The 144,179-nt window shown below is 38.2% G+C and overlaps 1 protein-coding gene across 2 annotated transcripts; it reads right to left on the bottom strand.

The window, feature by feature from the left end:
• Nucleotides 1-43,888: 43,888 nt before the first annotated feature.
• VIPR2 (vasoactive intestinal peptide receptor 2) lies at nt 43,889-92,830 on the bottom strand. 2 transcript variants are annotated; one of them, XM_088056501.1, is made up of 13 exons: nt 92,751-92,830; nt 89,544-89,646; nt 78,007-78,114; nt 74,268-74,365; nt 66,381-66,478; nt 63,184-63,325; nt 60,292-60,442; nt 59,292-59,352; nt 56,878-56,947; nt 53,886-53,977; nt 51,152-51,281; nt 51,023-51,064; nt 43,889-49,487 (listed from the first exon to the last, which is right to left on the bottom strand). In XM_088056501.1, the coding sequence occupies exons 2-13, from the start codon at nt 89,581-89,583 to the stop codon at nt 49,314-49,316; spliced, it is 1,206 nt and encodes a 401-aa protein (XP_087912627.1). In that variant the 5' UTR covers nt 89,584-89,646; nt 92,751-92,830; the 3' UTR covers nt 43,889-49,313. The 2 variants fall into 2 exon arrangements, with proteins under 2 accessions (XP_087912627.1, XP_005528582.2); XM_005528525.3 differs by lacking the exon at nt 92,751-92,830 and adding an exon at nt 92,519-92,625.
• Nucleotides 92,831-144,179: the final 51,349 nt, after the last annotated feature.

The following is a 144,179-nucleotide window of genomic DNA, read 5'->3' as shown; positions in this document are numbered from 1 at the left end:
GAGAGCCCAAAAAACTGCTGGAGAAATTAATATTTCAGAGACCATTTTTGCAGACTTTCTTTCTAATGTCCATAAAGACAAGTGACCCTTCTTATCTTCATTGCTGACAATAATTTACATTACAAGTTAAATAAGAATAACTTTAGTATACAGATGAAGAAAGGGCAGGTAGTTTTTCCAGTAAGGTATCAGAGTGTCTCTACTGACACCTACAATAAAAAAAACAAATCCAAATCTCTCACTCTTTCTATCCCAAAATGAGAGACACATACTCCACTACTTCTTCCTGCCAGATCAATCTTTGAAAGAAATCCAATATAATTTCATCACTTTCAGGACTTCCCATCCTGAATTTTCTTTACTGTACTCAATTCTGTATATGGAACCTGTAAGCAAAGGGTTGGGATTTTTCTGCCTCGTGCTGTGTGCAGGGGTGGTGGGCTTTTTCAATATGCAAAAGAAAAAAATAGTGTCAGGCTTTGCACAGAAATACTTGTCACTGCTTTTGAGCAGCTGCTGTTAGGTTTGCTTGAATTCAAACGTCCAAATATTTATCTTATGCTTGTACTGCCTGGAGAGTCAGTTCCTGCACTGGGCCTGTACTTCTTGCCTAAAGGATTTTTCTCTCTTGAACTGGAAACTAATGTAAGAATATCAGTAATAATAAAAGTATCCTGGGCTGACAATTGCTGTATGAGAATGTGAGGAAAAAAAATTTTGCCCTTTTTTGCATGCTCTCAATGGTAGATGCAGATCATTAGAGTACAGGCCATGCAGTTGGACATTTTGATAGAACCGTTTTGGAGCATGTATCAGCAAAGTGGGAAGTATTGGCAGGCCACAGTACAAGGAAAGCAATTGCACACATAAGGATTTTAGAAATTGTTTCAAACAAAACATTTAATTTTCAATCATCTACTTGTAATGATTGTCAAGTTATATAAGATACTGGATTTTATTCATAAGAAGGCAACATGATTAATTAGAACTGATACTCTTATGAAAGAAAATAGTTCACTATTTTCATATCAATATAATTTTTACTCGTACCTCTGGTATGAGTTCACAGGCGCACACATTCTATTGAATATTCTTTATGTAGGATATAAACATTGCTATCACAAAACATCTCAACCAGACCCAGTAAACATATTTCTTCCCACCTGTGGGCAATTTTGGAATACATATTCATAGCAGTATGAAATGTAGTTGAAATTAACTGATCCACAAAATAGAGACCATTCAAACGATATAAAAGTTCACCTACATTAACAACTTCTATGAAATATGATTACCTGCTCTTAAACCAACAAATCCTGGCAGCAAGGCTGATAAATTTTAAATTTGCAAAAGGCCAGAAAGTTTTGGATAAACTTCTGCTTTTATTTTCTGCTTTGTGAACATGCTTTGAAAGCCTTTTCTATTTGCAACATAAATATTAATGCTATTTTCATTCAATTTTGTCATCTCACAGATGGGAAAAATCAAGTTTTCAGTAGCTGAATAGAAAGATAACCAAGGAACAGAATTCTTAAATCAGATGGCTCATTTCTTGCAACTGTTTAGAAATGCTTCTCTTAACCTGTCAGCCTATATTTTCAGCAGAGCTTGGGAGATCAGGAAAAGAATGACTCTTCTTTCATCCCAGAACATTTCTTTTTAGTGGTACTGAAGATGACCATCCTACCCAATGCAATTTTGCCTTAATCAAGTATAGCTGTCATTTAATTAAGTAATATTGAAGGATCCAGATGCTTTGCAGCCTCCAAAGGGAGGGAATATTCTGCAACCTGGAATATTTTTACCAGAACAGATTTAAATTGTAAAAGTAGAAACTTTTTTCTGAGGAGTTGGCAAGTCTATCTAGGTCTGTTCTAGGTGTAGAAATTGGCAGGACTAAAGCAAGTACTGAAGTCTCATTAAATTGTAGAGACTGTTGGAATAGGCCCATATAGAATTCACTTAGGATGTAACCAGAGTGTGGCCATCAGTCATGAAATGTAAACCAGGAAAAGTTGTGAAGAAACCAGGGCAGGGAAATGACTAATGAGCCATGTTTTCATTATTAACTTGTAATATATTCTATTTACAGACAATTGCTTGTTTGTTGGTGTTTCTGAGCCTCCTCAGCTGTGAGGAGGGAGGCAGACAAGAGTCAAATTGTTTGATAGCATTGATGGGCTTGATTTTGAGCACAAGGAAATCTGCTTTTTTACTTCATATTGGTTACTGATGTAGCGTCAAATACAGACTCAAAAACACTAACATTTGCAGATACTTAGAAAAATCTGTATTTTTAATGGATGTAGCTTAAACATTTTAACACTGTGCCACTAAACTGATGGAATTTTAGCCCAAAATAATTTATATCCTATTATAAATTAAAGCAGCCTAAGGGCTCTGTTTCCCAATTTTACACTGATGCAACCCAATTGCAATGATACCCTGTTAGAAGCAGGAGTAAAGCCATACAGTAATAGCCTATACTACCCATTGACATTTAAAACATGATTATTTTTCACCTTCAGTTGAACTCTTGCTTCCCTTGGCTTCATTAAATTTTGTGATATATTTGCTGCCCTTTTTCTCCAGGATGTCAAGTGGGTTTTACTTTCAGGAGTCTGAAATATAACAGCTCCTCTGGAAACTAATCCCATGCACAGGTCAGACAATCTGTTGTTGCTGAATAGGTTCAATACAGTAAATAAAAAGCAGGTAGACTATATTATTGGTCTTTTTAGTCCGGCCTTGAAGTGCTACAGTGTTTTTAAGAGGTCTTTCTTAGCCAAAAGCTCTGCTCCACCAGCTGATAGTTTCACTGCTGTTCCTCTTTTATATTGTCTGTCTTGTGACCAGACAAACCGTTCAACTCGTCCACCCCAGAATTGTTGCACATCAGGGATTTCATAACTTTCCTCTAACCCCAACTGCAATGTTTTCTCTCTCTGTTACAGAAAAAAGAGAGGCATAACACAGCAATTCATTAGGCACATCTTTTAAAAGCCACATTTTTAATCTGCTCGGTACTTCTTGGGAGAGAGAAGGTGAGAAGGTGAGCTGGGAAAAAAGTGTTGTTTATGGAGATAGAGGAATTCTTTCAGAGGCTTAGAGAACAATCCAGAAGTCCACAATCAGACATTTGCTATAATTTTTAAATAGCAGAGTCAAACAGTGAACCCTTATAGTGAGTTACCTGAAGTTGTGCCTTACCCTGACTGCACTCAGAACTCCAGATTTCTAATGCCGTATCTTGAGGACAAAGAATTAAGAGAAAAATCTAGTATCTAGAATTCTTCTATTCTAAATGATTATTTGGGAGTCAAGTTCTATTGCACTGTTGAAATAAGTGACCAAGAAAAGTCTTTGTCTCACAGAGCCTATATGAGGTAGGGTGGAAAAGATGTTTTTTTTTTGATTGCTCCGTTTATTTGCAATGGTGATGATACTCTTAATGCCCCTGCAGTTGAGCCAAAGGACAGGCTGATTTATACCAGAAAAGTAGGATAAAGGAAAAAATGGATGTGAAACTGCCCTTCTAACCTTCACTTAGAAAATTAACAATTACTTAGGTTACTTTAGATATCCAGCTATTTTTTACGTTATCAGACAAAGGGCCTCATTTAAAGATTCAGTCACCCAAAATAGTGAAATTCACATTGAGTAGAAGGAAATTCCTTCATTGGTGCTGTGGAATGCAGGACATAGGTTAGACAATACATTACTATAGATTCCCTAAATTCCCTGAGGCTTTTGCTTCACTTGCTCAATATTTAGCATTTTGGCAGTTCTGTGAAGTCGATTCATTAAGCAAATTCATTACTAATTATGTGGGTGTTGCATGGGGTCCAATCAAAAACTACCTATCCACAATCTTCAAAGACATTCAGTGTAGTTTGCATTTAAGTTCTAATTTCCATTCTTTTTATCTTACAAAGATAAGGATTTCACAATATACTGCATTCCTTCATATCATTGCATCCATATCTTCATAACCAAAAAACTTAATTTCTTTAATGTCATCACTGATCTCTGAAGTTCAAGGTCTTTCTGAAAAATCTATCCATACATGAAAATAGCTGTATTATATAAGTATATATAATATATACAATATATACTTATATATATAAATATATATACACTCATATAAATATATATTAATATATAATTATATAAATTATACCAATTTAATATTTTTAATTATTTTATTATTTATATAATTAATTAATAATAAATAGTATAAATTAATTGACTTATACAAATAGACAACAGGTTGATCTTACCCCACCCATAGGGGCCAACAGCAAATGCTGAAGGAAAAAGAGTAATAGGGGAAGCAAGAGGAACATGCAATGTCACTTTTTTTCCAAGTATGGTGTGTCTTCCAAGCTTCTGGCAATCTGGAAGGCAATTCCTTGGTGGCAGAGGAATTTTCTGACTCAGATGGTGGCAGATCACAGTGCTTAAGAGAAAGGAAGGAATTTTTTTCCCAGTGATTCATCCAATAGCTTTTAAAATCTATTTTTATTTTGTCCCCAAAATATTTTGTGGCAATATATTCCACCAAATAATTAGGCTGTGTCAATAAATACTTCTGTTTCAAGCCTGCTGGCTGATCAGCTCAGTAACTACATCCTACATCTTGTATTATTTCTAAAAGAAAATTTTAACCAGGAAATAAGTAGGAATATTGTTATTTCTCATATCTCTGTCCATTTATCTGATTTTAAAAGTCTATTCTGACTTTCTCATAGAGAAACTTTTCAAATGTTCACCTCTATGTTGAGGTGAGTTGCATTTAGAGCATGATTTAGGCTCAAATGTATCGCTTTCAGCTACGAAGGTGTTTTCTGTAACAGTCATGCTTGGGAATACCAGTAAATTGCATCAGACCCTGCTCCAAAGACACTTGTTTAGATAAAGAAAGTAGATGTGTGTTGAAGTTAGCCTCAAGCTAATTATATCAACTGATGGAAGTTTTAAATATAAATGCTAATTGAATAATATAAACATATATATATATTTCTCTATCTACATCTTAGACACCTCTGCCCAAGCAGACCTAGCAGAGGAGAAATCAAACGATAATTAAAAAAACAAATTTGCTGTTGAATTATTTGTAATATCAGGTTGAGAGATCAAACAAGTCCCATTTACTTGAAACACTTTGAATCCTTCATCATCCTGTGGTGCATGATCACACCATCTCCCATCATTTGCATTTATTAAAGGGGGAAAAAAACAACCCACACTTGAAGTGCCTAGAAACTGGCTTTCAGAGCAACAAATGTATGAGCTGAGATCTAGTGTAAGAACTCCGAAGGAGGAGGTGGACACCAAGTCTCAGATAGCTGGGACACTTAGAAATACTGGATTACAGAAAAAATGCACCCAGACAACTGAAAGTACCCACTATTCTTAAAGTTGAACTGGTTTTATATTTCATTTACCAGTGTCTTTTTGTTGTCACATTGTAATGAGAAATCTGTCTGCTCATCCAGCCCAGATGAACCATTGCTGCCCTTGCCTTGGCTGTGCTGATGGTGACCCTGAAGGAGAAGCCACAAATTACAAACCTCACTATTATACTGTGTAACAATCCTTAGGAATCTACGTGCCCCAGCAAGTGTCTAGGGTGTCCTTAGCCCAAGAAGGTTTGTGAAGGAGTCTCCTTATGGATATACAGCAGTGCTGCCACTGCCCTGAGTTCCAGGTAAGCCTTGAGCAGTGACATGTGCCTTAAGAGTCCCTGGTTTTACTCTGTGGTTTTAAGGCCAGCTCAGTACTTTGCTTGGGGTGTAGAGAAAAGGCTTGCTGCTCCTGGAACACAAGCTCTCCAGTACTTTTCCACAACTTCATCCCTTTCCGCTTAGGTATGTGCAAACTATCAAAGCAGCTTTTGGGTACAGAAGTCCATGTTTGGTAAGTTATTTTTAGTTATTCTATCTGTTGAAACTCATCCAGAATCTAATCTACTGTACCAGCAATGTAAGACGTGTTGTGAGAAGAGGTTAAGCACAGCATTTCTGCTCAGCTTGTATTTCAGAGACTCATATCAGATTCTGCTGAAGGTTTTCGGGGTTTTACATTATCATTATTTATTTGTGTCTATTAAAAAATTCCAAAGTACCTGTAGCTCCTTTATGTGCTGTCTCTGCTGTCTTTCAAAATTAAGGCTCTTCTTGGGGTTTTGCCCTTGCTGACACCCAGCCCAAGGTTATTCACATTCTGTCAGAAAAGAATTAATGTATTTGATTTCAAGCACTTTCATATGTTGGTTAAATTAGTTGTCACTCATTATTTTGTCAATCTGTTGCACCCATTGCATTCAAGGCATAGGAATACCCAACCAACCATGTTACTGAGTAAAAGTTTGATGTCTGACTAGAAGATGACTATGGCTCATAAAACTCTGCTACTCTAAAAGAATTATCAGCTGCTGAAATCACTTCAAAGTAATTTTCTGTTCCAAATTAGAGTGCATCTTTGCAGCTTAATCAAGTAATTTAATTAGCAGTTATTATTTATGGCTTATAATTCATATATTATAAGCAGTTTCCTGCAAACTACATTTGTAATGTTGATAGGTACATTAACATACACAATTTAAATCAATACATTTTGAAAACTAGAACATCCCTAATGGACTGGTTAACAATCGCTGTGACGCCTTCAGAATGTTGTCAAAAACACAGTTGTCTCACAAGCTGTTTGCATTAGAGCACATCTATCAATTTGCAATAATAGCAATAGCATTGCTTAACATTTTGCTAAAATATGCCTCTAACACTGATTAAGTTCATTAACAGCAGGAAGAAAAGAAAGGGGAAATATTTTATCCAGGTTGCTTCAAGGATAGGTTGATAAATCCAAATAGACAAAGTTGCCCACAGAGTTTTAGAGTTCAGTGACGTGTGTTGACAGATACATAAACTAAATTACTGCAGTGCTAGATCGTGCATAAGGACATCATGGAATTGCTAGTGTTTTCCATCTGCCCAATAAACTTCTGACCATCATCTGAACAAAAGTCCTTATGTTTTCAACTCCTGACTGCAGTGACTGCCCAGCTGCCTTGCAAGGAGCTTCAGGAATGTCACTCACTGTACTTAATGCTTAAACACCATGGAAACAGCTGCCTCAAAAGACTCATCCAGAACAGCACAGTCATCCCTGCTGATTGAATCTATTTTTCCAACCACCAAGTTGTGAGCCTGTGAAAATAATTAAGGACAGGTGTTTGAGCAATATGAATGTGCTGCTGTAACAGTGTACACACCTGTGAAAAATAAGGATAAAATACCCACAAATAAGTAGAAAATAAGCATAAAATTCTACCAGTTCTGCAGGAATGCCAGGGCCAAGGCAAGGTGGGCACTGACAGATCAGGCCCTATGGGCTTGGCAGGATTCCGCTCTTTGTCTATTTCCTCACCATATCAGTATGCTGGTATCTATTATTCTTTCACCTGGACAACAGTTTTCTTTGTTCACACTCATGGTTTTGCCTCCTTGTTTTGTCTTCATTCCACCTTTCACTCCCTTGCCCTCCTTCTTGCAGCAAACATGGTGTCCCACCATCCCGCCTGTCAGGCTGGTCCCAAACCTGTCAGTTGTCTTTCCACAGCATCCTCCAACCATCCTCAAAGTCAGTCTAAATGAGGCTAACAACCCTCTAAGATATAATCTGTCCTCTCCTTCCATACAGCTGCAGTGACAAAAATCTATCCTCTCACCATTTTGGATCTTGCTTATTTAAGTCCCCATTATTTTGACATCACTGAAAATAAGTAGATGAATAAATTAAGTTGTCCAAAGAGATAAAAATTGTTCCTGAGAATTTGGATGATAAAATATTTGTGAAGTAAATCAGAATTTGCCATTCTGATTTATTTTTTTTTATTTTAACAAATTTATGTGTTTTTCACCTCAATGAAAAGCTGATGTTCCAGCCTACTGCTGAATTCCATAATGGGTGTTCAGTGCTCTTCCATCATCAGCAAATCCGGAATTTTCGAAATATTACTCTGTTAAGGCTCTTAAATACCTTTTTGCTTTTGCCCTCAGGTTACAGATATTTAACTTTCAGGCATCCACCCAAGCTCACAAGCCTCCATCTGTGGAGTGGGAGATATGTCCCTCCTCAGATCTGCTGATTTAACTGTGCCTCATAACTGAAACTTTATCTCCGGGCTAGCGGAGATAGATAGGGTGGCAGCCCTTTGCATCTGGCGCATTGAGTGAAGCTTGAGCATGACGTTTTTTGGAAGTTCACAATATATCCTGTTCATTCTCTCCCAAGTAGTGCCCAGCAGCACTGAGTGAAGGCTGGAATGGGCTGCTGCTCTGCTACAGGAAAGCTCCTGCTGGGATATTTCAGCCTCAGTTGGAAAGGGTAAGTGATAGGTACCTCCTGCAAAACACTGCCAGCTCAGTGCTGCAGCCTCAAGAGGTATATATATTATGGATAACCTAGAGATATCTTCTGGATTAAGGGCTGGTTCCATAAAAGAGCACAGATAAAAAACCTTGCCTATCACCTCTGAGTTTTCTGTGTTTGCATTAATTCCATTTATAAAATGCTAATAATAGGATCAAAACCATTGGTATAGCTGTAAAGATGTGTCACCATCCAATGGCTTATCAGTAGCGCAGCTCTCCTGGAACTTTTTCCACTCAACTTGCATGGAAGAACCCACTGGTACTCCATTACCCATGCAGACATCTTTGGATGGTGGACCAGGCCAACTTTGGCTGCACAGCTGAACTGCTGCAAAGGATATGAAGCTTTGGGGGGTGGTGCCCTTTCCAGGAGGGGATAGAAATACCTGTTGTACTAACTTGACCCCAATTCCATGGCCATCATTTCTTGTGTGTCCCTGCAGTATTTTCAGGGACAGGAGACAGTCACAAGGATTTAATTTCACATTCCATGGTCAGTTTTGTTAGGGCTAAGGTGATCCCTTCATCTTTCTATTTGTAAGAAACAGGAAAATCCATAATCAAAGAGCAAATACACAGTCTTGACCAGGAGATGGACACTTACTGGTAATTGAAGCAATCAAAGAATACTGATATGAACTGATGGAGATAAATATTCTAGTAAAAAACATAAGTTCAACTGGGAGGAACATGAAACTTTTTAGGAAAGCCTGAGTCCTAACAGGCAGTAACTGAACTAAAATGGAAACTGGCTATGTGCTTGGATCCAATTCATTATTTGACACATTGAGAGTCAGGAAAGCCTAATCATCAATCCTTCTTTAAAAAGTTTTTGCTTCTATGTCCCAGCTAGTAAGGTTCCTGGGAAGATGAATTGTTAGTATGCAGTATGGGGAAACCTGGAGTTATGGAAAAAGTGCACACTGTGGATGGAGGTGAGCATCTCAGCTACTGCTTTGTGAGAGACAGTCTGTGCCCAGTGAGGGCCAGGAGAGAAGACATGAAGGGACCATGGAGGCAGCTCAGAGGGAGCTCAGGAGCAGTTCCCAGGGTCAGGATGAAAAGCTCTGCAGGGAAATGGACACCATCTATTCAATGCACCAGGCCTGGCTTACCCTGGTACTCATAACTTGCTTTTAACTTCAACATTGCTAAAGAATGCTTTTATCCCTTATCTGCTCTCACAGCACACCTGTCTTTAATTCCTGGGGCCAGCACTGGTTCAGCCACCAGAGGACACACAGGGAAGGAGCTGCATGCAGGAAAACTCCACTTGGATGGGTGTTTTCCTCCTCCCAGCCTCTGCAGGTGGAGCACAGGGGAAGAAGCAGCATGTGCAGGCAGAGAGGGGCTACTTCATGGGCTGGTTTCGTACATGTGGCTTCCTTCATCTACAATCCCAGACAGGCAGGATTTGTGCTGCTTCTTTATTCTGATGACAGCTGCTCTTCCTTTGCACTTGCCTACCAAGTGATTAAGAACCTTTTATTGCCAAAAATGGTGTCATTGTCACGAATAAGTAGAATAACGTAAAGCAATTAATTGTGCTGAAACCCACACTCTGAAATGTCTGAAGTGATTAAACGTGTTTTTATGATGAAATTACCTCAAAATACTTTCAATACTGTGCAAGCTGATTTTGAGGAGGGAGGAAGCTGGTTGACAGTACTCATTAATGTTTATTATGTGATTTTCAAATGCTCGAGAATGGAGGTGTTTCGAGCGGGCAGAGGGGCCAGCATGATGCCTGCTGTCAGAGGAGCCATTCCCTGGGAATGGGTGGATGCCAGCTCCCTGTGGTGCCTCCTGCAGTGACTTTGCCTGGATTATTGCCATCTCTTTCTGTTTCAGCAAGAGCACTGAGTGCAACTCTGGAGCAGCCGCTGACAACAGAGACAGCAGAACATGTTTGCAATTCAATATTTAAGACAACTATCTTTCATTTAATGACCTTGAGACTGAAAAAAACAAAAGTGGTAAATTGGAGAAAGACAGAAAAAAGCATTTTCCTGAAGTATGGGTAAGCAGAAGAGATGGGCAGGTAAAAGCAGGCAGGAATTTCAAAAGCATTTCAGTGAATTTTGTGCCTTTTTAAAGGTGCCACCAATACTTAGAAGATCATGAGAGGTGTGAAGACCTGTCAAGTTGCCAACAGTAACCTGACAGTGACATTTTCTACGGGACCTGCACAACTCACTCTTTCTGGTTTCTCTTCAAGTTTCACTTTCAGAGCTTTTAGTTTAACTTACTTTTGCACATCAAATGTTGCTGTGTGATGTCTTGGTTGCACCAGTCTTGTGGTGAAAGCTGTCTGGCATTTGGAACAAGAAATTTAGAGGTGCAAGTTTGCTAAGAGGAATCACAGGGATTGTGGTGTCCACTGACATCAGCAAAGCACCAGTGGTTGCAGTCACTTCACTCCAAAGCTTAGTGGGTCCCTCAGCCTTCTGCAAAGCCAAGTACTGTTAAAATATGAAAAAAAATCCCACTCCAGTAACTGATTTCTGGTGTCAGGAGAATTCTGAGATTTGCTCTCCTTTACCCACATCATCCCTGCACCAGCCTTTTGTACTCAGATGTCAGATACTGAGGGGTAGATGACTTTCCTCTGAGCATCATAACCAGAGGGGAGAGACTGCATGTCAAGGTGAACCAAATCCCAGAGAATGGTGCCGATTATATGGGCTGTGTCTGAAGAGATCATTATAAAAAAAAAAGAGGAGGGGGAGGAAAGCAGTCTTCTTAAATAAACCGTAATATTCTAAAATATACACCTGGAGCATATCCACTGTCAGGTGGAACAAAGCAAAAAGACCCTTATGGCAGATAAATGCTGATTCTATTAAGCCAAAAAAGGAAGGAAGGAGGTATCTTCAACATCTCTTTTAAGGTAGGATAAACTGCTCCCTCATGTCTCCACGATGACTATCAAAAGATCTTGTGACTTGTGTCTCAGATGGGTGAAATCAGTGTGTCTCCTCCAGAGGCCAGGTTGCATCTGTGAAAATCTAATAAGAATGGGCAACATTTTAATAACTTTGTCAATACCCTCATGGAAACCAAAATGCCAAGATAATACAGAGAAGAATGAGGATGTGTCCCTAAATTGACAAAATACTAAACATCTTCAGAGAGGCTGGAAAATGGAGCTGACAAGTCTCTTTAAGTGAACATCAACATAAAGGAAAAAACTACAGGAAGAAATTTTTTCCAATTTTTGTTCAAACGCAGCACAACAGGTGATGGTAAGTAATGTTGGCCAGACTTCAGAAATGCATGGGTGCAATTTGAAGTAAATTCCAGATATTTCCATCAGCTTCATGTGAGAATTTCATCAGTGAGACTGTGATTTGGTTTGTTTCTCTGAAACTTTTGCCCAAGGGACAAAGGATGGTGAGAGACAGGACCTGACCTGGTGACTGCTGGGGGAGAGCAGCTCTGGAGCACAGGAAAGTACCTCAGTTTTGGAGTGTGGTGGCTAAACTCTGCTAATCTGACTTCTCACACCCAAATCCTTGTCAATCAAGCTAATCATGGCTCCTAATTCAGGTCCATTGAAACTCAATGAATGTTTTTTTCCTTCGGGGAAGTGGGGTTAAGTAGAGTGAGTAACCTCTGCTTGCAGGTATACTATTTGCTGCCAGCAAGTGTGGCCTTTGCTTGTCTCTAGGAATAGCACTTGTTGATAGCCTGAAGTCCTAAATGCAATTATTTTGCATGTCATCACCACCCCTCTTGGCCATGATAGTGCTGCATCCATCTATCACACAGAACTGCTGCATGATGCAGTGCTGAGTGCTGACATTCTTCCCTCTGCAAAAATAACACACAGGTCAGCCCACATGTTTTCAGCTCAGTGCTTTTCACTGCCCAGCAGTACAAGCTGAAATGAAGCATCATTTAAATGCCTTTTGACACTTGTTATTAAGAGCACAGCATGGTGCCTCTGCTTCTTGCTGGTGCTTAAACTTCTTTAAATTGTCTTCCTCAGACCACAGACTCCCAGGAGCAGGGAACTGGCCCAGATGCTGTGTGCCCCTGTGGCAGAACAGGATAGCCCAGATGCAGCAGTGTAGTTCCAGATCCCATCAGCTACCTTTGTATATTGGTGATATGGTATGAGAAAGAAAAACTGGATAAGCTCAACAGGAATTATTAAGGATGAACTCACTGCAGACTGAGGAAGTGAAGTTAGGCTGCCTTTGTTTTGTGTGGCTGCTCTCTGTACAGTTTACACACAGATCATTTCAGGTAGTTTTTTTGTGCTTGGTAATATCACTGATCATTGTTGCAAATTGAAATATAAACTGAATCCCGAATGTCTGTACATTTTGTTTTTACAATCAGTGCCTGGCTGGGATTGCTCTGTACAGCCCTTTAATTGGCTTTTGAAAGTGCAGTGCATTAGTGCACATAAAAATTGGTTTGGGTAAAAGCAAGGGAGAACACATTTTTCTCTAGCTCCTTCTGAGTCCTCAGAGCCAAATTATCTCCCTTTGACATTAATTTAGGTTAGGATCACCAAACCCTTGGTAAACTTGGGCTTTGTTGGTTAAGGGTGAATTTCAGAATTCCCTTGAAAGAAAGTCTGAGCTGCAGTGCCTGACTGACTCATTGCTTGGTCTCTATTAAAGAACCAAATCTTGACCAGATCTCTGAGTCTCTTCTACATGTTTTAGGCTTTTCTCTGCTCAAGAGAGAATATCTGCTCTTGTACATTGGTCACCACTCACACACATCTTACTTGTAGAAGAGAAATCCCTGAATGATCCAACCTCCAGTTCCAGTTGCCTTTCCCTGCCCGGAGCTATCTGACCTCTGTCAGAGAGGAGCCTGAATGTGAACCAGCTCATACTTTGTATGGACAGTGAGGAGGGCAGAGTCTTGGTGCAAAACTGCCTGTGCCTCACCATGACAGAACAGAGCAGTTTTCTTGGTATAATTTTGCATGTGCTAAAGCCTGCTGATAAGCTTCATCTCATTATCTTACTGTCCATAGCCACGGTGGCAGTTTGTGTGGACTGTTCACAGGAGAAACAATACTGTCAAACTCTCACAGTTGGGCCAGAGAGGTCAAAGAAAAGGAGCTCAGATAAAAAATTAGTCTAAGCATCTGCTTCTTGTCAAATGAGTATGAGAAGACATAAATGCTGAGTGTGTGGGTAGTCCTTGCATCAGAACAAGTCACATTACATGTGCAGGCAGCAAAGCAAATTTCGGCTTCTGGAGTTGGTTACTGAACAGATTACTGAATTTGAGACTGTCCCAAAGGTGCTGGGACAAGTCAGGTGCTCTAAGTTTACTCATTTCACTGTGCAGTTAAGTAAAAGGCAAGTGTTGGCTCAGCAGCTCTGTGGAGATGGATGGAGAGCCAAGCAGCAGTAGTTCAGTTTCTGATGGCTACAGAACATGCCAGAGGATCGTGAAGGAAGGAAGGTCAAGCAGAGAAATATGAGACAGTTGGGTGTGATAATTCAACAACTTTTCCTTCTACTGATTTGATTGTTGTTACAGTAAAGAAATGGGAAATCTAGTTCAAATTTTGTTGTATGATTTTGCATATTTTCTGGAATTCACAGGTTTTGATTAAGAACCAGGTGACCTCATAACTCATATGTGTCCTGCAATATCTTTCTCTAGGATTTTTTTTTCCAGTATTTTATAATTCAAAAGTGCAGTAACCACTCCTAAAATGAAAAATCCTTTCTACACTATTCTTTTGTGTTTGGCTATTTTAAAAATACCAGCAACATTTTCCTATTAACTTAGCTCAGTTTCTGCTCATTTTATTTTGCTCTACTATTGACGTATCTTCTACAGGCCTGGATGGTTATTTTTATATGCCAAACTGCTGTTTACAATTTTATCTTAACTTGCTATGTTCAATTTAATGTATTTCTATTTAGTAATTTTCATCATCAGGACACTATTTAGCCAAGCTGACCTTTGCATATTTATTACAGCTAATTATAAAAATAGTATCTCCTACCTTGTAAACAGTCTGTAGCTCGAATTATTAGAACAGAAATTAATAAATAACATGGGAAACCATTTGATATAACTCTAGTTAAATTATTTGTAGTAATAATAGTGCGGGTAGACTTTTAAAAGAGTTGTTCAAGGAAATAATGCAGTGGCTATGAATGTATTAATATACAGCAGTAAGTAATGGAAAGTTAGAATGATTGAGGTTTACATCACTGCATGCAGACATACCAGTTTAGGCAGAAGTCAAAAGCTCAAACAGAGCATAAAAGAGCATAAAAGAAAGACAATAGAAAGTTTAAAAGTGAAAAGGAGTCAGTAAAATGTACCCAAGAATGCTGAAAGAAAACATTAGTCTTCTGAGCACCTCACAGCACCTTGAGGAGCCTTAGAGAAGAGAACAGGCTTTTCAAATATTCCTTTTTATACCATGCTAGGGGGTGGCTTGTGATGCCGGATCCTTAGGAGGGTTTGAGTCAGAAGGTCAGTGAGGTGAATACCACAGTATTTCTTTAGTCTCAAAACCAGTTTGATCAAGATGCACCTTTTGGAAACCTCACTTGTTTTCAAACTCTGGGACATCTGGAACTGGTAAGAAAGGAAAATGGTGGGTGAAATCCTGAAAAGACTGCCAGGTAGAGAATTAAAGGCCAGTGGCGTAATTAGCTCCAGGCAGCATGCTTTGTATTGAAGGCTGACCAAAAATATGTCTGTCCAGTGATGGAAGCTGCCTTTGTCTCAGGCTGTGTCACCAGCTCGCACAGGTAAGGTGTGTGGTGCTGGCAGGTGTGGCACCTCGTGTCACTCCCTCAGCGTTTGCTGTGCATGGATGAGATCCAGGCTGGGCCATTTGACAGGGGTGACCTCAGTGGAGCTGTGGGAACTGGGACACAAGAGGGGATGAAAGGAGTGTACAAACCTGCACAGGGCTGCTGTGCCATTTTAATGAGCGTATTAAGGGCCAGTGAGGGAGCTAAGGAGGATCTCCAGAGACTTGTAGCTCCCGCTGACTTTCTGAAATTATTCCAAATGCAACCACTGCTGGCAAAGATTGGCAGCTTGGTTATATTCCAAACAAGGACCTGAAGGTATAGTGCACAAGCCCAGTATTCCTCATATCAAGCAGTGAAAATAGTTCACAGCTGTCATGTCTGGTCAGATGAGCTTTTAAAGACTGCAGAGAGTCAGATTATTCTTTTAGTTTAAAGCAAGGTTGTGTTCCCACAGCTGAAAGTGATGGAATTGTTGCAGACAGTTTGCAGTTAATTGTCCTCCATTCTGGAAGTTATTCAACCCTGATGTGAGAGGAAAGCCTTCGTTCTGCCAAAGCTAATGGAAAAAGTTTCCGTCAAGTTCAGTGGTGCTAGGGTTTCAACGTGAACTTTCTGAGATAACCTGCACAATTTAGAGAGTGGGTGTTACTTGAGGGGCCGTTTTTCTGCTATAACATGCCCATTGTTGTCCCAGTTGTTGGCTGGGAAGCCATGAGAAGACTCAGCCTTTTCAGCTTAGGAAAAACAACTCGTCCTTCATGACCTTTCCATCAGCTCTAATTAGAGTAGTTTGATTAGAGTAAATGCTATGGGAGGTTCAGCATAGACAACATTTGCATGCCTTTATGTTGCTTAAAAAATGGCAAACTAATTTCTTGGTCACTCAGCAGCTGTGTAGACATTGATTCTGTTAGAGAGGGAAAGCTGGAAATCTCCTCTAAAAGATTTATTATGATTTATGAGCCTTTCTAGCTGCAGAGTGGCCAGATTGTGTTTGGAATTATAAATTCAAATACATTGTGAAAAGGACCTTGGGAAAGGCCTGTTGATTCATTGTCCCATTCAGCATCTGTTGAAATCAAAGCACGTTTAGCAGGTGTATATATATGACATGCACACATAGTGTATAATCCCAGACATAAATCTTGATTTATGAGTATATTTACATGTTGGAGATTCTTTCATCTCCCTTAGTGATCTGCTGTAGGTTTTATAAATTCCTACAGCACCTATGCCTTCCTAAACCAGATTCCTCTGACTGCAAATGAAGTTGATTCCATCTTGGTTTACATTAGTGTAAATGAAAAAATCCGGATTATCCTATTCACTAATAATCCCTGCACGTATATGAAAAATATTATCACGTTGCTGCAACATTTCTTTATGCTAGAATGAATAAAGATAATTCTTAAAAAATTTTTGAGAGGTTGAGGATTCTCAGGATTCTTGAGGATTTTATTTCTTTCTTCTAATGTACTTTTCTAGAATATTAAGTGAAATGTCCAGGGCAAAATGCTGTACTACAGCAACAACACTGTGAAATAAATCGAGCTGTTTAAAGGGAATTTAAATGTAGAATGACTCACACTAAAAAATAAAATTATTTCAAAATAACATTAACTATTTCTATCACAATTTTCACTGAGCAAAGCAAATCTGTCATTGATTGACCCACTGCCAGCAATACCACACCTCTTAATATATTGCTATTTAAAAGACAATTAAAAAAATATTTGTCCTTTTTCTCTGTTTTCTTTGTGTTCCCATCCAGCAAGACACTTTCATGGCATCAGTTTGGGTGGTGCCATTTGGCTCCTGCAGAGGGAAAAAAGGACCAGTTTTTATGTTATTCTGACTACTATTTAATCCTGATTTATTTTCTACCCTAAGTCCTGACAGCATCTTTTGGGTTTTGTGGCCTTGCAAAGACAAATTGAAATGCAACTTGTCTGCATTTTAATACATTTTAATACCTGCATGTCTTCCACAGAGTGATTTGGCTCAGGTCCTGACTAACTTCACTGGGTGGCAAGGAAGGGTTACGCACACCACAGCTGGGCTGGGGTGACACCTGGTCTAACAGAGAGACAAGGAAAATCATGTGCTTAGAGTCCTCCCAAAGATTAATTTCTGTTGAAGATGAGAACAGAATCTCTTCAGTTATTAGCATTTGTACCTGGACCAAGAGGAATATCCTTCCCTTTCTGCGCTAGCACTTATTCTCTGCAGCTGCCTGAAAGAGAACATTTAGCTGGAGATGGATGATAGTATGAAGGAAAATCTTATTTCCATTTAAGTATAGAAATTCTGCTCTAATGCTAAGACTTTGAAATATGCACAGGAGGCTTATGTGCAATAGGACAGAAGCCATCTCCAGCTGTGGAATTGGCCAAAGTCATGAAATAGGAAGAGCTTGTTTCAAAGCGTGAGAGACACTATCTTGGCTAGCAGCATAAATTATGCATCTTCCCCTTCCTGCAGGCCTGCACTGTGTGTCCGTGGCTGAACACACAGTCCTTGGCTACAGTGTCTGGATAACAAAGGAAATGGAAGATTTTCTACTAGGCAGAGCAGTCATTTCTCACTGAGCCTTACTTTTAATGACGTGGAGTGTGCTGTGGGGATGGATGCTACTTTGCTGAGAAAGGAGCACTAGCTAAAAACAATCACTGCTGCACATCTGACAGCCATCCCCTTGGTAATTATCACCTTGGTAGATGAAAGGGAAACAAAAGTCAAAACATTTGAGGATAACTCAGTGCTTGAAAAAAAAAATTCTTTAATGCTTTGTCATTCCAAACTGCACCATTTTATTGACATTATGGTCAAACTCACGCAGACCAGACTCTCTGCTCCTCTTCCTCTCCCATATAAATACATCATTGGTTAAATGTGTTTACAGACCTGGTCTAAAGCCCAGTTCCCTTTAACATTCACAATGTAGAAATTAGTACTTAATATTACTTGAAATTATAGTAAATGCTGCCCAAGGGAGCAATTTTTCACTGGATAACCTGCTGACTTGACGATCACTGTGAAAGGCAATTATAATGAGCAAGGGGCAGCAAAGGCATGGAGTGACTTCAGGGCACAGGAGAAGCCAGTGGATGAGTTGGTAGTCCTGGCTGGCTGAGCTCTGTGTCTGTAGGGAAACCATCAAAACTAAGAGAAGCAAACAAAAAGACAAAATGTGTCTGTCCTTGGCTCCTGGCTATAGAGCTGTGTCGTCTGGAAAGCTGCCTGGGAAGTGTAGCACACCTTCAGGTGTCATGGGAGATATATGATATGTATTTTACAGCCAAGAGAAAGCTGTAAAGTATAAGAAATAGAGAGCAGTCATTATCAAGGCACTGACTAGTTTAAATTAGAGAATAGACAAGCTATGGCAGTGATACAGATCATATTCCTATAAAACACAAACCTATCTCTGACCAAAGAGCTGTCCCTTTATATTTCATTGTCATAAAAGTTACTAACTGCAAAATACTTCTTGGCCCTCATAAAACTGTACTCAGTTTTTGAGTGCTTTATATATGGGATAAGTGGTGTGATGACATTTTAAAAGCTTTCTCTCTGAAAGGAGATAATGATCTAATGATTATTTAAGTGATTTTCTCAAACAGTCCTGCACTGAGGAAACTGAAATATATGAAAAGTATTGCCATGTAAATGTCAGTGCAAGTAATTAAGCAGTAAGAAATTTAAGAAGATATAATTTGTTTAATTTTCCCCTCTTCTGTGGAGATTTTAAAAATGAGCAGAACAAAAATGTCCTGGGAAATATTATGGGATAATAATATGGCATGATTTAAGGAAAGTTTTCCATCTCCATTGCAGTTGCCACATGTTATTTCTGTAGAAAAATTCAGAATGAAGTAAAAATGAACTGTACAGTGGATCCCTAAAGTAATTTAATGGCATATGTTCACTTCTGAGTGTAAACTGCTATATCCACTAAAGCAGAAAAGAGTCAGGGGACTACTCACTTGAAAGTTATTGAGTATTTCAAAATAAAAATAAATAGACCAGTAAAAATCTTGTCCAGTGATTCTATGAATTTCGGTTAATGACAGATTTTTAATAGAGATGAAGCTCTATGTTTCAGAAATTGTTTAGCAAGGCTTATCAGGAGAGGTCCTTCAGTCTTCACAAAAATGATGAACTAATGGCATAGATCGAGCTGATCCTTGAGGACAGAAGTTGCAAGTCAGTTATTTTCATGAGGTCATTTACAGAAGATTGGGGGTGCCTTGATTCTCTGATCTTCTTAAAAAGCCCAGTCAAATTAAGATAAAAAAATGACAAGGCAGAAGTCTGTAGAACTAGAACAGATTTTCTAATACTCTTTCTGTGGGGTTTTTTTTAGGTTTTGTGTGTATATCACTGAGAAGTTCTCTTTCTTTTCTTGTATCATAGTGCTGATCTATCTGTATCTGATTCATTTTTATATATGCTGTGTTCTCTACTCAATGAATTCACTCATTAATTTTCTATGCAGCAACTTGTATTTCATTAGATATTTTTTCCCTCCTGCAGGCAGAAATAGCTCTGAAGAAACATTTATCACTGATTCCTGCAGAAAATATTCTTGAATTGTGAGCTGTGTAGTGTTTCTCTTTCTTCTGATTTCTTGTCTTTAGGATGTTTCTCATGTAAAAGTTATTTCCATGACAGAATCTCCTGTGTGGCCCTTCATTCAATTACAGCTGATTATTATGTTCAATTCTTTTTCTGCCATTAATGAGGCTGCATTATTTTATTAATATTTCCATTACTTTATAGTGACTATCATGCAATTTTTTATTGAATAAATTATGGCTTTACTATTTGCTCAAATAGATATTTTACTAACAAAACAAAATAGAATTAAGAAACAATCTGTTGCATGTAGGTAGTGTTTTTCCATTGTTAAGGTAGTGTACATGTGTATATTGTGAATATACAACATCCAGATATATAAATGAAAGTAGAAAGCATCTTCAAAGCTGAGATTTCTGTAGCTGATTATGGAATTTATATTTGATATATTAATACTTTGCTTCAATGCACTGAAATCTGCATGTCCTTAATTGAAAAGAGAGTTTATCCCATCACTAATGGGAGTGCACTGCAACATATTTGCTAAGCGTGGGATTCCTGATCCAGGCAAGTCATGTGAGTTACCTATTGAGTGTTCTGGGAAAAAGAGGTGGCAGGGATTGGAGTGGTGCAGTTTAGTGCTGCTGAAAAGGCACAGCTTCTCATCAGGAGATCAAACTCAATTTTTATTTTCAGGTCACCAACAACCAAATAAAAAACAGTGATTTTGAAAGCTGACCACTTCCTAACATCCCCAGAGTCAACAACAGATAAAAAGTTCTTCATCACAAGAGATTGCAAAAACATTTCCCCATGCCAGTATCTTACAGTTGACCCCAGTCCCCTATGTCCTGTATATCCAATACAGGATATACCAATATATTTATCCAATATGGGTATACCAGACTATCCAATATACGACTATTTTTGACAAAATTGAGAAAAAATTGTTTTAGCACTCCTCTCATCTGTAGCAAGCCTTGGTTCACTGGGCAGCACTTTTGGACCTGCCATGTCTCAGTCTGCAATTGCTCATGGGCAGAGAGTGATGTTTCAGTTCTCAGCTAGACCCAATGTGCAAAAGCTTTCTCTGAACTTTGATTAACAGAAAACCCTTAGGAATATCTGCATCTTCAGAAAGGATCTGAATAATGAGTTACTCAGGACTGGTGAGGAATGCTATGAGCCTCAGCAAAGAAACCAAATTATTCACTGCCTCATCTTCTTCTTGCCCCATAGCCTAGCCATGACTCTGGACATCCCATTCCTACACTAATGACATGTTTACCTCCTGCCCTTGGTACAGTTGGAGCGTCCCTCACCCCACACTTCATTTGGACTGCCAAACAATCCTAAGGCCAAGAACAAAAGGTCTTCGTGTTTGATTTTCTGTGAGCATATGTTATTCAGTAGTTTCAAAACTCTGCATATTTTAAAAACATTAGTTGGATTTATCGCCTGTGACTTCACGATTTTCTTCCAGGAATTCTCTCTTTGAAGTGCTTTTCCAGAGAATATCACAACTATGTCTGTTCCTTTGTAAACTCACTGACACTGCTCTGTCTTTTCAGATAGATAACACGAGCAGTTCCCAGGCTGCTATAATTAAACTCATCTCTTAATCATGCACCAGAGCAATATAGTGAGCAGATATCCCTGATATCCATGGTTTGGAGACTCCAGAGTCAATGATTTCTATGAAAGTCAATGATTTCTAGGAAAGGAAGAATCCCTGCAAAACTTGTACCTGGTCTTGTACCTGTGATTTGTCCTATCCATGTTCAGATGTTGGTACTCAAGGATATGGCGCTCCTGAGTGTAAAATTGGAGGATGGAGTTGGGGTTGGATATAAACTCAGACTTCCTTTTTTCCTTTTTTTTTTTTTTTTTTGGAGGAAAGAAGCCCCATCCAGCCTGGTCTTGAACACTTCTAGGGAAGGGCCAGCCACAGCTTTTCTGGCCAGCCTGGGCCAGGGCCTCACCACCCTCACAGGGAGGAATTTCTTACTAATATTTAGTCTCTGGATATTATAAACTTGGAATTTCTTTGATGATCTAAAATGCTCCATGAAGAAAAAGAAAGGTCCAGGGATTCCTGTACTCATGAGGACAACAGAAATGCCATAGTCCCAGAGTCACAGCATTCCTGTCATTCCAACATTGGTGTCTATCTTATTACCTCCATTTCTATATTTGTGCCTTGCAAAAGAAAATGAGAAAATTTTCTTGCAGAGAATGAGAAAAGAAAGATCTCCCTCTCTTTACGTGGTTTCTTGAAAGCAACTTTTCAGGAGATGAATCACATCCCAGTCTCCAGTTTGGTTTAAAGGATAAGGGAGCATTGGCCAATCATCATGATTCCACCCTGAAGTACTGAGCTAACAACCTGGGTTCTTGCTCTGCAATTACCATCTTGGCATATCATCTGCTTCTTCTCTGAGAGCCTGCTGGCTTTGTGTGTTTGGTCTGCCACTATAGCAGTAATCACAGAACACCTGATCTGATGGAAACAACTCATGAAAGAAACCCGAAAGACACATTAGCAGTAGGGTATTGAAATACTCTTCCAGGACTGAACATAGAACGGGTTGGGATGAAAGGGACCTTAGAAACCATCTCATTTCAACCCCCTTGCCAGGAACACCTTTCACTAGACCAGGCCTGTCAAAGCCCCATCCAACCTGGACTTGAACACTTCCAGGGAAGGGCCAGCCACAGCTTCTCTGGCCAGCCTGGGTCAGGGCCTCACCACTCTCAGAGAGAAGAATTTCTTACTAATATTTCATCTGAATCTATTCCCTTTCTCTCCTCTCCCAATAGTTTTAAACTATTGCCTCTTGCCCTATCCTTCCATGCCCTTGTAAAACATCCCTCTCCAGCTTTCTCAAGTAGCCTCTTCAGGTACTATAAAGTGTTCTAAGGTCTCTCTAGAGGCTTCTTTTCTCCAGGCTGAACGACCCAAACTCTCAATGCGTGTCCATGGGAGGGCTGCTTCATCCCTCATGCTCCAAAATTTATTTTGATGGAGCCTGGGATATTTGAACATTAAGACTTAGCAGGATAAAACCATTCTTCTAATGAGGGAAAAAATATTACTAAAAATATTTAAGAATTTGATTGCAGAGGTTGTAGAAGTTGTTTTTTGTACTTCAAGACACTTAGATAAAAATTTGAAATATGCTAATAGTTGTGAAAACTACTAGGATTTAAATCTTGACTTTTATCCCAAATGCTGTAATCCCCAACAGTGTTTAATGTAGATTTGTTACTCATGTAGGCGCCCTTTGTGATGCTCTTACTGATAGCATCACTGTTCCCACAAAATATATTACATTTTGTTCTTTAATGATTAATCACTCCACTTGCCTACTAACAAAGCAGCAAATGGGATGCTTGTTTCCTTCCTCCCTGCTGAGCAGATCATTTTATGCAGTTTCCTCACAATAGAGTGTAAAGGAGAAATAGAGACTGGTTACTGTGAATTGCTGCTATGGATACAAGTATCTTCCCTCTCTCAGGGTTCTGAGACTGCATGGAGTGCTTGTTAGCATATTAGCCAAAAGGCATTCAGTGCTGACTATAGCTGTATTATATTAAAGTCTACTGCCCATCTTATTTTGTTATAGTCTGTTCTGTAGAAACAAATGTCAAAGGTTTTTGTTTTCCTTGTAAACTGTTAAACTTCAAAACTAAGACATACAAAGCTTTAGTTGATGTTAATAAGAGCTGACAGCCTCATAGGGTGCATAAAAAAGACCAGAACTGACTAAAGAAGAAATTATCATACACATAAGCCTTTACCACCCATATATCAAACATTTCAAAATAACTATTTAAACAAAATTTGGAGGAAATTAACTTCTGCTATTGTTTATACAATGATCCTTTTGCTAGTGCTGACATATTCATAGGTCACAGCTATTTAGCTGCAGAACACCAAACAGCGTATCTTGCCTAAAGACATCCATCTCTTTGATGTCAGAAAGCTCAAACATAAAAGCAGCAAGATAAACAGGCAAAAGAGATCAATTTAATTCAGCACTGGAAGGATATGTGTTGTACTTCTTAATAAGATTAAATAAATGAACACTTAAATGACTTCTCTGTGTGAAATAATTTGTTTCACGTATCCACTCAGTGCTGTGTTCACAGAAAATCTCACATGAAGGACAGCAAAGGAAACAGTTCTTGCATCTGTTATTTGGCTGTGGTAGAAATACAATAACAGAGTGAGAATTACTGATGTCATTCTGTAAGTCTCTCTGATACTTCTTTCATTTTAGGCTCTATGTAGGTGATGTTTTCAAGAGCCTTCACCACTGGGTAATGTAAATTATGCAAATTACTCCATAATTACAAATTACATACATTACTTGCTAAATGAACTATGCTCTAGCACACACAAAGTGTGAATTATAAGATTTTTTCAGTTTGCTTGAAAAAATTCCAACTTGTACATTGAGAAATGTACACCAAACATTTGCACCCAATGAACACCTCAGACTGTTCTTGAGTGTTACTTTTAGTGCCAAACCACAAGCTTAAATAATTGGAAGATAAAACCAACAGAAGGTAACATTTTAACAGTATATAATATTTTTTTCAGGACCTCTAATAACTAACCATATGGAGTGTTGTATGCCCTCTCTTTACTCTGTTGAGTTATGTAGCATTTATAAAATAAAATGTCAGGACCTTTTCAAGTTCTTGCTAGTTCAGATAGTGTTTACTGTAAGGAAGTAGACCACTGCAGTCTGGGACAGGATCCAAAGTCTATTTAAATCTCTTGAAAAATCAGGTGATGACTGGTCATGTTGTATCTTGGGCACATGCTTCATGTTCATGGGATTCTTAATCAAATGGGTTTTCCCAGCAAAGCAAGCACGAATGACTTGCTTAGTCAATGTCTGTGAAAAAAGAGATTATCCCGTCAGCACATAACGGTAATTATTTTGTGCTGCTTGATTTCTGAGGCACTTCCTTATAACTTGAACTAATTCAATACTAACTCACTGAATGCACTAACCATGTATATTCTGCCATGAAATTAACGTAATGTATTTTTGGTAACCTAGCAGCAATTCAGCTGGTATTGCAAATATCTTTATCATCCTCCATTGATTTTTCCTAGAGTCCCTACAAATTGATGTCTTTTACTGGACTTTTATTGCTGGGATGCATTAGTTTACATATGAGCTGCTTAATGAGAGATTAACAGTCCAAATATTCTACTTGTTTTCTTTGGGCAGGGAATGAAATTATTTTAAAAAAAATCAATGATGTTTTTTCTTTCCTTGATGTTTGATCTCACAATAATCTTCTTAATGCTGAGATATGAAATTACCATAAAACCAAGCTTTGGTTTAAACTCATTGAGCAAATTTTGAGACTGTCCAAGAAGCAATTTAATTACCTGCTCTACCAACTGCACAGAGCAAACACAACTGCAGAGCACAGGACATTGCACAATTACAGGTTTTGTTTAAAAACTGTCAGACCAGGCAGACTTGGGTTTATCCGAATAGATTTATTTACTTTGGAAATTTATGCCTTGACTTACTTCACTGATGTAGTCAGCATATGAGATATTTCATAGATTACTTTTGGAGTAACCATGTGATAATATTTATAGATAAATGTCTGCTGAAAACATGCTCAGGTTGCAGTTTGATGGAAACCTTCATGAAGCAAACCCACTTGTGGGAGCTGTTGCTATGGCATAACACATGATTAATGGGCAAGTGAGGATGGGCCTTGATCACTATCTAGGGCTCTTAATGAAAAAGGCTACAAAAATTTATATTAAGAAGGACATTTATTATCTGGCTTTGAATAATCCTTACTAAATCAAGAAGAAACAGGCTGTCATATTTCTGAGAGCCTGACTGCAAGGCACTGACCCTCTGCCTGCAACCAGAGCCTGCATGGGGAGATAGGAAAAATCAGCGAAAATTTAAAGACTTTATTTAAGAATTAGATACAAATTGTCCAGAAGGATTTAACGGACCCTGAAGGTACATCAGACACAAAATCCCTGCCTGGTCCAAGGAGGGGATTGTCCTGCTCTACTCTGCCCCGGTGTGGCCTAATCTCAAGCATTGTGTTCAGTTTTGGGCAGCACAATATAAGAAAGAAAAGCTATTGGAAATTGTCCAGAGGAGAGACATGAAGATGGTGAGGGCCTTGAGGGAGAAACAAAAACTGTCCAAAGTCACTTGGTCTGTTCAGCCTGGAGAAGAGAAGACCGAGGGGGGACCTCACTGCAGTTACAGCTTCCTGCGAGGGGAGAGGAGGGGCAGGCACTGATCTCTGCTCTGTGGTGACAGTGACAGAGTTTGAGGGAATGGCCTGAATTTGTGTCAGAGGAGGTTTAGGTTGTAATTACAAAAGGGTTTTTTGCCCAGAGGGTGGCTGGGAACAGGAACAGGCTGCCCAGGGAAGTGGTCACAGCCCCAGGCCTGACAGAGGTCAGGTAGCATTTGGACAATATTCTCAGGCACAGGGTGAGACTCTTGGGGATTGTCCTGTGCAGGGCCAGGAGTTGGACTCGGTGATCCTTGGATCCCTTCCAACTCACAATATTCTATAATCCCCTGATTCTATGGAAAAGACTAAGAGTGCCAGAGGAATTCCAGACCACCACATTCTATTTAAGACATTAGTATAGCATTAAGATTTGTTTTGCAAATAATGGCTGCTAAACCCTGCAGAAATGAGAGAAGTATCTCAGATAGTCAAGTGGCTAAAAGATAGGAATTAAAACTGCAAAATTAAGGTTGATTTGAGGCCTTTCATTACAAAGGTGAAGGTGGGAAAAATCACAACCCTGCTTTATCAAAAGTAACAAATCATTTATCACTGACATGAGCCTGATGCTAGACACTTCCATGGCAATAGTGTGGTATGCTTCTTCTGAGAAATGCTTATCTGAATGCCATGCTTCCTGTACTGGGAAATACTCTAGAGAAAAGTAGCTCATTTCCATAAATGAAGGTTTTGTAAGAAATATTTATTTCAAAAGCACAGAAGGAGAAATAATTTTTTTTGCATCAGAGAATTTACTTACACTTGAATGTATGGTACTAACATCTCTTAAAAGTTGAATCATTGTAAGTGCAATGGCAAAATATACAACAACCAGTTAAACATCAGCAACAAATGACTGTAGTGTCCCCAAATAAAATAAAGTGTATTTTTAATCCAATTATAGAAAGAGGGGATAATAAAGTCTCCATGTTCCTGCAGAAAATGACCTTTCCATTATTGCAAAGTTTGTTTCTTTCAAGTTCTGAAATGATGAAGTATCATAACTGTACCTGAACTGCAATTATGAGAAAGCCAAAAGCAGAATAGCTATAGAAGTGTGTGTTGGAAAGATCATCAAATCCATCTTAGATATAAGGAAAAAAACAAATAGCAAGGAAAAAACCTGTAATATGAAAGCAAAAGTGAAGACAAAAACAGAATGGAAAAACCCACTGTTTTCATGATTAAGGCTTTGGGAGGACTTGGCAAGACAGACACTGGCTAGTCAACAAAACAGTGATTAAAGAGGTATCTCCTCAGCACATCAGTGCTGGCTCTGGCAGGTCAGTGGCTTCAAAGGCAGCGGTGGCTCAAGAGACAATGGGACTGGGTAGAGTGGGAAAGCAACCACAGACACTCAATTGCCACAATATTCTTCAAACTGATAATGGCACTCAGTTAAACTAAGTTTGGGAAGCTTTAGGCTCTCTGATGTTCCTGAAGATAAGCCGTTGCCATATATTTTAACTTATAATTAATAATTATGTATGTGCAAAGAGAAAAATAGTTGGATTTCTGTTGGGTTTAAAACACTTAGCAACCATTCACCATGTGTCTCTCTAGAAAAGTCCTTCATTAGATGTTTTTATTAATTTGATTTAACTAAAAAGAATTCAATGAGCTTATTCTGCTCATATTTGTCCATTTCTAAATTGTTCTGATAATCCATGATAAACTAATAAGCATGAACTGCTTTTAACTGAAATTCCTCTCATGGTCTCTTAAATATTTCTGATCATGATGAAAATGAAAAGACTAGTGAAAAGGAGTTATGGCCAGTATTTGAGAATTAGAATTTATATTTTTATTTATTTAAATAAAAAAAAAATCTATTAAAGGAAAAGGCTTTCTGTTACAATCTTTGTAAATACAACCACACCAAAACCCTGTAGCTGAAGTAACTGTTTTCAGTAATTTGGTTTGGGTTTTGTTTGTTTGTGTTTTTTGGTTTTGGTTTTGTTTTGCCTTGGGTTGTAGGTTGTGGGGTCTTTTTAGTTCCTTAGGAATCAAATTACTCTAATTAAGGACTGCATTGATTTTACTTGACTGGAATGCAAGCCACATAAGAAAAACCACAAAGGAAAAAAAAAAAAAAGAGAGTCTTGTAGGAAGATGGATGTGAAAAGAAATGTATACTATATAAAACTTTTTACATTCTGTTTTACACTGAGTATAAATTACTTTACAACCAACTCAAAATACTTCTGCTATGTCATGTAATGGAAAGAGAAACCAAATATTACAGAAAAGAATATTCTGCTGACAGAAGGATTCAGATTCATGTTCAGTAATTCTTTTTTGCTCAGGTATTTAATGTAAATTCACAGGACTTCTGTGCTGTAAAGCTTCTAAGGTAGTGTGTTCTGAAAAGAAGAAATTGAAAACATTGTGAATGAGATTCACAGAGTCCTGATGCATTCTTTTCTGTCAGTTTTGGTCTGGAAGGTATGCCTGTCAAAAGATGGAACAGTAAAATCCCCAGCTGTAGGTCTATATGGCATAAAATGAGCCACAAATATAGGAAACGTGTTCACTCAGAAAGGTGCCTTTTGATAATTTTGTGAAAATGCTGTCTGACTGCTTAGTAATGGTCAGAAGTCAAAGAGAATATTAAATAAGGATCTTCAATTAAGATCCCTTATTACATATTTCTTAACAGAAAAGAAACATATCTAAGTCATATAAATCTATGGTGGAGCCATATCTTTATCACTATGTGCAGCTCGGGCTCCCTCTGGCAAGGAGATGCAGAACTAGTGATGATACAAAGAGGGCAGAAGGGCAGGATCAGAGAGACAGAGCATCTTCTGCACTGGGATGTATTAAAGAGTTGCTGTGGATTGAGCCTGAGAGGCATCTCAGCCCCACACAGCTGGGCACTGAACCTCCCTCAGTGGGAAAGGGACAGAAACAGAAGGGTGAAGAGGAGAAAACTCATGGGTTCAGATAAAGGTAGTTTAACAGGCAGAAAAAAAGCCATACACACAGAAGCAAAGTAAAACAGGGAATTCATTCCCATGGGCAGCATATATTCTGCCACACCAAGTTTCATCACACATATCAGGGACTTGGCAAGACAATCATTCCAAAAGTACCCCCTTCCTCCTTCTCCCCTCAGCTTTTATTACTGAGATAACACATGCTGTGGGACATCCCTTTGGTCAGTTGGGGTCAGCTGTCCTGGCTGTGTCCCACCCCAACCTGTTGTGTGCTCCCAGTGCTCGCTGGTCAGGCAGTGTGAGAAGGCCTTGATGCTGGGTATGGGCAACAGCTGAAACATTGCTGTGTTATCAACACTGTTGTGGTCACAAATCCAAAACAGCACCCTAGAGACTGCTATGAAGAGAATTAATTCTGTCTCAGCCAAACCCAGGAGAACTTCCAGGCACTACCTGGTTTAGAGGAGTGATGATTGCAGAGAGACAGTCATCACTCTGGAGCAAAAGTGAGTGGGCAACAAGGGAAGTGTTATTCATGACTTCCCATAACAGAAAACTTAAGGGACCCACAATTAGATTATTAAGTTACAGTGTTCAAATAAAAATAAATACTTTTTCTGATAATGCATAGCAAAATTGTAGTATTCAGATTTTGAGGATGCTGTGGCAGTCAAAAAGATGTAATTGTATTCAGTTCAGGTGATGGAAGACAAGTCTAACACTGATTACTAACACTGGATGCAGCTTTGACTCAAGATGCTTCCAGGCTTATCATAAGCTGAGAAACTGGGAGACACAGGAAAAATACATTTGCCCATGGCTTTCTTCCCATTCCTTTTCCTTCTGCCTCCACCACAAGCTCCTGCCAGAGGCAGCCTAATCATCTGGGCTGATCTCTGGGTCAAGACAATATAGCATTTATGTTCTTATTCTCCACAAAGTTTTTAACAGGTGAGCATAAACCAAGGCTGAGGGAGGGGAAATCATCACGTCTCACATGTGCTGGTGTGCGTGGCTGCAACCACCTCGAAACATCACACTCTGGGACAATAGGAAGCTCAGTTCACACTGCACATAATTGACATCTCTATGAAAAGACCAAAAATGCATCTGTAAAACTAAAACTCTTTGGAGATTGGAATTAAACAATGTCACCCTGGCAAGCAAATATTTAGAAGAACAGATAAATCCTCAATGTTATCCACACATTTATATAAGCAGTAAATGCAGGTTATGGGAAGATGTTATCATAACCCAAGATCACAACCACCTTGCTATTCTCTGCAATTTCTCTGGGGAAAACATTTCTGCAAAAATATAAAGATAACAGCTCAGTTAAATTTAGTAGACTATTTTAATCTTAAAATTCAGCCTCTAAACACATGTAATTGATAGTATATGAGTGAGTCATGGAAACTTGCTTTTTATGAAGAAAATTACTAATGTTCAGTTCTGGCTCTTTTCATTACTTTTTATATCACTAGCTTTCTTCCAATATGCAATTTAGTGATCCTTGATCCACAACATTTACAGCAATTTAAATGTATTTCAGATGCTGGTAACATGGCTCCTGCCATTTCAAGTGTTCATGAGTTTCCAAGCTATTGTGCTTCCATTTTCGTTCTTTATGAGCAAATCATTATTTATGAAGTCTTTAATGATAAACTCCTGCTTTCCTTAGGCTGGAATGCCTCTCTTTCATAGACAGCTTGCTAAATCCTCTTCATTGCTCTTCAGTCCAACACAACTGGGAAGGCCAGCTGTGATCAGCAGAAAAAAGGCAGTGGGAGCAGAAAGGCAAAGGAGTTTCTGGGTGATGCATGATGTACCTTGATGAGCTCAGCAGCTGATCACAGAATCAGCTGAGCTGGAAGGACCCACAAGGATCACTGAGTCCAACTCCTGGCCCTGCACAGAATTTGTGCATCATCTGATAAAGAGATGGCTCCACCATTGATTTATGTGCCCCGAGAGGCACACCACATGCCTGGCAGCACTGTCCAAACACTTGAGCACTGATTTCAGAAAATGTGGGTTTCCAAGTGAGATGTTTTATGCTGCTCATAGTGATGTGCTCAGGAACTTAAGAATGGGCTAAAAGAGCAGGATATGACTAGGAGTCAGCCAGGATTTGGGATGTACCTACCTAGATCTTTGAATTGTAGAAAGTGTCACAAAAAACAAACTATTTTGGGGTTTTTTCAACAAAAATTCAAGATTCAGTGGAAAATAATTTTAACAAATTAATATTTTTCTTAAAAAGTAAGATAGAGTGAAGTATCAAGAAATCAAATTTAGAAGGGATTCTGGGGTGGCTCCAGTTTGGACTGTAGGAAAATTGCAATGTTATGTTTCTACTTTTCTTCCAAAGATCTGAATAATGTCAGATTTGAGAGACTCCAGCATGCTGATAAACTGACAGCAGATAAGGAAGGAATAGAGAGTAAAAAATTTCATCTTTCAAGAAAAGCAGGTTACACAGACTATCTCTTCTCCAGAATGATTTCATAAGAATAGTCCAAGTTGGTCAACAAAAGTTTTAGTCAACTAGCACTTATTTCATGAACAGGTGAATGTTAGCAGACAAATGGCTGATTTGACCTTGTCATCCAGAAAGGGAATAGGTGATGTCTCATCATGTACAGTTTGCATGCAACCCTGCAGCATGTCCATTTAAAACTTTCAAAAATGTCTGTATAGCTCTCAAAATTTCTGTGTTCTCTCTTCCTTTTCAGTGTCAAGCTAGCCAGTCTTCTGGTAGATTTGGGGTCATCTCCATGCAAATTCTCACCAATAGCTCCAAAAAAGTAATACCATTAATCTTCTTTGGAATTAAGGTTTTAGTTTTTTGGCTTTTTTTTGCAGTGGAGGGAAGGAGGTAGGAGAAGGAGGCTCTTTTGGATTACGAAATATGACTCAAAACAAGTCAAGTCTAAGGAAAGATGAATTTATAGCTAAATACAGGGCTGATATTCAGAAGATCTGGATTATATCCTGGACTGCCACAGACTTCCTGTATGATCCAAGCATATGAGAAATATTCAGTTTTCCCCTAGGAAGAATATGATCAGTTTTATCAAAGTAATAATCTGGGATAATTTATTAACTGATATTTTTCAAGTGCACTGACATGTACGTTTGAGACAGTATAGAGCCACAAAAAAATGGATTTAAATTATATTTCATCACTGTGCATAACAGGGTGTCTACATCTGGAACTTATTCACTTTTTTAGTAGAAATCATTCATGCACAGTAAATTTTACCATTAAATATTAGTATATTCTTATCTCTCACTTGGCAAAATTAATTTTATTTGATTTGTTTCTTCATCATTCATTTTCCAGCCCTTTCTCTGGAAGCTACTAAATTTTCCCTATATTTATACTTTACCAATTGCTCCTATTCTACGGAGATTCAACTTACAGCTCCTCAGATAAGCCACAGGTAGGACTTTATATTGCCCCCACACATGGGCATACATCACAAGTCTTCCTTTTTGGCTCAAGCACCTTCTGGCCCCCTTTTTCCATCCCCTTTCCTTTGTCAGCAACGCTCAGTGTGCCAAATTAACCATTTGCAGGGCAACATGATGAAACAGAGCCTGGAGTTGGTCTAAGATAAAAATAACCATATTTCCTGATTTTCTTTTGGGATAGACATCCACAGACAGAATGGCACCTTTGCCAAGGCACCAGAGAGAAGGTGAGATTGACCAGCAGTACCTCTCCTGTCTGTGCTCAAAACACTGCCGTTCCCTTCCCTTGCCTGGTGGCCCAGGATCTTGTGAAGATTGCTCTGCACCACCTACCTGCTCCTGCTTTTGAAGAGACAGGCAGAAACCAACCCCCAGCTTTCAGCTCCACTTCAGTGAAACTAATCTAAAACATAATGAGAATTGACAGCCCCTACAGGATCATTAACCAAACAGTTTGATTGCTTAATTAACTGCCTGATCAGTCTTGCTCCTTTCCAACAAAAGCAGTTCAATTGTCCCTTCCAGCTCTAAACAGAAGTAAGCTGGTCTTTCCATAAAATCACTCAGAGCTGGCAATACCTGGGGTATGCCACATTATTTGAATTCTGGACGTCACTCTCAGAAATAAATGCTGTGAGCTGAAACACACAAACACAGCCAACATGCCCATAATTTATTCATGAATTCAATAGGATATGAATGCAATGTGTCCTAAACACCAGTTATTAGGGAAAGGGATATTAGTCAAATTAAGTAGCTTTGTTTCAGTTTCACCACCTGTGGTATCTTTAGATCTTTTTACAGCCTCACAGGCAGAAAACAGCTTTGAATCTGGAAAAAATGTTCTTTGAAAATTATTCATATGATGCTACAAAAGGTTTTGCTAACCATTTTCTAAAGGACATGATATATGAAAGCAAAAAAAAAAAAAAAAATAAAAGAACTACTACACATTTTCAAAGAGAAAATTTTCCTTACTGGGATAATAAGTGTCATAAGACAACACAAGACAACAGCAAGAAACAAACAAGCAAGGTTTTGTAACAAACAAACGGGTACAACAAGCTTGCATGAACATATGAAAATTCTGGGGTTTGGTCCTGTTTATATAGAGGGAAAAAAAGGAAAGGAAGGCAGGAATCTTAAAATTTCATCTTAACTTCACAAAGTTAATTCCACCTTCACTGAAATTGGGATGAAGGAGCCAAAGAAAACATTTCTAATTAAATACATTAAATTAATATTTTGCAATTTTATTTGTTCTTGCAAATCTGCAAGGTTTCTGAAACAGTAGAGTCTGAAACAATTGACGTGTGATGAAGATTTTTATTCTTCTGGAAGTGGAAATCTTGAACAAAATCATCAGTACATGGAATTGATTTCATCTATGTGAGCAGGTTGGGAACTGCTACCCTAAGGGCTGGGGAAAGGCAAAGAGCATCTTCCAGCCATCAGCAATAGCAAGAGAATGTCTTGGTGTGCAGGAAAGCAGCATGGAGCTGCACAGGAAAATGCTTCAGCCCAGAATTCTGTAAGGAAACACAATACCTTAATTTGGAGACTTCGCACTAATGCAACTACTGTGCTATTCAGCAAGGAACTATTGAACTTAGAAAATGCACTGATCAGCTCAACAAACAGAGCTGAAAAGAAAGTTACCCTTCAGAAAGGACAGTCTACAGTGGATAGGATTGGTAAACAGAGAATCAGTCTCAGGAGAGTGTTAGGGAAGAGTTAAAAGGTAGCACGGGGAGCTGGGTGTTGCATGTGTCTGGGTGATCCAGAGTCGGGGGCTCTGGGTTAGAAAGAGACCAAGCAGAGGCTGTACAGTAAAAATGCTGATGGGTTTTTCCTGAAGCTTTTTCTATATGTGGTCATTGATTTGATCTAGTATGGCATGCTGTACTATAATATAGCAATGCATTCAGAAATGTTTCCAAATAGATAAATAAACAGGAAAACCCTCCTAAGCAGTAGCAGACATCTACACAATTTATACTCAGTTTATAACAAGCAGTTGCAGTCTTTATTTTACACCATTTCCCTTTTTAGGGACATCTCATAGAACCTAGTTGAATGATTTTTGGAGTAAAATGGTACTTGAAGGACATGGTTCTAGTGACAATACTGCATTTGAATTGTGTGACTTAGCAGAGATCCTTAAGTACTTTAAATGCACTGAACCATTCTCAAGTGCATTCATTAATTGCACAGAAACTTGTGTCAGTGTCTTGTGTCAGTGATTTACACCCCATTTTTCAGTCTCCAGCATCATCTCTGGGGTTTGTTAATTTGGTATTAAAACATCATATCATAAATCGCAAAAAAATTTTGCTGGGGTAGTGGAGAGACACAGGAAAAGACAAAAGAAATGTTATATATATAAATATATACATATATATATATATATATATTAGAAGAAAGCTGGAATTAATGTAAATATCATTCAGGATTACTGTTCTGTACAAACAGTGTTATAGACTACTGTTCTTGTTGTCCATCCATAACATATAACTGTTTTAAAAATAGGTTTGCACTGGAGGTTGCAAGGAAAACCTAGTGGGCTTCTCTGTCCACTTGTTTGAATTCCTCATCTACATTACAATGTCTGATTTTTAAAGAATGGTAAGTGATACTGGGACCTACATGGACTTGTCTAAATGTTTACTGGTTTACTGTCAATTGAAATTCAGCTGTAAGCTTGCTTCAAGTTATTATTCACCAAGAAAAGAAACAAAATTGGGTCTCACTCCTGTCTGCATCTTGGCTGGTTTTGTATCCTCAAACTCTGAGACTGCTTTTAATTTACTCAGTATCTCTCCTTCCACAGTAAAAAAGTCAGAGGCCTGGTAGGAGTATTCAAAGTATCTCTTAAGTTCAAGTTTTTAGTAATTAACTATGATAAAAGCCATCTTGATTTAAGTAACTGCCATGAAGTTAAAACAAACATTTGTGAGGAGATATCTGAAAGAATAAACAGAAAATTTGAGCAATGGCAGTGAGACCTTCTGATGTATGAGCCAGAGATCCTGCTGGGACCCACAGCTGGGAGGTGATGCTGCAAGTCTGGAGCTGTCTGCACTGCTGTCCAATGGCCCCAGACTGGGATTAGGGTGATTTAATCACTCACTGCATAAAGTCAGCTGAAGCCTTCAAAAGGGCTCCTTAGCGCTGGTGCAGCTGATCCAAGCTCTCCCCTTATGCTCTTCTGGTGGGCTGTCAATTTATGTCAACACCAGGATCACTTAGGAAAGGGTTTCAGACCCTCTGTGGGAAGCACTGTGGTATCTCCTTGGCTCTGCCCATGTCAGGAGGGTGCTCAAGGCTCATTCCTGCTGCATGTTGACACACTTTGGTCTTCCAGCACCCTGCCCTGGCACTTGCCCTCTTGGCTCAGTGTTCCAATCTGTTTTCTTCCCTGAAGGGTGTCTTGACTGCCTTGTCTCAGCTGTATCTGTGAGCTTGTTTTCCTCCTGCCATAACAATTCCGAAAATATATCCAGAGATCATAAGTGTTGTATCCAGAGACCAATGTCAGCAAACACGTCCATATAAATTAAAGGGATGTATGTACAACATCATAAAATATTCTCAATATTGCAAAAGAAGAAACTGCATCCTTGGTGAAGTGCAAAAGATGAGTTACAAACATGCTGTAAGATGGCTAAGTATTGATGAGGGATTCTCAAGATCATATATAATTTACACAATGGAAACCAGAAAGCATAAGCAGGGATGAGCAAGCACTGTTGCTCTAAACTGTTTATGGTCAGCAAAACACCAGATCAAAATCCTAAGTTCTGCTGATGTTTCAGGACTTAAGTATAGGCTTAAATCTTGAGATGTGTGCAGCTGGGTACCTGAATAGGCATGAGAGAATGTGATTCTTTTTCAGGAAATGGGCACATATTCCTAGCTGGTACCAACCTGTCAATTGCACCCACAGCAGATATAATAATAGAGTAGCTGGAAATTTGAACACTTAAAAGCAATAAAAAATTTTGGTAAGCAGATATCCAGATGCTTTTGTGTTTTGCTCATTGCAGAAGATGAACTAAAACATATTTCAGAAGACTTATTTTAGAACAGCAATTAATTTCCTTCAAATGACTACTGTATGCCATGACATCTGTGGATCTCATTGGAGGAAGATTTGTACACAAAACATAGGTGTTTCTTTAGCTTGTGACAAAAGTCTTCCTTGAGTGGATTTCTGCCCTCTTAAGATTGTTCAGTGCCTGTTCCTGAGGGACATGAAGTACAGATTGAATAAATATGTCAGGAATAGCAGGGACATAGTTGGGCTGGGATACGTCACAGGTCATCTTGCAGGAATTTGGCTCAGCATGTCCAAAATTCATGGTTTTACAAAGGCAGATGGCAAACTTTAAGCTGTATTAATAAAAAAATCAAATGCTAGCTATTTTCAAGTAGAAAATGGAAGGGCAAATTAATCAGTTGTGTTCAAAAATCGACTTCCTGCTTAGGAAGGCTTTGATAGTTGGCAGCCTGTTGGCTACTGGGATTGTACCTTTAGTGGAGCAATTGCAATTAAATAGGTACAAACTTGACACTACTGGAAGAGTGAAAGCCAAAATTATTGTGTTTTGGTTTGGAAGAATCATAAAATAAATGAAGAATCATAAAATAAATATTCATTACATGAAAGTATAGAGAATATTATTTTTTCATTAGTGACTGGCTGTGGAAATCACAGCACACATAATCCATCAGCTGACATTGTTAATGCCACAGTGTTCAAGTTTGGTAATGAGATCAAGATTCATGATTTATGTTTAATGCCCCCAAAATATACTACCTTATTAGCTTATTGGTGTAAAAATGTTTTCTTGGTCTGGTGGTGTAAAAGGCTTTGGCCTTTTCTGTCTTAGAAGATAAATCAGTGCTTTCCAATTCTCTTATTTACTCAGAGAAGTTTTCATTTTTTTATATGTAGAGCCAAAAAATGGTCTTCATGTAATCTAAAATGTGTAAAATTTCTATGTAAAAGGATAGGAATGTAGACCATCAGTTGATAGGTAGATTGTACCTGAACACCTGAATTTTTCAGACTATGCTAGCTGCAAACTGGAGCAATACTGGAAAGGTTTTATATGCAGTGCATGTTTCTGAAAATTTAGGTTCTAGTTTAGCTTCACACGTACACAATGGAAAATATTTAGCAAGATCATTCACAGTTCCTCATGAAAATATTCTTCAAGTAGTGATTGACTCAAATGGGATCTCCAGCACAGCTCCTTGCTTCCTATCACAACCTTTTTTCCAGCCGCTTTGTTCTACATGGAGCCTCTCCAAACCAACACTCCCTTTCCTCTTCCATTGTCCTAGATCAAAATCATAATTGTATTTCCTCAGAGTGAGATCCTAGCTTTTACCTCACTTTATTTCCCCAACTTCACATCCTTTTTCTTGATGTTTTTCTTCTTATTTATCATTTTGCATTAATATGAATTTTTCAAATGTGCTAAAGCAGTGGAAAAACAGTCAACCACAAGTTAGTTGTGAAGGTCAGAAGCTGTTTTCCACCCTACAAGCCAACCAAATACTTCAGCATCCAGATTGTCCAAAGAAACTACTATTTTTGACACCTGATGACACATTGCATGAGGAAAGTTAAAGCCACTTGAAAACACTGCCAAATGCTGAGATGAATAATTACAACTCAGAGGAAATAAACTATTCAGCCCAGACATTTGGAGAACATATATAGCAGTACAGTTGTACTATTCATGGATCATTATATGAATAGGAAATTGGAAGAACTTTTCTATGCTTGTGATGAATACAGAGCACAATTGAGGGAGAAGATGAACTGAGACTAAAAGTCTCTTTATAGTGATCACATTTCTTCCAAAGTATCTACGTCACAGCAGTTTCCATTCATCCAGACACAATGGAGCAGACTGAATCTACAGCTGAAATAAGTGCCTGAAATGTCATTAATAGCGAGTTTTGTAATAGCAGTTGACAACAGATTAAAACCTAATGATTTTTGTGACTAATGCATCTGTCTAAACTCTCTGATTTGTATAAGTTTATGACATTTTTTCTAACTTTTCCCGTTTCTTTCCAAAACTTTGGACATATTAATGGGAGAGTAGGAAGTTTAAGTGCATGGGTCATGGGGTCTAAACCCCTTCTGCTTTAGACTCATATCACGTTACTCCTCCTAAGCCATATAAACAAGAATCTATAAGTGGAATTTTCCTGAGATGCCATGAAGCTTTTTCAAAACCTCACTCTGTTTGTTGCAAATAACTTTCTAGTTTCCAGCCTCAGTTTATGTGATGCCAGTCAATATTTGACTTATTCTTGACTATGTAAATTTGCATAGGTACCAGTACCATAAAAAACACCCACTACTGATTTTTGTGCTTCCAAGAACAGTTGTTAATCAACTTTAATCCTTTAAATCCATTATTATGTTTGAAAGCATTGCTCTAAATTCAATATTTCACTGCAGTGAAGCCAGAAAGGGTGATAAAGTATTGTCCTACTGGATATCATGACAGTTGCACAGTAAAATCAGGGATCTCATGGTTTAAATTAAGATGCAGATTTTGTAAGTAGCTGGAAGAGTGGGAAAACCTCAACATATCTATGGCACAACCGTGTCAGACTGCCAGTGAGAGGGGAATAGTGTGTGAGGGGCAGAAGCAGACTGGCTGAACCCTCTGTGGGGACATGGTCTCCCTATGGCAGACCCTCATAGGCACCAGGCAAGGGCTCCTCTGGATACATGAAGTATCCAAGAGGCAGGAACACTGCTTGGGCTGGACTTTGAGCTCTGCATTCAGTCAAAAAGGGGAATTGTAAATATAAACCTCAACTGAGAATTTTCAAGTTCGACAGAGACAGACTAGGCCTCAATGATAAAAAATAACCCAATATTGCTCTCAGCTCATGTTTGGGGCATCAGGACAAGCAAGCAGAGCTATACATTGATCATTGATCAAGGTGTATGCTGGGCTTTTAAAAGATTAACCTCCCCCTCCCACTTATTAAAAATATTAATTCCATATGTGTCATGATGAAAAGGTACTTTCAAGTGTCTAAATTGATAAATTATTATTCTAATCCAATAAACAGGATGTTATGGCCTTCAAAGGCAAAATGAAGATGATTTTTAAAGATGTTGTGTGTTTGAGGGAAACTGTTTTTCTTCATGTTTTTGTTGTTGAGTAATAAGGTCAAGTTAGGTGTTTTTTGAAACAGGCCATATGATTTTGGTACTTATCTCAATAAGAGAAGCTATAATCTGCAGGAATGAATAAATTGTCCAATTCGTCACCTGGTTAAGGCACAGACATCCTCTATAGCACCATTTTGTGTATTACTCAGATTATGTTTTAATTTTCAAATTGCTTCTCGTGAATGCAGTTCTGTATAACAAAATGTCCCCTTGTAGTCAGCATCCATTATTAATTATACTGTTATAAACTAGCTTACTGATTCCCTCATTATTTCTCTCAGTATTTTTTCATATCCTACAGAGACAGTCAGGCAAAGCCCAAGGAACTAATTAAAAGCAGGTGAAGAATATAAGCAGGAAACCAGGGATAAGCAGTGGCCAAGGGCTCTTACTAAATAAAGCCTTTCTGAACAGAGAATTTCACAGCTTAACGGGATTTTGTTGAGAAGCAGTCTCAATTACAAAGGCACCAGCTGAGAAATCCAGAAGGATTTAAACATGAAGCACAGCTCTTCATTTTGATTTCTGCTGTCTTCCAAATCCAATATCCATATTTAATGGAATATCCTAGGGAAATTTGTAGCATATTACATGAAAAACATTTACTTCTCCTGTGTGAAATATCTGTAACTATGTTGATGCAACACACAGTTATTTAATGGTTTGATGTAACATATACTTACTTATTAAATGGTTTGATACAATAATTCGACCTAAATGGCATGTCAGCCAGCTTGTAATATATCCCAGTCTATGTTAAAATAAGGATATTAAATATAGTTTATTGTAAATAATAGAACTTAACTAAAAGTTAGCATTTTATTTTATTCAGTTGGACACATATGAAGTTGGACTTTTTTAACATTGTGCAGGGAACCCATTTGCAAGCTGGAATGACCTGTACCTCTCCAGAGTGACTGCTTTAAAAAAGTGTCATGGAGTTACTTTACCTTTAAGAAGTTTAAGTTGCTGGGAACTGCCTGGAGTCTTTTCTCCTGACCAATTATCAGTCATTGCTGAGAATTGACAGCAGTTTAGGCCATTGAAAAGTGGGATCAACTTGTGAACCCTACCTTAAAGTGTAAAACCAGCTCTCTTGGTTCTCTTTGTTTCCTGGCTGGGAAGGGTGGCAGAGCTCCAGGCCTCCGGTTCCCTGCCCAGGCCATGCGGCCGGGCGGGGACTGGGCTGGGCCCAGCGTCTCCCGGCCGGGGGATGCGGGCCCTGTGGAGGGGGTTTTCTCCGGGCTCCGGCCGGGCCGAGCCGATCTCTGGCTCGGCTGCAGGTTTTTTGCTGTGGCTGGATTCACTGGAGACTGCTGAGTGAAGAAGGAGAAGGGCTCTGGGCCTGCAGCGGGCTGGGCGCGGCGCCTACACTCTCCAGAGCAGCCATGAGGAACTTTCCATCGCAGACGGCTCCAGCTCCTGCACCGGCCGAAGCCACAGAACTACCTACAACAGCCTGGGCAAGATTTTAACTCTTTCATTTCCCAGATGAGACTTGCGGATTAATCTTTAGAAAAGAGAGTGATCAACATGAAAAGAGACTTTATAAACTACTAGCGACAGGAAAGAAAAGAAAAGGTAGAGAATTAAGAAGATGCTTTAATTAAGCTGAAATATCTTTCTGTTAAAACTATGGAAATGGACAATAAGGTCTTGAAAACACTCCTTTAATTCATGACAGTATATAGGGAGGAATAGAGTGTTCAAAGTGTAAATTTTGAGTAAAAAGTAGAGTAATTATGGCACAGTGAAGTGCTGGAAGATTTGAAGCCTTGAGAGGCAATGAGAAAACTGTTTTCTGGTGAAGCTCACAGAAACAGATGAAGAAGACTTTTTGCCTTTGAATAACTTATCCTTAAAAATCCCATCCCTAGACTCATGGCCCATAATACACACTTAAGAGTGATGTGAAAAATGGGAGGAGTGGGCTCTAATAACAGCAGCTCTGGGCAGCTAACGTTAGAGCAATGGAAAACTATAACAAAAATAGTTTTTCTTGTGAGAAACTCCATAAATTAACAGGAAGAAACTTCTGTTTCTCTATAAAGACTGGTGAAAAGACTGTAGCAAGAATTGGGACTGTTTTAACCATCAAAGTTCCAAAGGTTTTGTCTCTTTTTGTCATGTGAACAAGGGAATAATGGGTAGACAGGGGATGAAAAGGTTTTTTCTGGAAGTTTATTCTGGTGTTCTTATTGTAGTTTGTCAATAAACTTTCTTTCTTTTTCCCTTTTAAGTTTTATGCCTGTTTTGCTCTTGTTCTAATCCATATCTCACAGCAAGAAATAAGTAATTTTCTTAGTTATTGGTTTAAAACCACGACAAAAAGTCACCCCCAAACTCCACAGACAGGGCAGAATTGCAGAGGGGCCACACACAGACAATCTTTGCACAGCAGACTGCAGGGGGTGGGGGAGATGCTGCTTTTCCTGAGCAGGGGAAAATTGCTTTTCCTGAGTTCTCTGCTCCTCCTCATGGTCTGTGTCAACCCTCTGCCACGGTACAGGCAGAACTGGGGTCAGTGCTGGGAATTGCACTGCAATTGGGAGAAAAATGGGGATTTGGCTTATGCACTGCCAGGGGAGAACAAGGTGTTCTCTAAAAGTAACCTCATTCTACAGTTCACCCCAGACTGGAAAACAAAGAGTTTGTAATACATTTTCTCTAACTGTCTTCCAAAGCTCTTTGGTTCAGCTCTCTTACAGAGATGAAGGGAAGACAGATGGTCTTTTCTGACTCTGCTACCCTCCTGTCCACTGATCTCCTGTATCTTTTCAAGTGTCCCAGTTAGAAGCTCTGTGGTGCAGTCAGAGGAAAGGGAGTGTGTGTATTCACATACCGTTTGTGCTGTATTCACAGCTGCCTGTGGGTTGCTGTGTACAAGTACAGAGCTAGGAGATTCCTGCAGCTGATACTGCCCAGTGTGACCATGCAGGAGTTGTCAGAGAAGCGTTTCCTTCTTTAAGCTGCTTCTGAAGTGCAGTCATCCTTATTCTTCCCCTCCACAGTACACTGCTTGTATTCTGGGGATAACCATGCTTCTAATTATACAGAATCTTTGTAAGGGATCCACTTCAGCATTCGAGAGGACTCAGGTTTGCCATGGAAACTTGCAGGTGCTGTTGCCAGAGCTGATGGGAGCTGGCCCAGTGTCCTGTTCACCCTGGCAGTCCTGCACGTTCAGGCTTATCAGCTCCAAGGTGATCTGGTTGTGGGGCTGCCCCTTTAGCTCTGAGGGAGAGAGGGCATGCATGTGGGCGAGGATATTCAAGCACTTTGCTGATGTGGTGTTAGTTGCCAAAGAGTCCAGACTGACTCAGCTCCTACAAGAACTCACATAAGGTGGGAGAGGATGAGAGCTCAGGTCCCCCAGAGGCTCAGAAGAGCCCTCTGGGTGGTGTGGCTTCTGTGATCATGGAGAAACACAGAAGGGGATGGACTCTCAGTCCATGAGAGACACCAAAAAAGGCTCCATCCTCTGTCCCTGCTTGGTGTCACAGCAAGGGCAGGGATCGCCCCACGAGGTGCCACCTCCTCCCCCACATGTACTCCCCTCTCTGGCCCCATCAGCAACACATCCCTGCCAGTCTCTTCCCTGTGCCCATTCCCATTACAAGTATAGGAAGAGTTACAAATCTTTTAGACAAAAACCCATGATATATAGTGTTGCCTCTACAGGACAGACCACAGCTTTCCTTTGTTCTCACTGCATTATATTGTACTCCTGACAGACACCTGTACTTCTGACAGATAACTGGGCAATCAAGTTTTGAGCAAGCAAAAATAAATTAAAAAAATAAAAAAAAAAAAATCAAAAATAGCTGCAGGCCATGGAGGATGGTGCCATACACAACATGTGGGATCACCTGGTTCTGCTCTAGCTGTGTGCCATTCTCATGCCCCTGTAAGCACATCTGGTTACAGAAAGCTACATATTCCTCAGTGAAGCTAGGGGCTGCTTTTCTTTGTTATGTGTGTCTAACAGCATAATTAAATTTAATTAACAGTGAATTAAATTAACAGTGAATTAATATTAAATTAACAGTGAATTAAAAAGTGGAATATTAACTTATTCACATCCTTCAGCATGGCCATGACCCACTGAATCTGTAACAAAACTGCATCATTGTATACAATTTTTAAAAAACATAAATTACAGAATTTTTGTGCAAAACTTTTAAAATTTTTATTCTCTGATTCCTCTTCAGTCCATTATGGTGTTATTGATTACTATTATCTGTAATAGCATAAAGATGTAAACACTTATTTGTTCACAGCTTTATACATAACATCTCAGAGAAGGCTGTTAGGTTTGTGACATTAAAAACTGAAACCAGAAAAGAACAAAAGAGCAAAACCAGAAGAAAACTATAGTGAATTACAGTATGAAATCTATTTACACACATTAATCTATACAACATCATAATCTGTACATTTTGTAAAAAATAATCACATTCATTTACATAATCTTTATTTTTTACCATACTTGACAGATACAAAGTTATAACAAAGATGACAAAAGAGAAATCTGAAGTAATACTCATACTAATGTGCCAGGACAAAAAAACCTGCAGGTTTTTCCATAAACTTATTACAGTGCTTTGGGAAATAGAGGGGTTTGGGACATTTCAGTCACTTTTTTAGCTGACAATGCCTGATTTAGATTTAACTACAACCTGCTATCATTGGGCAGAGCCAGATTCAACACAGGGTGGCTAAACCATCTCATAGAATGCTCCTTTTAAATGTTGTCCTGATGTACTCTTGTAACATACATGTTAGAACACTTCATAATTTTATTTTTTTCAGCAACAGAATAGCACTGGACCCTAACTTCTGCATTTGGTCATGTCAGGGTAGTACTGGCAGCCCACTGCTGATATAGGCACTCATGGTAACACGAAGGTACTCCTGTTGGTAAAGGTATTTTCTGTATCACTATGCACAGACAATAATTGTTCAGATGATGACCCTTATACACATAGCAGCTTTGTTTGTAGGTTACTTTCCTGTTCTTTCTTTTTGTTAGACATATTTAGGGCTTGATTTTCCCTTATGTCTGAAAAAAATCTGTATAGACTGGATCTGGACTTTATCCCAAATCACTTTGCTGAACTGGGCAAATTCACAGTTAACAGGAGATGATTTTTTGAAAAATAGAGGACAAATGATGCAGATGATTCATCTTAGTCTTTGTACATGGACTGTGTGACACATGCACCTGGCAATGCGTTATTTCACCACTCTGCCCCAGACAGAATCTCTGGTTTGCTGAGGGTCTATGCCTGTTGCTTTCCCCTTTGGCATGTTAAAGGCAAAGGGCTTCAAGCCTAGGGTGAATCAGGACATGAAGCAGATACTACAGAGTGGGGTAGGATGGCTCCAACTTGACTGTTGAAGGTTTTTTGTAATGCTATTTGCCACCAGTTATCAATTGCTGCTACAGTACAGTCCCATCACAAGCTTAGATTGGGTATTCCTCAGCTGGCTACTTGCAGTACAACATAAAGAAAATTTTGGGTACTGTAAAGCACTTCTTTTAGCATATGGCTCCCCCTACAAAAGGCAAAAAGCCAAACACCTAACCCAAAACAACAAACATTGTCTGGAAGCTGAGGCCAGGGAAATCAAAATGAGATATAAGCCTGTGGGCTTTGTCATGGAAGGCAGGGACACCTGACCAACTGAACTGCAGGATCCTCCACTGCCTCACCTTTGGAATTACACTGCACTTTTCTTGGAGAATAAGTTTGGCCAGCCCAAGGTAATTGCCTTAAAAAGGGGTATCTGTGTAATATTAACATAAATAACCCAGAAGGATTAATGATCTCTTCTGGAGGGATACATCTTACCTGATTCTATCTATGGAGTGAGAAATCTAAGTACACACCAGGCTCGTTCTATAGTAAGTACAGGGAAAACTAGGTGCAGCTTTCCTGCCTCAGATGCCCAGCTGAACATGGAAGGAGTCATCTTCAGCTGGTGCCTCTTTCTCTACTATGACTGTGGAAAGCCCTGTAAAAGTGTCTTTAGCACAAACATTCAGCTTTCAGACACCAAAACCAGGGCAGATGAATTTCACCTGAGTTTATCAAGCACCCAGCTGAAATTGACTGCAGAGGAAAATTTAAGTCAGTGTCCCTATATATATATACATATATTTAAATTGTAATTTGTAAGTGGAGAGCAAGGTGTCACTGTGTTCCTCAGGCAGCAGTAGCAGGTAATGGTGACAGAAATCACTCAGAATTAATGGTGCCTCCAGGAGAGGTAAAGCACAGCAGTTAACCATGGTACTGGGAGTGAACTGTATTACCATTCTTATTCAGTAAGTACAAGCTGTGCTACTGGTTTTTCAGTGTGGATGCACAAAAAAAAACGTTTCCTGCCTTGAAGACTTTACAACTCAGTTTGGACCCTGATGCAACCAAAGGTAAAAAGGCAGTAAAGGAATGAAGAAAGGGAGGTGTAGGGAAAGGTTACACTTGTCTTGCAGCCTCTACTTCCTCCCCTGATGCTGCTAGGACTGAGTGAGAACTAGGATTAGGGATGACAGAAGGCCAAATGATGTTTCATTGCGTTGTACTTTTGACTCTTTAGAGTCACCACAGTACAGAGCAAGAGCATTTAATCCCATACTCCTCAGCAAAATGCAATGAAAGACAAAGCCATGAGAAGCTGCCTTGTTCTGGGTGTTGTAAAGATGAAAACCACTGATTGAGTTCTAGATTTGTCGAATTTTCTGCATCTTTTACAGACATTTTTTATTATGTGTATCTGTTCATGAAAAGGCAGCTGAAAGTCAAACTGGTGTATAGGGTTGAAGCTGTAATTTTGCATAAAATTATTTGGAAATCAGAAATTTTCTGGGAGTAAAAATGAGTGAGCACAGTGCCCTCTGTGTCTTTACTGCTTGCACAAAGCATTATCAAGTTAAACTGTCTCATAAAACAGTATTTAGATTATCTGCATTTACATTATTAATAGAATGATGAGGTTCTCCAAAGTACTGTACTTTTGACTGGGTTGAAAGAAATATATACAGCACCTCTCTCTCCTGTGTGCCATTCTTTCCATGTCCACATTGTCCTTTACAACTTAGTGATACCCCTATGTTCTCCCACTGCAAATTTCTCATGTGGCATTTCACCCTACATGAAAAGTAGAATCAAGCCCAAACGCATCTGCACCCTGTTAAAGGAAACAATGCTGGTTTGTTGCAGGATAAAATGTATTTTCTTATTTGGGCTTTTCTTTTTTATAACCCAGAAATAATTAAAATGCAGATTTTTTCCATGCTCACCTAATTAGAACAAAGACAGTTTTCTCTAAGATACAATGTGTTATAAACACATATAATTGGTGATGCCTCATGCAGAGCAGACTGATGGAAATGACTGCCTGAAACATCTATTTCTGTGCTATCATTCTGTCTGTGTGTCAACTCGCTCACATAACCTCATTTGAGTAAAAAGATGAGCACACTTGAATGCTTGTCACATGTGCCTTTCTACCCTAGAAATTAAGGGGAAAAAAGAACATCCTGCACATCACATCTCAGGGAACTGAGCAGTCCCAATTCCACTGCAGACAAAGAATCCTAATGTGTGCAGATGTGTTTAATTTAAGTGTAAGAGCAGCTCCCAAAGCTCCAGTGGGTCTTCATGTATTTGCAGTTAAGAGCTTGTGATAAGTTTTTCCAGAGATCCAGGAAACATACTAAATTTTAGCAGCTTCCTTAGTCTAAAGTATTTGGGAATACATTTAGTTTAAATACATGTGTAAGGGGACATCTTTAGACCCCATGGGAATGTCCTTGGTCAGCCTACTTTCATCCAGAATCTCATAATTACTTTGCCAAGAAGAAAACATTATGAATGGTCTGGAAGTGACCAATAGCTTCTTTAAATTCAATTTTTGTAAGTAACAATTCTTTGAGTGGTTGTTATTTAACTCAAATGATACCTACTGGTGTCATGTAACATTCACCACGTTCTGCAGCAGTGAACCATGGGGCCCTTTCTATCTTTGGTCTGACAAAACTTTTTGTGATTCCATGACAATCCCATTAAAACAAATTGTGTTTGACTGATAAATAGCTGGATTAAATCAGACCAAGAATTGTAGGGACACTTTGACAGCTGCTCAGTACTTTCCCCGTGCTGGTAATATTTTCAAGAATGCACAAATATGCCTGCCAAGAGATGCCCTTGCTGCTGTTCTTCCCTTTATCTGACAAGAGTAGGGACCTTGGATACTGCTGGCTCCATAAAATCTGTCTGAAATATGAGGGCAATGGTTTGTACGGAGGTACTCATGCAAATACATATTATTCCAACTTGTAATGTAGGGTGGACATGGTTAAATGTTGGCATGGGAAGAAAATATCACTGCATTTATTTCTTTGTTGTTTTATACAACATTTGAAATGTTGTATACTTTTTACTAAGACTGTTGGTTCTCTGCCTTTTTTTTTTGTAAATGTGGCAACATAAGAGGCTTGGCATTGTTGAAAATGCCTTCTTTATGCCTTTTATGGTAAGTTTTAGGGATTCTGTTTGTTTGTTTTTTTTTTTTCCTGGGGATCATATATTTTAAATAATTTCAGATATATATGGAACTGAATAAATGTAAAAGAATTTACATTTTCCATTAAATGTGAGTTGTAACTTCACTGCACTATTCTTTGTCTTTTGTAGTCAAATATGTAGTTCTGAGAGACAGATTTCAATGATAATATTGCAAAAAATGGTATTTTCAGTGTGTAATGTGCTATCCAAGACTGTTTATCCTATGCCAGGCTGCTTTACAAAATAAAAGATACCTCTTCAGAAAATTCCTTCACAAAAGTCACAAATCTGACTTTAAACAGGGGAGAACAACTGAGAACTACTAAATTCAAAAGTAATATAGCAGTTCTTTCTGTATGGACTGTAAAGGTGGCCCTACACTCTGCACTCAAATATTAAACTAGGCACTTTTGAAAGTAACAACAGGATTGAAATCAAACTCTGTAGAAAGTAATCTCTGAAATTTATACCATTAACCTAGAAGTACTACCTTTTTCCTCCTGTGTAAATCATGTTCATGATTTCCTGGATTAGCACACTGAATTCCCAGTGTGGTTAATTATAGTCTTAGATTTTTTTTTTTAATTTTATTTTCCATAATTAGAAAATAATTTCCTAACCCTTAAGGCAATGTTTCCTTAAGTATAAATAAAGTGTAAGAAATTTTCTTGCTTCCCATCTTAACCCTTACTTGTGCCAAAGAAGTCTGCATTGAGCAGGATACCATGCATGGATCTTGTAGCCATTTTGGAAGGTAAAGGGACCTTTATGGAAAATGAGTTTTTGAATTGTTACAGACAATAAACTGCAAGAGAACATCAGAATTAATATGAATACCATTTGAACAAAACAGAAAGCATCCATGGGGCAGGCTTCTCTGCTATTAACAGCTTGGCTGCACAAACCAATTCCCCAAATACCAACATGTAGAAAAGCAAAGCACTAAACTGTACATTTTATAAAATACCACATCAAGCTGTATAATGAATGATATATCCACAGTTTTTCATGTTTGGGGGGACCTAGCTCATTTATATCATGGTGGTCTCTGTCTGCATAAATGAATGAGCTCTTGAATTCCGGTGGAGCTGGGAAACACTTTCTGATCCATTTCTAGAAATGGACGAGCTGTGGAGTCTGTAATCTCTGCCCGCTGTCTGCTTCCAGCACAAACTCCGCCACTTTCTTTTCAGCTCCCCCTGCACCTGTGTTTAAAAGAAAATGCACAATATGAGCTGAAAATTTTCTATTATGTGAGGAACTTTTCCACACAGTCTATTGGCTGTCACATGGGGATCTCTAGGAACAGAATCACTGAATGGTTTGGATTTTTACAAATTTTTAAAGATTATGTAGTTCTACCCCCTTCTGTGGGCAGAGAGACACCTTCCACCAGACTCAGAGCACCATCCAGCCTGGCCTTGGAACAGGGCTTCCACAGCTTCTCTGAGCACCTGCTACAGTGTCTCCACTACCCTCACAGAAAAGATATTTTCCTTCCTAAATCTACCACATATCAGTTTAAAAGTGTCCTGACACTACAGACCCTGCTAAGAAGTTTCATGCCATCTTCCTCATGACCCCCCATTTATGTACTCTCAGGTGCTATGAAGTCTCCCCATATTCTTCTTTCCAGGCTGAGCAATCCCTACTCCTCCAGCCTGTCTTCATAGGAGAGGTGTTCCAGCCTTCTGGTAATTTTTGCAGCTTTCTGGTAAATTTTACAGACCAGGTCCATGTCTTGTAGTGGTGTCCATTCACCTCTCTTGACCTGCTGGCCTTGCTTCTTTTAATGCTGAATAGAGTTGTCTTTTTGGGCTACAAGTTGTCAGCTCATCCCTCAGTCAGCACTGCACAGACCCAGGTGCCAGACCTTGAACTCTGCCCTGTTGAACCTCTTGAGGTTCTGTCCCCCCTCTCCACAAGCCTGTCATGGTCCCTCTGGACGGCATCCCTTCCCTCTGGATGGCATCCCTTCCCTCTAGAGTATCCAGTCAGTTTTTACAAAGGTCACATAACTGAAGCAAAGGCTGTCTACCCTGTCTGTGAAGAGATGCCCTAAGGTCACTTCCAAAATTTTGTATCATTTGTGCTGCAACATTAATTTTGGCATCGAGCTATTTATCTCATGTACTTAAGGAATAGAATCAAATGATTAGCCCAAAATCAGTCATCTCCTGAGTATCAAAGACCAGAACAACACTCAGGAGAGCTGTATGTTAATTGTCTGTGCAGGCAGGCGTCTTCTTCACACAGATTCCTTTTGTCAGACACTGCATGGTGGCTGAAATCAAAAGGAATTCCTTGCATCTTTCTCAGTTGAGACTATGAAAACTACGACATGCTGAGCACTTCTGAAAATCTGTTGCTGTTCTGAGGTTTAGATACTGACAGAACATCACCCCTAAATACTTACTAAATGGTATTTCAAGTTCTGGATAAATTGTCAGGCTTGCTGCACTGCACTCACACTTTGTTTCTAACAGAGCTAGATTAGATCACGAAAAATAGACACTAACACCTCAGTTTGAAAGGAATTAGATTTTAAACAGCTCTTAAAGCTCTTCACCCAGCTACACTGATTTCTCCTGTTGTATAAAAACTGTTGCAAATATATTCCACTAATAGGAATGCAGACATCTTCTAAAAGAGTTTCGTGTATCAAAACAGAATTACAGGGGCACTTACACATTTACTAAAACCAATATTTAACATTCTCAGTAGGAAAGGTGAGACTTACTTCACTGTTCAAAAAACAATACAGGACTGCAACAATCAACCCCTGGAAAGAGACAATATTCCTTAGTTAGTAGGCAGCACTCACTTGGGTCAATAAAACTTCTTTTGAATAAAAAAACTTAAAATTTACCTGAAAAGATCCCAAACACAACTCAAAGATTATTTTATAATTGTTGGAACTGCGGTCAGGAAATAGAGCAAACACAGTGTAGTGAACTCCAAATAATGGAATAAGCAACAAAGTGGATTTTGCAAGTCTCCTGGGAAAAGGAAAGACAAAAAGCTGAAATTTAATGATGAGCTCTTGTTTTACTGAGATTAATGTGTAACTGTATGGTTATTCTGTACATTGCACATGCACAGTATGCAAACAGTACCTAGGAAATGTAATCCAGAATCGTCTCACTCGTGAGATTTTCATGAGCTCCAAATACTAAAACTTCATAGCTTTACTGATGGTATTAAGCATACACCATAAAATAATTTTCAATGTTGTCAACTACAGAACACAATTTAGCAGAAGACACTACTAAAGTTAAGGAAAGAGAGCTTTGAATTTCTAAGCAGAACTGCTCTGACAAACAGCTCGTGAAACAACTGGAATGATAAATTGCTACTTTTACCTTATCTGACATTTATTTCACTCTAATAACATCAGTTCTGTATATCATACAGGGCAAGTCATGCACAATATTGGATGCCTGGTATCAAATAAAATTTGAGAAGTTATAATGCTGAGTTCCATAATTCATCAATGTCTTGATTCAACAATGAAAGGATGCTGTTGTGAATTCACCTATTTTAACACAGAAGTTAAGGTGTTTCAACAAATTTTATTTTTTCAGTCAGTCTTCATGGCCTTGCTTTGTTCATAATGACCCAGGGGCTGCATCTGTTTATGTGGAAATAATAATTTCTGACAGCAAAGCTTCTCAAGAACAGTAAACCCCTCACATCTAAAGATGATACCAGAAGCAGATAGGAAAAGCAGGGATTCTTTAATAGAAGAAATTCATTTACAACTGGAGGAGATGACACTGGCAGCAAATTTCCTGATTTCCCAAGTGAAATGGAAAACTGATTTTACTTGAAATTAGACTTATCCACTACAAAAGTAAAATGAACAACAAAAAGGATGGAACCAGATACAAGCAGGTTCTGAGGAAGGGAAGAAAAATGGTGACCTGCGTGAGTAGTATTCATTTTAGATTCATATTTCACTTTCACTCCATGCTTGGCTTTGTAATTTTTGTCTACTTGATGCTACTTTCTCTATACTGCACTTACATTTTAGTAAAAGAGACAAACAAAAAAGCCTTATTCTTCTCTGCATTTTAGAAAGTGCATTTGCAATTTTATACCAAGCCTCCCAGATCTTTTAATGTGGTCTGTAAATGCAGTTTCTTGAGGTTAATCTACTTTCCCATGGGTATCAGCTAAAGACCAGAAATGCAAACTTAATCAGGCAATCAAATGCTAAAAGCAAAGAATTTACAGGGCTGAGTAAGGAAGGACAAGGTTGTTATTAATGTGAATATTTCATATTATAAAGTGCTACAGTAAATTGTGGAAAATTGTGAGACTGAAAGTAAGGGAATGCCTAATTTTCAAAAAGTAAATATCACATGGAAGCAAAGAAAACTTCATGTCACAAAAAGTAAACTTGAGGGGATTTCCTGCCTATAGGTTGGCCATTGTGCTACATAATAATGTGGCAACTGCACAACTTCATCTAGATTCAGTAAGCTCTCCCACATGTTTAGTTGAATTAGCAAATACAAAAACAGGACCCTTGTAGCTCTTTAAAACAATGTGCTTGTCAGTCCAGTTGTGTCAACTTTTCTGTGGCACATCAGAATTTTTCACTTTTTGCATCAAACATGTCACATTGTCCACAAAACATATAAGGTCCTGCTTCTCTTGGCTTTAACAATATTCTTGGAACAGGAATTCAGTATTTTTTAAATGAAGGAAAGTTGTTATCCAGGAGTACATTTTCAAAGGCCACTTGCAACAGCTTTGGATTTTCGGTGCTCATGTTAGGTTTTGTCACTGAAGTATCATATTGACACCCTGAACTGTCAGAGTCTGTGTCTGGGCTTTCAAATAAGACTTATTACAACAGAATCTTGATTGCAGGTAATTACATATCCAGCAGCTCTTATAATTAACAATAACAGGTATTGCAACCAAAGAATTCTAGCAATGCATTTGAATTGTGCCCCAATATCCCTTGATTTTAAAGCTGTGGAAACAAAGAGTCATTTTAGGATTTGATGTTCAAACCAAGACACAAAAGAAGAAAGTCTGAACAGAAATGAAGTTGATTTAAGTCAGAAACAACTGCTTTCCTCTAGAAAAGGAAACATTAAGTTTTAAAACATTTAAACATTTACATTAAAACATTATATGTAATTTTTAAATTTTTGCTAACAATGTAAGTCCTTTCCATCTCTTAAAATATATTTAAGTATTTTTAAAATTGAAAAAAAAAGTTTTTAAGGACGTTGAGGGAAAATGTTTTGACTTTGAAATTTTTCTTATGTCCAAATGACACATATATATATCAAAAGAAATATATTGCTCTCCATATATTTTGTATCAACATATTCATTCATGGATTAAACTCAAATTCTAGAATAGCTTGTTGATCTTTCTGAAATTAAATATTTTTAAAATTTAATTTAGTTTTGATAAAAATATATTTATCTCCATTTCAGCATAGTTGTATTTATTAAACTGTATCTAAAAGTAGTTCCAAATTAAATATAATTACAGTAAGACAGCAGTTGTTGGTTTTCAGCAGATGAAATCTTAAGGAGATTATTTTGGTTCTGTCTATAATATCCAAAAGTATGACTCACTTGTACTGTGACTGGTCATTTCCTCCGACATCTGGAGATCTTAACTTCTGCAGCAAGATTCTTATAATGCTTATGAAAAGTATAAAATTCACCTGCAAAGAAAACAAATATAATGGTGATTTCTGAATTCTCCGCTCAGTATGCAGCACAAAGAAATGCTTGATAAGTCAGACAGGAGTCAAGTCAGCATGGGAGTCGTGCACCTCCCTCCAGAACCCCTCAGCTCTGCAGTGCCAAACCTGTTGTGTTCTGCAGCACCAGCAACCACTTCATGCCCACCAGTCCTGCTCTGGCTGGCAACAGTCTTCAAAAGCCCCAGTTTTCAGAAATATCCTCCTTCTACTACTTCAGCTGAGGACAGGTTTCCCAGCAGGATGGGACACTGGATGTGATTTTCTGCAACCAAGCACCGTCCTAAATTGTCATGTGGATTTGTAACTAGAAGCCCAGAGGAAGTTTTGACCCTCCCTTGCTCCTCACCTCAACTTTCAGTATTTTTTGTCTGCATTAGGGTTAGAGAAGATTGTTGCACAGCTGATTGTCTACTCCAATCAAGCACAAAAGGGGCCTCTCACAAGTATCTCACTGTCTTGGATATTGATGCTGACATTACGAATGAATCACAGAATAGCTGGGGCTGGAAGGGATCTCTGGAGATCATCTAGTCCATCTGAATCCCTGCAGCCTAATTCTCACAACAGCCTTCTAAGACAGTACAATAGCATTATTTTATTTTGTATTTTACTTCATGTTCTACTTTATAGGAAGGCACTTGCAGAAAAAAATCATTATGATCAGTAGCTAATCAGTCTAGAAAACTGAAGTATAAAACTCAGTATATCCTAAATCTCACTCCCATTGTTTCTTCTGCATTGACTTTCTGCTTCCTCTGGTCACCATCCCTTCTGGTGCAGGATTCTTTGGAGTGGTCTAGAAAGCTGCCCACTAAATACAGCATGTCCTTACTGAAGTAAGGGAACAGTTGGAATCCACACCTTCAGAGGAACAATGTATGCTAAAAACTGCAACTCCAAGCTGCATCAAAGGAACACATCTTAGAATAAATAAATCTAGAGAAAAATTATATCATGGTGAAAATGAGAAACTGGTTGTTTTAAACTAACCCCATCCTAAATCTGGAGGTGAGGTACCTAACCAGGCATGCCTGTCTCACTGCTATGAATCTCTTTCTTCATGTATTGGTGGAAGTCTTCTTTCTACTAAAAATTTGGCTCTGAGCTTTCAAGTTCAATTAATTTCTCTGTCTTCTATAACACAGCCCATAGAATTTTGGATTCTAATAAATAAAACACGGTCATAGCAACTGCATGTCCTCCTGTTTTTAACATTTTGTTTGAAATGACAGGGATGAAATAAAATGAAATATAGGCTTTTGCTGGACTTAACATACATTTTTTCAAAAGATGATTACTTAGAGGCTTATCTATAGAGGTAACAGACAGAAATCTGTTATTGCAGATTTTATCTGCAAAATTAATGCAGCTGAGTACACACAGCAGGGGATATTAACTTGCCATATGCACTGGAGCCCGTATTAGTGGACAAGGAGAGAATAGGGGTAACAGCACATTCATTTGGAACATCCAACTGAGTAACTCTGAAGTGTGTACAGCATGAAGTGTGAACGTCTGCCAAACGACTTCTCACAAGCCAAAATCCTCAGGAGGAAATGCCAGGGACGATTCTGACACACTGAATTAACTGAAGCCATTCCCACTGTGCAAAATGGTATCAGAACTTGCTCTCACGATACTGCTGGATAGATCAAACTCTGCTGCCTGACCAGTACTCCATTTGTTTAAATCACAACTCTCCTCCCAGTCTTCACTAAGATCCAGCTGCAGTTCAGCTCTGCCAATGTGCCCCGGGATAACTCCCACTTCCAGGTCTAGGACTGCTTTGGAGGAGCTTTCTGGCACATGAGGTCTCAGATGGCTGTTCAAACCGAGCATCCAGAGAACAGACTTTCCTGTAAACACCAGGTGGTTTGTTTTGCTTTTATCTTCCAACATATTTTCTTCACTCTAGATTGTTCCCCATTCTCAAGCTCCGTTGAGGTCCTTTGACCCTTCATGCTGTAGTTCGTTGCATGCACATTTCTTCATACCATAACACATCTTTGAGGCCTAACTTTTTGTCATTTTCACACATATGGCCAACTCTTCTTTTTCTTCAAACACCAGAATTCACTCTGATGGCGATGACAGAAATTTCTCCCAAAATGATTTTCAGCACGCACAGATTGAAAGGCAAGCCCAAGCATAATGCAAACTCCTGAAATCTTGTGTAACCTAATAACGCCCTAGATTTTCTGCCTACAATTTTAAAAATTAAACAGATATATCTAAAATAAATTAATTTATTCTCTATTTTCAGAAATGGACATATAACCACAGTATATTATGCCCAAAGTTAATTACACAATCATTACAGTGAACAGGAATATTATTACACTACTCCAGTAATTCTGATGAGTTCTAAACAGGAAGAGCCCTGTGAAACTTCTCAAATGGTATAATTTTGCAAATACTTCATGTCCAATATATATTTCAGTAGGCTACCAATTAAAGAAAGATATACACAGCCATACTTTTTTATGACTAATATCAGATTCTAAATTGCAGGACTATCTATTTACACACAAAATCAAATCTGCAGTTCATTGAAAAGTATAATTACATTTTTCCTTCCTCCAGCCTCATAAATAGGAGAGATGTTAAAGAAAGAACAACACACAAATAAAAGCAATTGCTCATTTAATAGGAGGCAGATAAATTTTGAAGGCAACAAATTTTAATGGCCTTGGCATCTGTTTAACATTTCTCCTGCAGCACAATTTCTTCTCATTAAAACAGAATTCATGCCTAACTGTAACTAGCAGTAAAGAATAATGGCTACATGCACTGCACAATGCTGAACAGATCTATAATTCATGCTTCAAATTTTTAGTTGTATAATAAGTTTTACTTACTATAATAGAAATTAAAATTGGTATTCGTATAACCCACCAGGGACCACCATGCTCATTTGTATCCCAGCAACTATAAAAAAAAAGAGGGAAAATCATGTTGACATTAATATCATCTGGCAAGCAAGACCTATGAGGAGTAGTATTTCTTATAAACAAGTCAAAGCACACTAAAATAATGCCTGCTCTAGCTTAGAATTTGGCAGTCAGTCATTTCCTGCTATTAATTTTATTTCCTTTGTTTTAATATGCATAGTTGATTTCCCCACCAGGAGTACTGTGTCCAGTTGTGGAGTCCTCCACATTAGGAAGATGTAGATCTGTTAGAACAGGCCCAGAGGGGACCCCAAAGGTGATCAGAGGGCTGAAGTAGCTCTCCCACAAAGACAGGCTGAGAGCATCGGGGTTGCTCAGACTGGAGAATACAAGGCTCCATGGAGAAATCATTGTGACCTTTCAGCACTTAAAGGGGGCTTATAAAATAGAGAGAAAATGACATTTTGCCAGGGCATGTAGTGATAGGACAAGGGAGAATGGTTTAAAAATGAAAGAGACTTAGATGTTAGGAAAAAATTCTTTACTCATAAAGTCACAGAATCATTCATGTTGGAGAAGACCTCTGCGATCATTGAGTCCAACTTTTGACCAAGCACCACTAGAACATGGCACTGAGTGCCACATGCAGTCATTTCTTGAACACCTCCAGGAAAGCTGACTCCGCCACCCCTGTGGGCAGCCCATTCCAATGCTTTACAGCCCCTTCAGTGAAGAAATTCTTCCCAATGTCCAAACTGGGGATGAACCTCCCCTGGCACAGATTGAGGTAATTTCCTCTTGTCCTGTCATTGCTTGCCTGTGAAAAGGGACCAACCCCCACCTGGCTACAAACCTCTGTGCAGGCAGCTGTGGGGAGTGATGAGGTCCCCCCGAGCCTCCTTTTCTTCAGACTAAACATTCCCAGCTCCCTCAGCTGCTCCTCACCAGACTTGTGCTTCAGACCCTTCACCAGCTCTGTTGTCCTTCACATTCCAGCACCTCAGTGTCTTTCCTGTCCAGAACTGGACACAGGTCTCAGGCTGTGGCCTCACCAGTGCATTACTCCGAGGGTGATGAGGCCCTGGCACAGGCTGCAGAGAAGATGTGGATGCCCCATCCCTGAAAGTGCTCAAGACTAGACTGGATGGGGCTCTGAGTACCCTGGTCTATAGTCTGGCATCACTGCCCATGGTAAGGAGGGCTCGAACTAAGTGATTTTGAAGATCCCTCGCAACCCAATCCATTCTAAGATTCTATGAAATCAGCTAAAACATCAAGCACCCTGGTCTGTACCATTAGATATCATGGGAGATGTTGACCTTAGTAGAAACCAAGCTTAGTTTTACCTCGTGCAAGGATACTTTTTCAGTGTGCACTTAACATTCACCTCTGGGTAGCAGGAAGATCTAAAGAAATTGACAGGTGCAATTGAAATTACACAATTTCTTGTGGGATATTTAGGTTATAGATGCCTGGAACTTGTTTGTGAAAATGTGAACTTGAAACTCTGTCTGAAAAATTAAATATTTAATTTTCACTCTGGGCTCAACACTTTTGATCCAAACACTCTAAGTGCTTTGAAAGGTTAGTCAGATTAAAGATTAATTACCCTTCAGACTTCCTCTGTAATCATAATGACAGAGGAAAAAGGAATTTGCCTTTGGTTTACATGTTAGAGATCTTGCAAAGAAAGCCTTGAAATTACACAGGACGTGATTTTTCAGTTTAATTACAAAATAAATTGAAAAATAATAGTTAGTTGGACAAAACAGGACTGTTCAAACTGTTTGTCCACTAGTTAGGAATTTTCTCTCATTCCTTGGGAGCAGCATGATCAAATCTGATCTTCCTACAAAATTCTTTTCTCAGATCCCCTTTTCATGCCAGGAGCCAGGCTTAGCTCTAGTTAGCTTTAGCTTTACCTGGCTACATGCATCTGACATGCTCTTACATCACTTCACTTCTGGGAATGCAATTTTTATGTACCCAAAGTAATCTACACTTCAATCTTCTGAGCTGCTAGTTAGCAAATGAGGATGCCCAGTGCCTTCCTGCACGTGTGGCAGCACTGAACCCAAGGACCCCACTGCTGTTTTAAACACTGACTTCCCAAGCAGATAGCTCTAGATGTGGGTGGAAGGAGTAAAGGTATATCCTATCTCTGCTCTCCTGCCCTCTGAGTTTTTCAAATAAACATCGAGCACAAACAACAGCTGAACAGCTCCCAAATACCTGTTCTTTTATTGCCATCTTGGAAATTTGAGTTCTGTGCTTGTCCCCTGCAGAGCAGCAAACCACCTTTGTGGGAGTGACCCCACATCCAAGGCAAGGACTGCACAGGCATGGGGGGGCTTCAAGCTTTCCCTCTCACACACACTCACCCAGTGTCCTCTAGAACGATCCGTGTCACTGTCCACGTAATAATGAATATCGTAGGAATTCCTGAAAAATGACAAAGAGCTTTAGACAATGATCACAAAAATGCAAGGCCACGGGAGAAAAAAAAAATAATAATAAAAAAAATTCAGCCTTCCAGTGAGCAGTTATTCCCTAAAAACACAGCATATAGTAAAGTTCAGTGAATGGAAGGAGAGGCCTGTCTGATGAGCTACATGATTACATGTATACATCAGCAATGTAGTACAAATACAAAGACTGCAGGGAAGTGAATTTATTTCTCAAAAATTGTAGTCATAATTACTAGTACACAAAAAAAATGCCTTTCTTAGGTGTCTTGCAAGGTGTCAGAGTGACTTACAGGGAAATAGATACAAGTTATGCATTCCCAATGCACCTCCAAGGACTGCAATATAAAATACGAGCATAAATCATTTCATAAGGAACCTTGTCCACACACTGGTTTATTCCCATTTCCCAGCAACACCCAATTGTTTTATGACAACCTATTACTGGAAGTATTAAAGTGTTCCTTATAAATACCATCATACTTTCCGTAAATGAAAGGAATATATGAATTTAAAACCAGACGGACAGTATTATTGGGCTTTTCAAAAAGGAAAATTGCATAGTATAGCTCATGGCTGTGCAGCTAAACTTTAATTTTCCTCACAAATTAGGATGCCTGAATCATATATTTTGCAGTGGCAGTCCTTGCACCAGGGCAATCCCTGGGTGTGGTGCAGATGGCACAGGTGAAAGCCATGCCAGGGATCAGGCCAGCAGTGATGCTGCAGCAGTTTTGTGCCTGCTCTTTCCCCTGCTACAGCAGTTGTAACCTGTGCTGGAGGTGAGCTGAGGAACTTGTGAGTCTGAGGAATCACCACCAGAGACAGCTCAGCTACCTTAGTGTGAAATACTGAACCTGGCCAACACACACACATGGAAAAAAGAGCATTACTGGAAAGATGTGGAAGTTCTTACCCCATCCTATCAGCAGGTAGATTGTGAAGTGTCTGTTGGGGGAGAATATTAGCACAAGGAGGATGTGGAGGTAAAGTCCCTCCACTAAGAGCCAGTAAAAGTTTGCCATAACACCATACTGAAAAAACACCAGAATTGCCTTGCAGCCCACCTGAAATATGAGAAGAAGGATCAAGTTTGTTGCAGGAAGGATGCCATGTTGTTTTTATTACAGACTAAAATCTCAGCTGTCTTTGTAATATCAATAAACCAGGTCCAGTAGAAATTTTTATCTTTAGTCAAGTAAATGTGACATTGTAAATTACTGTTACTGTATATATGAAAAGAAAGTGAATTATTACATTTATTTGTAATTGGCTCTCATTGCAAATTCACTCAGAAATTTTGAAAAACTCAGAGGATAAATATAGAAAAATATGGTGGTTATCAATAAATGCACATTTTGCAACAGTTTGTTAATGAATGGCTATAAAATTAAATTATCACCTACTAGGAGTCTAATAAATGTATTGAAACCTCACACGGCTTCCTAACACAGTAAAAATTAACAAAGAAACTACTTTATGATTTTTTCAAAGCTAAATGTGAAACTGAGTGAAAAATAAAAGTTTATGTGATGACTAAGTAGACTTAGAAGAAAAAGTAGGCTGGACTGTTAAAAATAATGTTTTCCCTCTAGAAAATGTTTTAGAGTTTCTTAGTTAACTAAACACATAGACATGTATCAAAAAATGATACTTATAGCATGTGTGCAGAATTAATTTTCAGATGTCTGTGCTGCTGATGTTCCACGGTGCTGGCTGCTGCTACTTTGGTACTTCCCAGCAGGAATCTGGGATGTGAGAATTGAATATGAAAATGTTCATATGGACTGAGAATGTGCTGAGAAATGTGATGATATGGTGAATATAACAGACTAAACAAACTGAGCCAAATAAATCTCTAGTTTCTGCTAGCTTTATTTAATTTTAAATACCCTTCATACCTGCATTTTTCTGTTAAAATTCCAAGTACACCAGATACCTAAGCAGGTAAATTACTCACTTTCAGTTATTGATTCCTCTCTCTAAATATAGATGTGTATTAAGAATAGAGATGCAGTCACCAGCTGCTAAGCCAGAAGGGCACAGACCTCCTCAGGGATACTTCTTTGTAACGATCAGTTCCCTATGATGTACCAGATACCTCACTGCATCCCAAGTAACATTCATGCCTGTGTAGATGCATATACAGAAAACTAAGGAAGAGTCCAAAGGCTAGAATTCATTTCACCTTATTTTAGCTGCCTACAACCAAAGTTTGAAAGCTGGCTAACTTTGGTAAGACTGGTCTTACCTCTGGACTTTGGAATATCCACTGCAGATTAGCAGTGGGCCAGAAAAATGTAAGATGGATAAAATTAAGCCTTTCAAAATGTGTGAACAGTTGAACTTTTCAAGCAAGTTTAAATTTACTTTTATGCTTAGGACTCCTTACAATCAGATCAGCAGTGACAATTTTGTAATCCTTTATAAATTCCAGTATTCCCTTGTATTACATTCTCAGTTTACATACTAGAACCCTGCATCAAAGTATTTTCTCTTCCTCCTATATCATCTCTATTTGCAGATGCTGAATGGTGAAGGTATCTATCAGTAAAGTTAGCCAAAATTAATTCTCCATGTAATCCAGAGCCAGGACCTACTTATAGAGCCTTATGAACTGTGTGTTTTAGACCTCTGTGAGTGCAGCAGAACTGTGGAACATCACACACATGTGACAAATGGGGCAAACCCTGTGTGCTGTTACGTGTGAAAGGCAGCACCAAGCCAATGCAAGACAGAACAGCCTTGTCAGGCTGGTGCCAGATCATCCTACATACAATGCAACAGAAATTAGCCAGCAGTCCACAAAATCTTACATATTTAAATAGGAAAGTATAAGGCTTTGTAGCCAAGAATAGCCAAGAATAACGTGAGAATAAATGAAATTGCAGAAACTAAGTAGTATTTTGAGAGTCCACTGAACAGTCTTTCAAGGACTAAGAACTTCTGAGTAGCCCTGGCAATCTGTCTACTCTCTACTGTGCCTAACTGGGGTCCACTAACTCAGTTCCTGCTTTTCTCCATTAGAAATATCCCAGATTATGAATTCTTACATAAAGTTTGGTAGTCACTGCTATGAACTTCATGTTTTGGGACAATATTATTTCATCAAGACAAAAACATCTTCCATTTTTTTTCTCACAAGCTTACACTGTAGTCAATTAAAATTAGAAGGGATTGTTGACTGAAAAAACAAGGCATATCATATAGAGGTCAGTCTTTTAACAGCAAGACTTGAGATTATTTTAAACCCTGTGCATGGAAATGCAGTAAACATATTATCTTGCCAAGAATACAGATATAACAGTTCTGCCATAGCCCAGAAGTACAGAGGAGTTAATGAAGACAACTCCTGCAAATATTTAATTTCCTGAGTTATTTCCCTCCCTCCACTGATACCTGTCCAATTCCTGGACCCCTGATAAAGCTGCTGGAACACTTCCAGAGCAGCTGCCTTTAATCATTCCCAGCTGACGGCACTTCTGTTTGTCTTCAACTCTCAGCTGATTAATGCAGTGGCCATATTTATTCTGTGCTGTATCTGGTTATGATTTGTCATTATCAGATACATAAACATCGTGGCTGATGACAAGTTGTCCTTCATGGACATGCAAACGATATTGAAGTCTCCTACTTGTGCTGCAACCTTTATGTGGATACGTCTAACACACCATTCTCCTAGTCATTATATTCTCTTCAGAATTGTCTACACTGAAATCTTGGTACTCCTAAATATTTTAAAGGATCAGGGAGGAAAATTCACTGACAAAATAGACACTGACACCAGGTAGCAAATGAGGTTTATTACCCATGAGGTTTGATCCTCTGGACAGTGAGCTGTGTTGGAGCTGGAATAAAGAATATCATCCTTGACTAAAACAGAGATTGCTCTTAGAATGAAAGAGAGGAACAGGTTCAGATGGATGTAGTTCCGAGTACAATGAAGTTTTCTAAAAAGAGATTTAAAAACAAGCATTTTAGATTACGATGCAGAAACTGTTGAACAAACTTCTATTGCTCTGTGGACACTTAGCAATATGAGCCTTGAGTAGGAGCATACTCCTTCCTTTTCTGTCATTTTGTCAGTGCTGCCTTGCTGTTTTCTTTCATCTCTGACTTCTGTTTAGTATCACAGACTAAAAGATCCCAGTGGTATTTCTCTCACATTTTAACATAAGCTGACAATAAACATAGGTTATTGTATCCTTCTGTGTGTGAACTCAGTGCTTTTCTTGAAAATACAGCTTTGATTATCCTGGATATATTTCAGATGTGCTCTCACCTATCATCTGGTTTCACTCTTTTATTTAGCTCATTTGTTTTGCTACATAGTGACTTTTGATCCTATGATGTTGGTGAATGCAGGAGCAATTCAAAATGCATTCAGAACATTTGATCATCTATCCTTTCTATCCAATGAATGCAAAACTTCTTTAGTCTGGCAGCCATGTGAAAGCCTTACAAATAAATGACAGATTAAATATTCCAAGTAAGTGAATGAGTACACAGGGGAAGCAAGCTATAAGTTGAGGTGTTTTCCCTTAAAATACACTCACTCCCTTCAAGATTTTCCTATTTAAAAGATTCTTTTTATAGAAAATCCCTACAAACCAAACTGCTAAGAGGTTTTTGTGGTTGCAACCAGCACCTTGAGCTGCACCTGGAAATAGCCCAGAAGCCAGGGCATTTTAGCAAGCATGAGCTGTGAAAAAAGTGAAGATGCAACAGGTGTAATGGCAGTGTGCAACTTCCAAGTATTCTTCCAGTAGTGATTTTTACCAAACATATATAATCCCTTCTGAAACTACTGAAGCAAGGATAGTTACAGTGAGTGTATGGAAATAAAGAACAGATCTGTCTTGCTAGCCCTGAATTTGGCAAAGGACATAATGCCAGGTTGAATTTTAAACAGTTGTCAAAAATGTAGTGACTGCTGTGGCCATTGACCCCCTTTGCTGAAATACCACTATTATGTGATTGCATCACAGGTTTCTGTGGAATGCAGAGACATATGCAAGCTGCAAATAGGAGGAAACTGGTTTTTTAATAACTCTTGTAAATGATTAGTTATTAATCCCATTTAGTAGCTCAAATAATAAATGTTGGATATATACAAGGCTGTCAAACCAATATTTTGGAGTTAGTGGGCAGAAATTAATTCCTAATTCAACTTTCTATGTTGGGAAGGCCTATCTTTCCCTGAAAATAACAGAGGAAGATTCTTCTTGAAGGGGGGCTTAGAAGATTATATGTTGCCTCCTGAAATAAAGTCTGTCTTTTCCCTGACTCAACTGGAATACTGAAAAAAAAAATAATCTCTACTTGGATATTTAAATTATAGTTGAAGGTTTTGAGTAAATGCTTGATCTGTTACACCTGACTTCTGGTGATGGGTGACATTCAGAAGTCTGTAATTCTCTGCATTAAATGTGGTTTTAGGTTTTAGTAGTTTTGAAACTGCAGTAATTTGCATTGGGATCTGCCTGGAGTGTTTGCTGGTAGAAGGAGTATAACCATGACTGACTGACTTCTTTTTTCTAAAATGTATTCCAAACATAATTATGGGTTATGTATCTGCTCTGAATGGTCTCTGAATATTTAGATATTGAGAAAATTTGATGGCAGACTGAAAGGTTTACAGAACTTGGCAAAGGAATATTTCATGAGAGGAATGAGGCTCTGACAAACAACATGCTGCTATCTACATATTATTTCTACCAAAACTGTGAGATGCACTTTCTTGGCTTTCCTGGTCCTAAGTGGAGCAGAAAAGCTGTGTGAAGCTCATAATGGAGAATATAAAGGCTACTCTGTTAGACAGGTGGAAGTGATACATAAAGGCATGAAGATGGAGAGACAGAGAAAAACTGAGATACTGATAAGACCATTTTAAAAGTTATTTTACTTGTCGAAGATTGCCTTCAGTCTAAGAAAAGTCACAGAAATTAGGCAAAAGCAGCAGGCAGTACTGCCTTTCCTAGCATTACCTAACAAAAATATTGCAGACCCAGCACAATTATCCATACTTTCACTACTGTGCTTGGAACCTGTGAGGCTTGTACCTTGAGCACCGTGTTCTGTTCTGGGCCACTCACTTCAAAAAGGACATTGTGCTGCTGGAGAGTGTCCAGACAAGGGCAATGAAGCTGGTGAAGGGTCTAGGAAACACGTCTTGTGCAGAGAACCTGAGGGAACTGGGGTTTTGTCTGGAGAAGAGGAGGCTCAAGGGAGACCTCATCATTCTCTACAACCACATGAAAGGAGGGTGTAGCAAGATGGGGGCTGGTTCCTTCTGCCATGATTCAAGTGAAAGGATGCAAGGAAATGGTCTTTAGTTGCATTAGGGGAGGTTCAGATTAGATATTAGATAAAAAATTTTTCACTGAAAGAGCGGTCAGGTGTTGGAATGAATTAGCCAGGGAGGTAGTGGAGTCAACTGTTTTTGGAAGTGTTCAAAAGGTGTTTGGATGCAGCACTTGGGGATATGGTTTAGGGGTGATTATGGCAGTGCTGGGTTGATGGTGTGAGTAGATGATCCTGGAGGTCTCTTTCAAATTTGGTAATTCAGTGATTTGGTGATTCTGTGATTTAAAGCCCCAGCTGGACAAATTAGCGATTGCCTTTGATTACAGTACCCCTGGAAACCACTCAGAAGCTTCTGCAAAACATGGCTGAACTCTTGTCCAGGGGTGAGATCAGCATCCAACTAATTCTCAAGAGCAATTCAAGGTGTTGATTTTATTAACCAAATAGAAAATGTTTTATGCAATCATTCCTAAATTACTGTTCTTTCTTGCATGGGCTGTAATGCCTGTAAATTTGTAAATTGCTTTGAAAGTTGTTAATATGATCCGTGCTAGCAAAAAATCTAGTGAGCATTACATTACTGTCAGCTGTTTAACTGCAAAAAGTATAAACTCAATGCATTTTCTAAATAGCTGAGCAATCAGAAAACAGTTAAAGATGTCTTATCATTGTTAATATTTATTCATGAAAAACACATACCTGAAAAGGCAAAGAATTATACTTCCTGTTGTAAGAGCAATCAGAGATACGCTGTGCCCAAGGGTATAAATTGCTTTCACCCTCACATAGAAGTTGACCTGCACAGAAAAATAGAGCAAAAACTACTTACTGATATGTCAAATTGTCTGTGAAATGATGTAACTGTCCATTAAATAGCTCTGAAAGCTATAGCATGATTTTCATTCTTTGCTCTACAGTACATGATGAGAATGTTATATCTCTATTCCAACACATTTTGCAAGGCAACATCTCAAGGGAATTGACTTCAGTAGAAGATTCAGCCTCAGGAACTCAAAACTTAGACACACAATCTGGTACTATTCCAGTTGATTATACCATGTCAATGAGGTCAAATAAAGTATCAGAATCATCAATTTCCATGTACACAATCAAACTGGTAAGAGCAAGTCAGTTTGAAAGAACGGATTATCTCTAAAAGAAATAATTTCCCTCAGTCCTTCTGCTCTAGAGTACTTTGTAATGCAGTTATACATTAATTTAGTTTTAAAGACACATTTAAGTCTCATTAATTTCCTCTTCTAAATGTTCAAATACTTTATTAAATGGTGACCCAAACAACCCTTTCTTTAGTAAAGTTACTTGCTAAAATTTGGAAAGGAAATTTTTCAACAGAGGAAACGCAGGCTGAAATGCACAGTCTGCTGATTAACTGCATATATCTGTAAATATACCAGCTACACACTACAATAAATCTTATTCTGAATAACAACATCAAGAAGAATAGGGCTAAATATTTTCAAAATTAAACTGCTTCTCCATTTATGCCTACAACAAAATCATTAGACTGACATAAGTTTCCACTCAGACTAGATAAAATATTAAGAGTGAAGATTTTTTTTATTACATTAAAATCATGAAATTAAAGACTTTAAAAGCAATGTGGAACATGCCACATATAAGAGACAGAATTTCAATATTTAGTGCACATGATTATCATTTGCCTTCCCAAACGATGCCAGTAAAAAGTAGCAAGGAAGGAACACTTTCAAGTAAACTAACATAGCCAAAGGAATCTCAGATCACTTAGTGTATTTATTTTTATAGAATTCCAAAGGCCAAGTAAGGAAGTTATTTTAGCAATCCCAATTCATGATGAAATTAGCTGAATGTTCCCTTTGCAAATGTTATACAGATATGGAAAAGGCAATATGAAATGTGAAATGAAATGAAGACTTTTGCAACTGCACTGTTGTAGATATGGTTTAAGTGGAAAAATATGGGAAGCAACTGCCATGGATCTTAAGTGCATTCATAGCAAATGTTGTTATATATTTCAACAATTAGACTGTAGAGTAAGAGAGTCTTTTGTACTTTGGTATAAAGAAAGTAGCTGTTCAAACTATACTGGGATGATTGAGACATGCCCAACAAGAAAACTGGACTGGTTTAATTTTTCATCATTCCACACAATTTTGAAAATTCTGTCCAGATTTGATTTCAGGAAAAATCCACTGACAGAGACGCTTGAAATTGGACCTATCTGGTTTCAGAATTCCTAAATGAAGGGAAAAAAAAGTGGAAACCCTGCATGAACATCCTAACAAAGCATCAGTTGTCCAGCCACACTGCTGTAACAGTGCCTTGAATTTATCCTCTGGCCTTGTACTCTGAGCTTGACAGAAACTGCCAGGCTGCTGCACATGAAGTGACTGTCACTTCGCCCTGCTAGAGAGAACAGAAGAGATGTCTTCTGCCAGAAAAAAACCACACTATTTCATGTAATGTTTCTGGCATTCTGCACACACACATGACCCCAACAACAAATAGTCTGACTAAAATCAAAAGAAGATGCCCGTGTACATTTAGCCCAGCAAACAGCTGTCAGTATCAGCAGGACTGAGTCTCTCTGCTGTCCATTCCTTTGCCAAACAGATGAGTGTGAAATAGCTGCATGGAAGTATGTCAGGATTGAAGTTAATCAGCCAAGACTGCTTGGACATTACCTTAATAATGACCATGGTAATTTTGCTCAAGCTAAGCATGAGGAAATAATTACATAGTGGAAATTATTTATCATATGATAATAATTATCCTGTATTCTACACTTGAAATCGTAGAAAAGTACACCTTTCCCTTTTCTTCAGACGTTTTAGTGGTTTAGTTTTATAATGGACAGTAATCTTAGATGCTACAAAATTTTCTACTGATCAAAAATTAACTCTGCTTCTCAAACTGTTGCAAAGGGTAGTAAAAATTAACCCATTTCTAATTTATTACATCAAAAATTACAATTATTCAAATTCATGTGTTATGATTTTCAAAAAAAGTGTAGATGATTAGAATGCTTTAGATTATTAGCATGAAGTACTTTATCAGACTCAGCACCAAAGATGATGCAATCATACTGCTCCTTACATTTCCTGCATGAACATAAAACAGATGTGTCTTAATTTGCCTGTAAGACCTCTGTGACTCCAAGTGACTCAACAAAAAATGGTGTTCTCAAATCGTATGTCAGTTAAATATACTCACAAACTCTGTTAAGACAAAGAATTAAATTCCACATTGTGCTGTGGCAACTGAAAACCAGAAAATCATTAGACTAATATTGACTTAGTCACAGCTATTAAACATTTGTCACTTGTCTGTATTTTAGCTTGTACCCTTTAGAGACAAACTCTTTGTATTGTATTGGTGCAAAAGAAACAGGCAAAGCAATGCCAAATCTCACAGCACATAAAGGAATATATTTTATATACAAAATGGGATATCTTACTTATTTCTTACTACTCTGTGTGAACTGTAATTACCCAGGTCTCAAGTAACACTCAGCTTTAACCCCTAAACTTAAAATATAAATGTGCAAGATTGGCAAGAATAAAATGACTGCAACAAGGCATGGACCAAAAAAGAATTTCAGAAATTATATTATCGACATTTTAACACAGATGAAATATCATAAGCACTTCAGATTTTATAGCTCTTTTCAAAGGAAAAACTGATTTAAGTCATACACATGAAATTGAAATGCCATTATGAAATTGAAATCATATGAACTTTTCTGCAGGTCTAACAAAATCAGTACTTTTGCAACACAGTAAGAACAGCTGGCCTCTGCAAAATATTCACAGGGTTATTTAAGCAATGCTGATTCCAAAACTGAAATCCAACTATTCATTTTTAAACTTCTGAGGAAAATATTAAAATTACAACCACTACAGCAAAGTCAGTAGGTGTCCAGGCACAGAAAAAAATCAGTGGCTAAGATTTTTAGAAGAAATAATGGGAATGGTTACAGGAAGGGTAAATGTTTTCTAAAGAGCTAATCCTAAAATGTTTACCCTTTTTTGGAGCTACTTAATGTTAATAGTTTTAAAAGGGCATAAACCCCCACACATAAAATGAAATTGGATTAGTACAAGTTTGCCTAATTTTTCTTAACTTCAATAAATACTTTGCAAAGTCTATTTTTAGGCACACTTGTGCTTCGTTTTCTTAGAAAAGACACCTGTTCCTGCTAGTGTTTCCTTTAAATTTAGTTTCATGTTATTTTTACTGAGTTCAGGAGACAGAATTCTTCTGTTTATTTACAAAATAGCACAGAAGAGCAGAGACACTTCCTAGGCAAAGCTGACAGTCACCCAGTAGATCTCTTAACATCAGCCTTGGTTTGGAAGGACCTCTAGGGGTGAGAAGGTATCTAAGTGCTGAAGGAGAAAACACTGGAGAAAGAGCTTGATTCTTTGTCCAAAGGGGTTTTGCTGTTGACATAAAATCACTCTTAATGTATAAGAAAAGCCCTCAACTTTCTATTCATTTGCTTAAAAATATAATTTATCATTGCTAAGGAATATATGACCATCATCATCCCAACTGGCTCTTCATTTTGTTTATTCTGTGGGATAATATAACCCTGTAATATTGCATGTAAGAACTTCCTCTTTACAGATATAATTATTTACAACTGTATTAGAATTTGTGGTCTTAAATTTTCATGATCCATGTGTCAATATTTGAGTATTTCATAATATTTGAATATTCATACTTGAAGAACATATCAGAAAATCTTAAGCTGTACAGTGTAAAATAAGAACTGGGCCTAGCAAATGTGTTCAGTGCCTTAGATGTATTACATTTTGTGGAAAATTTAATTTTCTCTTAAAGGACACTTCTACACATTTTAAAATTATGTATGTAGAGAAGAATAGAATTTACCAAAAAGACATGTAATAAAATTGTTATTCCTCATGGGATTTAGTAATTTTTATACAAGTAATTAATTATATCCTTTTTCTGACATTTTTCCTTCAATTCACTTTGAACCTAAACACCCAAAATAAAGATGAGATCAGCATTGCCGTAAGTATCTCTTAGTAATAGTGGCATCATTAATTTTAATTATGCCAGTCAAAATGTCTTCTTATTCAAAGTTCCCTAACCACAGTGGCAGAGATGACAACTTTGTAAATGCACAAGCTTCCACATTTTCCTGTGTAAATGTGTATCAGCAGATGTATCTGTGAATGTGAACACTCATTGTGTTTACACACATTGAATTTAGCAGTTTATTGATTATTCCACAATTAATTAATTCATTCATTTCTCTCAATGAATTTCTCTTCGTATGACACCACACATTTAAATCACACAGCCTGTAACTTGTACATAGTGGGGCTCTTGTGTGATCTAATAAATCCTGGGCCAATTCACGCCAAGATCAGACAAAGCTGCATTAACTTATTCAGTCATTATATTTAAATAAAGTGGACACATTTCAGTGCTTTACATTCACCAAACATCTTGCTGTGTATTAATAATGCTGACACAGAGTTTAATACCTTCTGACAACAGCTAGGACATATCTCCAGCTTGTTCAGTCTAGATAGAAGATGTCAAAGTTTGTCAAGGAAAGACTGCAGTGAGGCTTGAGTTTGGTTAACACACCTTGATGTGTGTTTCTAGCATGGTCAAATCAAGCTTGCTTTTTTTGCTCTTTGCATGTTGTACTGCCTTGAGGTCCACAGAAATATAAAAGGGAACAAAAAGATACTTATCTGAATACCTAAGATGAACCTAAAACTTGGTCTTGAAGGTTAGCAGTAACCAGTTTACTTACAGAAAAAGGTCTGTAAGTATATAATAAAGGTTTAGATCTACACTTCAATGTCATAACATACAAATAGTTTGCTCAGACATTATCACTGTCAGGCTTTAACCACAGCGGCAGCAAAACATCACACAACCACTCCCTCCCTCCTCCCCCTGCCATGGGGTGGGGAGGAGAGCTGGGAAGAACATAAAACCTTTTAAAAGATAATTCCTTGACTTAGGGTAAGCACTAAGCAACAGATAAAACACCAGTGTGTTACCAACATTATTCTCACACTAAAATCAAAACACAGCCCTGTACCAGCCAGTAGGAAGAAAGTTAACTCTATCCCAGATGAAACCAGGACAGTCATATTTATCAATCTGGTCCCCCATAAATAATGGCAAGAGCAGTAAAGAGCACTAAGATCTAGATAGAATAAACCAAGGGTTTAAACAGGCACTTACAGTTAATTTCAAAATGTTAAGCAAATAGTTTCTTTTTATAGAACCTACTAATATATCATTAACATGGAATAAAAATGGAATATTTTAATGTGAACATAAAATCAATGCAAACTGTGAAAGCATGCAAGATCTTTCGGTAAGGAAATAAGAGGTGACATGTTTATGCTATTTTTAAATAAGCTTCCTTATTTCAGTGCATTTTTAAGCATAGCAATTTGATACCTGTTAACAAATTATTCAGTATTTGTTCACAGACCTCTATCATTTAAACCTTCTCTAGAATATTCAAAGCTGCCCAAAATAAATGCATATCTGCAGACAGATGTATGCCTGTGTGTATGCATATATATAGAATATGTATAATATGTATAGAAATAAGCCACCTTTGCATTGAAGATAAAATTCTGTATCTTAAAAGACAGGAAAAAACCCCACCGGAACAAATACTTAGTTGGATCTATAATGGAAATTCATTCAGCAATGAAGATACAGGCACCAAAGCTACACCAAAGACAGTTTCTACCTATTCCTCTAAAATTGTCTTCAAAGGAAAATTTAGGACTCACTCTAGGAAAACTATTTTACCACTTCCCTAAAATATGAGTTAATGTAACTTTGGGGACACCCTCGTATGCTTCATCCCCCATACTGCAGAGCATGTTGCTGCATGACATCTTTATGCCCAGAATACTCAGTATCCAAATATTAGGACTTTATTTTTAGCTTTCATAGTTGAAATATTAGATTTTAAAAAAAATAAAAATAAAGAACTACACTGATTTATGCTGAGTAAAGCTTTTGGTTTGGGGGGCTACCATTGAGCACTAAGATCCAAATTCAAGAAAACATCTGTGTAAACAAGTAGCTGATGCAGAACCTCAAATGCCTCCTGAAATCTCACTGCTGCATGATACTTGCATTTTTCCATTGTCTCTATGATTTATATTATATGTATGATATTATATTGATTGCATGTTTGCCACTAATTTTCCAGTACCTGCTTTCCACATCCCTCTCTTGATTTTCATCCTCACACTTTTATTATTTGCTTTTTTGCTTTTTTCAAGGCTTTTGCAAATGTTCCTGCTATATCCTATTTCAAGTTGTCTAGGTTAATTCCTGCAATATACTCAATTTGCATTTCATTCACCTCCTTCAAATTACTAATGAATATGTCAAACAAGAACTGCTTTTCTATTATACTAGTTCATCTGCTAACTGTTTCTCACTACTTGAAATATTATATTTTCTTAATTTGAATTTTTATGCTTTGACCCATTTTCATACCACGTGACAATTCCTGGGTTGAGTGACAATGTTTAAAGTGGCTGTTTTAGCAGTAATACATGTGTGTTCCCAAGCTGTCAGATGACACAGATGTTTTAGAATTTGTCTTCAGAAAAGTTGGGAAAACAATATGTTCTCTCAATTTTCTCTATTTTCAACTACAGTAATGGCCGGGCTTTTAAATACAGAAAGAAATGCTAAAACCTTCCTGCCTTAGCTGGAATACCAGTGCATCTCTGCAAGCCAGACAGAACAGATCTGCTACAGCTATTCCACACGTACTAAAATCCAGCTGGCCAAGTATCTTTGCTCATGAGAGGACTTAATCTGTTTTGGGTAACAAGAATTTTACTGACACTGTGAGCTCATCCTTGTAAACAAACTCTTGGTCTGTTAGCCTCAGTAGGAAAACAGACAGAAAATACATAAAACACGATGATGAAAACTCTTCCCTCAACAAAAAGAGATAGTATCTGCAAAGTGAACAAATTCAGTTTTCCATGCGTAGTGTATTTAGGATACCTTGACAGCTTTATGAATAACTTACAATTGCTAGCACAATTTCAAGTCCAATATAATCCCCAACTGATTATAATAACTCCAATGACCTAAATCTATTCGATTTTACTTAAAACTTCAACACATAGCATCAACCAAGTGGTTCACGTAATACTAACAGATTATTAGTATTAAGTTTTGAGATAACTTTTAAAAATATTATTTTGAAATAAAAAACTTCTAGAAATAACACAATGCAAAACATATGGTGCACCAGCTGAGTAACACTGCAATATTAGATATACAGATCCTTTACTGCAATTGCCAACTGTTTATAGCCTTGAGTTTCAAACAGTTACTGAGTTCTATATTCCTGATTTTATCTCATAAGACAACTGCAATCCAAGCATATTGCAACCAACGCTATGAAAAATTACTACAGATTTTCATTAAATCTCATTTTTATTCAGTCTGAGCAAAATGGGTTTTATTTAGAAGCAGAATATATCTGGTAGCTGTACTGAACCCCATCATCTAAATGAATAGAAAAAGTATTTTTCCTACCTTATAATCGTCTTCGTAGTCATTATATCCACAAGTACTTAAGATGTCAGGAAATATATCCGACCATCCATTACTTGTACAATTTTTGCTAATATTTCCTGTAAAGCAAAATCAGAGAGTTTAAATCAGAAAGATTTAAAACTCTTCTCATCAGTGACTCCTTAAACAATCTGTGTCATTAACTGGTTGCAGCCTTGCTCTTTTTCTTTTATTTCCTAGAACTCTTCCTTGGAGTTGCCTTTGCACTACAGAAAAACAGAAGTAAACCCCAGACTTTTCCTTTGATATAACAGCTATTTCTGTTGCACATCTGCAAAAGCGTAAATTGTTCTGCTATTTTATTTAAAATACTCAGGAGGGAGCCATACATTTCACTCTGTAAAGGGGGTATTTGTAGGTAAAGTAATTAGAAAGAAAAGTCATTTCAGTGAGAGTTGTTCTAATCTCCAATTTAAGCCTTCTGAGAAGCCAACAGCAAGGGATCTGCTGAAGAGTTACAAAAGCTTTTAGACATTAAGGTGATGGCTTACTGCTACAGCAAATGTTGGTAAGTTTTGTAATGGTTTAAATGCCAAATTATGCCATAGGCTGAAGAATGAGGAATAAAGATGCATGCTGAATTTCCCTCTTTGAACCAATACTGAAACAATGTTGTACAAGGAATGTACAGGGTGTTTGGAAGTATAGCTGGAAAGGAATTTTGAACATTTATTTATTTCAGAAAGTTTCTGTTTGGAACTGGCAGAAAAAGTTGACTCCAGAGACAAAATCACTCAAAAGAGATGGAGTAAACTCATGATTCTACTTCTTAATTTAATTAAAATTATTTAATTTTCATGCAATATGGAACAATTTCAAGAGGGAAAAGCAGAAAAACCTGAGGTCAGACTAATAGTCATCACATTTGTTATAACTTACTCTTACAATGTTAATTCACAGCCAACTTCCCCTCACATTTCTTAGAGCAATTTGTATATTTATGATACTGGAAATCTATAATAATATACTGCTTTGGTTTGCAGTTTACCACTGGTTTATAATTGACTTAAGGATGTCTGGCTTTTACCATAGAGAAATGAATTTATGCATCATAGATCAGTGTTGGTCAAGAATAACCGAACTTGTTTATATACACTCCAAACTAAAGCTTTTGTGATATTTACTTTGTTGATTTGTTACTGGAATTTCTTCTTTGTATAAAGTCTTCAGTGGAAAGTTGTAAATATCCAATATATGGTTCACCAGCCAGCAATCAAATCTTTCCAGCTAATAAAAAGGCCTTGACCTGAACCCACAGTCTCCTCAAACAATGGGACCACTTTTGCCGTTTGGCATAGAAATGACATTTTTAAAAGGAAATGTAACCTATTTATACACTGTGAAGAGTCTTCACTTTAAAAGTACATCAAGATTCTCTGACTAGGCAGAGCAGAGGAATGTGTTAACAGAACCACAAATTGCGTCAAAGCCAGTTTTGCAAGAAAAAACTCAATGTACTCAAGATGCTGAAGCATCTCCTACGTCAAATACTGCAATACCTTCTAACCTAAAGAGAGTTGGGCAATGTTCTATGGAAGGCAATGTTTAATTCTACACCATCTTTTCATGCAATTAAATATTTCTAATGGCAACCTTATTTAAAACCTGTAACACGACACATACATTTGAATAAAAACTTTACAGAATAACTTTCTAAGGCTTATAAATTTGTACAATACAGGAAAATATTACAGGATAATATGATTGCTTTTACAGTAAAAATTCTTTTAATCAAAAGATACTAATATTCAATATAAAATTAACCACGTGGCATGCTTAAACTATAATGTAGAACACCACAGAAGAAACTTAGAGTCAGCTTTCCAAAAGTTCTAAAGATGAGAAGACAGCTACTTTTTAAAATTCAATTTAAATTTGGAAATCCTTTAAGGAATTCCTTTAAGGAATTTAAAAGCCTACTTGTAGTTTGGAATATTTGCATAAAAATAAGGTAGTCTAGATCATCTTGTAGTAGAATTTTAACTCCTCTAAAACACTAAAAGCTAAGATATACATCTCACAAATCTGGCTAAATAAAAAGATTTAAATTTCTTGTTTGAAGGTATTTTCATAATTTTCCTCTATAAGAATGAAATTAATTTGTAATGTGAATTAAATAAATTACATATTCCTGAGCATGATCAACTTATGAAAATACCAAGATGCTTAGTTAGCTCTTAATTGAATCAACCATGCAAAATGTTTGTTGTCTTCCTTCTCTGAAATTATTGAAAGACAAGGTTTATAAAATGTATAAACCTTTATAAAACTTTGCAAAACTCTTAATTGAAGAGGGACCTCTAAAAATCAACCCTGTTAGTTCCACAAGCAGGAAGGAAACCAGTAGTTACGAAAAAAGCTGGATCTGGGAAAATGATAGCAAACTATAAAATGAAGTAATCTTTCAGTCTTGCTGGCACCATGGTGAAGTGAGATTGGGTTGGAATGCAATGTGAAGATTTCAGACTGAAATATTTATTGCAGTTGTTTTATGGTAAAATTAAAATGTTGTTGTAATATAACTAAAGTTTGTGAAATAAAGTCCAGAGAGTGTGCATGCTCTAGCTTTTGGCAAATAGACAGAAGCAGCATGACTTAATTCAGATTTTGAATTTTTGATATTTATTAGTTTGCCTTGTCTCTTGACAACACTTTATTATCTTTGTTTGAGTAATTTGAAAACTTTTATAGATTTCACAACATTTAGTGATGATTACACATTCTTTCCCCTTTACAAATTATTTAGACTATCCATGACAAACTAATCAAGATTCACCAGTTCCAGGAATGAAAACCTTTGCTTGTCTGTAGATTGTTTTACTTACCTATTTTTTACTGGAAAAAGACTTATTCAACAGTTTTGAGTCTAAAGGTATTTTAATCATACCCCAAATTAGCCTCTAAGTTAAAAGTAATATTTCTAAAGCTCTCCACAGAGACACCAACCTCCCGTTCCTCGCCCCTCAATAAAGAATTATATAACTGTGGTAAGGTTTGCATCTTTTACCAGCTCTTCAGGACAATGGTTTCCCACCTGAGCAATGGGGATAAGATTTTTCCTAAAGCATTTTGAGATACATGTGAAATACTCTGTGTGCATCATCTATTTTCAAAACCCCATGTAAACGCCACAGGGCAAAATATGATTTATTGACAAGATGGTGCAGAAGATGGTGGACTTAAACCAGCTAAATGTTTCAGCAGACAGACACTGATGAGCTCTTTTCAAGTTCCATTAAAAAGCAGAATAAAAGCTTTCATAATAACTACCTTAAATTGCAATAGCAGTAATTTTTAGGTATTATCTGTTAATGTAGGCTCTTTATTCTCATGATGGCAAGGCAGAGATCCCCTCCTGAGGCACAGAAGGAACAACCTACATGTGACATGCTGGCAACTCTTAGAGATGTCAGCCAGGCTCAGCTGCCTTAATAATTAACAAAATAGGTAAGAAAAGAGCAAGCAATGTCTGCAGCTTTGGTGAGTGTCACTGTATCAGAAAATATATTTAGGATCTAACTCAAAGAACACCAAATAGAACACAAAGATGATAATTTGGTCTTTTCATGGTGTATCCTGTAGCTCTGACATAAACTCCTAATCTATAAAGAAAATTAAATCCCAAATAAAATATTTTTAGCACATTATGTTACAGAATAAGAGAGAGAAGCCAGTAAAAGTAAGCCTAAAAATAAAATACCTGGTTTGCCAGAAAAAAGGCTAAATACTTTTGGACAAGGGACAGTGACAGTCTCTCCAATCTTCGCAGGACGCCAACAGGTGATGTTATCCCAAACTCCAACACATCCTGAAACAAAACCAGCATGAACAGACTTGAAAGCTGGGTTTAGCTTATAAAGTCCTGGTGAAAGCTTTGGACAAACAGTTCAAAAAATATTAGACACCTTCAAGAAAGCTGCAAATATGATATTTTCTGTGCAAACTTGAAAGGAATCATGAGTCTGCTGATTAACCAACCAATTTTTAGGTCAGTTAATACATTGTTTGCAAAATGTCTAATTAAAACAATGTCATTGTGATGTGAGGATGCTAAGAAAAAGTAAGAAATATTAAAAAATAACTCCTGAGCATTGATATGAATCATTAAGAACTGCAAAATTTTGAGAACTTCCTAATCACAGTTAAAATGGAGTTTCTATCAAGCAGATTGAATATCACAAATGAATATGTAAGTAGGTCATTGTACTCAGCACCACATATGATTGGAATGCGTTATGATTGGAGAGTGTTTGGAACAATAGGCATAATTTATATTTATAATGTATTTATAATAGCCTTATTTTACAGGATAATATCTTAAACTAAATAACAGACATTTGAACAGAGAATGCCTCTATATATTGGTTTCAAGGAGGGGAGGGGGCCTTCACATTTTGTAGACATATTTTATAATGGCAGTAAATGCTTGTTACAGGTAGAGAGTAACTTGCTACAGCTCTGCCCATTTTGATATCCATATTAATGGGGCTCTAAAGCTACATCTTGTGAATGACTGTAAATATTCCTATAGCTGCTATAGGCACTTGGCTTAATCATGCCCTCTTTAAAGATGTCTGTTTATAATGCAGACCTTCTAAGCAAAGCAAAGAGCATGAAAGTTTGTCAAAACAAGCCTTGCAAGGACAAAGAAGTAAGGACATGTTACTCATCTTATCTCAGTTCAAGTTATTTTAGAAAAAAGAAATTGTGAAAAATTCTGGGCATTTATGTCTTCAGATAAGGAGATTAAAATTTACATTTGTAATTAATGGTAAGGACAGAAATCAAACTATTATCCCACTGGCATTATCTCCATAAGATTATTAGCAGTATAAGGGACAGTTTGTTCCTTTCAGTAGAGAACATAAAACTTGGATTGGGAACTGTTCACAGCCATATTCAGAATATTTATAGTATTAGCAATTAATTATTAATTTATTATGTGCCAGTGAGGTCATGCCCAAAATCAAGCGACATGAGTTAAATTAAACTTGAAAAGGAATATTTAGAAATTCTATATTTGTATAAAAACTTTTTAGTGTGATTAAACTTGGACAGCTTGTGTTGACTTAAAATATGCAGCATCCTGCTTTCAAAGTTTAAGTTACTTTCAAAGCACACTTAAACTAGGGAAGCAAAGAATGTGTAACAGGACCAGCAGCTGGATTTGTCCCAGGGCTGTGTCCTAACTGCAGCACAAAGATAAGCCAGTGGCACAGTGTTCCCATGGGATTTACTTTCCTTTGGAAACATCCATCCAAGTGTGATAACTGTGAGGGAGCCTCTGTGTGGTACCACGAACAAGGTTTGGAAATGATAAATGAAGATGAGAGGAGGATTATGGGGGAAATTCTGCATTTGATCACCAATTCCACAGAGTCCTCTTTATACAGTTTCCCAAGGAAGTGCAATTCTCCAGAGGATTCTCTTGCTTACGGGGATTGGGTATTTCTTCTCTCCTCTTAGGATTGTACAGCTCTAAATGCAGCATCTGTTCTATATTCAGAAAGATGGTGCAAAAATAAGGGACTACTAAAGGGAACACTTCACAAAGTTTATCTCTGTGCATAGATAACGTAATCCCTTATCCTCCATTGCCCTGTATGCCGCAGCAATCTCTCTTGGCATTACCAACAGTATCCCTGAGAGCTCTTGGATGGTGGCGTGGCCATCTGTACACAATTTCAGGGGTTTGCAGTGAGCAGATCACCTTCATAGCCTTTGAAATGGAATTTGAACATGCTTAGGTGCTTCCTCAGCTTCAGTTCCGGGTCAAAATCAAGTCCAAATCTCTATGATGCAGCACCAGGGCTTACACAAAGGAGAATGTTTACCTGAACCATGCTTCCTCCCCAGCTGATTTTAAGCCAAAAACAACATCAACAACATGACATACAAGTAATCAGAAAGACAAAGAAACTATTTTCTTCATCTGCCAGCACTCCGAACTACAGTGACAAAATGAAACTCTTCTGGCTTTGATTGATAGACTGCCTGAGCCAGCATAAACAAGCCCTGGAGTACACAAGAATAATTATCATCTTGTAAGACCTCAGACGTTTTTATTTCAACCCCATTTTCACTAACAGTGAGAGCTGGGTCATGAAACTGCACACTCATGGAAGCTGATGACTTTCTCAAATTTTCCCTTTTGTTTAATCCACTCTCTGTAAAATAGTGGGTTTGTTACAGTAGTCTGCAAACAGCTCAGAATTTTTAAACTTTATAATTTTTTCCTATCCTGCTGTGTATTGACTGGGCTAAGGTTTTGACAAACAAGCAGCTGAACAGCCTGGACTTTAGAGCTCCATTGCTATATTTTCCACAGAAAACACTTAAAAAATCTTATTCAAGCCTCAATTGCACTGAATACTATATAGAAAAATTGAGGTTTAATCCCTATTCCTACCAAAATTAATTCACACAATTCATATCAAATCTCAAAGCTTGCTGGAAGGAACTCAATATACAAGTTTTTGATGTGCAAAACATCACAAGTCACTAGTGGTTTCTGGGGAATATGCTTTTTCCTTTATTTTTCCTCAGTATAATAGGACTTTACAGGCATCTGTGGCCCAGGAGAGAATGGCACTATTTCAGATTCCTTAAATCAAATGGATGAAGTTACACCAAAGATGTATTTCTTATATGTAGACTACATTCAAATGCATCACAAATCATGTGAGTGAAACTGAAGTTGCCGTCACCAGAACTCAAAGAATATTAAGCCTCAATTTATGTATATCTACAGGCTTACTGATAATGGTACAGGACATCTGAGAAAACTGCCAAAATGTCCTGGAGGCATCTATAGCCACTGAATGACTGCAGTGGGCATCTGAAAACTTGTCTAGTCTGAATACTAAAATGGCATTACTGGTGTAATTACTGCTAGAATTACAACTGTTAAACAACAATGGACTTTGTGGGTTTTCAAATCACACCATTCCTCATTGCCCCCTTCTTCCAATTACTACAGATTTTTAACAATATTGCATTCATGTATCTTCTTTTTCTCTTAGGGAAACATTCCCTTATGCAGAGGTGGGATACAATTAACTAACTTCATCCTAAAACCCATGAAATTAGGCCAGGTTAATTGCTCCCAGCAATTGCCAGTGACCACAAAGCAGTCTATGGAGCTTTAATTGCCACGCTGTTGGGAAGTGAAGGTGTGGCAAATGATATGTTAAATGTTTCTGGTTTTCTACATACAATATCTAACTTGATCAAACTTAGTATTCTCCTCTCTACTCACTCTCTACAACTCTCTGTCCAGACAGTAATTCATTCAGTGTTAGGACTTCTGGATTGTCATCCATCAGTGCAGCACTCATAAGATCATTATCTGAAGTCTCATTTTCTGGAAATTTTACCCATCTCTCACATACACAGGCCTGTTTCCTACTGTCTCTGAAGGATATTAATCAAGTAAGATAAAAAATACTCATATTTTTAGGTTTAAGTAAGGTTTTACATTTTAGTTCTGGTACCAATATTACCAGTTAAAATGATACTTTCTAAAGCTAGCATTCTATTTCTTTCTGTAGCTCACTTTTAAGGTAAAACTTTAATTGCACCAATGTTTATTTCATATAATGTCTGTCATTTTTATTTATAATATTTTTAAATATTATAAGTGCCCAGAGGTACTTTAATGTACATATTTTATTATGTTCATTATTGGATTTAGTCTCTATGTTTGCACTGTGCTTCAATAAGTTCTCAAGCACTGAGTGTTTTTCTCCTTTCACTTTGATAAGCACACATAAAAAGTCAGTCCAGCTTAGATCTGTGTTAGCTCCTCAACTTTTTCTGCACATCTACTACCATATTCTTCACCTTTTTCTTTAACTATTGGGCTGGTTCTGGTTGGGATAGAGCTCGTTTTCTTCCTAGTTGCTAACAGGGGGCTGTGTTTTGGATTTGTGCTGAACAGCAGGTTTTTGCTTTCCCTATTAAACTGTTCTTATCTAAATGCAGGAGTTTTCCAGCTTTTGCCTTCCCAATTCTCTCCCTGGTCCTGCTGGAAGGGAGTGAGTGAGTGTCTGTGTGGGGCTGGGCTGATCTCTGGGGTGAAGCCTTTAACAACTTCATAAAACTAGCAAAGGCAAAAAGAAAAAGGGCTCTTCATCCCTGATTCTGTGGTGTTTTTCTGCAGGAGAACACTCCTGTAGCCTTCATAGAACAATGCCTTTTCAATCTCTTCATTTGCACCATTTATTTCTCTGATGTGTCACACACAGCATATCCAAGGAAACAATCAAACTTCCCAGAAAACCTTTGCTCAGTGACTCGCCCAAAAGTCTCTTCCAGTGATCCCCTCTCCTGTTCCTCCAGAGGATACTGCAGATGCTATTGTTAGCAAGTTTCAATGAGATCACTTTCTTTATTTAAATGTTTGGTCTTTAATGCTTGTCATGTATTTGCACATAGTTCATAATAAAAGGAAACAGACTATAAACTACATTTTTTTTCCCCCATCTTCTTCAGCTTACATAAGTACTGCCATCCCATTCATCATCCTGCTTTTTGAGATCCAGTCTTTGAGCAACAAGTTCACTTACCTACGTGTGCTTCTTCATCTATAAAAACATGAAACACAGGTTTATGCTGGAAATTTTTGTTTATAGACACATTTATAAATATACAACCACTAGGTGGCACTTCGTATTTGGATTTAAAATTTGTCACTTCCAAGAGAGGTTCAGCATTTTTTAAAACTGTCTAGGCGTGCATAAAACACGAAAAAACAACAGAGTGCTTTGAAAATGAGTCAGAAAGTCGACAGCTGGCCTAGGGTTTATTTTTCAATGTTTTGAGTTTTGCACTTGGCAGAGCAGGAGCCATCTCACCTCTTATGGGCAAGGATTTCTAGGCTGCAGGTCTGTGTGCCACAGCATGGAACTTAGGTCGCGTGGGAATTATGAACATATATGGACTGACATTCCTTCTGCATTTTCACACAAGTGATAGAAAAGAAACGACAAGGAGGTGCTGCACAAGTAGCAAGCTAGCAAACTGGGAGCAAAGCTTAGAGTGGGGGTAGGAATGAGACAGTCCCAAAAAAGATTGCTGCTCCACCTGCCTTAGGGAGGGAATTTCCCACCTGCTTTTGTCAGAGCCCCAAGAGCACGAACAGGCTGTGATGGTCCTGGGGCTGCACCTGCCTTCATCCTCCTCAGAGCCTGTGCCTGCCTCTTCTCTTGCACTGTGGCCGGGTTCTGATGCTCTGTGCTGGGCCCTGACCTGCCCATGGGGGCTGATGTCCCTGTCCCAGGGAGGTGACACCTGCCCTGCCCTGGGCTGTCCTCACCTGGGGGAAGGACCCTGCCTGCCCAAATCCCCTCTGCATCGTGTGCCTGTAAAAACACTGGCTACAACATGGTCAAGAAGCAGCCCAAATTACTCAGAAACACTGAAGAAATGCCAGTGTAAAAAGTTTTAATTTCTGGACAACAAACACTACTTGTAGACAGCAAACAGAAATTTGAAATTTTACTGATTTAATCAGATTTAACTAGTTTAAACAGAATGATGAAAACAATACAGTTCATCCCATATTAACCTGAAATATTTGCAGTTCACAGGTTCTTCAAAAGCCAGTTCTATTATCAAGAATGGCAAAAATACTGTCTCCCACATTTCTAGGGGATTTCTGGATTTTCACAAAATTAAGCACTTCAGAAGAAATGTCTTATTTCCCTTTTGAAGATAAGTTTCCCCTTAGAGATTCAAAAATACATTTGCCAGTTTTACACTTAATTTGCTTATTTTTAGGGTTCTGTGAGGAAATATGGAAGTTGCCAGCTAAAATTTTGAAAAAAACCCTTGCAAAAATGAAAAAAAAAAATTTAATCCAAAATTTTCCAGGTAAATCCTGCTTTCCAATTACTCAAAATGTCCTTTAGTGGCAAGAGCATTTATTTTTGTATGACTGAGCAGCATGCTAATCTTACCATAAGAACATTATTTTCTATTCTTATGCAAATATATTAATGAATGTATAGTCAAAGCTGTAAGAGGTACCTTCACCTTTATGTTGCCCCAATTCTGACATGCTGTACATTCTTGAAAATTACCATTAAAAATCAATATCCTGCTCATAAAAAGCCCACCACAAAATATTAAAAGTACCTATTAAGAAGTAGGACCATATATTTCTGCTAGTATATGTTATGTCTAACCCATGTGCTATTTGTTGTATTAGCTGAAGCTTTTTCAGTGTTTTGGTACTCAAAATTCCTTCCTTGTGGTATTTCAGCTTTGGATGTCATGGAGAATAGACTGCCATGGCCACAGCTGTCTTTATCAGGACTGAAGCACTAGACTATGCTGGGCAGTATTTCTTTCAGAATCCTCTGGAAAACACAAAAAAATTAACTTTTGGCTGTGCATTTTCTTTCTTCAGGGCTACAAATGCCATATATTAGTGCCTACTGCTAAATTTCTGTTTACATTTTGGTTAGAACAGAAATTTCATGTCTTCAAAATCATTGTGGACACCTGGTGCTTTTCTTCATTCCAAAAGGGTATGTTATTGTCACTCTTAGTAAACTTTATTATGTGAGATTTTTGCATGAGTCTGATCAGGATGTTTTCTTGGTCTTCACCATTTTATCTACAGTTAGTTACTTTTTAGTAGGCAACTCCCTTCATTCAATGTCATTTTTCACCTTTCTCACCCAGCCTCCTTAAAGGACATAGCTCTGCCTCTCTTCTGCCCCCAAATATTTAAGTACAGCTTCCACAAAACCCAGACATAGTCAATACCATAAGGATCAGTTTTATGTGGTGTCATTAATGACGACACTTCAATCAGTGAAATCCAAAACATAAAAATATCCAAAGCAGCCTGCTTAGCTTCCTTCATTTAAAAAAAAAGTGTGAATTAAAAAGTAGCAACATATCTGTACTACAGCTGGAAAAGCAGCAGCACAGATATTTGAGAAAGTTAAAGTTGTTCTTCCAAGAGTTACTGGTGCTGCATGAAAGAAGTTCCATGACCCCATCATCTCATTTAATTCCACTTTGAATTCTACCACAGAGGACTGTCAGCACCACTGCAGTCTGAACTACTGACTCATTTTTCAGAGAAAACAACTTTAAAACTAAACAAAACCTGATGCAAGATCTTGATGAGATAGGGAGCATTAAGAAAGGGTAAACCTTGAGGACATCCCTTTTCACATAGCAAAAGAAAGGCCTCATCTGGCTTTGAGTCAGTCTTCTATTTACTAACATGGAGAACAGAGTGATCACATTGGTGTAGTTACAGAGAGGTGTGTGTATTGTACACAAAGGTGTGAGGGTGTGTGTAAATGCAAAATAGGCACCTTTCTTCCTGGAAAAACGACCTTAACAGGTAAGGTAGTCAGATAAATTTAACTTCTGGACAACTTGCCACAGGTTCAACATTCAAATGTTCATCCCACTGTTGTGAACAGCTCTATTTCATCCACAAGATCATGAGCTCAGTGGTGGAATCACTGAGGAAAATTCTATTGACAATGCAGCTCAGGAGATTGGATTGCACAGCAATCCACACAACAAAGTTGGTCCCTCTTACTTTAAACTTACCAATAACTAAGAGCATAATTTTGGTGTCTTGTCTCTTAATTTCCTATTACAAGCTGCATTATGAAGCTTCTCTTTGAGAGGTTCATGAAATTCTTTCCAAAGCCATTTTTCTTTTCTTCTACATCCCTTTCTCAAAGTTAAAATTCCATATCTAAGATTAAAAATGTCGTCTGACATATGGGTCACACAAAAACCTATTTTGGAAATCAAAATCCAAAAAGACGCATTTAACTGTGCAGCCATTTAGTCCAAGATGAATCAAAATCCCTAAACTTCATTCTTTTCATAAGGAAATATTTTTTTAGAATTTTCAGTTGTAGAACCCATTAAAAAAATCTCCAGAATTTTAACATTTTTGACCACAAGATTTTATTTTTCACTTGAAGGTAAAGAGAAATAAGCCAGTTACTCTGTAAGGAAAAATTCTAAATACTGAATAAAGACAGAAATTTGCAGAAAGACAATTTTTATATATTTTCAATCACTTTTCTTGGGAGCTTCCTTTTTTTTCTTTTTTTTTTTTTTTTTTGGTAAGACAAGCCATCAGTAGATGAAACACAAATTATTTATTTTCCATATAGAACCTCAAAATCTGTAGTTATTATGAGCTGGTTAGAATGCAATTCATCTGCCCTTCAAAAATAAATAAATGTGCCTCTCCTAGGCTTCCAGCTAAGGTGCATCCATACCTCAGGGGCCAAATTATAGGAGGAAAGAAGACAACAAATGTGGGTAGAAGCTAATGCAGTCTTCAAAAAATAAATCACTAGATGTTCTAAAGAGCACTACAGAGAGGAAAGCACTGTCACAGGTCTTTGGAGAGTGACTTCTTCCCTAAATGGAGTGTAATGCTGTCCACTAATGGAAAAGTATGTGCTAATGCCTGAAAATCCCCCAAAGAGTGCAAAGTAAGAGGTTTGGGTGTCTCACAGTTTGACATTGGCAAATGAACGGAATTTAGACCAACTGGGTCCTTTGATTTTAGCATATCCTTAGCATTATTCAAAGGATACTTACCCTGTCTTTATACAGTGTTTCCTTGCAAAACACCTTACTGCTTTAAGCAATGAAGTGAAGAAGTGCTTCATAGACTTCATAGTCAGTGATTTTAGGTGCAATGCAAAAATCAGTCAGCAAAATTCTTCTGCCTGTCTTTTGAGACAGCTCACGTGTAAGATCATTTTATCATGTCAGAGAAACCCCAACAGCCTTTAAATGTTTCCTTTTTATCTCCCTAACTGGGAACTGAGAAGATTAGATAAGATATTCAATACATAATTGCCATCTAGTTCAAAGAAAGAAACTACTTGTCCCATATAATTTGGGTCCTCCAAAATTCAGAAGCTGTGCATGCCAGCCAAATTCTGGAGCATGTGATGTAGAGGTGCAAAGGTTTCCCAGGTGCCAAATAAATTAACGATAATTTTCCCACTGTTTTTGATAATGGAGGTCCAAATGTTCTGTGGAAAATCTCAGGGAACTCTTATTTCCAAGTTCAAGACAGTACCTTCACAAGATTTCATGAAAAGCTTTTGTAAGTCAGGTAGCACATACTAAAGCTAGAGAAGTATGACAAGGACTGTATAATCATCTTTCCCATTCAGGAAAAAGTGGAATAGCATTTATGAATTTATTGCAAAGAATTATGTTTCAAATGTATTACAAGTTACATGTAGAGCTACAACTTGGACTAGTTCCAGCTTGCCAATTTTCATGAGTAATTCTTCTTTATCAGCAGTCAGAGTATTACTGTACAAAATAGTCCTTCTTTGTATGATTACAGAGAGCTTACTAGGAAACTAAGGACATGCAGAGAATGTCTATTTTTGTAAATGCAAATGCATATATTTAAAATAGGCTACTCTCTGGAGGTTCTTGGTGAAGGTATCTGTAACAGGAAGCATGGAACAATATTATCTTTTGTAATATTAAACATATAGTTTAATAAACATATAATTTACTAAAACCCCACGGGGATTTACTCCAGTCTCCAACGAAACAGAATATTCCTTCAGTTTCAGATGAGCATTCAATAAAATGTCTAAATCCGTTCACTGCTGTTTTGCCACTGTCTGTAGGGTTGAATCAACCATCAGACATACTCAAGACATGAGTTTTCTTTCACAGCAGTTTGCCTTTGGAGACACCCCTCTTCCAGTGAAAAGAGTCTTGGAAGAAAATATTGACAGCAAACTTCTTTCTTCCCCTAGGGAACCCAAAATAAAACTGGTGTGCTTCACAAAGGTACCCTTAGAGCAGTCCAGCATCTGGATCACAAAAGTGTATCTTGAGGAAAGCTTGACTTTCAAAGCCATGTAACAGCTAACAGTGAATTTATTGGTTCATGATTTAATTCATTAAGCTGGGCTACTAATTATTTCTCCATCTGGCTTCCCACTAATATTTTTTATGTAACAGTCATCTCTCTTCGCCACTCATATATAAATAAAAACCATAAATCTAGATTAATTATTCCAGTAAGATTTTGCAATTTTTAATTACTGATCTTGATAAATAAAATGGAGAAATTATAATAAAATACAAACTGTTGATGATCCTTTGAATTTTTTATTTTATACAAATTAGTATTAGAATATGCACTGAGAGAGCTGCACACTTAAACTGAGGAGAGGTGGAAAAAGCATCGTAAGTTGAGACTCATGTTTATGTTCAAAGAGCACTGCAGATGGCAGGTCTCTGAGGTCCCATAATCATCTTCAGAGTGCATTTAAAATAAAATGAACACAAGAAGACCAAATAAACCACATATTGACAATCTGAATTTATCTGTCACCTTTTTGTTCCACTTGGTGAACAAATGGCTTTTACCAGCAGTTTCAGCTTACAAGAAAAACGTCATTTTTCCATAAACTTTTTTTCTCTTCACATGAAAATGTAGGAAGGAAACCTAATAAAATCTAAAAAATCCCAAAACAAAACCCAAACAAAATCCAAAAAAAACCCAAAAAAAAACCCAAACAAACAAAAAAAAAACCCAAACCAAACTAACTCCAAGCCCAAAAACCGAACAAGAACCCCTACATCTACTATTCTTCTTCCTTCCATTAAATTACAGTTTGCTGTATGACTAGCTATGTTTATCTTTCTATGCAGAAGGAAAATGGAAACAATAAAGTAACACAGAGGGTTGGGGTTTTGGGTATAACACGACTATCTGGTTTTCCCTTTGCACAACTCCATGGTCCTCTGGGTGTGAATCTGATCCTCAGTCTGAAACACTGTCCGCTTGGGAAACCCAGAAATCCTCCCTGCCACTAGTACTTTACTCTCACCCATAGCCAGGGACAAGTGCTTGGAGCCAAGGCTTTCAGCTTTCCCTCAAATTTGCTCCTTCTGCTGGACCTGTCATCACCAGCCTACAGATGCTCTGCCAGTCAGAAAATACTACAACATCTCAGCACATGAGAATGTGTTTGCTCCCAGCTGGTGTCCCAGCCAGGGCATCCTTAGCATCTGCACACCTCTCACCACAAGCTTGCTGCAGCAGTACCTTTAATGCAAAATTGCATAAATTCCAAAAACAGTAAAATCCCAAGCACAGTTCAGACAACTAGGAAACAGTAATAAAAACAGTAAAGAAGGTAAAGAGAGAAAATCTCCACTACTCCAGTCATCTCTACATCACAGTTTTTGTACCTTTGTAGTCCACTGGCTTTGCATTCTTTAGAAGCTCCATGCACCTGGTTTCCTCCTTGTGAATCTCCAGCTGAAATCTGCATTCTGGATGGACACCATTCACCTGTGTCAAATTAACAAACAGGTTATGTCTTGAATTAAAATGCTTCATGAAGAATGTAACTACCAATAATGAAAGTCACAACTTCAATTGGCACAGGTTTCACCCAAGCACGTGCAAGGCATTTTTCACTCAACGCCCATTTTAGCTTCCAACTAAAGCATTGACTTTTTAGAACAAAATGTTGAAACAATCTACTGGCTTCTTCCTGTAGCATTCATTTAGCTTTCTACTGCATTCCTCAATATTATGCCACCAGATCTTTTTCTCCAGAAAAACTCTGAGCTGAAACTGAAATAGGAGAGTAGATACATTTGCTTTTTTCCCCTCTTTTAGTAAGTTAGGGAGCTGAAAGTTTAATACAAATCACTGAACATGAAAATTGATCAAACTTCATTCTCTTTGACATGGTAAATTCTGCTTTTCTTCCCTTTCCCACCATGTATATTTTACCTCCTGAAGGCCCCAGAGCATGAGTATTTGATTCAAGCAAATGCTACACAGGAAGAAAAACCCACTACTTAAAAATTAAAGCACTAATGCCTTAATTGGTTCAAAGCACTGGCCTCAGTTCTTTGGTTTTCAGAAACGTTCATGTATGTCCATGGGAAGGGGCAGGAATTCAGCAGTACTGGGGAGAGAAGTGAGACCCTGGAAAGTTGTACTGGGGTCAGCTGAATTCAGGGAGGCAGTCAGAGCCTCACAGAGAAACACATGGAGTCCATAAGAGACTGAATGGGAGAAATTACTGCAAGGAGGTGGCAAATAAAAAAGTTAGAAATGTCAGTGGAGCTGATGGGACAGTCTGATTAGCTCAAATGAAATCATATCTTAAATAAATAAAATGGGAATATGCAGTACTTCAGTCATCCTCACACCTCTCATTGTAATTACCAAGAAAAAGGTGGTTGCTCTCCAAATTTCTGTCTTTTCTTTCACATCTTTTAGGAGACATTCAATAACAGAATCTGGTAATGATCTCTGATGCATGACACAGCAATTTTTAAAAAATTATAATTATTAAGTTGTGATTCTGGGCCCAGAACCTGAGATCCAGAGTTAGGACTGAGAACCTGGTGATGCAGCAGTGTCTTTGTGGACAAACCACTTGCACAGCTTTTAAAAATACAGTGCAAGAGCCATAAGCATAACAGCAGGGGCTGTTATGAAAACTCAAAAAAATCTGTCTCTTCTCCAAATGTCTTATTTCACCATCTACAACATCAGAACCTGACTTCCTTTTCCATGTCTTTTCTCTGTGTTGAGTATTGAAATTATATGTTCTGAGTGCAGAATTCTTTTCCTTTCAAAGACGCATATTTAACATAAATTAGGATTTCTAGAACTTATAATTTAAAGTTCAGCATTATACTGAAAATACTGAAAATCTTGGAATGTATAATCTTTTTTTTGCAGATAGCAGCAATGTCAAATAAAGTCCCATGCATACATAATGTTTTTTAATAGCACTTTCCTTTCACAAACGTATTTTTGACTGTTTTTAATTTCCAAGTGCAAACATTCAGTAACTGAATGCAGATTTCCTACTCATCAAGAAGTATTACAATTACTGGGTCTTGGAAAGGAAGGTTCAGTAAATAAAAATGTTAATTAAATGAAGGTTAAGTCAAACTAGCTACCGTAATTAAGAAACCTGCTGAATAAACAGCTTCTCTTTCTGGTACCTCCAAAATATCAGTAATTAATAGTAAGGTTAATTTGAAAACATACACTTGTTACTACCCAGAGGCAGCATGTTACTTTTCACAGCTGGGCTACATGCTAAACTGTACTATACTTCATTCTAATACATCCAGTTCATTCAGATGGACTTCACAAAGCTAAAGAGATGTAGGGTTCCAGACTAGGTGGCTCTGACCACCTCCCAAAACACATCAAGATTTTGAGGGCGCTCACCACTTTTTAGGACTTGTGCTCATCCATCTTTCCCTCTGCTTAACCAAGGGTAGATTATCGTTTGTCACCAATGAATACAGAACCACATGTAAAGGTGCAATCTGCGCTGGAAATACAGCTTGGGAGTCCCTCTGCATTGTAAGCAGCTTAACAATTTCTAAAGCATCTAGACCAGCAGTTTGACGGATAAACATTTTCTCTGACAGGCAGCTTACACTCACCTTCAGTATGGTTTCCCGACTTTTGGTGTTAACACAGTAAAAAAAAAAATTAAAGGCTTTAAAATTTCTTTTTTGTGTGCATCATATTTCCATCAATGCAACTAACTTTTACAAACTACTTAAGAAACGTTTGAAAATATAAAGATGATGAAAGCAGGCGCCCTAAAGAAGACTTCAATATTCTGAATACTTCGTACATCGCAATCCCACTGTACATATTACAGAGCAGTTGTGCATGTGGGGCTTTTCCCCCCACGATGACGGCCAGTGGCCTCTGGACCGCTCCCGGGCTGCGCTCCGTGAAAACTCTTCGCAAACCAGCGGTGTCCACCGGCTACGGAGAAAACTGCGGGGATCGAGCGGCGGCTCCGCGGGGACGGGACCGTGTCCGGCGGAGCGGAGCCGTGCGGAGCGGTCCCGGCGCTGCGGAGAGCCCGGGGATGCGGCAGGGAGCGCAGGGGAGCGCCCGGGGGTCCCGGCCGGGACCGCTCCCCTCGCGTTCCCCGCCCGGGGCCGGCCGGAGGCCAGCGTGGGGAGGCAGCGCCGTCCCGGAGCGTGTGCGGGGCCGGACCCTCCGCACCTGCCGCGCCTGCCGCCGAGCCCCCGCCCGCGGAGCTGCGGGAACAGCCCGGAGGGCTCCGCACAGGCTCCTCGGGAAAGAGCCGTGGGGTCATCCCCGCCCGCGGTCGGGAGCGGAGTGAGTGTTCCCTTGGGCGGGCCGTGCGCCGGACACTTACCCGCCCCAGGCTCCAGCAGAGCGAGAGCAGCAGGAGCGGCAGGGCGCTCATGCCCGCCGAGTGCCGGGCCCGCCGGGCTGCGCTGCCCCGCGGCGCTCCGCGGGCCCCGTTCGAAGGCGGGGAGCGGGGTCCGGGTCCCGCCCGGCACCATAGGGCCCGGGGCCGCTGCCGGCTCCCCGGGGCCCCTGCCGGCTCCCCCGCCCCGCGGGCAGCGGCGGTGGCGGCTCCGCACCTGCCCCGCTGCGGCTCCTCAGCTCCCGGCCCGACCGCGGCCGTGCCGCCGCCGCTCTGCGCGGAGCTCCTCCTCTAGCCCCCGGCTCCTGCCCGCCCGCCCGTGTCTCCCCAGCCCCTCTCCTCGCCTTCCTTTTCTCCTCCTCCTGCTCGCTGCCGCCGCCGCTCCCCCCATAAGAGGTGCGAGTCGCTGCCCTGAGCCATCGCTGCTCCCCGCAGGTGCCACCGCCACCCCCGGGCTGCTGCCGGGCACTGGATGCCTCTTACCCCTCGCTGCCCGCTCCCAGGTGCCGGAGGAACCCCTGTTCCCACGATACACGCACGGGGAGCCTGTCTGCCCGTCCCGGCAGCGCATCGGTGCCCGCACTGGGGTGCCTTTTGCCGGGGAAGATCATCAAACACAGTCCACTCAAGCCAGGCACGTACGAAAAACATTGAGGGGTGTGTGAAGTGATCCCTGGCAGGGTCAGTCTTACCACTGTGCAGAGCAACAGCTGTATTACTAAATCTTTCTTCCCCCACAACTGTTTTTTTTTCGAGGTCTCAGTAGAGAACTAAGAGTTTAAGGCAACTCCATGTTATTGGCGGGTAGTTTACACCAGGCATGGATCTGGGCTTTGCCTCACAAGACATAGAAAGTACCATTAAGTGACATGTTAGCACATGCCTTATGCTGGAGAAAAAGAAGCGTTTATATATTGGCTTTTAGCTGAGAATAGGAATATATTAGAGTTGCCTTTCCATTGACATAATATGTGATGTAATGTAAGCATTATGTATTAAAAGGGATGAGGAGGCAGTGTAAAAGTCTCCTAAACAGCCCGCCAAAATAGCTAGCTACAAGTAAATCAAGGACACTTCTATGAGAAAAGCTAGAGAATGTTAATTTTTTAATGCATATGCAAAAAATATTTTCACATATTAAGAAGAAATACCTGATTATAACATCTTTGATATAATAAAAAATAAAGACTACCACAAACTAATAAACAGTATCATAACCTGCATGCTGAGAGCAGAGGGAAACATTACCGAAGAAAGAAAAACTTGTGGGATTGTCAGGTAGTGAAAGTATTCTCACTGTAGCAGAAAAGAGTACGCCCTTGGATTGACTTTGATCTGTATGTGACAGGATTGACTTTGATCTGTATGTGACAGGATTGACTTTGATCTGTATGTGACAGGATTGACTTTGATCTGTATGTGACAGGTGAACTGAAAGGCCAGATTGCACCTACTCCTGACACAGCTGGTTTGCAGAGGAGACTGGTTATGCCATTAGCTCTGAGATTCCCAGGCGAGCTCTCAGATCAGAACTCCTACACATGGAGAATTGCACGGTGCAACCCCTCTGGTTCCTGAGACCAGTGTCCGAGATTCCTCATCATGCTCTTGGCTGACACAGGCCGTCTGGATGTGCTTTTCACAATTTCCTAAGAGCTATCAGTCTTTCCAAAATAACAGTCTCAAAACCATTTCTTTAATCATTCACAAGATTCTGATGTTTCATCATTACTGCAAGGCTTTGGAAAATCCTTCCTGTCTTCTCTTTTTAGAAGTTCTTTCTTGCCCTTTGTGATGACTGGCATCCCGCTAAGAGAGCAGTCGTTCTCGTGAGTGGAAATAACACATGCCAAGGCTCATCAGGTTCTTCAGCAATAAACCCCAGAGCAGTCCCTGTGCAGAGGAGCCACCAGGCAGGCTGTCCCCCAGCTGGACTGCTCCAGCAGCTGAGTACACAAGAGTTGCCAGACACCAAACCCCAGTGTTTAATTCTTTGAGCAAATGATTCATTAGGCTGTTGAAGCTGAGTAGCCTGGGAAACCAATTAACAAATTACTGTTAACGTTCTGTGCAGAAAAATCTTGGGAACTGTCATCATTATTCCTTCTGTGGAATGACAGAAACTATCTCAAGTATTAGTAGTCCACATAACCTAGAACTAGGAAAGAAGTTTTGAAACTTACATCTGTTCTATCAGAAGATTGTACACAGTCAGATTTTTGAGATGTTTTGCTTTCAGTGAGTCAGCATTTTTAGGTGAAAAGAAATATTACCAGTTATTTCTTAACCCTTTCCTCTGTTGCTGTTCCCAGTGACTCTTTGACATGAAAGAGACAGCAGATGAAGGAGATGCATCAAATACTAATATTTTTGTTTATATATAGCTAAGTGGTTTTTTTTTCCTAAGAAGAAAAATTCTTCTGGATGAAGTCCAGAAATCATGGTTCAAGTTCTTTTCACTTAAACGTATCACAGTTCAGTGCTCTGTTACAGGATGTAGAAGGGAAATAAAGAACAAGAATGAAACTAGAAGAGTTGTTGATATATAGAGGTAAATACAAACGAGTGATACTCTTAATCAGCAAAAAACAGATAGGTTTATGAAAGAACAAAAGAGTCATATACATTTAGACAGAGTTGATTTGATGACATTTTAAAGACGGGATTGTCAAATTAAAAGGAAAAATTTTATGGAGGTATCCATGAGGCACAGGACAGAAAACACAAAGAGAATGGAGTCCAAACCGGGGTAGAAATTCATCACAATAGAGGTGATAGAGAAGTAAATGCATTTTGACTGAAATAAATATTATTTTGGATCAGCTGAGCCTGGGTGTTCCTCAGAGGGCAGTAAAAGTGGAAATATAAAGTTTAGTGACAGGCAATGGACACAGTGGCAGGCAGTGCCAAGGTACGGCAAGTTCTCTGCTCTCACAACACATTCAGGACCCAAAAGCTTCTCTTCAATTCCAGTTGTTGGAAGAGTCTGCCTGCCAAGGAAAGGTACATGCCAGTAGACCAATAAGTATCAAGTACTTGCTGCCTGGCTTCTGTCTCTTCAGAATCCTCTAACACAGTGCTGGCAGTAAATGACTGATTTAGACTTTCCATACTGAAGTAATGAAACCAATCCCCCTTTGAGCTCAGTTCTTATTTAAATTGTTGGTGGAGTTCAAGTTGCTTTGAAAATTTATATTTTACCCACAAATCTTGTTCATGTTCCACGCCCAAATTAATTGCTTTCATTGTTTACAAGGAATTTTCTTTTGTTCAATCATGTAATAATTATTGCTCACATAATGCATAACGTACAGTAGCCAGAAATACCAAAGCTGCATTGAAAGCTGTCCCTCAAAGCATGTGTGCAAGCCATCTTGAGCAATGTGCCTCTTGCAAGAGTGGCTGTCTCTTGAGCTGCTCAAGCTGTTTCATGTGTTTTGAGCCCTGCTTTCCAGACCTCAGAGAGTTTATGTGGAATGCTGTACTAAGTCTCATTGCCAAAGGAACGCTCTTCCTAGGTCTTCACACTTTTCAAAGACACTAGGTCTTCATCAGATATTCCTAAATCTCCCAAAGGCACTCTCTACTGTCATCCTGCATTTTGTAAGGTTGTTTGTTTGGGTTTTTTTTCCTGCAACTATTTAAGGAAAGATTCAATCAGCCTTGGAAATAGATTTTAAAAAGGGTTTCCAGGAAAAAAAACAAGACTGTGATTAATTTATGTGCAGTTTGGATCTTTTATGTTGGAGAAAATTAAAGTTGTATAAAATTTTAGTAACTATTAACACACTTGATCTTACTAAGCCTCTCTCAATAATCAAATAGAATAAAGAGAAAAATCAGATACAACAAAGAGGGTTCCAGGCCTGAGTGAGGCAAAACGTGTCCTGCTCATGACAATGTGATTTCAGACTTTGGGCACACTCCATGGGGCATGTGGCTATAGCACCATCCTTTGAGAAGCAGCACAGTGATGCCACTGTCCAACCCTCCTGCATCAAATATTGTAGCTGAAGTAAGAGAAGATGATGAAATTCAGGTTCTCTGAATAAACAGAAAATTAAATTTAGGTTCTCTGTGTTTTATCTGAAGATACAGATGGTATCCAGAGTTCTTCTAAACTTTCATCACCATTACCAATCATATTATGTCCCCATAATCTCTTAAATCCTGTGTTGTTTTCCAGGCAGAGAAGCAGCAGCACACAGAGTTTTCTAAGAAAAGGCTGTCCTCAAGTGTGTCACCTCAGCTTTTTCATTCTCCTCCCTCTGAGCATCCCCAACAGTGCCCTTCTGTGTCTGGGCATGAAGAGTAGCTTTATGATGTAGCTGAGGATGCATCTTCCAGTGGTGAGGCTCAAACTGCTCCACAAAATAATTTTTGGCATTGGTCTGTGAAGTGGCACTTTGGCAATTTCAGCGCACCAACTCCACCCCAAGGTAGAGATTCCCAACCAGGGACAGTGATAGCAAGAGCCCCCCACAGTCATCTTTCTGTAATGTGCAAGTAGCTTGGCTTCACAAAGATGTTTCTGCAGATCACAAATGCAAAGAAATTCAATGAAAACAAAGACATTTTTCTGTCTGGTTTGTTAAGTTCAGGATGGCTGAAGAGCTTGTTTAAAGTGATGTCTGTAACCGTGAAATCCTCAGTCAGAAAATGGCACAGGGATGCTTTTCACTGAAGACAGAGAATGTAGTCTACAGTACTTAGTGTAAAGTATGCAATTTTCTTCTTTCTCTCTTTCAAATTTAGAAGACTTCCATGTAATTTCAAAAGAGTGGTAGAGATCCCTTTAGTATCATGACCTTTTTCAATTTCTTGGCAAGGGTATCCAATTTTTCTGATTTCCATTATACTCAGATCTTTATTATACTCATTAAACTAAGAGGCATTCAGTTACATTCATATGTGCAGGTGAAGTAGAATTTGATCTTTTAAATTTATAGGTTAGATTTAAAATAAATAAGTTGAGTATGTGGCATAATGGAAAGTACTTGGCTAATGTAACTTTAACTCTAATTTGTTTCAAAGCTCCAGAATTGGTCAATGCTTTTTTTTTTGAGAGTTTAATGGGCATGAAAACAAAAAACAAAATCGTTTTCTTTTGGTACATTGAGAAGAAAATTCTCCCATTTAGTTTCAGGGGTTTTGTAATGGTTAGCTAGGATGGGGTTTTTGGTTTATTTTTTTTATTATTATTTTTTACAACTTAAAGTGAAGGGTAGATCTTCACAAAAACTCTAAAAATGAAACACAAAAACTACAGAAAAAATTAACTGATAAGGTGGCATAAAAGGCTTTAGAAGAATAAGTGCAGAAGGGAAGACAAATAAAAAATAAAATAAAAGTAGTGTCTATCAAAGGGAGCCAGTACTAGCATGAGATGTTACTTTACTGAGAAAAAGCTAGAAAATGTCTTTCTATATGAAGAAAATGAATTTGATTTGTTCTAGATAGTTGTCACTAATGTGTTTGATATGCTGCCATAGAAAACGCTAGTTAAATTGATACAGCTTAATGAAACATCTATTTGGTTAAAATGTGATTAAATAAGCCTGACTAATAATGCTGATGTAAAAACAGGAGGAAAAAGGAAATATCAGTAAATTTCCTCAGAAATCAGGCTGGGCTCCTGCTTTATTCCTTTTAGTAATTATTTTAATTTTGACAAAACAAAATTTGCTGCTGATTCAAGGTGCTGTCAGTAGTAAGAGGTATCCAGGTAATCCTACAGAAGCGGATCACCTGAAAATGAAGTCCTAAAAAGTAGTTGGAAATTTAATAAAGCAAGATGTAATCTCATGTGCTAAAAACCACAAATAAATGTGACCACCATAAACTAAAGGGCACTAGCAGGAAGTCCTGTGTATGCAAGTCAGTGTGTGGCAAATATGAGTATTAATGTGACATGGCTATGAAAAATAAATATGATCTCAGGACACATGGGACAGAGACTTGTTGTAGAGTTAAAAAGCAATGGATGAGGCCAGGTAACACACAGAGGTCTGGTCAGGTCTTATCCAGAGCACTGCACATAAATTTAACAATCTGCAGTCAAGAAAGATGAATTCAGCAGATGAAGAACATATTAATGAAGACTTAAGGATTTTAGAGAATGTTTGGTTCAACTGCCTGTGGAAATGTAAACTGAGATGAAATATGTCATCAGGAAAGGAACTATGTAGACTAAAGGAAATTTGGCAGAAAAATGGGTGGATTAAGCTAGGTGAGAGTAAATGCGCAGATTCATATCCAGGTGGCTGTTCTGGACAAATATTTTATCAATGAACATAAAGAATTTTTTTTTTTTTCAAGATAGAACATGATCAACCGGTTGAAAGGATTTTGAACTGTGGCTTTGTGCACAAACAATAGTCTGGGACTTTCTATTGGTAATTTCCAAGCCCCTATCCTACTTTGTCATAAATAGTCCTTCTCCAAATTTTCTGTCAATATCACTGTTCTATAGAAAATCGATTGCTGGATTTTTTTTCTTTTTACACAGAAAAGATAGTTTTCTATAGAGTGCACACCTTTGTGGAAAATTCAATTTTTCATCAAAAATCTGACTATTTTTGCCAGAAATACAAATATTTGGTTTTTGGATAAATATTTCCATTAGAGGCTTTTCAAAACAGTAATAAATTTTGCTAGATGGGAAATAGAAGTCACTACTAGGCTCTACTTTCTGAAATTTCTTTGTTAAATGGAACCTTTTCTTGGAGCAGAGCAGATTTTAGGCAAATTTGTAAAACCTGCATCTGGATCCTCATTTTTTGGTAATCTGGGAGTATTTGTATTAAGAAACCTGTACTGTCCCCTTCTCCAGAAATAGGGGAAAGTAAAACATTTTGATTTGTGAATGGATGCTTGAAAAAAGACATGAAAAATCACAGCCATCACTAGTCTTGGTAAAGAGAGAGGGAGAGAATTGCTTTTATGTAGTCAAAAGATTGGGAGCTAGTTTTATATTATTTTAAATCTTGGAGTAGAACCAAGTAAATGTATGGTGAATTTTTAGTCAAAGTTGCAGTTAGAAGTTATTTCAACTGTCAAGTATTTGTATATTTAGGATAGAACATTGTTTACACTGTGGTGGGTTTTTTTGACACTTCAAGAAGAAGACTGAAATGCCTTTGAAATTAAGAACACCATTCTGTAAAAACTTTGACTAACCATGGGCCTAATGAATATAAATAAAGCAAGAACTATAGAAAGAGGAGAGTTGAGATGAGATTTCAGTGTAGTTATCAATATGAGGCTTGGTTTCTGTTGCTTAACTCAAGCCTACCCAGGAGATAGAAAGGAAAAATGTCATCACTGATGTAATCAAACTTTTAAACACTCTAAAATTACTGTCTCCATTAGGAGAAAAAATCATCAGGTAGCAAACAACAGGGTAAGCGAAGCCTAATTGTCCAGTGTAATATGATCATGTGATCTGAATGACACTCTGACCAGGAAAGGATTACTGAGGCTTGTATGAAGAATTTCCCCACGTAACAGGAAAAGGAATACATATTGACCAAAGAAACCCTTGTAATCCCCACGAATGTTCCACAGACAGAATCAGAACCACGCACTTCAGGTCCCAAGTTAAACAGAAAACACCAGAGAGGCAGGAAAAGGCAGGGCAGTTGTGCCATGGGCTGCCAGCATTAGTGGGTGAAGACAGATGGGCATTCCGGTAGCAGGTGTCTCTCTGGAAATGGCAGCATCAGGAGCAGAGGTGTGCTCTGTCCTTCTCGAGATTAAATCTTTGGTACTGTGTCTTGGATTGAGATGAGCTACCTGGTTTGAAAGTTGTTAGAAAGAGTTGGATAGAAAATGAGAGCCAGACCCATGGTGACAGAGTGACAGGGGTCACAGTGGGGATGTCACTGAGCAGAGAACCTGGTGGTTTGGACAGCCAGGAGATGTGTGCTCAGACCTCTCAGGCTTACATAACCCTGGATGCCTACATTTACCACCTTCTGGAAAAGTGCATTTATTGCTGTGGTATTACACAGAATATAGGTATTAACAACTTTGAGCAGATAAAATAAAGTGCTTGTAGGCCCTAGATACTTGCCTCTGGGAAAATGGGTGTCCATAGACCAGATCTTGCCCCATATTTCCTCAAACATTCTGTAACAAGTACTAACTAAACCTTGAGAATGTAATTCTGAAATCTCTTTAGCTCTGGTCCTAGGGAGATGTTGAGAGTCCTTGGGTTTCTGTAGCTGCACTGCATATTGAGAAAGCTCAGACTGGAACATGGAACCCTCAAGAGAAACTTGAGTATTGCATTAATCCTTCTTTTGTGGCCCAGCCCTGTTCACCTTGAGACCAATGGCAATAGTCCCATTGGCTTCAGCCAGGAAAAAACAAGCATTTGGCTGTGAAACCATGTAAATTTTACTCAAATCTAGAATTTCTATAAGTTACACTGCTCTTTTTGAGATGAGCACATATCTGGCTGGGCTTATGATCACCAGAGGAATGATGGCACAGACCCTTTTTTAAGTATCCTACATCAGCTATAGTGATGGGAATCTCATGTACTGAGGAATGACGTGCACTAAATATGCCAGTAATTAGCTAACTCAGTCTCCACAATTGAAATGCCAGTTGCAATGCTGTTTTGGACTGAGAACCTAGAAACTGATTCTAGAAGTAATTTCCTTGCTTTAACATATACTGTTATTAATGGAATTTTGTAGAATTAGTGAGAGGCAAATGTCAACACCAGACAGAAACTGACTCACCAGTCATAGAATTTAATATTAAGGTCAGGCTATGGAAATAACAATGGCGCTCAGTCTTTATTATCTTGTGCTTAATGCAGTGATTTACATTGGGACAGAATGACTGGAGTGGATATAATGTGCTATTTTTTCAAATTTGGTGGTATTTTACATATTCCTTCCACACTTGTTAACAATGACACAGGGCACAAAGCAGTTAAAACAAGACAAGAACACAAAACAAAGGAACAAGCTCAGAATGTCCTAGAAAATTATTATGAGCAATTGTTTGCAGGGATTTAAAGGTTTACTCTTTTTTCTTTTTATGCAAGATTGAAATGCTGATTGAAATGACTTTGTCCAAATAGAGCATAGCAAGAACACACACAGTGCACACTTTCCCTTGCTAGTTATTCCACTTTGCTCCTACTTTTTCTTAATGCATTTGCATGTGCCAATTGGTAACAAACCTTTAATATTGATGCTTTTTATTTGAAAAACAGCTTTCATCACAGAGCTTTGATTGCATGGACCACTCTGTGGTAAATGAGCTTCAAATTACATTATGCTTGAACAAACTGCATCTGCTCACTACAAGTATCTCAGTCCACAGTGGCACAGGAAGACTTGAAAGGTTGTTTGTTCAACTGATAGTATCAGCTTTCATGGATTACTAAACTTACATGTTAATGGTGCTTGATACCTTCTCATTTACTGAAACAACCCCAAACTCTCATGCTGCGTAAGTCTTTGCAAGTTCTGTCCCTTCACTGCTAGTCATCACCCTGTGCTGCTGGTTTGTGTTTCAGTTGTAGATTGGTGATGAATTACAGGCATCAGATTCAAAGTGTCATCTACTCATGTTCTCAATTTTTGTTGTGTTTGATTATCTCAATGTTTATTGTCATGTGGCCTTTCTGCACTGCTGTGACAGTCCACTGGCTGGACACTAGATAACATTGGTAGCAGTTTCACTCTTTTTTACCTTAACCTTCTTAAGTTTTCCAGCTCTCCCTCATCAGGCCATGATGATAACTTGCCTTGGGAGTGCAGTGTTTGGTCAATATATGGATTTTAGAATAGCCAGTGGCTATAATTTTGACTGCAGTAACCATAGCAACTTCAGTAGTACCTCATTTTGAATATAGTGTTCATGGAGGTCACTCACCTTGCTGAATTTGAAACTAAGAGCCTTTCAGTTATTTCTGAATTATGTGTTTCTGAAAATTAATGGTATGTTTTTCTATTCTCTTGTAGATACTCTGAAATACGAAGGGCTTGCCATTCTGCCAAGGACTGAGTATATTGATTATGTTAATGCAGAAGGGAAGAAAGATGCAGGTGTGACTCTGCAGAAATGATGCATAAAGGAAAAATCAAATTCATCGAGGTAATACAAAGTTGAAGAAATAATCAGTTGGTCATGGAATGATCCAGTCCAATAAAGGTTCATGGAATGATAAAATATGGAAAGGTCTATAGAATGATATTCAGCAGTGTCACTTTCCATGGAGTGTGATGCCCCTGAGCCTCTAGGTTAAAGAATAAATGATATCTCTGTGTAAGGCCTAAATATTGGTGCATCTTTCCAATGTGGTAGAAGATACATAAACAAGAATGCCACACCTCTTATTTTCAAAAAAAAAATAATTACATACTGGGGAGGAAGCTCAGTTGAAGGGATAGGAAAAGGGTAAAGGCCTGGCAAGCAGCAGAGGCTCCTCAAGGATACCATACGGGAACTCAGGCCAACTGCATCTCCCATTTTAGAAAGAGAAAAAGAGATCCAGCATGGCTGAACAGAAGGGTAGGGAAGGTTATTAGACGCAAGAACCTTCAAAAGCTGAAAATGTGTCCAAAAGAGAATAACCAGAAAAATCATAAAACTCCATATAATACACATGAAAAAGCAGAACAGGACAAGAGATGAACTTCCAAATGGCACCAAGTGCTAATAAAGTCTTTCTCAAACACAGCAGACACAGCAAGCCTGCTGGAACATCAGTATAGCAAAGAGAGGATCAAGATGCATCAATATTTTAAAAAAGATAAGCCTCAGAAAAAAACCCAAATGGATTCATTCTACCTGTGAACCCAGGGAAGGAGTGAGTATAGAGAGCTCACCATGGCAGAACTTTGATTCTGATGTTTCAGGAAAATCTGTCTCTAGTCAAGATTTTGGTAGAAGTTTATGGAATAAAGAGACAAGAAGAACAGTAACTACCAGACCTGGCAATATTCCCAAAGGCTCTTAGATGAATTTCCAAGTGAAAGAACTGAGCTGCTAACTGAGCTGCTAATAGTGTGTGATGTTTCACTTAAATCTTTGGTGCAGAAGGCTGGCAGTGAGATAATATGGTACAAATTTTTAAGTGGTATTCCAGGGGATGAGTAGAGATGTCATGAAGATGAATAATGAAAATTTACTGATAATCTCAATACAAAGATTAGTTAGGAAATGAAATTAAACTACCAAGTTACCTTTTTCACACAGTGTAGAGAGGTTGTTTAAACCTTTCCAGAGGATGCTGGTTGCTAAAAATCTATACAGGACAGAAATTGAACAAATTCATGAAAGGAAAGCCCACAGAAGGTTTAGCATGAAGATATTACCACTGGTTTAGGAAACTTTAAATGCAAATCACTGGATTCTACAAGAATACTCATCCAAGACCAACCATCTTTGTCCCATTTTAACACTCTTCTGTACATATTTGCCATTTGCTGCTGTCAGAGATAATGCATTGGATTAGTATGGAGTCCTGATGGTGTTAGCTTTTATGTTCCAGTGGTTTTAAGAAGGAAATGAATTTCTGCTAGTTGTTTTGCAGGTAATTAACAAGAAGAGGGCAGATTCCTTCTCCAGAATCATCCTCAATAGCCTATATCTGTGCAGGAATTGGGATTAGAAGTTACTCCTCTGAAGATGAACAAATGAGGCCAATAATCCCTGTTTATTTAACTCTTCTTTATCTCTACCCAAAATATGTAAGAAGAAACAGAAAGATAAAGAAAAAAATAACCAGAAAAGAACAGGCAGCATCCAAATCCTGCCTTTTTATTTTGTTTTTTTTTCCCCACTAATTTTAGTTTTCCCTCTTAATTTTCAGTTTGAGTAACTGTATATACATTAGTATATAATGTATATATATTATATACTAATATTAGTATTTATTAGTTAAAGTCCACATTTATTTCTTGCTGACAGGCAAAATTGTTAATATTTTTATGATAATATATTTGTCATCCTAAGCTTGCTTAAGCACTTTTTGTGTCTACTTAATTGTAAGGAAATGAAAGGCTGAAACCATACCACCCTCGAAAGAGTTTATTAAAGAGCAGAAAGACCAACTAGAAATATCCATTAGCCAAGTCTGTTTTATGCTGTGTTCCCAAATTAGGAAGCACAGAAAGATATATTTTGATTGCTATTTTATTTGGCATGTAAATGTACTCTTACACCACTTATTCCATAAATTAATCAGGTACGACATACCTCATACAGTCTATGAGTCCCCTTATCCTTAGAAGTTTAAAATAATATTCACAACTGGAGCTCCAAAGAATTGCAGCATATCTGGAATTACCCACAGTATTTCTCTACTCTCCCCAAAAAAACTTGCATTAGCAACCAATTACTGCAGCATGGCTGGCCTGCCTCAGAGGCTGACCTGAAAGATCTTATAGGATGGTCTTCATTAGCTCTTGGCAGCACAAATGGGATATTCCTGTGGTGCATCATGTTTTCCCAAGTGTCCTGGGGTGACTAAACTAAGACACCAAGCCAAACAAATGTAAGGAATTTCCATTTAACACAACTCCTTACACAGGCTGAACACTGCAAAATGATGGAACAAAAAGTACAATGATACATCTCTCTAAAGGAAAAGCAATATCCAGTTTTTCAAAGGGCCATTATGAAGAAGAGGATGATGCTTTCAGGCCAAATGCTACAGGTGAAAACATGCTTGGGTGAAAAAGGCTTACTCACAACTCAAGTATAGAGCACACAGGGGAAAATGACTTTTGCAGACACTGTTAAGACTGAAAAACCTCCTGAAAGGAGCTGTCCTCATATGAATGTTATTGGTGATTTTGGACAGTTGGTGAGCATCATCCTGGAAGAGCTTCTTATTGCTTTTATCAATGGCAGGGAAGCAACTGATTCAATTGACACCAATTAGTAATTTGGGAGTAATTTGTAGTTTTCTACAGTGCTGGGTGAGTAGCTGGATAGAAAGAATCAACTGCTTCCATGTTGTTGTGGGAACATGGGATACTTTTTCACAGGCTTTCACATTGCTTATGAGTTTGAGCTGGTAGGGCTGATGCAGCAAAGTAGATGTGGTAAAAACTCTGCATGCAGAAAGGACTGTTTATTTCCTTGAATCTCATGAGACATACATGGATATAGTGACAGTATGGCTGACTTTGACTGCCATATTTCTAAAAACTATCCAGATCTCTCTCACAGTTAATTTTTATTTTTTTGGAATCAAGAAAAATACGGCAGAACTTAAGTTCAAAATATGTTGGCCAAAGAATGGCCAAAAGGAAAGTTTTAAATGGAAACAATCCCAAAATCTATTGCTAATTGACAAAAGGAAAACGTTTTTCAGAAAATTCTGGGTTCAGTCTTGGTACATGCAGACTACTGCAATAAGAAGAGCTGCCAGCTCCTGCTCATTTTTCTGGAAAATTATAATTTCCAAAAGCGTGCATAAATGTGTTGTAAGACTTTGGCTATGATTTTAGGATCCCATCCTAAAAATGTGGTGCTGGGTGAAGACTGACCAGCCTTAACACCACAAGGCTGGATTGAGTCCCAATACAAATACTCAAACTGTTTAATTACCTCCAAATATTTATACTTAAAATGTATTCCAGTAAAAAATTTTGTATTGTTTAGTAACATTTCCTCTGGAATTGCTCAGAAAGAGAAATATAAAGAGAAAAATAATTTCCTGCAAGGTCACTATTGCTGAGATGAATACATATCCTTGTTTATTATTTCTGTTTCAAACTACAGCATTCCTCTGGGATAAATCTAATCTCCAAATCCTTCCTACTGAATTGTAAACAAATCGGATTAATCAAATCAGATAAAACAGCTGTAAGCTAGTTCATTCACAAACTGGAGATTTTAAAACATATAATTGGGTATCAGGTCAAAGAAAATTAAATGCATTCCTGAATGCTAGCACAGGTCTTTGTTTCCAATTCCTCATTCCAGATGAAGTGAATTAGCCCAGATTTTCTCTTTGAAGGCTTTGGAAATGATGCTGGATTATGGGACTAAATATTGGACATTGGATGGCTTTCATGTCTTTCTACCTGATCTGCACTCACTGGCTTTAAATAAAGTTCTGCCAGAATGATTATTACAAACATTTCAAATGTTCCTCAGACATGGCATTCCTGAGCTCAGTCTGTGGGCTGGTGGCTGAATTTTACTTTCCTGAGCCTGAAGGCAACATTTGGTCTTCCCTTGGAAAATGAAGAGATGCTCTTCTTAAAATTTCCTTGAGATTAAATTGCAGCATCTGCTTAAAATATTGAGGGAAGTTTGAACCAATAAAGTTACTGCATTTCCAAAAATACCAGGATCACAGAAAATACACAATTCTTCTGGGGCTTTTTTATGTTTTGATTGCTAATTTCTATATTATTAACCTGAAATTTTCATTTTAGACCCATATTTTTTAAAAAAAATTCTTTACAGTATTTTTCATTCATTGGACATGGGGAGAAATGTCTGTTTATAGACTGTAATGCATATATCAGCTGAGGTCTCAGCCTTTAGGAAGGAAAACTTCTCACATCTTATGAACTCATACTAAGATTTAAGATAAAGGAGTTTATTGGACATACTTTGCAAATTTGAAGTCCTGTCTTAAAGGTGGTCTGCAAAAATTATATCTGATTTTCTAAGGCTGTGAGCCCTTTGTGGTGACACTTACTTTGTTTCGTTTCATCATTATTTTGAAAAATATGATTGTCATCTGTTAATATCTTTTTTCAAATCCATTGCCAAATATTTTTCAAAAGGCCTCCTGAAGTTAAGTTACAAAACATAAAGAGCCATGAAAACCCAGAACATTTGCATTAGTATGAGAGAAAATTCTTTCTGCTCTGAATAGCTCCAGTTTCACTGCCTTTGATCTCAGGATGTCACTTCTGATGTACAATATGTCACTAGTCAACTAATCTTTTCAGACAGACTTTACAGTCTGCTCATATTATAATAAAAGGGTTGCACCTCTTAGCTGCAACCTCATTAAACCCCATGTACTATTGAGAGGAAATTTTATTGTAGCTTGTGTTATCTAGCAAAGAAAATCATAAAGGAAGAGCTGAAGTTTTCCAGAAGCATCTAACACATTTGATTTAATTACTTAAAAACTTGCCACAAAATTTTTAAAAGTACAAAATTTTTGTTCTAGACTTCTATAACCTCTTAGAATCTTAAAATCCAGATATGATCAACCAGGACAAAAAGTAATTGCTGGAGCAGTGGAAGAGAAAAGCATATTAAAGGGTGTGTGTTTAGCTTGAAATGAGAACATTGGTGAAGGGAACTCACACGGAAGAAAAATCTTGAGGGAGGAATGCATTCATCAGTGCCTAATAGGGTAAAGTTCCCACTGACATTTTTCCCATGGTTAGAATATTTCTAACATTTCTGTATTCCATGAATTCTCGTCTTCATAGCAAGGTCAGAATTACTACTGCGTTCTTCTCTGGGGATGGATAAACTGATGGAATTCTTCCCTTTTTGATTCAGCAATTTTCATAAAATTTCTGGCAACTTAGTATTTATCTTTCTGCTGTAATAGGATAGTCTGGCTTTTTGGGGGTTTTACTTGAATACAAAAAACTCTCATTATATGATACTACATATAAACATCCTCTGTAAACAAAGAAAAAATGGAATTTAACAAAAATGTTATTCTAGATATAACTTTTTTAAGTGATAAAATTTATTTATACTGTATACATTCTCAGGTCTAGCTTTATTTTAAGCATCAGCTTTAGTTATATGGTCCTATATACTGGCAATGGTAATGACTTAAAATCTGTATAGCCTTTGTTTTCAGAGCTCAGCTGATATTTCTGTTTTCACAGAGAGGATGACACAGACACACAAAAAGAATAAGCTAGTAAAATAACAATAAAATAAAGAAAAATAGTAAAATATTACCTATTATATCCAATTTTCTATACTTTACTATGTATCTGTTTGTCATATGATTTTGAATATAAATACTCACATAGGAAATATTTTGGATATGGTAGAATCATTATATTGAAAACCAGACATGGATTACTTTGAGATTGATACTCCCCATTTTTCTCCAGTGGTCTGCTATGCTTCTTTTGAGAAGAGTAAAGATCACATCTCACCTTGGAAATTGCAATTAAACCAGGTAACCTGGCTCATGGGAAAGAATGAAAACAAGATATATTTGAAATGCGTTTCACAAGTGCTAAAGCTGCAAAGACAAGGATTTTAAAGTCTCAGAGTGGAAGACTAAAGGTTGCCTGTAATTTTCTGTTGACCTTCTGGGAGTGTGCATTACATTACATGATGGTATTTTACCCCCAGTTATCTATCCCTCATTCAGTTCATGTACACAGAATAATTTCTTTTATTTTATTCAGTATGTGACCTTAGACATCTTACTTAATTCATGCTATCTAAACCCTCCTTAGAACAGAGATTTGTCAATTTTCTCGATGGCTGTTCTGCTGTGCTCAGTGTCAGAGTATTTGGACACTTCACAAATGGAAGGCATTAATTTTCACAGCACCCAGACGAGGTGGTACATAATTAGCCCTTTGTAGGCACCTAGATGAGGAGATGAGGATCAAAAGGTGACCTAATTTTGTGTTCCAGACCAAAATGCAGCCTAATTGTTTAGGACTTCCTGTGGTACTTTCCAGCAACCTACAAACTGCAATTTTGAGATACTTTGGTGAGAGTGCTTCGGCCAGTCACAATGCAATCAACACTGAATGTGAGGCAGAACTTCCCAGAAAGGCACCTATCTCACTAGCATCCTGCAAGGACTTTCCAGTGTTTTCTCCCTCATCCCCACACTGCTCAGCCTGTGACCTGCTCTCCTGCCTGGCACAGCCATGCAGCCTCCTGCCTTTGAAGTGATCAGCCAGACTTTTGTGGGAGAGAGGGATGATGCCTTCAGTTTTAGCTTTCATTTTTTTTTTCAGAATTTTCCAGATTCTGTACAGCATTATATAATTGTACATAACCCTGAACTTTATATAAAGTGTTAGCAAGTTCTCTTCACAAAGTACTCAGACAAAACAATCCTTTTCCAGCCCGAGAACCAAGGACACGTTGCAGCTTCAGGCACCAAAAGTATAAACAACAGTGAATTGAGGAGAGCAGTGTGGGAGGATGTGACATCATAACCTGAAGCTGTAATTGGACAATTAACCCCAATATGTAAATGAACCAAAACTTATAAAAGCGTGATAACTCGGGACCAGGTGGAGCCACGGCCAAGCTCTTGTGCTGCCCAAGGTGTATCCTTTGAAGCCTTTTAATAAAAACCTGCTTTATTCCTTTAACACTGTCTAGCCCCTCTCCTAGGTAGCCTCTCAAGGCGTCAGGGAAGGCAGACTGAACTCCAGCCTCTGTGGTGCCACTCAATTCCACCGTACCTCCAAGGGCCTGTCTGCCCCTACAGACTACTGCAAGAGGGGGAATTCCTTTGTGGTCTCAGTGTTTCTGAGGGACAGCACAGAGAGAACTTCTTTGACATCCTAGGCTTCAGGCCAGGCCTGCCAACACGCCCTAGGTATGTCATCTGGGGAGTGAATGTCACCTCCTGCAGGAAGCCTTCATGCTTGGCTAAAGCAAAAAACCACATTAGAACCTCACAGAGCCCCTCAGTGAGAGCAGCTGGGCAACCTTCCATGTTTTTTTGTCAATGTGGGAGGTCTCTGGGAGATAAACCATTGTTACCCGAGGCAGGACAGAGCACTTCTGATCTCCCCAGTAAGTGCTGTAAAAGAAGCCCTGATAACTACCTTTAAATATGAATTGAGGCCTTTTGCCTCTACCAGAAGAATACTTTCCTCTGTTACCTAAGAAAACAAAACAAACAAGATACCAAATCCCAAGCCTCTCTTTCCTTGTAGTTCAGCCTTCAGCTCAAAACAAGGATTTATTTTATCCCATAAAACTGAATGAGTAGAAAAAGACCAAGCAACCCAGTCTTGATTAGGAAAATAACCAAAGAGCTCCAGCACATCCCTATCTCCAGCAAGCAACAGCCTCACCCCCCAGGTTGTTGTACACACATACAGTCTTCATCATTCAGCCTACATGGCTCTGGTGTCAGTGGTGGTATGAGGAAGGTCTTGGACCTAAATGTTCCTGTAATAAATATAACAAAGGGTCCCAAGGTGATTTGTACACCTTGTTATCAGGATGTAAGCAGTGAAATAGAGAAGAAACCAGTTTAAATTTCATATAAAGGAATGATCTTTCCCTCTCTGGTGTGGTGAAGTCCCAGGACAGAGCTAACTGTGATAATAATTTTAGGAGGAGCAAGGAAAGAGAACTTTCTGCATGGAGAGGTAAAAACAGCCTGGTGTTTTCACTAGAGCCAAAGGAAAGGAGAAATCCTCACCCTGTTTGTGTCTGTAGTGCCCTGGAGCCACCACAGGTGTGTGTGGGAATGCTCCCACTACCCTGGGAAATGGCTCTGGGTGGGCAGGACAGACAATGATATTTAGATCTCCTGGACCTCAACATAACACTTGTGCACATGACATATTTTCACATTTTGCTGTATTTATCTTTTGAATGGCTGAATTTTCAACCATTTACACTACTTAAGTTAACTTTGGATGGCATGTCAGTTTCTGAAAATGATAAATTAACATCAGCTTGTATGGTTGAAGTGTTTGTCATGGATTTCACCACACTCTACTGTAATGTGTCCAGGATTCCTGGTTTTGTTAATTATGCATTATTTTTGTATTATGTCCCGAATATTTTTTCCCTGTTTCTTTCTTGTTTGCTTCATGCAGACTCTCTCTCCCCCTCGCTCCCATGCCTCTACTTTTTCTTCCATACAATAGGTATATGGAGAGAATAGCAAAACCTTCTTAATGTTTTTAGCACCACCATGAAAAAGAGCAATTGTGAGGAAAGAATAGCTCAAGCTGTGCAGGTGTGTACTGCAGCATACTGAGTGTTAATAAAAACCCAGGAGACTTAGCCAGTTATTAAATACTGACAAGTTTCTATTGCTGGCTGTTTTTTTCAGAACTTCACAACATATACAAATTTTGGAAGATTTACTTAGGAATGAAGCCAGGATAACCCTCCTCCAAACCTCCTCCAAACCTCCTCCAAACCACAGAGGTCCCCTAATTTCATTCAGTGGAATGATTGTTTCAATGTGCAGTTGTTACAGGCACACCTCCTACTCCCACTCACAACCCTCCCAAGCCTGTCAAAGTTTAAGAGTCAGTTGGATAATGCCCTTAACAGCATACTTGTGATCAGCCCTGAAGTGCTCAAAACATGTCTTGTAATGCTACTTCAGCCTTATCATCATGATGTTGGTGGGCTTTTAGCAAGCAAACCTATTAATCTGCAGTATTTCTGCACTTTTTATTAAACAGTTAATAATTGCAGTTGTGTATGACAAGGAAAGTGTTGGAACCATTTCTTAGAGTGTTACAAAATCGTATCAAGTGAGTTTTGAATATTTTTTGTGTACGCCTGTTTCAGTGGAAATTGGCAAGTTACAGAGGCTTGGGAACAGTAAGTACCTTTTTGAAGAGTAATTAAATTAAACAAAGAAACTGCAGTCTAGACGTTAAGAGCTTCACAGTTATGAATAAATTTGTTCCATAAATGCTTGAATATGCTCACATTTTGGAGACTGCAGTGGTGAACCCAGATTAGATGGCAGCTCAAAAAACAGGAGTAAAATAAGGCTTTTTGTATTGAGTCTGGAAAACCAACATCCCTAAATACTTCAAGAAAGCAATCATCTTTCCATTTTAAGGGTACTGCACGAAACTCTCTCCTTGGGTTTGCTCTGCTTTGGTTTTGTCTCTAGCTGCTATTTCTAAGTATCAAAAAATTGTCATCAAACGTATGCAGTGTCAATGAACTCAATGAAATTGCCAAGCACACAATATTTTTAAGCAGTAAAAAATCCATGCTGAATATTTCTATGCTTTATGAACAGAGAATAATAAGCTTTATAAATTTGTTTAAAACTTCCCAGAGAACACTACTGTAGGGATATGATTATCTAATTAATTTTGCATAATTATTTAGTGCTTTTTAAATTATATATTTTAAAACTTTTTATAAAATTAATTTGTTCACATAATCTTCTCTAATATTTCTTTTCATTGCAATTGAATTGCATGGAAATTTTACATAGATATTGGTATGCTAATTCCTGTAAATTCCATATTAGCTTGAAGGAGTAAAAATACTTTAAAATCTATAGTTAAGTCTACAAAGGCATGGCCTTAAACGTCTGGTTTCAGGCACATTCTTATGCAGGAATCATGCATTTCTAACTTACCATTGTCAGTCTGGTCAATGTTAGTGTAGTAGTCCACTTCTTTTGACCTTTCCACCTTTACACTATCACTGAATCCACATGTATGCCTGATTGAAGGGATTGTTTATTTGTTTTAAGCTGATGGAATATTTGTAAATATACATATTTAAAAAAAGTGCCGGCAGCGTCATGGCAGGACACAACTGTGACAAATTGAAAGTGGTGCTGTATTTGTAGGCACAATGGAGCAGCTCCAGGTGCCGGCCAGCAGGACTTCAAGCACTTTGTCTCACTGCCTGTTCCAGCCCTGAGCCCTGGAGTGAGAGTGCAGTGAGGGATGGAAGAAGAGGAGGATGTAGAGGAGCAGGTGTGTGTGCTCACAGTGTCAGTGAGAAGTGGGTTTTTCCTGTGAAAGCCAACATTGTATCTGCTTTTTATGGCCACAGGGTAATCGAAGACTTCAGTCTTCACCATGGGTCCAGTAATACCAAAAAGCAGAGATTGAGTGGTGGACTCAAGTATTGAGGGAACTAATTATTTTTATGAACTATTTAAAATAATTCTAAAGCACTTTGTCAGGTTTGAGAATGTGCCAAGCTATTTCTCCATATACAACCAAAGTGTTTTGCTTTGTTGCCTTGAAGATTTATATGAAGATATATATTATATTAACCTAAAATTTTTCTCTCACAGCCTACCTGAAATCAAAAGAAGGGGTGTAGGAAGAAGCCAGGATGGCTAAAGGGGAATTAAATTTATATTGTGAAGGAATATGAGACAGTTTTGTTGCAAGACTTATTTGCGCAACTTCAAGCTATAGTAATCCTTCCCAAAAGGAAAAAAAACCCAACAAAATAGATATATTGTATTGCTGACTGCTAGTGGTCATTGGTTGCTGTTCCATTAGTTGCATACTATGTCTCTTCTGACATTTAGTGTAGAGTAGAAAACATTTTCAGATGCTCTGAAGTATTAATGTGGAATATATCAAGAACTATCTGCGAAATCTCAGGGTTGCATTGTGATACTGTAAAAGTGCAGATGAGGACTAGTGAAGTGTGTAAATTCACTGTACAAGGTGTTTCTATTGAATGAAAGAGGTCAATTTAGATTAGATATTAGGAAGAAATTCTTTACTGTGAGGATGGCGAGACACAGGATATGGTTATCCAGAGGAGCTGGGTCCCATCCCTGGAATTGTTCAAGGCCAGCTTGGATGAGGATTTGACAAGCCTGGTCTAATGGAAGGTATCCCCATCCAGGGCAGGGGGATTGAAACTAGATGATCTCTAAGGTCACTTCCAACCCAAACTCTTCTATGAATCTTTGATTTAACTGCTTTTCTACAATTGTGTTTTAACTGTAACATGGAATCAGGAAGAGTCCAACAACAGTCTGGAAACATCTTGGGTTTTTTCAAGGGAGAATTATGTTCACCTGTAGCTAATGTAACATTGGATGACTTTTTCCACATGAGCTGTTTTTTAGCTAGAAAATATGTTTTTGAATAACTCAAATCCACTTATAATTGCAGACTGAATTCAGAGAGAAGTTGCTAATGAAAAATATTACTCATTATTCACTTATTGCATATGATAAAAAGTTATTAGTAACTTATTTTCTACTTATATTAAGATAATCTGACCAAAACAGTGAAAGAGAAATCATCAGTTAGAATCACAAAATACTGGAAGAGTTTGAATCCTTCAATACAGCAGTTAATGCTTTTACCCAAGGAATGGAGAACATGTATTTCCTTTTCTTCTGTAGAGATCAACATCCACCTCTCCCTCTTTCCAGCATCTCCCTCTCCTATTCATAGCCTGCCACTAACACTAATGTTGCTAACACTATACTAATCACAGAAGTGATGTCACTGAAACATGACCACACACAGGAAGGGACAACAGCCACCCTGTGAAGATTGTATTTGTCCCAGTGACAATATTGATATTTTATACCTCTTAGAGAGAATGGCAGGAAAACAGTAGGAAATGTGGGAAACTTTTAAAAACAGTGGAGGAGCCGACCTTAGAGATCTAACCAATGGTGATGACCTAATTTCAGTTTACAGAGCTTAGTGTCACACTCATATTTTCATTACATCACAGTTGAGGCTGAGGCCTGATATTCAAATGGAACATTTTGTTGATAGTTGAAAACATAATTTTTTTTTATGTTAAAGAAGGAATGATCATAAATTTTTGTCTTTTTTTTTTCCCATTTATTGCTTGATTTTATGAGATCTACTAAGAGATAATTATGTTCACTGTGAACATTTATATCATTGATGTCTTCCTCAACACACAGGAGCAGGAGAGGCAATCACAGAGTGAACTGTTTTCAGGAACAAGCAATTGCCTTCATTTCAAGAACTAAAAAATAGTTACAAGGAGCACTGAGACTGCATTTTATATCACCTGAGGAAGTGGGGAGGACAAAGTGATGTATGCTGTAATTTCTGGGCTGAATCTCCAGTGCTCTAATCCATACACTACTCACCAGAGTGCTTATTCTTTTATTAGTGAAATAGCTGCAAAAGGATTTTGTCAACCAGATTAACAACATTACAAATTAGCAGCATTTGTATTACATTTGTATTTTCACAGCTCCTGTCAGAGCAAGATCATCTTATCCTGCAAATTGTACAAACAAACATTTCTGATCTCTACAGCTAAACAGGCTGAATTCAGACACAGTGAAGAAATAAAATAAATGGAGAGACTGGAGAAGAGGGCAGAAGGCAAAAAACTATAAGAACACTTAGTTGAATAGACCATGTACATGCATAATTGAGGCTCTATTTATAAACCAGAACTACGCATGAGATACTAAGGAGGTTAGTAATCCCTGCTGGCCAGCTGCAGAGCTGTTAAAGGAAGGACAATTTATCTTTAAGGAGACTGTTCCTGCACCCCACTGTGTTGCTGAATGGTATTTTATAAATGCCATAGGATTTATGCAGTTTCTTAGTTCTGCTGGCTTTACCTTCTTGAGTCAGCTACGCAAGGATAAAATGGCTATATATACTCTTTAATCTTCTTTAACACAGAGCAAATAGGGAAGTCCTTTCCCACCCCACAATCTACATGGAGACCATTTGAAATGTCAGGATAGAACAAATTAATTAAAGGGTTTTTTGGTTTTTACTTACAGGACTTTTCATAATTTCTGCTTTAGTAGTAATAAAAAGCTGTTATAATAAGCAGATATATTACATAGAGCCATATGAGTTGGAAGGAACATTAAGGACCATCTACTTCCAACACCCATGCTATTGACAGGAACACCTTCCTCTAGACCAGGTTGCTCAGAGCTCCATCCATCCTGGCCTTGAACACCTACAGGAATGGGGCATCCCCAGCCTCACCACTCTCACAGTAAAAGTTTTTTCCAAGTATCTAATCTAAACATACTTTCTCTTAGTTTGTATGCACTCCTCCTTGTCCTGTCATCACATCACATCACACTATCTAAAAAGTCCCTCTCCAGCTTTCTTGCAGGCTCCTCTCAGGTACTGGAAGGCCACGATTAAATTACCCCAAAGCCTTCCCTTCTCCAGGCTGAACAATCCCAATTCTCTCAGCCTTTCCTTGTAGGAGAGGTGTTCTATCCCCCTTATCATCTTGGTGACTTTCTTTGGACTCTCTACAAGAGGTCCATGTCTTTCTTCTGGGCACCCCAGGGTTGGATGCAATATTCCAGCTGGGGTCTCACTGGAGCAGAGTTGAGGAAGAGAATCCCCTCCCTCCCCTGCTGCCCTTGGGGCTCTGGATGCAGCCCAGGATGTGTTTGGATTTCTGGGCTGTGAGTGCCATGGCTGGGTCATGTCCAGCCTCTCACCCACCAGCACCCCCAAGTCCTTCTGGGCAAGGCTGCTCTCAATCTGCTCATCCACAGCCTCTGCTGAAATTGGGGTTGTCTTGACCCAGGTGCAGCATCTTGCACTTGATCTTATTAATCATGAGATTCCCATGGGCTACTTCTTGAGCTTGTCCAGGTCCCTCTGGATGGATCCCATCCTTCAGGTGTGGACACTGCATCACTCAGATTGGTGCCATCTGGAAATTTGGTAAAGGTGCAGCTAATCTTTTCATCTGTGCCACTGATGAAGACATCAAATAACATCAAATAACAGTTCCCCAGTACAGAACCCTGAGGGACACCTGTGTCGTATCAGGATATGAGCCATTGACCACTACCCTCTGGTAGTTTATGACTACAGTAATAGACACATTTCAGTAATAAAAATTTGGGTTAAGATCAACCAGTCTCCTCCCTTCTTCTTTCTTCATGAAGTTTAATCACTCCTTATGGCATGGGGAGTTGCTGTTAAAACATTACTCCATGCAATTTCCATTTTCTCTGTGGCCCTCTGCCCAAAGCACAGATGCACAACCATCCTCGGGCTGACACTTGCAGGGAAGAGCGAGAGGTGGCTTGGGGCTGGGGTGAGCTGTGCTGGCAGGTGTTGTGTGGCCAGTGTGTTCATAGGAACCACATGCATGTGTGCCTGACTGGATACTTCCCTGACAGATAATTTTGCCTTGGATTGCCATAGCTGCCTCTGAGCTGATCCTGGAAGACTGATCTCTCCCCTGTTTTAGTTCATACAGCGAGAAAGTAGATGTTACCAGTAGCAGGGAGGTTCATCTCATCTCCCCCTCTGCTCTTCCCTCATTTGCCACAGTGAGAATTGTTTTCTAGGCTGGTATAAACAAGACAAACCTCTCTCCAGTATTCTTTGCTGCTGAGACATTCACACTCTGTGAACTGTATGGGGAAAGATAAGCTCAGAGCAAGAGGGCATGTTTGTACCTCATGAGGAAAGCTGCTGGTTGAAGTGCAGTGAATTCACAGCTAGAAAGGGGATGTGCAGGAGCTTCAATCCCTCTGCATCCCTTGGGAAGGGGCTGCATAGCTCATCTCCTATGTAAGTAGTGCTTGGCACTGGGATGCCCTCAGGAAAGCCATAAAAGACAAGCCAGTGGAAGCAGAGATGAATCTGGGCCTGTCCTGTTCTCATGATTTTAACTTTGCTTCTGCAGGTGGTCAGATACCAGTCCAGACAAATCTCTGGTCTGAGTAAAGCTGTCCTTGCATTCTATCGTCCTGTCAGCTATCATCCTCTATTCTGTATTAGGAGAGTCATCTCAAGTCAAAAACCTTCTATATTCTAAACATCATCTATCTTACTCTTTCCTCCACTCTTTTAAATGCACCTCTCTTTCAATTATAAGCTTTTGGGCAATCTTAAAAAATTTTTTCATCTTTGTTTTCACACTGGCCCAGGTCCCTTGGGACTAGAATGGGAATAGCCAAAATTCGATGAGAAAGCCTTTTCTTGGGCTATTTACAGCTTATCCAGAAGCAGAAAGAACCTTGAAAAAAAATCATAAAAAAACAGTTTTCACAAGAATGTATAACCCAATTTAGGAGATAAAAAGGATTCAAATTGCTCCATAAATTATCCAGACTTTTGGTTAGTTCTCAGTCCTGAACTTTTTCTACAGTTTATGGTTTACTGACCACCATCATTTATTATTTAGTATTTAGTATCAACGTTATGACATCAAGATTTGTTTCTCTATTGGGTTGCCTGCATGGAAGTACATTTTACATTTGTTTTTGAACACAGTGAATTTTTCAGTCAATGAAGAGAGGCAGGTGCTTAACTTACATGTTTTGCATCTTCTTCTAGAGCCATAACAGGGATAACCCATTCGACTTGGCCTTCTGATTTAGGCACCTGCTACATGCCTAAAGTTTAGAGTATTGAATATTCCCTTCAGCTTCAAAGGGGAAAAAAAAAATCTTGCCCCAAAACAGGAGATTTCATGGAGGAAAGTCTTAATATTATAATATTTACTCAACAGTAAATCTTGCTTTTCAGGACATAAACACAATTAATTGTGAAAAAAAGATAGTTTTCAAGCTTCCATGTAGTGGCTTTTCAGACAGATGGCTCAGAGGCTGTCCAGAAGGTAAGAATGTTCATTTTCATATTTCATGCCTTGCTTGAAAGCTAAAACAGAATTGGTACTGGAGACAATCCAGTGCTTTAGTTTCTAGGTTTTCCCTAACAAGAACTGTATCAGATGTAACAAGAGCAGATCCAGCAGGGTTATAAGATATCCTCAGTCCCTGACATGCAATGTTGGTTTCAGTAAATTCAGTGGCAGATCTCCCATTGACTTTAGCTGGTCAGGTTTTTCTCAGAAAAGTTTGTCAAGAAAGGTCATTTTCCCTTAGGTTCTTTAAAAATTAATTTCACAGAAATTTGAAGCAGTGAGGTGATTCTAAAGAGTGTCCAAACCTGTCCACTGACCAGACAATCAATCCCAATTCCCTGATCTCATATAAGAATGAGCTTTTGCTCCTAAGTTTTGAGCAGAGGAATTGTTGCCTACTCAGTAGTGTTGAGGAACCCTTAACTGGAGTTACTCTGGTATGAAAGACCTTAACAAAGGCTGATTTACCATATTGAGAAGCTGCATTGTATTCATACCATCATTGTAGTCATACCCATCATCTTTAATTATAAATCCAGGGAGGTTTAGGAAGGAGAAATGAATGGACTATTAACCTTATGGGAGCAGGTTGTACAACAAAATTACAGAATGAGGAACAACAGTGAAACTGGTGAATTTGGGGGTTTTCAGGAGGAATGACAAGATCCTTGGTGGAGTATAGGGCATTATTTCCTACACAGCAAACTCAGGCTGAAAGATCATCTCCTTTTAGGCTACAACTCAAATCTTATGTATTTGCAGCAACATTATAGCTACCAACTATATCAGCAAGACAAACACAAGGAGGTTATCATTGGGTTTTTTAACAGCAGGTTTGGGGACCTGTTTTCCTCACACTTCACTTGTGTGGATAATGTTTATTTTGTAACATGTCTATGGCATAATAAAATGGTTTGCTAAATTAATTCGAAGTCCTTAAACTGCCTCTTTGCATTGATGAATATCTTGACCAAAATATAATTAGACTCTATAATGATCAAGGGAGCCTGGCAGTGAAGGAAGAGTAAATAGGCTGGACAAGGTTAAGTGTTCATCTGCAAATATCTCACATTGCACATACAGCTGAAAGAGACTAAGACTAGAAGAGAGAGAGATGGGCAGATTCAATGGAAATGCACTGAGAAATAATGACAAATTCCAACTGGCTTTTTCTTCCTCTCCTTCTGAGTAATTAGAAATGTCCTGGAGAAACAGACAGCTGTTTGAGGACACAGGCAGGAATTTCCAAAGGGTGTGTGGGATTTGGGTGCAGTGGTGGGGAGGAGAGCAATGGCAAGGAGCCTCTGGCCATTTGGTGGTGAGGAAGGAATGTAAGGCCAGTATGGGTGATGTCAATGTGAAAAGTTGGCACAAAAACAAGGGGATCATGGAAAGCTTTAGTTGCTTGTGTATATCCAATGCCTCATTCAAAAGGTGACTTAATTGTGTTTGCTCTTATGCTGACCCAAGAGAAATCCTTGTCTGAATGATACAAATATCTGCTCTGCTCTGTTTATAGTACTTTCAGACAAAAATAGCCAGACCAGGAGGGAGTCATTTAAGGAAAGCAGTTTGCTTATGAAAATGCAAAATCCTGTTTGTATATAATTTGTATAGACACCCACACACTCAAACATGCAAAACCACATCTCACAGATGAGTTTTTTCCTAAGCTTGCTCAGTAGAGAAACTACTCACAATACTTTCTCCCAGCTTTGCTTACTAGCAGTGTTTGGAACAAAAATCCCAGTTCAAAGTCCATTGGAGTCTATGGAAAGATGCCCATTGACTTCGCTGAGATTTGGATCAGGTCCCAAGTTTTTCCCAATTTAGAAGTTGGAAAAAAAGCTGCAATTTCCCAGCTGTATATGCTGGACTAACAGGGCCTGAAACTGAGTGCACAGAAAAGCTTCACATACCCAAGGCTGTACCTTGCAAATGAGTCTTTTGTTTCTGTCTGTTCATGGATCAGTGACTTCTTCAAAGTCAAACAAACAAATAATGCTCCTAGTCATTGGGTTTTCTGTCATTACAGGGTTTGGCAGCTCTCAGAGTTGTCATCTGCAAGACGGAACCACCCCTGTGGACACACCAGAAGATACAAATTTGATCTTCTGCAACAATGAAAAGTAGTGAGTTTTTTAAAATTTAGGAGTAAGAAATATGTTATGAAGAAAAAATTTTCAGATCCTCTTCTGCAAAATAGATATTCTTCATGTATCCTTTAGGCTTGGATAAAAAGAAGCATCCATGGTTTAGTCTTGGCATTATCAGATAAATTTCTTCCTAATATACAGTTTTATCAGAGAGACTTTTGAAAAGATTTTAAATTAATGACAAGTGAAACCTTTTGCACGATGAGAGATACATTGACCATGCTGTTTCTGATCCACTTCTTGAAAATTAACTGACTACCTTCATGCTTTCCTTTTTTCCCCAGGCTTAATTTTTTTACTGTAATAGTAATCCAGAACATTAATTTTTTTGTTTTGTTTTTAATTGAGACATTACAATTATTACTCCTGCTCCTAACAGGGAGATGGAACTAGATTATCTTTAAGGCCCTTTGCAATCAAAACCATTCTATGAACAGAAATGAATAATAGACTATCTTTCCTGTCCTTCATATTTGAGGAGGTTTGTATTATTTTAAGGCTTTTTAGCATCACAGAGAGTTTTTCTGTTGATTCCAACGTGAATTTCATTGATCTGAGGCCCAGGAGAAGGGCTGATGGGAGACAAAGGTAGCTTTAAGCTAAATGTCAGCACTCTCTTACTTCTGTACCAGAGGAATCCATTCCAAGACTGTTTTATGCAGTGATACATAACTAAAGTGACATAATTATGGGGGTTGCATAAGAATTATTATATCCTTAATTATTCATTTATTTAAGTGTTTAGGGATTGTTCTTAATGTGACAGATGTGCACACTTGTCCAGGCACTAGCTGAAGTGTCTTTTTCTTTTTTTAATAAGGTTATTTACTTCTGGAGAAAACCCCCAGACATAGACTGTTGTTGATTTTTTTCAGTGTAAATTTCATTCAGACTCATAAGAGAGTTTGTTTAATTTTCTTATCTTCATTATATTTTGATGACAACTTAATTATTTTAGAAGAATTAAAGATTACTCCACTTCCCTGTGTTAAACATGAGATGAGCATTATGCACTAATTATAAGGAATGAACCACAACTAACGTCAAACAGAATTTGTGTGACTGCACATACTATAAATCAAATCAGAATATTATACAACAGCTGGAAGACAGTCTAAGAAATAACTTTTTGAATGCCATGTTAAAGGACATGCTGACTCACACATCCATTTAATTCAAGAGTCTCTCTACAAATAATGTTCTTGTCTACCGACTTTTGCATAGCCTGGAAAATGTAAATGAAATTACTTCCATGCTAGTTCTGGCCAAATGTAGTGATTCCCATTCAAATTCATCAGTGTACTCTGATTAGGAGTTGGCTTAAACTGCAGTGAAGTCTGGCTCAGGCAGAGCCTGAAGAGCTCAGGGTAGCAGTCACACCTATGGTCACTGTGTGTGTACAGCCAGTCAAAGGCTGGGAAGGGAACTCATCACCAGATCCAGGATTTGGAGAAACAGGTGAAGTTCAACATCCTTTTTGCCGTGGTCAGGCGCTCATTTTAATGATCTATGATCAAAAAGGAACATCCCAGATCCTGCAGACAAGAATGGCAGGCCTGGAAACAGTGCTTTCTGAAGTAAACAGTGAACTCATTTCTAGATAAGGAATTTCTTAAAGGGGGTGTGAGTGAAACAAAATTTCTTCATTTACACATTTGATCTCATAAGCAATCTCTAAGCACAGACTAGTAGTGTTCATTGCACACTCCAGTCCTAGTACAGATATTAATAAGTGCAGACATTTGAGATTAGACCTCTCCAAAGCCCCCACCTGCAAGCTGAAACATGAATCACCACTAATATCTGTTCAAAGCATACATGGTAACTAGAAATATAACAAGTCTTCCTTGTGCAAAGTCTTTATTGCCACTATCACACTGATGTTCAGGATTCCATGGAATAGTCTGTTGGGAATAGTGGCAGAACCAAGTGAATGTCTGCTGAGGATCAGCTCCTGCCAGACTCATTGAATGGAACATAAATTGTCCATTAGCCAAGCACCATTTGTACAAATCATTGGTGTCACTGACAAGATTATATTGGAAATTTATTTTGGCAGGTACTTATTCATTATGTTTAAGGTAACATCAAGGACCTTTATTTTCTCAGGCTTTTTAGGGGAAAGTTTTCTTTTTTTGCTGTTGCTGCCCATTTTTCATTTGTGCCTGAAGAGAATTTACTTTGGTAGACTGCAAAGTTGCTTATGAATTTGATGTGGCAATTCAGTCTATAAAAACTGATCCTTTATTCCAAAACAGTTTAGGTTTTACATGGGGTATATAATTTTTCTTTTATTAAAGAGTCAGTGAAGACTACTTCAATACTCTGCAAAACTGTTTAATATTAAATACCAGAAATTGCTGGTTCATTCCTGCTGCTGGTACAATGATTCTCAGCTGCAGGTGTGCAGACTGAGCTGTGTAACTGAGAATCTAGAGCTTCATGCTTGATGTTGTACCTTCACGTCATAGGTCAGAGTGAGGGTAAAAAGAAACCATCTCACTGGACACAGAGGCAGCCTTCAGGGGCTGAGAGGTCTCACTGCAGCCCCCCAGCATGGGCCACTCCTAGGAAAAAGAAAACGTGAATGGAAGAATTCTAATCCTTCTTGGAGAGTAGCAATCCTCTTGAACACATGTCTTGAGAGAGTAGAGCGCCAAAGCAGGTGGTTTTTTTTACTGAGTTTATAGGTCATTCCTGTTCTCTGCATTTACCTGCCAATAATACACAGCAAATGCTGGGACAATAGTCTTCTTTTAATATTTTCTCTGATCCTTTGATAAGCTTCAAGCCCATAATGGAAAGAGAAGGAAAATAGTATTTATCTTTCCTTCTTGCTGTGAAAACAAAGTTTCCTGATATGGAAAGAGATAAAACCACTTGGCACAAGGACTTCTAATTCACACTGGACAAATTCAGGACAGTGTTATATATATCAACAAGTAATGATTGAGGAATTTCCTTATCATCTGACTATATTTTCCCAGACTTCTAGTAACAAAATACTGGTTCAAGATTCATTTAATGGGATGCAGTTTGCCAGGATTCCAGAATGGTAACCTAATAGAAGTTTAGGTGCTGATAGAAATGTATTTTACCTATATAATTTGATATAAAATGTCTTACATATCTATATCTTATCAACCGTAATCTTTTAATCCTGACAGGCAGGGCAGGATCACACACCACCCCTGTGGTTACAGACCTGTTTCTGTACAATTTGTAGCTCAAATGACTTTGCCTCAGAACACTTTTATCTGAGTGTATTCAAGATATCAAGAACAAGATTTGGGAGTAGAAGTAGGTGTCTTTCATGAGAATCATTAATCTTCGTGGGAAAACAATCAAATTTGGGGAAAAGATTTCCTGATAACAAAAAGGGCAAGACTACAAAGTTACTAAACTGTAGCAAAGCTAGTGAAATTTAAGTGTGCTTAATTTTCAACTACTCTTTTTCTCCTCTCTTGGTAACTTTGATGAAGCCACCTGGAGCACCAAAGTTTATGATTTTCCCCAGGCATATAATTTGAGAAAATGGAATTATATAATAGTTTCTAATTACCTACCTTCGATGTCTTGGAGCAGATTCAGCAGGAGCAGCTTGCACCGCTCCCCCGGGCAGCTCACAGCTTTGCAGGGAGGACATTTCCCTAAAAGATAGGTGCAGAACTGCTGATTCTTTGGAATTCTTTGCTGATTCTTGGATTTCTTTCTCTCTTTTAGGGCTGTGTGTCCTGTTGTACAAAGGTGTAAAAATAGGGAAGGTTCCTATGTTTTAAGAAGGAAAAAGGTCTTACTCAAGAAGAAAAAGAGGAATGACCTATAAATCCTTCTTCAAAAAACTTGAGTGTACATAATTTGAGTGTATAGGGTACACAGCCCTGTGCAAGGTGGGTTGTGCTTCACAGGTAACTTCAGACCTTAGTTTTGGTCTGCTTGAGGGGTCTCCATGGTGGGTGTGACAAAAGCTGGGTATTCATCCTCTGGTGCAGCATGGGGAGTGCAGTGAACTCTGCTCTGGGATCAAGCTTTAGCAGCTCAAAATTGAAGCATCTAACTATTGAGTTCCTAAATCTTTAGGTGCATTCCTAAAGCTTTCCAAATATTTTCTTATCCCAGAAGGGGTGAAGAAATAAGGCTAGCCAACAGTCTAGGTAGTCTAAGGGTTATTTCAGACTGAGGCAAGAATTAAATTGCCTTTTAAGATTGTAATAATTGCTGTGTGGTGAAAATGATCTTTATCAAAGAACATACAGGAATTCCCAGGGTCAGATGGGCTCTAGCTTCTGATCACTACTGAAACCTACCCAGTGTGCTAACCATAAAATCCCTATCCAATTTTGACTATGTTTGACCCTTAAATATTTTCTTCTACAATGTTCCATGTGTAAATAGCAATTTATAAGTATTTTTTTGTGGAAAAGATTACCATCTCACCAACACTGACAGTCAGTCACTATTTATCATTCCAGCAAAATGCAATCTTTAAAAATTCCCATAGCTACCTGATATTTGTAGTCACATTTATTATCCAAACCATAATTTTTCTTGGGGGAAAGCACACAAATACCCTACATTGCAAAATTCCTGGTTTGGGGATTTTTTTCCTCACTTCAGTATTTCTCTGAATTTATTAACCTTAGATGGGATTCACTTCACCTGAGAGGAAAATATTTGAGTGAAACCTTTTGGGTCACCTTTCCCCAGCAATTTATAGAATCCGACATTAGGGGAAAAGCAGCTCTCGTTTGTTTCTTTTCAGGAGGTGCCTTTGGCCCACCACTGAAATGGGGGTTCTTAGATGTCCTGCCCACCTTTTAAATGGTTCTAATTAAATGACATGAACTCTAACTGCTAATATACAAAAATACTTCATACATTTTAGGTAATATTCTGACCAATATCAGAATTACATTTAGGTTCTGATTAAACGGGTTTAAACTTTTTTTTTTAATATAAAATCTTGGCTTTCAATTTTTGTAAACAGAAGTATTTTAATATAAGGGGAAAAAAAAGTTAATGGTGACTTAATTTAATTAAGCATAAACTTACTAAAAAGAGTATCAAGCGTACTCTCTAGCTGTGTTTTGGTTCTGGCTTTAATTTCCATTCACAGTCCTGTCAGAACAGTGTCCTCTATCCTTCTATTTTTAAGTGTGAAAATACCTATGTCAATAATGAAGTATTTTGGATAACAAAGGAATTTTTGTCTATATGGGAGTATAACCCCAAATATGGGACACAGCAAGGACCAGACAGGCAGAAATGAGGCAGAATTTCATTTCAGACAATGGAAAATGAAAAGAAAAATAAAATCCTGTGAAGCTTATCTGGCCCTCTAATTGATTAAGAGATTTCCTAGCAATGGCAAGAGGACTATCCAGACACAGACCTCAGCACTGACATCCTGGGACCCCACTTGGTGTTGAAGGATGTTTTAATTTTCCCTTTCCAATGTATATAGGGGAGCAAGCTTCCTACCTGCAAAAGACAAAGAAGTAGATGAATTCCAGTCACAGTGTACAACAATGGCATTAATACCAATTGCTCTGCTGCCCAAGCACCAAACCACAGCTGTACTGCTTCTTATTCACTGTGTAAGGAAGGAAGAAAAAACCTGAATCCTCCTGGGATGTCCCTGGATGTTCTTATTACATGGGAAAACTGGCTGAATTAAAACCATGACAAATTCCTCCTTTTAATTTTTTTTTAATTATTATTTTTAAATTTTAATTAAATTTTTTGCTTCTATTTTGTGCGCACAAAGATTGTGGACATCTTGTGTGGCAACATTTCCCTTGGGCTATATTTTTAAGTACATAGGGCTGTGTGCCCTGGAACTTGCAAAGTCTTTGATGAGACAGCAATGCTGTAACTCAGATCCTTGCTTCAGGTAAGGACTACTGCAGTAGATTTTTATTGTTTTCCAAAGCGTTGTTGGCAAATTAAATTGCTACTGGCAAAGCAGGGTATCCAGCTCTCATTTTGCTTTTACAAATCCACCAGTGCTTCATAGTAAATCTATCCGTGTTGAAATCCCTGAACACCACCAAACTTCTATAGAAAACATCTGAAGCAACATCTTCTGTTACTGAGACTGCAGTAACTAAACTGACTATGATGGACCTTTCAAAAAAGCAGGAAAATTAAGCAAAATAAGTACTCAAAACATTGGCTGAATTTGGCTCTGAATTACCCTGATGTAAACCAAAGAGCTCTTTTGCACTTTGAGTGGATAAACTTCATTTGAGTGCTATGTTTTGAGATACAGAATCAAAATTTCTTGAAGGAGGTTTCCAAGATAGTCACAGATTTTGCCATATTGATGGAAAGGCAGAAAGTCAGAGTTCTGGGACAGCAGAAAGAAAAAGTTCCTACGACTCTTGACTTCTGCCAGCTGCCCACATTGTCAACAGAATTGTGGACAATATAGGATGTATGAATGTATTTCTTTCTCTTAACGTTCTTCTTAACTCTCTTTGAGGGAAACACACAGAACAAGAACGAAGTTTCTACTGTCTTTCATCTTTCCACTCCTCAGAAACTGGACAAGTTTTTGGCCTGCAGCTGCCTATCACTTACTTTAACCTGTTTAGTTGCTTTCTTGTACCCATTTAACCAATTCTTCATGTCAAATGCTCCATGCTGACTCCAGAGCTGGCACCTCTGAAAATATTTTTTTTACTTCCTCTATATTTTTAATTGTTATTTTGTCTCATCTATTATTTTCAAAATCATAATACACAGGAGATGGGCCAGTCTCCCCATCAAAATATGACTGATGTGAGAATATTCTTGAGACATACCTAGTAATTTAGGAAACAGATAATTTTTATGTTAATATATTTCCTGAACATTTGTTATTTGCTTGGATTTGAGAACTACCCTGGATTGCATCATCATCTACTTATTAAGGTTGAGTTCCTTCAGAGAGCTGAACAAGATCCTACACCAACTCATGAGACCCAACCAGCATGGTTTGCTTTCTTTCCTAGGATCTTACTGATTGCATGTGCTAAGTTATTCAGAATGTCTTCAAGATTCCTTTGTCCTATGCATTAAAATCCATATATCAAAATATTGTACAATCTATTGTGTATGAATATTTTCTTTTGTTTGGAGTTCATTCAGATTTTTTATTTATTTAAGAATAAAAATGGATTTTGCTTTCAGAAAGCCTAGGATGCTGGTTGAATGACAAAAATCCTTTTGCAGTTTGTTGCTAAAAAAGGAAGCTCCATAAGATGTATATCAGAAATGGGATGATACTGCAAATTTGGTTTTTGTTTTCTGTGAACTTTCAGTTTTGGAGCTTGTAGGAAAATTTTGGATGAGAGATTGTAGTACTGATTGATTGATTGATTGATTGATTGATCTTTTTTTCAGTTTTTGGGTTTTTTTAAGAGCTTATTTTAATTCCCTCATGCAGATCTAGAAAACCTACTCTAATATATTAAAAAACAAAAAATTATTTTCCTGGAACTGTAATTTAGATCAACCCTTAGTAGTAACTTATCACAATTAAGTTCTCTCCTTCCTCCATCTTCTACTCTATAATATCTGAATTTATGCATGAGCAAGCAGAACAGGTTGCAGCTAAGGGAAAACATTGAATTGCTTATCTCTAAGAACCACACCTGAGCCAGGGCATACCTGCCAAGGTCTTAAACCTCAGACAAGCTGATCAGGAAATTATGAACAGATTACAAGAAAAACATATTAGATAGTAATAGTAGCTCAACAATATTTTGAATTTTTTTTTTGCTGGCCAAACTGACATTTCTTCCTTTGACCTCCTTCTCCCTCACTTCACTTCAAAAAAAAAGCTTAATGGAAAAGACAATAGTAATTATGGAATTCACTGAATTAAATGTAATTTTTTAGCAGAGAAAACAAAATGGAAAAAACTATCAGGAAGAAAGAAAAACTTTTCAAAAATGCCCTTTATGGTAACCTTAATCATAAAATAAACCATATATCAAGAATGAGAAAATGAATTTTCATTTGCTCAAATAAATAAATAAATGCATATCCAGAACTCTCTTTCCAGATTGGAAAAAGGCAGATTGAAAAAGTAATCTTTTCACATTCAACTCATGCAGCAGAAAGTCAGAAAAAGGATGCATCCTGACATATTTATGGTTTAAAAAACACTGAGAACTTCCATATATTTCAAGGCTAATCACATTCAAAAGGGACTTAGCCTTGGAGCAGGGTATATATGTTTATAGTTATTCCATAATTCTTCCAGTACTAAGAGGTGAAACACTAAACTACTTTTTTTTTCTTTAATTTTTAAGCAAAGCAAGCACTGATGCATTTAGGGATGGCAACAATACTGCAAAGCCACAAAGACAGTGGAAACGTGATTTCTGGTTTTCTAGGCAGCACACTCAAGTGATTCCACCCCAGCTCTGGGCACAGGGCTGGGCAGGTGTGACACTGGAGTGGCTCCAGGAGAGGCTGGGGTACCGCCTCAGACTTACTCCAACACAGTCAAAAGCAGGATCGTGCTCTTCTACTTTGCTCTGTGAGAAATGTATACACTGATACATTGGTTTAATGGAATCACAGAAATCACAGAAATACTTGGACTGGAAGGGACCCTCAAGATCACCCAAGTCCAAACCACCTTCCCCAGACAAAAGTGGCACCCACCTCACCAGGTTTCTCAGGGCTCCTTCCAACCTGGCCTTGAACTCTTCCAGAGGTGAGGCATCCACGGCTTCTCTGGGCAAAGGGAGAAGCTGTAACTCACCTCACAGCAGATTGTTGGCATGAATAGAGGTGATTTTCAAAAGTGCTTCTATTGCTGCTCTGACCTGCCTGGGCATAAATCTTAGTCTGGGCTGGGATCATGTGAGGAAGGTTTACTCCAGCAGATCGTGCACATGGCTGGCCAATTGTGGCCTGAGCCTGCCCAGGCCTTGTCTGCAGTGCATTCACAGACAGTTTCAGCTCACAGTTCCAGCTCAGGGCCTCTCAGCAGGGCAGACATCACTTCATTTTAATTTTCCTGCTCTGGGTCTGAGGAACAAGGACAAGCTGCTGAAAAGTGAGGGAAGGAAGAATGCTAAAATCAAAGCCAGAGGTCAGGGGCAAACCAAAGAACAGCCACAAAGAGTTTCCTGCTGGAAGAAGGCTCCTGCTGGAAGAAGGGCATACCAGCACCCTGCTCCTGACTCGTAGCCAGCAGTGTCCTGTCAAGGCAGCAGTGGCTCCAGCTTCTTAGGGCTCAAAGGCAAAACACATTTTGGTCCCGTGGTGTCTTTAGAGGCCTGTGGGTCCAGCTGTTCCATTCTGCAATGAACTGGTCTGACTGACCTGGTGGATCTCATCCGCCAGCTGAGTGTTTCTGCAGGCTCAGGCTCTCCCCTGCTCAGCCTCTATTCCTTCATCAGCAAAGAACAACTCTTCTGGGCTATACGTGGTGAGAGGACATGGAGGGTGTGTTTGTCATGTTCACAAATAGCTCTCTGAAAAGATAAGCTAACCCTAATGACTTTCAAAAATTAGTACTGCATATCGACAATAGAATAAACCAAGAACTTTCTATAGGCAGTTCAAAGTGCCACTTACGACTATAATTCAACTAGCAATTCAATTTTCCAAGGTCTAAATTCAGGATATGATGTGTGAAAACGGCCCAATTCAAAAGACATATGAATTAAATGGAAATGCAAGCCTGTGTGATTCATTCTGTCAGCATCATCAGCTTCACAAATACAGGTTCAAAATACCCAAGGTCAACATTCCTCAGTTATTAAAGTGAAAGAAAGTTGCATTTGTGAAAATCAGCAGTAACTTCAGAGCTATAATGAGGGATCTTGTGAGAAGTAACAGCTTCCTTCTCTCTTTCCTCAAGGCATGAAAGGTAACTATAACTGCAAAGACCTGACTGTGAAAATAGTCAATGGCTTGGCTTTTATCTCAGTCTGGATTCTCCCATACAATCAGAAAAGAGCCAGGAAAAAAGAAGAAAAAAGTTTTTTATTCCCCTTCCTTTATCCCATCTATGTTCCCCCAAATCTTCCTGCATGGGAGGTTACTTTCTCTGACCCTTTTCCACATTTTCCTGTCAGGCAGTCATATTCCCTGTAGCATCATTTCAGGACATGCTGGAATTACGGAATTTTAGGATAAACCTATAAATTTGTTATAAATTAATCTTTGTTCAATATGTACTATTTTTCCATAGCAATTGCATTTAAAATTATAAAGACATCCAGATGTGAATTTGGAAATTATATTCAAAACAAGGATTAGTTTGGTCTTGAGTTACTAAATTTGCAGTGACCACATTTCTTTTGATTCAATGAATGATGCAACTCCAGTTCATAACAGCTTTTCCATCTGATCATTTCTCATATCTACATGAAAGCAAATTGTGTTAATACTCATTGCCCTTAAATACAGTTCCAAAATTAGAAAATATTTGGTGCTCTGCATTGTTCGTATGACTGCTTATTAAGCCACCTTTTTTTACAGTGCTGTTTCACTTTCTTGTTAGCTGATTGACATTAGTAAAACATAAGTGGTGTTCTGTTGTTAAGTCATTCTGTTCTCACTTTGTCTGTCTGACTTCATCTTAAAAATTTGTATTTTCAATGCCAAACGCCGCATTGAGAGAACCTCTCTGACATCAGTGCTACTGTTGTCAACATCGACTACACTTCCTCTCTGCAAGATATGCCCTGGCATAAAACCATCTTATATTCTTCCTGCTTATATAGTTTTCCAAGAAGGAGGCTATCAAATTTTTTCTTAAAGTATTTGTTGTTGTTTGATATAGCTCTGACCTAGTCTTTTATGGCTGAAAATGTGCTTAAAGACTGGTGAAGACCAGCCTTGCTCTTGCTGAGCTTTTTTTTCATTCCTTTTAAGGTGTTTTTGTAAGTAGCATATTTTTCTTATCAATTCTGTTGAACTTCTTCCTAGTTTGAGTTTCATAATTTATTTAGCTCTCATAACTTAATGCTATAGATGTACGTGAGACTTCTTTCACATGTCTTTTAACATTTATATCCATTTTCTTTTTATTCATGTAAATCCTCTTGGATTTTTCTATACTGCTTTTATTGATGTGATTTTTATTGATTTTGCTTCCCAGTGAAGAATTGGCAGTTTGTTGGAGTTTTTTAACTTTTTTTGAAAAGTGTATTTTGACTGATTTCCTTTGGTTAGTAGAGCTCGACATCTACCCATGCTGAAGGATTGCCTCTGTGGAAACTATATTTTCTTTTTCTCCCCCTGAATTTATGATACTGTCATAGAGAAAAGGCTTCAAGATGTCATTGTTGATGGTCTGTGATGAGTAAAGTTTCTGCATGTGAAATTTCTAATTCTGTTTGAAAATGTGCAGTAAAAAGCACTACTTTTAGTCCTCCGTGGTCAAGTTAGTCTTTTCCAGTGTTGGGTTTTTTCCTATGTTCCATCTGCTTTCTTATCGCATATAGTTTGTTTTATTTGGTTCTGAGGATTAGGATTGTGGAAAAGCCAGATATTCATGTAAGTTTTTTCCAATACATACATGGCACCTGGTAGATCTGTTGGGAGAATTCCAAATTACTTCATGTGTTTCTTCATGGGGAAATATAATTCATGAGCATCTGTGCCAGAAACAACTCAGATGTCTGTGCATCTTTCTAGTTTGGAAACTCATGCTATATTTGTACATTTATTCTGAGTTGTTTTCCCAGCCACTGGGTCTGAAGCTCCTCATTAACCTTGCTGGAAATTTAAGTAAACTGGGGCTGGAGTTTATGTGAAAACAGCAAAAGTTCTTGCCTAGATTCTTTGCTTAGTACAGATTTGTTTTTCCTTTCTTTTTATTTGTTTGTAAATTCTTTTTTTCCTAATCTAAAAACAAAAGCTCTCTCCAGTTAGATTTAGATTCCATTACAGGAATGGAATGAGAGTGAGTCAGTAAATATTTCTTTAAATTATTTTCCCGCAATGTCTTTGGCAGTACATTTTTTTTAATATAACTTGAAAAAATAACAATATTTGTAATCAGGAGGTTCTCAAATCACCAGACTGTGCTAGTAGGAGGTGGCACGTCCAGGTGGTGGGGTTTCTTCAATAGAGCTGCACTCTATACTCTCATTCTACTGAGCTATGCTTAAACCTGGAAAATAAACTTTAATCTCTACTTAGCCAAAGCAACCAATGTTGCCAGTTCTTTAACTGAAATATAATTTTGATTAGAATTTAGAGGTAGATGTCACTTTCCTTCCAGCCAGTGACTGCTGAGGGATGCAATCAGTTATAATCAGCAGTGGACAGGAAGGGTACCATTACCATAACCATGTTAGTTTCAAATATTTCATAATTTTTTTTTTAGTACAGTATTGTTGATAGGAACTAGGAGTTAGTAGCACATGTTTTTATTTCTCTTATCTCTAGTGACCAATTTGTATTTCATCTCCTGCTGTACATGACAAGAATATACTGCCATGTATTCAAAAGAGAGTTAAAGCAGAGCAAGTCAAGTTGGAAAGAGGCCTTTGGAATACAGTTACATTCACCATATGGTAAGAGTTATTATTATGCAATTTTCATAGGCATTGATATAAATTAAAACATTTAGAAGGGCCTTCTTAAAACCCTAGATGTTTTTAAACAATTCATCCAAATCCCTAATTCCCGAAAGGCCTTTTGGACCATTAATCAAGCCATGCTGGCTTTTGCCCTGCACATTTTTCTTCAGACTAATCCACAGAAACAAGCAAATAAATTACACATTAAAATTTATGAGTACAAATTTTTCCTTCCCTCTAACTAACGTGTATGATTTTCCCTGGAGAAATTCCCCTCCTGCATAAGAAATTAAAGCTTTTAAGCAAAGAATAGTTCCATTGTCACAAAGGAAAACAGAACCATTGCCATAGCCTTGATATTTTCAAATATTTAATAATACTGAATACTATGTTGTTGATGTGAATGAAGGCTTATTAACATATATAACCATAGTAATATATATAACCATAGTTAGCTCCTGAATATTGCAGCACTGTAATACAGTCGGAAAATTTTTTATTTTTTTATTTTTTTCTGTCAGGAAGGAGACGGTTTGTAACAGTTTGTTCTTTAAAGAAGCCTCAAAAGGAAAAAAAACCCCACAAACCTCAAAGCAGCAAACCTTTTGGTTCTTTTGATCTCCTGGCAGCTGAAATCAACAACTGTAGAGCCTAGGGACACTTTGGTTTCCAGCCTAGATGATGGACTGCATTTGCAGGAGGTTATTATCTGTTTGTTGGGAACAGATAGACAAACCAGATGCCTGACTTGAGAAGGCTGTCTCAGTTCAGATTAAAATTTTCCTCAGTTTCTGAAGACTCAGCAAAACTCCAGCATAGGTTGTTATTTTAGTCAAGACTAATGCTTTGAGGTCAAAATGGACCTTTTTAAAATCATAAAAATGTGTATGTAGGCATTTTAAGTTCCTACTTGATAAATTACCACAATATTGCCTCTGGAGGTTACTTCAGCATACTTATTCATAGCATTTCTACATCTGAAAGATTTTGAAAACCAGATTATTTGTGCAGAAAAGTAAGGGCTTTATCTTGGCTGCCAAGAATATACCCAGTGCATTTATCTGCTACACTATAAATACACATTGTACAAGAGGGAAAGCATAATTATCTAATGCCATTGGAGCTGATGGTTAGAAGACAGTTATTTTCTTGGATCACGTCAAGATGGAGCCTTGATTAGTTCTATATTAAGCAAAATTATTGCATCAAACACTTGAGTCAAGCAGGCTTTGTTTTTAGCATAAATGTATGTAAGAATTTTATCAGTATATTGCTAATGTGACTTTCCAGTTGTAGAATGGAAGGACCTGCAAAAGCATAACCAGACCATGGTTGTTGAATTTTCACCTGGTACTTGCCCAGCATTTGAAACACGTAAATTTGTATATGGAATGTAAATTTTGTTGTGGGCTCCCAGCAGTAAAAGGCCTCACAAAGCAGAGAGCAGTGGGCTGACAGTCTCTTTGCAGTCAACATATTCAATGTAATTATACCTTCCTGTTGCTCTGCTAGATTTGCTCCTCTAAAAGGCAGAACAAGAGGGACTTCATTTTATTCAAATTACCTCAAAAACAGATTTACAGAGCTTAGCTGAGTATTATACTTAAAAACAATAAAAGGAAATAATTTTAGAACCCTAATTTCAGAGTCAGACCTGTAATAAACTGGTAAGTGATTTTACTCTATACAGCACAAAAGCAGAAAGATTAACTTTTTTTGAGTTATACAAAGATAAAAATAAGGTATTAGAAGTTACTAGAAAGTTTGCAATTTCTCATTTTATCTTCAGGACAGTTTATTTAGTTGACTTTTTCAAGCTAGGGGGAATTCTAAGGCTGGATTATTAGACAAATCACATAGATGTTTACCTAGTAGCCAGACACCAAAGCAGAATTTGGAAGGGAAACACAATCCATTTTTAAGATAACACTCCAGTAAGTCTTAAAACGACAGAATTCTTCAAGCAACTCCCTGTTTGATCCTGACTACTCCACTCCAGCTTTTCAATTCCAATGTAAAATTAACTTTTCTGTGCAAGGCAGAGGTCTCCCATGTTGTACAGTGCTCAGAGGAGAGCCTGCTGTGCTCCAGAAATGAGTGCTGCCACTTTCACTGGGACCATCAAGCTGTATTTATCAACATGTTCTCTGGACATGTTGAAAGAATGAGGACATGAAAGTCTGTCGTGACTTATTCCTGAGTTTTCATCCAGAAGATTTAGTGGACCCAAGATACTTTTTGGGAGAAAATAGTTCTCAGGAAAGAGGAACATTTGTTTTTAAAATAACTCGGTGGCATTTTGGGGCAGCTTGGGAATGAGGTTTTTCACATAGAGTAAAAAAAGATAATGAGTAACCAGAGTTAGATAAATGTTCTTGACATGGCCACATTCTCAATTTGATTAGAAAGAGAGAGAATTACAGGAAAAAAAATAAAAACATGAATACAATAATTTTATTTTAGTCTTTCCAGATCTGCTTTAAAGATTTAAGAAGCTCAATGAAGCCACTGAGACTTTGCATGCTTAGTCTAAGACAAAACCCACAGCCAAAATTTTGATACCTAACTCACTACAAATACTGGACACAAACATTATCTTTCACCTAAACTGGTAATGCTTGTTCTCCTAATTTAGAGGAGGAATTGAGGGGGTTGCTATTTGTTTTGTTTTGTTTGTTTGAAAACATATATGAAAACTGCCAATGGCTGTGGGAATGGGCACTCATAATAGCAGCTTTTCATGTTTCTCTTGATAAGCTTAATCAAAGTATCTGATTATAACACTTCCCTTAGCACTTGATGTATTGTTTCTTTGGGAACACAATAGATGTAATTTCACTCTTTCAGACTAAATGGTTTTCATGGTAATTTCATAGCCATTATCCATCCCACACGTGGTGGGATGTGGGTTTTGTATATAAATGTGCCTGACCCATGGCTTCTCACTCATAGTCTGGAAAAAGTAGCTTCCAAACATAAAAAAGTCATAGCAGAGCTAATAACAGCAAGTACAGATAAAAAGAAATAACTTGGACACAATATATTTGTTAAATAGAAGCTGAGAGGAGCATTATAAGACCATACCTGATTCCTCTTCAGTGGAAGTAATTCTTGCAAATATATCATGTAAGTTAACTCTTGCTAGATTATTCTACACCTCAAACATTTCATTTTCATAAAAGGCTGAGGCATCTAAGGGCCCTCTGTGGAAGATAAGGTATTTAATGTGATTCACCTTTGGTTTCTCTATTCAAGTATTACAGCTTACTCTTACAGCTCAATCTTGTGAGGACCGTGATTACAGGGAAATTCAAAATTCGGGATTCCCTTTACAATGCACAGACAAAGCTCTCCTGTTTGGCTGTGCTGTTTCCCAACAGTGTGAAGTATCACAGCTTCTTTGAGGTTCACAGCCAGCACCTTCTCCTGCATTAACCAAGTTAACCACCTGTGTCTGTTCAGTCCTTTCTCGTAATACAGACCCCACCAGAGGATGAGGCTGGCACAGCAGCATGGATAAATGGGAGATCCAAGTTAACTCTCTCCTTTAGGTGGCTGAAACAGGGGAAACTTGAAACAATGTCCTCCATCTTGCAGGTGTGAAACACAAAAACTGATATATTTGGTTTTGTCACACTGAAATGCGAAACACATAAATGATGGACAGAGAGGACTTGAAAATGTGCTGAATTTCAAGAGAACACCTGAAAACCCCAGAGAGTGATGACATGTGGGCTAGAAAACAAGGGGCTTTTGCTTCACTTTCAAAAAATATATTAAAAACAGAGCGACTTCACTACTTTTGCCCTCCCAGACTGTTTTCCACCTCCAGTTTACAGTGCACCGCAACTAACTTGACTCAAACTTTTTTTTGGTGTTATAATTTGTTTTTTCACCAGTCAGGGGAGATATCATGTCTACTACCCTGATAGAGTTGGCTTTCCTGTGTACAAGGTGGCATATGACTATGAAACACTCAAATTAGGTCAACATTGCACCTAAATTTCCTCTGAAGGCTTCAACAACTTGAAAGAAATTCACTAAAATATAATGGCCCATACTCATATGACTAGCGCTAGGCATTAAGGATCTGTGCTCAAGAGAAAAGCTTATTTCTCTAATGCATGAGAAGAAATATCCCTTCATTCTTCCTTGGGTGAAGTGGCAGGAGCTGTTCAAGTTGTTTTAAAAACATCTTATATTTTATTTATTTATTGTTGCTCTTCTTATTTTGAATTTCAATTCGGTATGTGTGTTTGACACTTAGAATGGTGTTGAGAGGGCAGGTAAAAGGCAAATTTGAAGTTGTTTCAATGAGGAAAAAAAGCAGTTGTTACAGAACAGGTCATTATATTTAACGTTATAAAATTAACATTAAACACAAAAGTTTTGGCATGCCTCAATACACTCTTACACTTTTTGAATGCGATTTATACAAAGTTTGGTCCCTTTTTAAAAGGAGACAGAACTTTCTGTCAGAAAGAGAAAGATTTGAAACTCCGAAAATATACTAGAACGCAGTTTTAAATTAGTTTGTGCTAATCTGATAAACACACTCTCTCTTACTATGGAGTGGCAACCTAGCATATTTGAGTAATCATGATTATACAGATACATTTGAGTAATCATGAGGTATATAAAAAATATACTGCAAAAGTATTCATTATTTTTCCCAAATGCATAATATGTCATGAAGAAACCTCTGCTTTACCTCAGCCAAACCTGAATTCCTTGAAAGACCAAGCTGAAATCATCCAGCCTCATCATGTATCCTGGCTCTGGGGTAAGGTTTCAGTTCATGTTGAAGGAAACACCACATGGGGAGAACATCTTGGGTGGCAGCAGGTCTAACAGAACCTCCCTTCTAAGGGCTGTGTCCTCCTGCTCCCAGTGGATTCCTTAGCTCCTGACTGCAGCAATGATACTGATACTGCCAGTCCTAACTCTCACTGCTTTCCCCATGTTTGGAGAGAATGTCTCTTTGTGTCTGTTCCAGTGGAACCATTTGCTGTCCATTCAGGCTCAGTAGATGGAGCTTGGACTGTAGCCAAAGATGTTTTTTTGTTTATTCTTGGTGCTTGTCTTCCAGAGGACTTTAAGGGCAGTCCCTGGGCCCACTCTCATGGCCTGGGTGGACAACCAGGTGAGTCTGGGCAATGTCAATGTCATCAGATGTCCCAGAACCACCTAGTCCCTGTGTGACTGATGATGGGCTGTCACCAAATCAGAGATGGGACTGTTGTCATGGAAACAAAACTGCATTGAAATACTAAAAATAAAGCTGGCCAGACAAACTTTATAGTTTTTAGGCAGAAAACTAAAGTCAGAGTGTCATGGATATACTTTGATTTTAGACAGACATATGCCAGGGAAGCATATGATAGTCTAGAGAGAAAATTAAATCAGTTTGGCTTAGGCAACAAGACGATTAGTTCAATCAAAAGCAGGCTTCTGAGCTACTGACAATGAAAAATTATGAATAATTAAGAAGAGGGAAATTGGCTGGTGATATCCCACAAGAATCAGTATTGAGCTACTTGTTTAAAGTTTGGGTAAAGAGATCTACAATGAGCAAATTCTCCAGCCTTCCCAATCCAAACACTTTGGGCTTTTATCTGTCAGTGGAAGCTTTCTGTAGATAATTTTAGATGATTTTAGATGCTTCCTGCCAGCAGAGTAAGGATAAAGGTCTCAGATTTGGGCCTCTCCTTGGTGGGAGAATCCAATAATGCTTGAACTGTGATTTTCTCACATTTAGACCTACATTTTCAGTATTTCCTTTAATAGCACCCACACCAAGGAGCAGCATAGCAGATAACCCAGGGCTGTGGGTCCCTGGGCTGGTATCCAATGACACACTGAGGAACACCCAAGATCCCTCACCGTGGTCAGGTAGCTCAATATATAGTGGCAACTTTATTCAGCTGTGTTAGCATGTGTGCTTAAATTAAACTCCATCTAGTAATGTTTGTGATAGAAAAGGCTCTTTTACCTTCTTTATAACTAGAATATTTTTATTCTCTGGTGTCAGATTGTGCTGACACCTCAGCTGTGGAAAGCATGGTGTTAACAAGGTAAATGGTCTATACAGGAACATTTGGGATGGCTGTAGCTATCTCATCCTTGACTTTACTATTAATCATTTAAGTCATCCAATTGTTGCAAACATCAGCTTTAAATAACACTAGCAGCTGAACTTATAAATACATCAGTATTTATAACTTTTATACATCAGTCAAGGCTTGTTTCCATTAGAAAAAGCCAGAATAATAGCCAGAATAACTGTTCCATTATAAATCCTCAAATGGTCACTGTTTACTGAGACAGCCATTTCACTTAATTTCTGAAGATAGAGAACATCTGAGTCATCAAAACTATCTTCCTTGTCACTGAGCAGGGATTTTCAGATAACTGGTTTTATTTTATACCCCTTCCCCAGTCTTTTGACCTATCTATTATTCAAGTAACAGCATTTTCCTCTGCCCTTGAATTATTTAAACTGTTGTGCATGCAGACAAAAACACTTCCCCAGCTCTACAGCAAGATTCTATTATAAGCATATACTTGTGTCTAATCACATGCATTAGTGAACCTAAAGACTGAGCATAACCAACACTGTGATATTTATTGGATGCAAATCCCCATCAATACAATTTTAAAAATACTTAGGGCCTTCACTTTAGATTTTCTCTGCTAATATTATTTTTTTACAAAAGAGCCATTCTGGCTGTTCTAAGTGCATATTCTCCCAAAAGTTAACACACAGAATCTCAGGCTGAAGGCAATTTATATTCGTGATTTAAAACTACCATCTTAATCAGAGTATTAGTGTTATTATCATAATACTCATTAATGGGTTTCTCATAGATAATTTAAGTATGAATCAATGCCCAGGAATAACTGATTCCTCTGAGATCAAATAAATCAAGGAACTGAAAGAAATAAATAAAATCTATTTATTTCAAAGTAAAGCAGCAGCAGCATGTTTAAAGTTTAATCTGAGACTATTACACAATGGTAATGCAGGGAAAACTAGTTTAGGAGAACTCACCATGCAGTTGAAGTATATAATGCATACTTGAGAGATTCAGTTTTGCCATGTAGAAGAGAGAGCATTCTAACTGCAAAATGTATGAGAGTGGTTGGGACTATGTTGTAAATCCTCTTTGGTGAGAGAGAGAGGCACCTGGGAGAGTCAAGGTGATTATATTCGAAATTATAATGCAGAATGCCCATTACAGACACTAAAAAAAACATGGTAGGGTTAAACTCTTTAGAGTTCTCTTTAGTTTAGACAGGTTTCAGACACTGTGAAAGTCTTTAAATGATGGGAGAGCCCCCACCTCTCTCTTTGACACCAGGAGAGGAGTATGCTCAGGATAATACCATTCAAATAATAAGGATTTTTTTGGAACAGTATTTGCCATACTATTTTTTGTGGAATAGATGTGTTTACTAATACAGAGTCTTCATCCTTTCCCTTGAAACCATTCATGGGATACAATTCAGACCCCACAAAATCCCATTTTTGCTGTCCTTAAATTTGTTTGGTGCAGTTTCCATGAGCTTTCAGTGCACATTACGTATACTGCTCATGTAGAGGCCCCAGTTTCAACCTGTCTTGTACATTCCATACATCATCAGGTTAGAGATATTTTAGAATATGAGTAATATTTTAAGAAAGTATCACCAGTGATACACATTTAGCTACTGAGAGTAAAAAGAAGTTTTAGAGGAAAGGATTTATGGGTTGCACTTAGAAGCTAGTGTTCCATGAAAAGAAAAGAAAAATCTGAGAGACTTCAAGTAACAAAGATCATTTCAGAAATATTTGTTTGGCAAAGGTTTTCCAATTATAAACATTATAAATGTAGGTAGAAATGAGAAACTGCTACAGTGGTTAAACAAATTAACACAGAATGTTTATGAATCCTGTGATACTATAAATGTGTATTCATAGGATTGTACAAAACCTTCTACATTCTGCTATATATTTTCTGCTCTTAAGTTATTTAGTTTGTGATAAAATATAGTTTTCTCCTAACCACTAGAAATAAAAGGCTTTCTGAGCCAGACATAAAACAGTGATGCTTCTTCCAACTCAAAAGCCTTCAGTAAACATTGTCTGAAATTACAGTTGTGTAGTGGCCTCAACTGACATTTTAAAGATTCAAAACTTGGTATAAAATATCACTTGGAAACCTCAGATTTTATGGTATGAATTTTTAAGAACTGATCAAGATTAAGCTCTCCATGGCTTTTGCTATATTTATTGTACTGGAAAGTTGTTCCAGTTCACACTGCTTTGATGGGTAAAACTCACCTTGACACTTCCAGCCCACCTGTATTCCTAGACAGCCTGGATTCATTATTTCCCTTAGTATAAGTATAGTATTAAGCAATACTAACAGAATTTTTTAAAAATCTGTTTTGATGTATTTCCAAACCCATGATATTCCCTCTCAGCATTTGCTTCATGTAGTTAAAGAAGAATAGACTCTTGCACTGTTTTTTTTTTATCTTGGTTGCCTGCATTTTTTTCATGGAGGCTTGAACATGGGTGATTAAAATTGCATGTATTACTCCATCAGGGTCCAGCCATGCCTTCCACCAGGTCATTAAAACTACTCTTCCTCTAAAGAATGGACTCAGCCTACAGCAATCCTGCTACTACCTTTCATTTCTGATAGTCACACATAACATGAATCAAGATCATTCTGTGACCTAAATTATATAGATTTCTTTTTATTTCAGTGCAGAGAGGAAATAAGCAGCTACAGCCAGTGAACCAGTTTGTATTATCCATATAATCTATGTACAGTGTGCATTGCATCAGCTCCCAAATTTGCTACTTCAGCCTGAAAAAAAACAGTTAAAATCCCGAGGACCACAAGGGTGACTGCAGCCAAGTGACACAGAACTCCAAAGCAGACTAACAGGGAAAACTGAGCTCAAGAGGGTAAAACAAGGAAAGTTATTGTAGGAAAAGTCACAACATGTACCTTATTATGGTGTTATATACTCACACATTATTGTATATGTAATAACATAATGTATTCATAACTAAACAAAGGCACCTTAATGTAAATAAATCACAAGATAGAAAAAAAATTACTGTGATAAATCTTAATACTGGAAATCCACAGAACTGGATTTAAAGGTGTTCAAACATTTTCTTTAGAAATACAAGTCATTTGGTGTTATATAATAGTATGCAGAAAAAATTTGGAGGGAAGTTTTATTATAATGCAGCAAAATAATCTGTTCCTTTATAATTAGAAAAGCATTTTGAAATTAGCTTCCTCTACACCATGAGCAGTCATGAACATAAAAATAGATGCATTTTGGCTTTTTAAGTAAATTATGTCCTCATTTTAGAATGCAAAGTGACATAAGTCAGTTAGTTCTCATGCACTTCTGTGATACTCTGAGGTATGTGTATCCAGCATGGCAGAAACAGGTTTAATTTTAAAAAAATATTATTGTTTTCATTCACATTTTAAAAAACCTTCGAAGTTTTCCTATCCTGATTAGTCCATTTTATGAGAAAATATAAAGCTCTGGGTCTTACATTGCCTGAAAACTCTCTTATCATTGTCTGTGTTACAGGCAGTAATCTAACTAGAGGGGTCACTGGTGAACTAAAGAAGAAAAATGAGTATTTCTATTTTAAGAGATACATGAACCTTGTTGGAATTAAAATACACTGGAAATGTAACCCCTGAAGTGGCAGAAGTCTTTTAAATGGTTTTCTGAATTTTCTATGGAGCTGCACATACAAGTAAATTACTGTTACTGGAATTCCATCAAGCCTCGTTCTCCTAAAATCCAAGTTCCATGTGTGTTTTTTTGCCAAAAAGTTAGCAGGTGACAATCAACAGCTGAAGCAGATTTTAAACCTGAAAACCCCTGCAAGTGCCCTGCCAAGTAGGCTTACAGCCAGCTACAGAGTATTTTTAGAAGACAAGTCAACACAAGCCTTGAGTTTTCCCCAAGCTGAGAAGTAATAATTTTCCTCTGGATTTTTCATTCTTGCTATAGTACAAAAGACCAGTTTGCCTGGATCAAATTAAAACAAAACAATCACCTTGCAGTGATGAAGATTCCAGTGTTATGAAGTACTAGTGATGTCTGTTAAAAATAAAAGAAAACCACCAAGTCCTCCCACCCCAGAAAACTCAGAGACAAATGGATATTGCTTTGAATCAGCAACTGCCAAAGATTGTCGCAAAACTTAATCTCAAATTATGAATTTTTATACCAAAAATAGAGGATCCTGATTTGTAATCTGTGCTGCCTGTTTTGAGCTGAGCAGCTTAATTTTTCCTACTGGAAAAATCTTCCTCATTGCTTGTGATGCCCATGTTCCAGAGCCGCAATATACAAGCAACAGCTTGCCCTGCGGAGTTTTATTCCTGGTGTATCTGTAACACCATCCAGCTCACCCTTTGCATGATCTTGTAATTGCATCCAATGAATAATTCAGTAATAGCACATCTTGTAACTTTCTCTTCCTAGGCTGTTTTCCCCAAAAGACAGAAATGGAAGATATGCAGGATGGGAAAGATGGAAGAGAAACAAAGAGAGAAGATTTTCACAGAAACGCCTTTGCTCATGTGTACCATGTGTGAACTGTGGCATAAAGTG

Source organism: Pseudopodoces humilis, chromosome 1 (genome assembly GCF_049639895.1).
Source record: "Pseudopodoces humilis isolate 2021_Gansu_Grassland_sample_001 chromosome 1, ASM4963989v1, whole genome shotgun sequence".
Taxonomy (NCBI): domain Eukaryota; kingdom Metazoa; phylum Chordata; class Aves; order Passeriformes; family Paridae; genus Pseudopodoces; species Pseudopodoces humilis.
This window is presented reverse-complemented; position numbering and strand designations above follow the sequence as displayed.

What these genes read in the sequence shown, in the direction of transcription:
- VIPR2 (XM_005528525.3), bottom strand. Translation starts at nt 92,569, where the DNA reads ATGAGCGCCCTGCCGCTCCTGCTGCTCTCGCTCTGCTGGAGCCTGGGG. An exon ending in CAATTTTAATTTCTATTATA is followed by an intron (nt 53,978 to 56,877) that starts GTAAGTAAAACT and finishes TTTTCTTTGCAG; the next exon opens with GTGAATTTTATACTTTTCAT. An exon ending in AATGACCAGTCACAGTACAA is followed by an intron (nt 51,282 to 53,885) that starts GTGAGTCATACT and finishes TCCTTTTCCCAG; the next exon opens with GAGACTTGCAAAATCCACTT.